General features: G+C 38.1%; 1 protein-coding gene across 4 annotated transcripts; it reads right to left on the bottom strand.

The window, feature by feature from the left end:
* Positions 1-31,011: 31,011 nt before the first annotated feature.
* Positions 31,012-100,585, bottom strand: EFEMP1 (EGF containing fibulin extracellular matrix protein 1). Of its 4 annotated transcripts, none has more exons than XM_065929253.1 (11): positions 100,333-100,585; positions 98,984-99,071; positions 94,795-94,843; positions 94,230-94,631; positions 48,788-48,910; positions 44,782-44,901; positions 43,716-43,835; positions 42,366-42,485; positions 37,920-38,043; positions 37,645-37,840; positions 31,012-31,637 (listed from the first exon to the last, which is right to left on the bottom strand). In XM_065929253.1, exons 2-11 carry the CDS (start codon positions 99,062-99,064, stop codon positions 31,476-31,478), a joined length of 1,497 nt encoding a protein of 498 aa, XP_065785325.1. In that variant the 5' UTR covers positions 99,065-99,071; positions 100,333-100,585; the 3' UTR covers positions 31,012-31,475. The 4 variants fall into 4 exon arrangements, with proteins under 4 accessions (XP_065785325.1, XP_065785328.1, XP_065785327.1 ...); XM_065929256.1 differs by lacking the exon at positions 100,333-100,585 and adding an exon at positions 99,830-99,848; XM_065929255.1 differs by lacking the exon at positions 100,333-100,585 and adding an exon at positions 99,664-99,780.
* Between the last annotated feature and the right edge of the window lie 43,594 nt (positions 100,586-144,179).

Genomic DNA, 144,179 nt, shown 5'->3' with positions numbered 1-144,179 from the left:
TCCTTAAACTATGTGGGACAGATTGCCCTAGCTTAAGGGAACACTCAGGAGAGAAGCTTGGAGTGACTCATGGTTACAGGTGTGAAAGGTGATGGGTTATGACCTCTTGTAGGTCCATTCCACTCTTGGGACACCATGATTCCATGAAAAGAAACTCTTGAGATTTGTGTATCATATAAACTTTTTTTTTTGCACGTCTAGATTCTCCTTCAAATATTATAGTTTGAAATTAGGTTATGGTGAGCTGAAAAACAGATGAAACAATTTCCAAGCCATAAAAAATTTTGGCTCTTTTCAGAGAGGTCAAAAGATCAATATTGTCAGATGGTCAGAAATCCTTATAATACCTGAGAAGAGAGGAACTATCAGAAAGGAGAGTAGCTGTGGCAAGAATAACTCCTAATGCAGTTAACATGTCTTGCTCTAGCACCTCCTGGCTTTCCCCACCTGTATGGTAACTTTAATCCCTCCCAGGGGAACTAGAGGTCATTGATCTCTGAAGTTCTTCATGCTCTCCCCTTGGATTCCTGTGGTGAGGGCTTTGTTCACAGGGTGAAAAACCTGCTTCCTATATGGGAATGTGCCCCAAATGGGAACCACATATTGGGAGACTACACATTTATTTATCACAAATGATAAATATCAATTCAAATCTGCTTATTTTGTTGAGGCCGTTCATTTGTGTATTTGTTTCACAGTGCACCTACTCTGTTCCAGGCACACTGTTAAACAGTGGTGAACAATGGTGAGTAAAACCAGGTATGGAGTTTAGAATCCAGTGGGAAAGACAGATGGTAATCACATAATCACACAAATATATTCAAAATGATATCAGTAGTAAGAGTTAAAAAGTGGAAGTACATGGAGCTATTAGAGCATAAAGTAGGTGGGTTTGACATAGTTGTGAGGTGGGAGGAGATCTGAAGAAGTGAGTTACTTGGTTGAAGAGTTGGGTGAGCCATTCTCTAGAGGTTGTGGCCAAGTACCAAAGTTCTGTGACCGGAGACAGAGAAAGAGAGGGACAGGGAATCTGGAATAGAGTGAGGAGGGGGCAGCAGGAGGGGCTAATATGAAGATGGGCAGCCGAGCCCAGATCATCCAGAGGCTCAAAGGCCATGTTCTTTAATTCTAAGAACAATGGGGCTGTGGCTCTGCTTAGTCGCTCAGTCTTGTCCGACTCTTTGCAATACCGTGGACTGCAGCCTGCCAGGCTTCTCTGTCCACGGGGATTCTCCAGGCAAGAATACTGGAGTGGGTTGCCATGCCCTCCTCCAGGGGATCTTCCCAACCCAGGGATCGAATCCAGGTCTCCCGCATTGCAGGCAGATTTTTTTTTTCCATCTGAGCCACAATGGGGAGCCATCAAAATGCTTTGGGGAGAGGGTTGGAAAGGTGATCAGACTTCCATGTCAAAAATACTTATTTTGTTACTATAATAACCACTCTGTGAATTATTGGAGGCCCTCAAGCATTTAAAACTGAGATATGTTTTCTGTTTTATTTTATTAATGGAAGAACACTTAACATGAGATCTACCATCTTAACACATTTTCAGTTTTACAATACATTATTGTTGGCTATAGACACAAATATTGTACAGCAGATCTCTAGAACCTATTCATCTTAACTAACATTTTATGGCTGTTGATTAAAAACTCCTCATTTTCTTCTTCTCTTAACCCCTGGTAACCACTATTTTAGTCTGTGGTTTTATGAATTTGACTATTTTAAATATCTCATATAAGTAGAATCATGCAAAATTTGTCTTTCTATGCTCAGTTGCTCAGCTGTGTCCAACTCTTTGTGACCCTATGGAGTGTGGTCCTCTAGGCTCTGTTCATGGGATTTTCTAGGCAAGAATGCTGGAGTGGGCTGCCATTTCCTACTCCCTTTAGTCTTTCTGTACCTGGATTATTTAAGCATAATGTCCTAAGGGCCCACAATGTTGTAAAATATTGCAGAATTTCCTTTTTTTAAAAGGCTGAAGAGTATTCCATTGTAAATGTATACCACATTTTAAAAATCCATTCTTTGTCAATGGGCATTTAGGTTATTTCTACTTCTGCTATTGTGAATAGTGTTGCAATGAATATTGAAGTTCTAATACCTTTTTGAGATCCTAATTTCAGTTATTTTGGACGTATACCCAGAAATGGGATTCCTGAATCATAACAGTAATTCTATTTTTAAGGTTTTGAGAAACTTTCATAATATTTTCCACAGTGACTACACCATTTTATGTTCCCACCAACAGTGTTCAACTGTTCCAGTTTCTCTATATCCTCACCAATTCTTATTGCCTTTTATCATAATAGTCATTCTGACAGGTATCAGATAATATCTTGTGGTTTTGATTTACATTTCCCGGGTGATCAGTGATGATGAACACTCACTTTTTCTGTATACCTATTGACCGTTTTTATGTCTTTGATGAAATGTCTACTCAAGTCCTTAGCCCATATTTTTTTTTTGGACAGGTGTTCAGTTCATTTCAGTTCAATCGCTCAGTCCTTTCTGACTCTTTGCGACCCCATGAACCACAGCATGCCAGGCCTCCGTTGGAAAGGTGACGTTTACTATAAAACATAATTTTTTTTACAATGTTTTAAAAATGGGCTAAGCCCATTTTTGAAATCAAATTATTAGTTTGTTTGTTGTTGTTATTGAATTGTAGGATTTTCTTGTGTCTATTGAAGATGAACTCTTTATCAGATATTTGATTTGCAAATATTTTCTCCCAATCCATAGATTGCCTTTCACTCTGTTGATTGTTGCCTTTGCTGAACAGAAGTCTTAATTTGATGAGGCCCCACTTTTTAATTTTGTTTTTGTTGCCTGTGCATTTGATGTCATATTCATGAAATCATTGCCAAAACCAATGTCATGAAGATTTTCCCCTATGTTTCTTCTAAGAGTTTTACAGTTCTGGGGTTCCTATTTCAGTTTTTTTTTTTTTTTTTTTTTTTAATGGTGTAAGAGAAAGGTCCAGTTTCATTCTTTTGAAGGTGAACATTCGGTTTCCCAAAGTCATTCATTGAAAAGACTATCCTTTCCACATTGTGTGTTCTTGAAATCTTTATTGAAGCTCAGTTGACTGTATCTGTGTGAGTTTATTTCTGGGCCCTATTCTGTTCCATTGGTCTATATGTCTTTATATTCATACCATACTTTTTTGATTGCTATAGCTTCATAATCTATTTTGAAATCAGAAAAGTGATGCCTCAACCTTTGTTCTTAGTCAGAATTGACTTGGCTCTTTGTGACCTTTGGTGGTTCCATATAAATTGTAGCATTGTATCTTATATTTCTATAAAAATTGTCTTTGGGATTTTTGATAAGGTTTGCATTGAATCTGTAGATCACTTTGGGTACAGATATTTTAGCAGTGTTAAGGTTCCAATACACGAATATGGGGTGTCTTTCCATTGTTTTTGCCTTTCTTAATTTTCTTCATCAATGTGTTACAGTTTTTAGTATATAAATCTTTGACTTCCTTAGGTAAATTTATCCTTAAATATTTTATTGTTTTTGGTATAAATGAAAATGTGATTGTTTTCCTAATTTCCTTTCTAGGTAGTTCACTGTTGGTGTATAAAAATGCCATTGTTTTTTGTACATTTATTTTGTATCCTGCAGTTTTACTGAACTCCTTTATCAGTTCTAACATTTTTTTTTAAATGTCCAGAGTTTTCTATATATGAAATCATGATATCTGAAAACAGGGATAATCTTAATTCTTCCTTTGCAATTTGCATGTAATTTTTTTCTTATCTAGTTGCTCTGGAACTTCCGGTACCATGTTAGATAGAAGTAGTAAGAGTGAGCATCCATGTCTTATTCTTGATTTTAGAGGAAGAATTTTCATTTCTTCACCATTGAGTATGAGGTTAGCTATGGAATTTTCATATACAGTCTTTATTATGTAAAGGTATTTCCCTTTATTCCTAGTTTGTTGAGAGTTTTTATCATGTAAGAATGTTGAATGTTGTCAAACACTTTTTTTCTGCATCTACTGAGACAATCTCGTGACTTAAATTCTTTGTTCTGTTGAAAGAATTCTGAAATTCTTTCGTCTGTTGATGAAAATCAATATAATTGATTTTCTTATACTGAACTCCAGGAGATAGTGGAGGACAGGGAAGCCCGGTGTGCTGCACTCCGTGGGGTTGCAAAGAGTCGGGCACGACTTAGCGACTGAACAACAATGACAACAACAGCAGCATACTGAACCACTCTGGCATCCCAGGGATAAATCCCACCTGGTCATATCGTATCATTCTTTTAATGTGTTATTGGATTCTGTTTTGTTAGTATTTCACTGAGGATGTTTGCCTCTATATACATCAGGGAAGTGAATTAACACACATATTGCAATTTTTAGGAAATGTGAGCAGTTGTTATAGCCAAAAAGAAGTCACTAGGAGGTAGCAGTCTTTGCTACGAATTACATAGTGTTGTATTTTATTTTTTACTTAAATGAACTAAATATAGGCATTCCTAAGACAGTAAAATGGTTGCTAAATTATGATAGAGAATGTAATAATGAAAGTTTCTTCTTTCTTTCAAAGAGAGTTAGGTACTAGGTGTAAATAAAACAGAATATTTTGATCCCATGTTTTGATTTTCCTGTTTGATCTTACCATTTTGACTCCATGACATTGATATCAACAGCATTTTGACCCTTCTACTTTTTACTTAGCACTAATAACAAAAGTGAAAAGTATGATAGCTGTGTTTATTGATTTCTAAGTGTCAGACTCTGTTGTAGGTGGTTTGCATGTATTTTCTCGTAGCAATTTATAAGGTATGCACTATTATAACTTTGATTTTATAAATTAGAAAATAGAAACAGTCAGGTCATCAGGTTAAACAAATTGATCAAGATAATTCAGTCAATGATGTAGGATGTAGACAGTTAGCTCTTAGAATACAAAGGTGATTAGAAGTATATAAACCATACAACTGGCTGACTGTTAATAATTAGGTCAATACTGGATTATCTGAGAGAAATTGCTCATTATCATGAACCAACAAAGCAATCAGTTATGTTTTAATCAAGATCATAATTAATATTATATATGTAAAGAATCAATAATAAATAACAATGACAGTTATTAAAACTTCACATTATAAAATGTGTTATTTACAAAATTTAACAGAAGAATAAAATACTGACAAAATTTAGATGGTAAAATTTTTACTTGGTGTGAAAAAAATGGTCTTGAAAAGAAAATTTGGAATGACTCAAAGTATAATCAGTAACATTTGACGTATATAAAAATCTCATAAATGATAAAAGCTTCATTGCAAAACTTACCCCCCAAAGAAGTAATCACAATGAAAATAGTATAGAAAGTAAAACTAAAATAGAAAAATTAGAAGTACTACAAGTGTATGTAGAAACTTGGTCAAAGAATTATAATGATTTAGTGAAATTTACTACACTGTGTCTTTCTCCATTAAAGATGTAGTTAAACTAGTGGTGCAAAATTATTTTAGACCTATTTTTTTAATTTTTAGGTATAGTTCATGAGCATCTATTATGTTGTCTTGTTCATCATTGTTTATCTTACTAAAGTAAGATGCCATGCTTGGTATGCTTAATTTATAATTTTTTTTTGAAATCAGATTTTTACTTTATCTTATTTGAAAAGTGAGAGAAAAAATGAACTGTTGAGACCCATGGGCTACTTAGAGAAGAAGAGCTAAAAAGAAGTTGATCTTCCACATTTAATCAATAAGTAACACTTTTATTTCTGCCTATAAATAACATGGATGCTTGTTTGTTACTGGTACTGACTAGTTACATTATATTCAACAAATTCTATTGAATTGTAATTACTCAGATTATTTTGTAAATTGAAAATTAATTTGTTGTTTTTTGACAGTGATTTATAATTTGACACTTTGGAGAATTCTGATCAGCTTAAATGTATGTGGTAAGTATTTGACAGAGAAGCCATCTTCTGTTTTGACCATTAAAAAAATTAAGGCTTTTGTTTCAAAAAGTGGGCTCACTAGTAGTTACAGTTAATTTCTTATTGATAAAATATGTAGTAACAATTGGCATCTTTTATTTACACTTAGTGAAAAGTAATACCATTTACAATCTGCAATGAGTTATTCCAAAACCAAGCATATTTTCCACTAATAAATTATGAGGACTGGAACAACTTAGGAATGATGACCAAAAGATAGAGGGGCTAAATCTCTAGTTTAAAAAAAGGCAATCTTTTAGAGAAAAAGTCTGCATTCTTGAGAAATGTTAAAATAAGTCCATACCTTTAGTTCTTAAACTGAATGCAGTCTTATATTAATTAGTTATAAACATTAGCTAGTGAAATGAAATGCAGCACATCAGTGGAGAGGACAGCTTGAAAACTGTGGAATATTGTATTATTCTACTGTCTTAGATCAACAGTTCCAAGATCTATATAAAAATAGAAAAATCTTAAATTTTGTATATAGAATAAAACTTTAAGAAATTAAATCAATCTTATGCATGTTGTTTATGGTTGTGTATATTAAGTCTGACTGATGGTGACTGCAGTCATGAAATTAAGAGATGCTTGCCCCTTGGAAGAAAAGCTGTGACTAACCTAGATAGCATATTAAAAAGCAGAGAGATTACTTTGCTGGCAAAGGTCTGTCTAGTCAAAGCTATGGTTTTCCCAGTAGTCATGTATGGGTGTGAGAGTTGGACTATAAAGAAAGCTGAGTGCTGAAGAATTGATGCTTTTGAACTGTGGTGTTGGAGAAGACTCTTGAGAGTCTCTTGGACTGCAAGGAGATCCAACGAGTCAATCCTAAAGAAAATCAGTCCTAAATATTCATTGGAAGGACTGATGCTGAAACTGCAACTGCAATACTTTGGCCACCTGATGTGAAGAACTGACTCCTTGGAAAAGACCCGGATGTTGGGAAAGACTGAAGGCAGGAGGAGAAGGGGACGACAGAGGATAAGGTGGTCAGATGGCATCACCGACTCGATGGACATGAGTTTGAGCAAGCTCTGGGAGTTGGTGATGGACCAGGAAGCCTGGCATGCTGCAGTTCATGGGGTTGCAAAGAGTCGGACATGACTGAGCGACTGAAGTTATTGATATTAAGTCTAGTCAGTACAGCATAATGGTTAGGAGGACAATCTCTGAAGCTTGACAGCTTAGATCTAACTCTTTGATTTCTCATTGATTAGCTATAGAACCTGTAAACAATTGGGAAAATTACTTAACCTTTTTGAGCCCTGATTTCCTCACTTCTAAAATGGGGGTAATAATAATTCTGCTCCATAGGATTGTTGTCAGAATTAGATGTGTTAATAAACCTAAAAAATTCCACCTGTTTTTGTTATTATTTTACTAGCTACAGGTGAAACCTTTCTGGTCTATTACAAATAACCTTCTTTACAACTTAACGTTTAGTTGTCTTTGGAGAATATTCTCTTCTGCCTAAATTATTCTTAATCCCTCTATGTGTGTACTCCAGAAGGCCTGTTAGCCAACTGTTGGCTCTGTGTGGTTATTAAGGTTATAAAGGTAGCTACTCATATTATTATGTGGTTATTGTCTAGTTGCTAAGTCATGTCTCTTTTGCGACCCCGTGGACTATAGCCCACCAGACTCCTCTGCTCATGGGATTTCTCAGGCAAGAATACTGCAGTGGGTTGCCATTTTCTTCTCTAGGGGCTCTTCCCGTCCCTGGGATTGAACCCATGTCTCCTGCATTGGCAGGCAGATTCTTTACCGCTGAGCCACCAGAGAAGCCATTATGTTGTGATAGGAATCTAGTATTACAGGTATTAAAACAGTGGCGGCACAAGAGAATAACTAATTCTGAGAAGATACTTGTAACTATGTGACCTTGGTGAAATACTTTCTCTCGTGTCTTGGCTTGTTTAAAAATGTTTCAAGTCGTGTAAAATGCTGGCATTGGATTAAATCCTTAATTTCCTTCTTAAGCTTCAGATTTGTAGTACTCTTTCTCCTGTCTGAATTTCTCTCCTTACATGGCTGCTCCCACGTTAATGATGCCATGCCTGCTTGGACACCTGTAGGCTGGGTGGATCGTCTATTTTTAAGCCACTCAGGGATGTTACTGGAAACCACAGGATAAGGGGTAAAGACATCCAGAAGTGAAGTTTGCAATATTATGTGCAATATTAATATAGAGGCAGTGCTGAATGACAACATGACTTGATGAAGAAAAGGGACCACCCAAACTCCTGTGGTGCTGAATACTAACAGGCATTGACTAACGTCTTACTGAACTGAACTTTCTTTAGGCAACATATTCCAGACAGAAACTGCTGGGAATTTTTACCTTTAACTTTCATCTTCACTACTCTTGTCTTCTCCATTTATAAAAAGGTACTGAGTAAAGGGTTATTTGTTACCAGTGTAGAGTGTTACCGCTATCAAGGACCCACTGTTTTTTAAAGTACTTTTCTGGGTATTGAATAAATATTTGCCAGTGTTCTAAATGCCAGGGCCTCTTGAGAACTTAAGAGGAATGTTGCGTAGGCAGGGATGGGGGAGGGCAACTTGCTGAGCCGCAAGTTTTGGAGGTTTAGGCTGAATGTCTTAAAAACATGTACCACATCACTATTGCTTTAACTGTTACTGTGTTGGTGGCTGCATCTCCCTCAAGCTGCCTTGTTGACACCTGAAACGTGAGAATTCTTTTCTCCTTTGGGTTTTGCTCTGTGTTTGAAAAGGGAATCATTTAAATGTAGGTCTTCGAGGGCATGAGAAGGCAGGCAGTTGACTTCACAATGAGAGTTCAGCAAGTTGCTTCGTGTTTTCCATTCAGAGCTGTCTCCTCTCTGTCAGCTCTTTTGAAGCACCTATAAAACAAAATAGGCTCATTAACTATGAAGGGGTAAGTGAAGCTGGCAGTTGCACCTATTCAAATAGATTTTCCTTTGTAGATATTTGCCCTCCAGGAAAAAGAACAGTCAGAAGACAAATACCTCCCTATCCTTGTCTACACATGGCCTCCCTTTTGGGGTGAGTGAGGTCAGTCAGGTTCTGGAGGTTGTGGATATTTTGCTCCAGATCTGTCACTAACCTGGTCCATGAGGTTATTGTCATGGTGAAAAGGCAGGATGAGCTTGTCACCATCATTTCATTCAGTAAGTCTGCATATAAGGATAATGACTATATATTTTTCTAAACAATCAAGGGCAATGGTTCATGACTTGTCTGTGTGGACACAGACGTGTCTTAGCTGTGCCGTCTTTCTGACAGGGACAAGCAATAGTTCTGGCCTGTGGACCAGCTCTTCCCATCCATAGATTCTCCTCTTTTCATGGAGCTTTCACTGCAAATTTGATTCCTTTTCTGAACCTACTGCATTCACATTTTAATGAGCTTAGAGGGATGCCAAGATACATAAGAGGTGGTTTTAACCCTCAAAATCTTAGTCAGTAAATGAGGTAACATGCGATGATGTTCAGTAAATCACCACGCAAATGTGAGGCGATTTGAGACTATCCTTGAAATAAATATGGTTTCTAGTTGTAGAATAGTTTGAGCAAAGGTACAGAGGTGTTTATAGTCAGGGGACAATCTTTTTGTTCCTGACTTTATTTGGCCTATTTGATACTGTTGACCCTTGGCTTTATCTTGAAATATTCTCTTGGTTTCATGACACCACACTCCGCTGAGTTTCTCTCTGCTTTTCTGACAGCTCTTTTCAGTCTCACCCCCAGGTTCTATGACCAAATGTAGGCTAATGATGCCTCACCTGTGCCTCTAGCCAGACTGCGTTCTCAAGTCAGACCTATATAACTAACTGTTTTTTGTACACACCCACATATCCAACTGTTACTTAAGTACCTTAAATCTAGCATGGCCAAAACTGAACTCCTTATTTTTCTCCCTAGTTATGTATCTTCCTTAGTGTTTCCTTTTTCAGTGAATAATATACATCTAGTTATTTAAGTCTGAAACATGATTTAATCTTTGACTCCTCCTTCCCTAATACCCTCCATATGATAAATCATCACGCCTTTTATATTAGTTTCTCAATATCTCCTGAATTTGTCCATGTCTCTTGCTCTCCACTGTTACCTCCTTGGGCCAGCTCTCCATTATCTTCTACTTGAATGACTACAGTAACCACCTGCCTTCAATATTTCCTCCAGCGAATTTTTCCTTTACAATGTAGGCAGAGAAATCTTTCTAAAGCACAAATGTGATCATTTTTTTCTTACTTTAAAGCTCTCTAATAGCTCTCTTCTGCCTTAAGGACAGTGTCAAGATCCCCAAATAAGGCTACTGTTCTTTCCTGTTCTGGTCCTGCCGGCCTTTCTTGCCTCATGTCTTGCTACCACCCCTTAAGTTCCCCGAGCTTCAGTCATTTTGAAGTGCTCTTGCAGTTTGTGGACTCCCCAGATGAGTTCTCCCATCTTCAGGACTTTGTGCACAATGTTCCTGAGATAGCACACTCTTCTCCCTTGCTCTTCCTCTGGTCTCAGCTGGAAAATTGGTGTTCATTCTGAATTCTTATGGCCTGTTCACTTGTCTGTATCCATTTAGATTTGTCAAAACCTCTTCTAGAGCATGGAATATTTTAGATATTCAGTAGATACCTTGTGGATGAATTGGTTAGTGATAATGCATGGGATGTCTTTAAGGATGGCAGATGCCCTGGTTTGACTGGAATGTAGGCATTATATGAAGGACAGAAGTGAAAGATATGAAAGGTGTTTGAGGGCTTCCCTGGTGGCTCGGAGGTTAAAGCGTCTGCCTCTAATGCGGGAGACCCGGGTTCGATCCCTGGATTGGGAAGATCCCCTGGAGAAGGAAATGGTAACCCACTCCAGTATTCTTGCCTAGAGAATCCCATGGATGGAGGAACCTGGTAAGCTACAGTCTACAGGGTCACAAAGAGTCAGACAACTGAGTGACTTCACTTTCTTTCACTTTGGGGTATCTTAGGTTGGGTTCCCTGAACATAAATTCTGAGACAAAGATTTCAGTTTAGAAAGTTTATTGGGGAATGCTCTCAGGGTCAACTACTAAATTAAACTTTATTAGGCCATGAGCTGCCATTGAAGGTATTTAACAGAGAAGTGATGTGACTTGGAGCTGAGATTAGGAAGATTAATCTGGCTGAGGTAACTAGATTAGATTAAAGGTAGAGAAGCTGGAGACAGGGAGGACACTGGGAAAGTTTTTAAATGGCCCAGGTGAGCAAATAGGCCTGAACAAGGGTGTTGGCAGTGGAATTGAAAAAGGCAGGTGGTTATTTGCAATAAATATAACAATGCTAGAATCCACAGGCTGTGGGGCTCTTGGAAGAGTAAATATGGGATATATGGAAGAAGAAGGAGACTCAAAAGTGAGTCCAAGGTTTTGAGCCTCATTGATATGTAAGAATGCTGGTGTTGGTGATGGAAGTTCAATAAGAATATAGTCTTGATGGTAGACTAGATTTGTTGAATTTGTAGTATGGCAGCCACTCAAGTAGAAGTGACCTACAGGTAGCTGGGCAAAGATGATGATGTTCTAAGTGGTGGTGTTCAATGGTTCAAGATGGGGCAGCAAGGTAGCAGTGCATATCACATGTTCAGGGGACCATGGGAAGATCAATTTGGCTAGAAGAGAGAATTGATTGATAGAAATATTGGTAAAAAAGTTGGAAAATTGATTGTGGAGGTACTTGAATGACAGGCTAAATAGCAGTGGGGTTTAGAGGAGTTCTGGAGATTTCTTATAAAATTGCCTTCTTTTCTGAAGTTTGATCCTATCTACTGTCTGAATGTGGGTCTCCATACACCCAAAGAGCTAGAGTTCTTCACTTGAGAGACACTCTGCTTTTTACACTGAAGTGGTTCTGAAGATTATTGGTCATTGACATTCTTTTTCATGGAGATTATATGAAGACACATTAAAGGAAAGTCCAGTCTGCATGCGTTTCTGAGATTTTTATATTCAGTCTTTGCTTAGCTTTCATGAGGCACAAAGAATCTGTGACCTAATTGGTCAGCTGATTTACTGGCTCACCCTGTAAAGTAAATACTGTGTATCTGCAAGTGGAAAGTCAGTATGTGTAATCTAGCTGCCTAGTCACGCCTGCCCAAATGCTGTTGAAAACTTTGACCAAGGGCTATAAAACTGTCAAGAGCCAGGGCCCAAGCTTGCTTCCACACCAAATAGCTCATTATTGAAGCTATTGTGAAGATAACAGGGCATGCAGTTGACTTGCTGGGATACCTTCTTTGCTACAGAAGCATCTGGCAGAGCTGAAAAACTTTGTGTTACATAATTTTGCATTTGTTGTTTTTTATTTATCCTCTAGTTCAGTTTATTTGACATCAAAACTTAACCCACCCTCCTTTAAGCACACTCATAGAATATAAAGTGTATCGATATCAGTGCAGTGAATTCAAAATGAAATCTTCAGATTGGCACTCAAATCATTAAAAAAACAAGACAAATCCGAAATTTCTTTGCTGGTGTTGAGTAGATGCTTGATTTTGACCCTCCTCCAAGGTGATCATGGGCTTCCCTGGTAGTTCAGATGGTAAAGAGTCTGCCTGCAATGCAGGAGACCCAGGTTCAATCCCTGGGTTGGGAAGATCCCCTGGAGAAGGAAATTGCAAGCCACTCCAGTATTCTTGCCTGGAGAGTTCCATGGAGAGAATTCCATTCTTGCCTAGAGAATTCCCACCAGAGGAGCCTGGCGGGCTACAGTCTGTGGGGTCGCAAAGAGTCAGACGCTACTGAGCGACATTCACTTCACTTCACTTCACTTTACTTGACTTCATTTTACTTCAGTTTCATCCCAGAGTATTTAAAGCATCTCTTGGGAAAAGGATGGGAATTGCTGCTAAAGGGTTAAACTTTCTTTCTTTTTTTTTGAACAGGAGGAAGTAAAGGATACTTACTGAAGCCCACGGTTATTTTTGGAATGGTCTGCTAGATTTGACCAACACTTGGAGTGTATACACTCTGGTGATTTGCAAAGAATTACCTCTGCTAAGGTAAAGTGGCCTGACCATGTTTGTAGCTTTCTGCACAGCTAATTGCATGAACTTTCACTTAACAGAAGAAAACATGTCAAATCTTGACACATTTAAAAAAAATGAAAAAACTAAGCATGTTATTAAGTTGCAACTGATATTCAACAGCGCTACATAAATCTCTGAGAAGCAAAGAAGAGCGTATTTACTCTTTTATTCATTGTTCAGCTTTGCCCAATTGATTTTATGCTTCAGTTCACAGAAATGTTTGCTGTACTGTAAAGGCTTTTTTATATTCATATTTTATTGTTCTTTGGATGTTTGGTCTAAAGAAGGTACAATTCAGTGATCCAAAGAAAAATTACATAAGAGTTGTACATTGTGTTTTCAAACAGAAATCTTAATTGCTTAATACCTTACTTATTCCATTTAGATCCTTCCTGAATCTGGGCTAGTTTTCATGGTTTCTTAGCCATCTCTAGTATAAACTTTTCATTTCTTCCTTATTTACCTTGGCTAGAGATAAAGAAGAGTCAACTTCAGAGCTTATGATGTAATGTTAGAAATGCTGAGGAGACTTCCTTATTTTCCAAATTAACTCTCATAAATATTTATATACACACACACATACACACACATATATATATTTAATAGTAATATTCTTTTAACAGGCACCGAAGATCTTAATGTTCTTTACTCACCTATGGTTTCTATTAGCCTCATCCCCGGTAGATAGGATTTTTGGTTTACTGATATGTTTAAAAAAAGAAGCACAGAAAATATCCATGGCCACAGGGAACTAACCACTGACCTGTAATGAAGTGGTTAGGCCTGTGAGCATTGGTGTCAGACTGACTTGGGTTGCAGACCTGGTACCACCACTTTCTACCTTTGTGACTTGGACAGATTCCCTCTCCAAGACTCAGTCTCTTCATCTTTCAAATGGGATAGAAATGCTCATGTCATAAAATGAGATAATATCTGCAAGCATATAAAGCATTTAGTGCAGTAAGGCCACAGTCAAAAGTATACAATAAGGTGCTCAGGAAATGTTATCATCATTACTATTGAAATATCGAGGCATTAAAAAGTAACTTTCTTGTAAAAAGGTAACACCAATTTGGTAACACTAAGCTATGATGTTTGTTTGTTAAGATGTTTGCCTTAGATTTTCACCTGAGGCACGAAATTCCATCCTAGGAGATTAATGTGAACTCCTGGCACCTGAATCCTTGCTCCTGACCCTCACTTAACACTTTGAAATCCAAACTACTCCTGCAACTTTGCCTTTTATATCAACTTGTTCAAAACCTGGACCTCTTGCTATGCTTTTGTGTAGCCAAAGTCCAGCCTTTCCCCAAATTCTCTTTTACTAGGAGGTTTGACTTTGTTATGCCAGTCATCTACTGAGGTCTGATTTTCTGGCCTCAGGATTGCCTTTTGGCTTTGCCTTAACAGCACTGATGGACCTGACACATCCACAGTGATGCTCAGTTGTGGATGTGTCTGGTGGTGAAAGTAATGTTTGAAGCATGTAGTTCACCAAGATGTTATCAGTTCAGTCAGTTCAGTCTCTCAGTCGTGTCTGACTCTTTGTGACCCCATGGACTGCAGCACGCCAGGCTTCCCTGTCCATCACCAACTCCCAGAGCCTACACAAATTCATGTCCATCGAGTCGGTGATGCCATCCAACCATCTCATTCTCTGTCATCCCCTTCTCCTCCCGCCTTCAATCTTTCCCAGCATCAGAGTCTTTTCTAATGAGTCGGTTCTTCACATCAGGTGGCCAGAGTATTGGAGTTTCAGCTTCAGCATCAGTCCTTCCAGTGAATATTTAGGACTGATTTCCTTTAGGATTGACTCGTTGGATCTCCTTGCAGTCCAAGAGACTCTCAAGAGTCTTCTCCAACACCACAGTTCAAAAGCATCAATTCTTTGCACTCAGCTTTCTTTATAGTCCAACTCTCACATCCATATATGAACACTGGAAAAACCATAGCTTTTACTAGATGGACCTTTGTTAGTAAAGTAATGTCTCTGCTTTTTAAGATGTTATAGTCCCCAATTAATGGGACTGGTAAGCTCTTACTACTATTGAACAGGCACTCATATGGAAGATTGTGGTAACCACCTCCAAAATTTTAGACTGAACCTTCAGTTTTACTGTCCATTTTTTGCTTAAGAAGCTTTATATAGCTTGACTGTGATTCAGTTCAGTTCAGTTCAATTCAGTCCCTCAGTTGTGTCTGACTCTTTGCGACCCCATGGGCTGCAGTATGCCAGGCCTCCCTGTCTATCACCAACTCCCGGAGTTTACCCAAACTCATGTCCATTAGTTGGAGATGCCATCCAACCATCAAATCCTCTGTCGTCCCCTTCTCCTCCTGCCCTCAATCTTTCCTAGCATCAGGGTCTTTTCCAGTGAGTCAGCTCTTCGCATCAGGTGGCCTAAAGTATTGGCGTCTCAGCTTCAACATCAGTCCTTCCAATGAACACTCAGGACTGATCTCCTTCAGGATGGACTGGTTGGATGTCCTTGCAGTCTAAGGGATTCTCAAGAATCTTCTCCAACAGCACAGTTCAAAAGCATCAATTCTTCAGTGCTCAGCTTTCTTTATAGTCCAACTCTCACATCCATACATGACTACTGTGAAAACCATAACCTTGACTAGATGGACCTTTGTTGGCAAAGTAATGTCTCTGCTTTTTAATATGCTGTCTAGGTTGGTCATAACTTTCCTTCCAAGGAGTAAGCGTCTTTTGATTTCATGGCTGCAATCACCATCTGCAGTGGTTTTGGAGCCCCCCAAAATAAAATCAGCCATTGTTCCCACTGCTTCCCCATCTACTTGCCATGAGATGATGGGACCAGATACCATAATCTATGTTTTTTGAATGTTGAGCTTTAAGCCAACTTTTTCACTCTCCTCTTTCACTTTCATCAAGAGGCTCTTTAGTTCTTCTTCACTTTCTGCCATAAGGGTGGTGTCATCTGCATATCTGAGGTTATTGATATTTCTCCCGGCAATCTTGATTCCAGCTTGTGCTTCTTCCAGCCCAGCATTTCTAATGATGTACTCTGCATATAAGTTAAATAAGCAGGGTGACAATATACAGCCTTGACGTACTCCTTTTCCCATTTGGAACCAGTCTGTTGTTCCACGTCCAATTCTGACTGTTGCTTCCTGACCTGCATATAGGTTTCTCAAGAGGCAGGTCAGGTGGTCTGGTACTCCCATCTCTTTCAGAATTTTCCACAGTTTATTGTGATCCACACAGTCAAAGGCTTTGGCATAGTCAATAAAGCAGAAATAGATGTTTTTCTGGAACTCTCTTGCTTTTTCGATGATCCAGCGAATGTTGGCAATTTGATCTCTGGTTCCTCTGCCTTTTCTAAAACCAACTTGAACATCTGGAAGTTCATGGTTCATGTATTGCTGAAGCCTGGTTTGGAGAATTTTGAGCATTACTTTATTAGCGTGTGAGATGAGTGCAATTGTGCAGTAGTTTGAGCATTCCTTGGCATTGTCTTTCTTTGGGATTGGAATGAAAACTGACTTTTTCCAGTTCTGTGGCCACTGCTGAGTTTTCCATCTGTGATTACCTATCATATTTTCAGAATTTCTGTGGCTTTTTTGAATTTGCTTTAATTTTTAAAAAGAAAACTTTTAATTTGATATGAATATAATTTTAAAAAATAAATTACAGATATAAGGAAGCACAGAGAGGAGACTACAATGTCCTTTAGAGCCTATCTCAGAAATAACTATAGTTAATATTTGGTGTACTTCTTCTCTCCATACATATATTTATGTAATTGAGATAGTCCTTTATGCATTGCCCACTTAACACAATGTCATCAATATTCTCCACTCCATAAAAATCTTTCTAAACATTTTAATCACTGCATAAGATTCCATTGTATAGGTGTGTCATAATTTAAATGCCCCCATTATTGTACTGTTTAAGCTGTTTTCATTTGTTTGGTTACTAAAAATAACATTGAAGTAATCATGTGTGTGTGTTAGTCGTTCAGTCATGTCTGACTCTTTGACCTCGTAGACTCAAGCCCATCAGACTCCTCTATCTATGGAATTCTCCAGTCAAGAATACTGGAGTGGGTGGCCATTCCCTTCTCCAGCGAATCTTCCTGATCCAGAGGTGGAACTTAGGTCTCCTGCATCGTAGGCAGATTCTTTACTGTTTGAGCCATGAGGGAAGCCCAAAGTAATCATATTTGCACATAAACGTTTTTCTTATAAACTTAAAGTACTGATAACCTTTTTTTTTTTTTTAACAGTAAAAGAATAGTTTTCTTTCTTTCTGCCTTCCCTGGATAAGAAGTAAACAACTAGACTGAGACAATTATAGACCCTTAAATATCCACTGAATGGATAGGTATTGAAAAGATGATTTGCTCTCATTAAAAATGAATACATATGGATGTGGAATTAAGTAATGTTCCTACTTATTCTTGAACACAAATAGTATGGTAAAGAGAAGGGATATAGAGAAAAACAAATGAAACTGAAAAAGATTCCAGGAGTTAGAAAACTGTACTCTGCCCCAATGGAACACTTCCATTGCCTTAAAGAATATATAGTTGGCCTTTTAACAATAAGAGTTTTTACTTAATCGGTCCTTTTATATAGACATTTTTTGGTAGTAAATTAAACAGTACTAAACAGTTCACAGTTGCTTGAATCCATGGATGTGGAACCTCAGATACAGAGTATCAGTTCAGTTCAGTTCAGTTGCTCAGTCATGTCTGACTCTTTGCGACCCCATGAACCGCAGCATGCCAGGCCTCCCTGTCCATCACCAACTCCTGGAGTCCACCCAAACCAGAGTAGAAGGAGGGTCAAATGGATTTTTGACTGGTCAAAGGGCTCGTACCCCTAATCTCTTTGTTCAATGGTCAACTGTACTCATTTTCTAGCTTTGCACTGAGGCAGAGACTGCTAGCTAGTGATAAAACCCCTTTGCTCTTCTTTCTGTGTGCACAGCTAGATAGACTATTTCCCAACTTTCCTCACAAGTGTGGCCAAAGGAATATAGCAGAGTGATGTAAGCCATTTCCAGTCCTGCTCCATAAAAAGTTCTCATTTTCAATCTGCTGTTGATCTACCTCTTGATGTAGATGACCACTGGGACTTTGGAAGCCATCAGTTACAGGCAGTAGAGCCCCCAAATGGAAGAAGCTTGATTCCTGATCTCTTCTTAGAAATAATTATCTGCCTATTGGGCTATCAGAAACCTAGGCTTATTTCCAACAAGTCCTTCTCCCTTAGTCTCCACATCCAACCTATCATTAAGTCCTTAATTTTGTCTCCCATGTACAATCTGTTCATTTCTCTTCATGCTCTCCACCAATTATTTTGTTCAAGTTAGCATATCATTTTTTTCTGGTTGCTTGTATAGTCGTCTTCTTCTTCTTTTTTTTTTTTTAGTTCTTTTTTTAAAAAATTGGAGTATAATTGCTTCATAATGTTGTTACTTTCTGCTGTACAGTGAAGGGTATCAGCTGTATGTGTATATATATATACATATATATATATATGTGTGTGTATATATCTACCCTCCCTTGTAGGCCTCCCTCCCATCTCCCACCCCTTCCCACCCATCTAGGTTGTCACAGAGCACCAAGCTGAGCTCCTTGTACTATACAGCAAGTTCCCACTAGCTATCTATTTTTCACATCGTTGTTGTTGTTCAGTCACTCAGTTGTGTCTGACTCTTTGCCACCCCATGCCCTGCAGCACGCCAGGCTTTGCTGCCCTTCACTATCTCCTTGAGTTTGCTCAAACTCATGTCCACTGAATCGGTGATACCATCCAACCATCTCATCCTCTGTCACCCCCTTCTCCTCATGCCATCAATCTTTCCCAGCCTCTGGGTCTTTTCCAATGAGTCAGCTCTTCCCATCAGGTGGCCAAAGTATTGGAGCTTCCACTTCAGCATCAGTCCTTCCAACGAATATTCAGGGTTGATTTCCTGTAGGATTGACTAGTTTGATCTCCTTGCAGTCCATGGGACTCTCAAGAGTCTTTTCCAGGACCACAGTTTAAAAGCATTAGCTCTTTGGCACTCAAACTTCTTTATGGTCCAACTCTCACATGACTGCTGGAAAAATCATAGCTTTGACTACGCGGACCTTTGTTAGTAAAGTGATGTCTCTGCTTTTTAATATGCAGTCTCGGTTTGTTATAGCTTTACTTCCAAGGAGCAAGCACATGGTAGTGTGTAAAAAAAATCCATTCTGACTCCTTTCCAGTTTAACTGAAGATCAAAGGGAGTTTTTCCAAAGTGCAAATATGATGACATTACTTACCTGCTTAAAATATTTAAGTAGCTTTCCATTGCCCTAAGAATAAAGGCACAAATTCTTCAGTGGTACCCTGTCTAGCTTTATCTCCTATCCTCTTATGTTTTCAGCTTCACCTACACTGGTATTCCAGTCCCTTGGACTCTGTCCCACAAAATACTTCTTCCCTCCCCAGGACCCTTGTGTACGTAGGTCCTTTTCTGAACACCCTTCCCTCCCTTTTTATTCGGTTATCTCCTTCTCATTTCCGATAGCTCAGCTCTCGAAACATTTTTCAAGGGATTCCTGGGTAGGTAATTTGATTTTCCCCATTATAGACTCTTGGAGCACCACCTGCCTTTTTGGTAGAATCTGTCATAGTTGCAATTTTACATTTGTTTGTGGGATTATTTGCTTATTTGTTTCCTTCAATTAGTAAATTTACTAAAAAATAGGAAGAGTATTTAAAAAGCCTTTGTATCCATGCTTGTGGAAAGATTAAAATAAGGAGAGACATAAAGAAAGGTTGGGAAAATGAAAAAACTGGTGGATAGAGTGAGATTTGTCACCACATTATTCAGTATTAGGAGTCAGGATCTTGGTTAACTTAAGAGGTACAAGGCTTATGAGGTTTCTTGACATGTCCCTTGTTGTGTTTTACTTCCTTGCCTTTGTGTGTAAATTCCCCTCTGCAGGAATAACCTTTCTTTACTGGGACAAACTCATTCCACCTTTCAGACCAGCTCTGCTTTCTCTGATGTCACCCAGTCAGAGTTAAATGCTCTCAGTGTGTTCCCAGTAGATCATATTAAGGCTCTAGAGAAAGATAGGTCTTGTTTCCAGTCTTGGTCCTGCTCCTGCTTGACATCTGGCCCTAAACAAGTCATTAAATCTGCTTCTTCATCAGTAAAATGGAACTAAACTTCATTGTTTAAAATGGAACTCCTTCTTCATTGGATGAATATGAGGAATGAGGTAATGAACTGAAGCTCAATAAATAGTGACTATTTTTAAAAAATTGAACTGATATTATTGTGTTTAATTTTCTAATCATGTTGTAAGTTCTTTGAGGCCAAGGACTATGTCATATTTACCTTTGCTCCCTTAGTACTTAGCACAGTGCCCTGTGTATAGTGGATGTCCAGTGAATGTTTACTGAAGTGAATTACACTGGAATTATTATATAAGGCCTGGAGCTGGGATGTAACTAGGGGTTTCGAAGTTTATCTCTTTGAGGTCTTTGTGAAAGTTGAAGTGAAAGTTGCTCAGTCATGCCCGACTCTTTGCGACCCCATGGACTATACAGTCCATGGAATTCTCCAGGCTAGAATACTGGAGTAGGTAGCCTTTCCCTTCTCCCTGGATCTTCCCAACCCAGGGATTAAACCCAGGTCTCCTGCATTGCAGGCAGATTCTTTACCAGCTGAGCCACAAGGAAAACTCTTATTAATGGCTAATCAACAGATCTTAGGAGGAAATAAAAGCAGATAATCACCGCTAAGAGACAAAGTGGAGGAACAGCACGTTTAATCACTGTAAGAACACACATAATAGAGGCCAGAGGTTGAAAGAGACTTTTCAACTTTTGAGCTTGAATCAGAAATTAGCAACTTTTAAATACACAATTGCTAGTAACAAGATTAATTGATGCATATGCATTGTGCTGCTAAATTTGAAATAAAGGGTTATTTCCTATACCTTTTTCCCCTGCTTATGCAAATATTCTAAAGCTCAGATCAAATGCTCTTTTCTGTTTTCACAAAAGCCCCATAATTGCTAGGTGCAGGACTACTTCATGTGTTGAGGGATGCATCCAGGCTTTGAGCAAAGCCTACTTATTTAGAAGCTCACGTTAAGGGAAAGAATGCAAATTATAAATGCAAAATTAGACACAAAAGGGAATTCTTATTTAAAATAACAAAACAAATCACAAATCACGAGATTTAAAAGCTGACAGTAAACATAACAAAGTCTAGGGAAATAATATTTTTTATTAATTAGCTACCAGGAACTCCTTGGGAATACTTTTCCTCCTACATTTTGGATACATACCTTTTGATTGCCTATGGCCACAACTATGTAACTTCATTTCTTTTTCTTGAAATTTTTATTTTATATTGGAGTTATTATTATATATGTATTATTATTATATATTATTATTATTTTATATTGAAGTTATTATTATATATTGATTAACAGTGTTGTGTTAGCTTCAGGTGTGCAGCAAAGTGACTCAGTTATAAATACACATGTATTTATTCTTTTTAAAATTTCTTTCCAATTTAGGTTATTACAGGCTACTGAGTAGAATTCCCTGTGCTCTACAGTAGGTCCTTTCTTATAGAAAGAATAGAAAGATAACTCAATCTTTCTTCTAGAATGGTTGAGAACAATTTTAAATTGACAGTTTACAAAAAGATTTCTTTGGTTTCAAGAGCCATTTTGGCAATGTCACACAAAATTTCGAAATTGTTGTCAAATTTGGAAACCTCTAGCAAGCTTCTATTATATAAGATATATACAATGTTAATCACTCCTAGTTTTCTTGTGGAAGAGCTAATGTTAAACACCCTTTGAAATGGCCACATTCACTTACTAATGAGTTGTTAATGACCTTGCTGTGGTGGTAAAATGATCAATTTCATGTTTTCTTTACTGATGTTAGTGTTCCATATCAAAGTAGCAGGACCCTTAAATTCCATCCCAGCATGTTCACATGACTCATTCCTTTTTATTAGTTTGATCAATGTAAGCATCTATTCATTATTTCTATTCAAAATTTATTCCTTCATTTCAGTGATTATAGTGTTGGGGGGGACTATAGATTTGGGGGGATTATAATTCAATTCTCATTGTCAGAATAATTTCTAGTGAGTTCTTATAGAACTATATGAAAAATATTTTCATGATATGGTGCATTTATAATTGCATATGCTACATACATGGTTCATTGAAGAAGAGTGTATTCAAAACCCTAAAGGATGATGCCATCAAAGTGTTGCATTCAATTTGTCAGCAAATCTGGAAGACCTGGCTACAGGATTGGAAAAGGTCAATCCTCATCCCAATTCCCAAGAAGGGTAGTACTAAAGAATATGCTAATCAATGGACAATTGCACTCATCTCCTATGCTAGTAAGGTTATGCTTAAAATCTTGCATGCTAAGACTTCAGCATTATGTGAACTAAGAATTTCCAGATGTCCAAGCTTGATTTAGAAAAGGAAGAGGAACCAGAGATCAAATCACCAACACTTGCTAGATCATAGAGAAAGCTAGGGAATTCCATAAAAACATCTACCTCTGTTTCATCGACTACATCAAAGCTTTTGACTATTTGGATCATAATAAATGGAAAGCTCTTAAAGAGATGGGGATATCAGACCATCTTACCTGTCTCCTGAGAAAGTTTGTATGCTGGTCAAGAAGCAATAGTTAAAACCCTATATTAAACAACTGATTGGTTCAAGATTGAGAAAGGAGTATGATAGTGTTGTCTGCTGTCACCCTGTTTTTAATCTATATGCTGAACACATCATGAGAAATGCCAGGCTGGATGATTTACAAGCTGGAATCAAGATAGGCGGGAGAAACATCAACAACCTCAGATATGCAGATGATACCACTCTAATGGCAGAAAGTGAAAAGGAACTAAAGAGCCTCTTGATAAGGGTGAAGGAGGAGAGTGAAAGAGCCGGCTTAAGACTAAATATTAAAAAAACTAAGATCATGGCATCCAGTCCCATTACTTCATGGCAAATAGAAGGGTAAAAGGTGCAAGTAGTTATAGATTTCCTCTTCTTGGGCTCTAAAATCACTGTGGATGGTGACTAGAGCCATGAAATCAGATGTTTGTTTCTTGGCAGGAAGGCTATGACAAACCTAGACAATGTGTTGAAAACAGAGACATTACTCTAACAACAAAGGTTCATGTAGTCCAGGCTATGGCCTTTCCAGTGGTCGTGTATGGTTGTGAGAGCTTAATGGTAAAGAAGGCGAAGCACCGAAGAATTGACTCCTCCAAACTGTGGTGCTGGAGAAGACTCCTGAAAGTCCCTTAGACAGCAAGAAGATCAAACCAGTCAATCTTAAGGAAAATCAACCCTGCATCCTGGTTGGAAGGACTGATGCTGAAACTGGAACTCCAGTATTTTGGTCATCTGATATGAACAGCTGACTCACTGGAAAAGTTCCTGAGGCTGGGAAAGATTGAGGGCAGCAGGAGAAGAGGGTGTCAGAGGATGAGACGGCTGGATGGCATCACCAATGCAATGGATATGAACTTGGGCAAACTTGGGGAGTTGGTGAGGGACAGAGAGGCCTGGCATGCTGCAGTTCATGGGGTTGTGAAGAGTTGGACATGACTGGCAAGCTGAACAACAACATGTTACATAATTAAATATATTCCTGAAAAGGTATCGCATAAAAACCACATCTTTTGGTTTTCATTTTACATCTCTGATGATTGGGATAATTTTTCATAGATTAGCTTCTGGCTCTTTCAAAACTTGTTTTTCTTCTACTACCTACTTTGGTGCTGGGTGAAGGTGTTGGTTACTCAGTTGTGTTCGACTCTCGTAGGACATATTAACCCGTGATAAGACCCCTAACCTTGAATCTCTGTGCATGCTGTTAGGTAAAATCAACATGGAGGGTGGGTGGTAGGAATATTTTTAGAAGATATCCCTATGCCAGACAAGAACTGGACTTAAACATACATAGAAGCGATTGTGAACTATATAGGTACATTTCTCTAAGGTGAAGTTAACTGTACTTTCCTAACTCAATTTCCTGAGCTGGATTCCCCAAAATCCTTATGACCATCCCAGTGCTACCTAACACAAGAAGTGTGAAAGGCGGCACCTAAGAAGAATGATCAGTCCTAACCCATTTGGCTAAAATGTATTACTTTTAAAATTTTACAAAAATAATATGACAACATGGACACATTCTAGCTTCAGAGCCTTGGAAAGGATGATGCGAGGGAAAGGCCTTGAAGCTTTAGCTTTACTGGCTTCCATGAAAATTATCTTTGAATGGCAACTAATTTTATCTAAAACTCTATAGATGGACTTGTACTCTGCAATCAGGCTCATGGTGTTAAGTGTATAATACCACTCTACATAATATCTTGCATGTCTTTGCATCGAATGAACATGTTTGGGGCCTGATTTGCTAAATGAGTGATACACAGAGGAGAAGAAAACTTGAGTTTTTGCCAGAGAAAGGAAGAGAGGGGGAAAAAAGATGAAGACCCAACAGAAAAAGGTTCGGGAAAGGCTTATGTGGTATGAAACCATCAGGCCATGTGCTTCTGTGGTCAGAATCCAAGCAGTGTGGGTATTGCTGCCTGGCAGACAGTCCTTCAGCAGCAAGAGCTTACTGAGGTTTGAAGTAGAAGTTTCTAGCTCCCTGACAACATCCCGTATTAAGCCTTAGTCTCTCTTCTCCTCTGCCTGAGGGCTTTCTCCAGTGCCAGAAAGCTCACCCCACTACAGGTAGTTGTAACTGGGTGTGTGTGGCATTAGTGCCCCGGGGGGCAACCCTCCCACAGGGATGGGAGTCTGTCTAGCCAGCTTCTGGTGGGAGGCTTTTGAGGAGAGTTCCGCACTGTATCTCAGAGGATCCCCAGAGAAACTAAGTACTAATTTGCTCGCAGAAGAGACCCACTCATTTACTCACTCAGTTATTAGCATCTCTCCCTTCCCTGACTCACTTTCCCAGCTTCTCACCTGTGCTTCCTAAGTTAACCTGTCAAACTTCCCACACTCAGTTCTGTGGTAGGGTCTTCTTCTGGGGCACAGAAACCAAGACACCTGGTTTAAGTCACTTTAAGAAACATAATATAAACACTAAAATAAAAAACATGGAATACAGTTTTTAAAGGAAACAAATAATTTTGTATTCAACAAAATTACTTATTTGTGTTAAATGTGTCTGTTTAAAAAGAATGCTGAGATTCTGATGAAATTAATTTAGTTTCTGTGGGAAGATAAAAAAGAACCAAATTATTGCATTCAGGGCTTTAAAATTCTCTTGCGTTTATAATCCAACTCTGGCTTATTAAAGGAGTCTGCGCTCTGTTAACATACACATGTGCTTATAATATAAACAGCTTAAATAGACATCTGTGTTGACTACATATAAATGGCAGTTAACTTTTTGCCTTGTTTCTGTTCAACAATCCTGATATTTTAGTCTGCTGGCCAGATGAAACAAGATTGGTTTTTTGGTACCAGATGTGTCACAGTTTGCATTTGTATTTTGCAGGTGCTCCCCCCAGCTGGGAAGATGGAAACTTGCCCTCTCTCTGAGATGATGAGTCAGGATAGAAATACAAATGTGTTAAAAATAATTCAACATATTAATGGAAGGCTTTGTCCCTTGTGGGTTTCTTATGTGTAACATATGAGTAGGCCAGCAGCTGTTCTATATTTAAAAGAAGAACCAGAAAGTTAGAGGCATACATGGCCATTCAAAACATAAGCAACTGCTTGCAATCATGGAAACAAGGTTCAACAATAAACTCGTATTTGTGAAGCTTCCCCCCAAATAATAATCCCATTGGGTCGTGTTCAGATGGTCTTAGGATATTGAACAGTCTTTCTATTTCCATCCTTTGCATTTAGTAAAACAACTTCCTTGTAGAGGCAGAGTGGTAGAGATAACTATATTCTTTAGATAAAAATGGGGATTGATTTCTAGCTTATTTCCACCGTCTATATATTTTAAATCACAGTAAAAAGTCCTGACTTTTTTTGGGGGGGTCATTTTTCAAATTGAGGATGAGGTGAATTAAGTAAGTAAGTGATGTCATCATGGTATTTATTTGGGCTGCACTGGGTCCTCAATGCAGCATATGGGCTCTTTGTTGGTGCACTTGGGCTTTCTCTAGTTGCAGTGAGTAGGGGTTTATTCTCTAGTTGCAGTGCAGATCTGCACTGCATCACAGTGATGACTTCTCTTGTGGAGCACTGGCTGTAGGGTGTGTGGGCTTTAACAGTTGTGGTGCACGGACTTAGTTGCCCCACAACATGTGGGATCTTAGTTCTTGAACAAGGGATCAAACTCATGTCCCTTGCATTGGAAGGTCGATTCTTAACCACTGGACCACCAAGGAAGCTCCAGGGAGATCATTTTAACTTAAACATTGTGAAAGAACCAAAAGTCCCACAGTTGGCTGAGTTGTTAATAAAATATGGTATCTCTTATGTTATTTCAAGCCTCTAAAGCAAGAATGCTTTAGGTGATGAGGTGATGATGTTCATTGTCTGCTCCTTCAATAAACACCCAATGAATGTTAACTGATATCAGGACTGGCAGTAATCTTTCATTAACCCCTTACCTTCCACTGATCTTATGGGAGGAAGGACTCATTGTCTTTTGGTCTAGTTTCTGAATGAGGAGAATGCTAACCCCTTTCCACCCTTATTGTCACTCTCAAAGTTCCCCCATGCAGAGAGTTATGTTTGTACCTTTAGGAATAGGCTTTCTTTTTTCCTTTTACAAATTTCTAAGCTCTCAAGTATAGTAAGGTCTACATGATTGGTTCTTGAGTTTCAGTTTCTAGAGTTCAGAAGTATTTTGTGTAACAATTCTTTTCACCTTGCTGGAGTTTTTTTAGAGAACAAATGAGCAAAGTTTAACAGAGTAAATCAGAATCAGGTTAGTACCTGTGCTATTTCAATCTTTTTGCAGTTAACAGCAGTGGTGACAACTGCTTGTGGTAATCAGCAAAGCTGGTCCACAGTTTGGGGTGGATACTGCAGGAAGAAGCTTGGAAGGAAAGTGATTGCTTGTTGGTGTTGAAACTTGGAGTATAGCCAACAAAAAGAGCCCTAATCTAAGTCATAAGACATTCATTCAAGGCACAGTGCTCTTGCTCAATAAACTGTGACCTTGAAAGTCTTTTTTAAAAAGTTTTGTTTATTTATGATTGGAGTATAGTTGCTTTACAGTGTTGTATTAGCCTCTATTGTACAGCAAAGTGAATCACATTTAGGTCACCATAAAGCACAGAGTAGGTTGAGCAAGTGTTAATAACTTGGTTTCACCAGGTGGCATCTAAGTTTAGAATCCTATTATTATTATTATTATTATTTTTGACAAAGTAAGAGATTTTATTGGGAAAGGGCACCCGGGTGGAGAGCAGGAGGGTAAGGGAACCCAGGAGAACTGCTCTGCCTCGTGGCTTGCAGTCTTGGGTTTTATGGTGATGGGATTAGTTTCCGGGTGGTCCCTGGCCAATCATTCTAATTCAGAGTCTTTCCTGGTGGTGCACGCATAGCTCAGCCAAGATGGATGCTAGCGAGAGGGATAGAATCCTATTATTATTAAAAAGAAGTGTAGGTAATGGGAGATTTTAGGTTTAGAAGAGATGAAGTCTGCATATTGTCAAAAAACCTCTTTAAGAGGGAAATTTGGCAGCTTGAAGGGAAGTTATTCTCCTTTTGAGATGTCTTAGCAACCAAGAGGTCTTTTCTAACTGCTATCAGAAAATACCTCTGTCCAGTCAGAGAGCATGGAAGTTTCAGAACCCAGGTATGGGCATTGGACTGGTGATGGAAATTACTAGTTCAGTTTTCATTATTGAGGCTTACTGAGTAAGAACATGTGGTTTTTCTGGAAACATGTTTGGAAGTGTGGGAACCTATGACTTGAACTTTTTGCTGGCAAAACAAAGTAAAATCATTTTCAGTTTAACGTGAGAAATAATATTTCAGTTAGAATCAGTAGAAAGGAGCAAAACATGCATAATTTAACAGTGAAAACAAAAAAAAGTTATTTTGAATTGTAATTAAAAATTTATAGCTAAACTGGATTATTTCTCATGTCCTTGTCCCTGGCAATGAACTCTCATTTTAAAGACATGTTTTGGGGTAGGAGCTATTAGTTTTCTTTTTTACCAATGTCCAGTGCTTCCCAAGGGAGAAGGCAATGGCAACCCACTCCAGTACTCTTGCCTGGAAACTCCCATGGACAGAGGAGCCTGGTAGGCTGCAGTCCATGGGGTCGCTAAGAGTCAGACACGACTGAGCAGCTTCACTTTCATTTTTCACTTTCTTGCATTGGAGAAGGAAATGGCAACCCACTCCAGTGTTCTTGCCTGGAGAATCCCAGAGACCGGGCAGCCTGGTGGGCTGCCATCTATGGGGTCGCACAGAGTCGGACACGACTGAAACGATTTAGCAGCAGCAGCAGCAGCAGCAGTGCTTCCCAACAGCCACTGCATACAAAGAAGACTCAAATGTTGTTAAAAGTTTGGCAAATAAAGCCACCTTTTCTCTCAATGCAGCTCAGGTATAAGGAATAGTTATAGTTTTTAAAGATGAAAAAAACCACCTTGTTTCAATATCCTAGTTTTATGTATAAAGAAACCAAGGTGCCAAGAAGCTAAGTCTCATAGCTCGTTAATGTTCGAATTGAGACTCAAACCCTGGTTCGTCCATGTTCCATCACACTGTTAGATGTTGGAAGAGACCACCATAGAAGCTGCTCAGTGTTTGCTGCTGAATAATAATGACTCTGATGATGAATTATTTTCATAATTCTTTATCCATGGGAGCTGGTTTAAATCAGTGATTCTCATGGAGGAGGGAAGGTGGGAGTCATGTGTAGTTTGAAAACAAAGCTTTGCTTTACTGCTTTGGTTTGTTTTCAGTGATGATATTTACTTTATTTTGAATTTCAAATTATGTTTGAAGAGAGCACAAGATTTTTATGCTTACTGAGGACAATTGTACCTGTAAAATGACTCATGTGTTAGTTTCTTTCAGGATTTTGCTTCTGTGAATAAAATTTATTTTTCACTTGCTCTTCCTTTTAGTTAAAAATGAAACTAAAAATGGGTGATTTATTTCTTTTTTTCTTTTTCTTTTTTTCTTTTTTATTTTTTTATTAGTTGGAGGCTAGTTACTTCACAGCATTTCAGTGGGTTTTGTCATACATTGATATGAATCAGCCATAGAGTTACACGTATTCCTGTAATCAGTTTCCTTTTGGCTACTCCAGATACAAAGAAATTGCAGGTGGAAACAACCTGTCAACTATAGTCTATCAACTGATGAATGGATAAACAAATGTGGTATATTTATACAATGGAATATCACTCAGTTATAAAAAGGAGTGAAATACTCACGTATGTTACAACATGGCTGAACTTTGAGGACATTATGCTAAGTGAAAGAAGCCAGACACAAACGGAAGTCTATTGTATGATTCTAGTTGGATGAAACATCTAGAATAGGCAAATTTGGAGAGACAGAAAGTAGACAAGTGGTAACTCCCACCAAAGCTTGTGGGAAGGGGGAATAATGAGTGACTGCTAATGGGTATGGACTTTATTTTTGAGTGATGGACATGTTACAAAACTAGGTAGTAGTGATATTTGCATAATATTGTAATATACTAAACGCCACTGAATTGCACACTGTAAAATGGTGCGTTTTATCCATATTTTATTATTAAAAAGAAGAAAAGGGATTGCATCAGTGACACTTTATCAACCCTTTTTATGTGTTTATGATTTGTGAATAGGACTAGGTGTTAGGATGAAAGGGAAACCATCTTGTTTGCAGTTAATGGCTTCTGTAGGTCCAAAAAAATATATACAAAAAACACATTATTATTTTATCATAGATTATATTTAAATTATATAAATATATAAATTATAATGTATAAAATATTTGTAGACTATATTATTGTGTGTGCTTAGTCACTCAGTTGTGTCCGACTCTTTGCAACCCCGTGGATTGCAGTCTGCCAGGCTCTTCTGTCCATGGGGATTATCCAGGCAAGAATACTAGATTGGGTTGCCATGCCCTCCTCCAGGGGGTCTTCCCAACCCAGGGATCGAACCTACGCCTCCCACATTGCAGGGAGATTCTTTTACTGACTGAGCCACCAGGGAATAATGGGGTGGGTAGCCTATCCATTCTCCAGAGAATCTTCCTCACCCAGAAATTGAACCGGGGTCTCCTGCCTTGCAGGTGGATTCTTTACCAGCTGAGCTACCAGGGAAGCCAGAAGTATATATAACCTATTCAGGGGCTTCCCAGGTGGCACAATGCAAGAGGTGCAAGAGATGTGAGTTCAATCCTTGGGCCGGGAAGATCCCCTGGGGTAGGAAATGGCAACCTGCTCCAGTATTCTTGCCTGAAAAATTCCATGAACAGAGAAGCCTGGTGGCTTACATTCCATGGGGTCACAAAGAATTAGATACAACTGAGCAGCTGAGCACACAGACACATTTTAACACATAGATTACATGTACTTCTGTAATTATATATATTTTAGAGGTGGGGGTAGAAGGTCAGGACTTATGCCTGTCACCAGAACCTGACCATGCTGGCACCCTGATCTTGGACTTCCAGCCTCCAGACTGTGAGAAATAAATTTATGTTGTTTATAAGCCACTCGGTTAGTCTATAGTATTTTGTTATAGCAACTTAAACTGACTAGTACACCAAGTGTGCTTCTTCTGGTCAACTCCAAAGTGGTTTAGAAATGAATTTGTTTTCTCATCTCCTCCCCATAGATTTCTCAATATAATAATTTTCTAGGGGATATCTTATTCATTCTGGGAATTTTGCTTACTGCCTTTGTTTATAATCATAACAAAAATTTCTGAAAAAATGTAAAATATAGAAACTACTATACTATGTGATAGTGATTTACTACTATGTAATAAACAACTACATTTAGGCTGATCATAAAAGTAAAAACCAACACAAATACCCTCATTTTCTAAAGAAATATATCTTTATTGACTTTTTCCATTTTCTTACAAAGCAGTTAAAATCTCATTCTTGAACTTGCATGCTGTTCAATGTTATGGTGGCTGTCTCCTTATGAGACTGTCAGTGGAGCTGTGGTAAGTTTCCTTAAGCACCACAGAAGACAATCATTGCGTGGTCCCACTTTTCCAGAAAAGAATCCAAGTTTCACTAGAAAGAGTATGCTTAGCTCTCTTGAAGAAGACCAGTTTAGTGGATTAATGTCTAATTTACATACAGTAAGAAAGACAACCTTTGAATCTTTACAGATTAAATGCCCACTTTATACCATGGTGTAATTGTTTGAATTATTCATGAGTGTACAGTATATAGATGTAGATGAACTAGATATGTCTATAAATAAAATAGTGCTTTAAGATAACAATATTCTTTGGCTGATTTAAATGCCTACAGTGGACTCTTTAAAAACACTAAAATGAAAATGGCCCCACTATTATTGTCAGTCTTAACACTGAACTAGTGCGGAAGGTTCCTATACTGTTGACTGTCAGCATCTCCAGGTCCACTATATATTCTCTTGGTCCTGATAGCGACTTCACCAGCACAAGCATTGCACTTACAGGACTTGTTTGCTAAAATGAAAGAAAAATGAGGGAGTGAGAGAATAATTTTTCCTCTGTTGGAGTTTCTATTATTTGTGAATACACTTCCTTATAAGAATTAGGGGAAGAATTCTGAGGTAGGATTAAAGTCACTATTTAGTCCATTCTTGGTTATAATCCTTCTTGAATCTTGTCTCTTGTCCACACAGTCATTAGTTTCAGATATGGGGACATTTTTTTTTTTTTAAACAGTTCTTTGTTTTCTTTCATCTCTCTGTGTTAATTTTTCTCTTCACTTTTATTGAGTAGTTATATCAATAAGACTCCCCTGGTGGCTCAGATGGGGGTAAAGCGTCTGCCTACAATGCGGGAGACCTGCTTTCAATCCCTGGGTCGGGAAGATCTCCTGGAGAAGGGAATGGCAACCCACTCCAGTATTCTTGCCACCCCCCCAAAAAAAGGGGCTCAAAGAAATATTTTGGAGAAGGAAATGGCAACCTACTTCAGTACTCTTGCCTGGAAAATCCCATGGACGGAGAAGCCTAGTAGGCTACAGTCCATGGGGTCTCAAAGAGTCAGACATGACTGAGCGACTTCACTTTATATCAATAAGAGACTGCAGTTCAAGTGAGAATGACTCATTATAGAGACTGCAGTTTATGTGAGAATCTGATATTTTTTGGACTGATAAAAAAAGTTGTCACCTTTCACTTCTCACCATTGTGGATCTGTTTATATGCTAATAGGTGAAGAGATATATAAATAGTTAGTTTCAATAGAATGTGGCAAATGCTAAGATATGCGGGGATATGCAGGGTAACATGAAGATACATAGACGCATATGTATGTGTATGTGTTAGTTGCTCAATCGTATCTGACCCCATGGGCTGCAGTCTGATAGGCTCCTCTGTCCATAGAATTTTGCAGGCAAGAATACTGCAGTGGGTTGCTATTCCCTTCTCTAGGGGATCTTTCAGACCCAGGAATTAAACTTGGGTCTCTTGCATTGCAGGCAGATTCTGTACCATTTGAGCCACCAGGGAAGTCCATATAGAGGTGTATACACACAGGGAAAGAGAGGAACTCTGAAGCATTAAAGAAAGGCCTTTGATTGCTTGAGGACAGTCACCCAGAATAATTGGGAGTTTTGGAAAGAAGGATGTTCTAGAGAAATGGATGCAGTTTCATTTTGATGGACAATATGGCGGGTACTGGAGACTCCAGAGAGATCAGTTTGTACAGGCAGGCAGGTAGATGTGTGGATCTGGATGCCAAGAGGAGGGCAGGGATAGAAACAATGGGTTAGGACATCCGCTGTCACTTCAATTGTGTGCGTTCTAAGTTGCTTCACTTGTGTCTGACTCTTTGTGACCCTGTGGACTGTAGCCTGCCAGGCTCTTCTGTCCATGGGATTCTCCAGGCAAGCACACCAGAGTCTCTTATGTCTCTTGAATTGGCAGGCGGGTTGTTTAATACTAGCACTACCTGGGGAACCCAGTCACTTCAACAGATGGACATTAAACCAAGGGAGAAAATGTACACATGATAATAATGGGTCCAGGAGAGGCCAACATTTAAGGATGGGCAGAAGAGAAACCATCGAAGGAAGCTGATAAGAAATAGATAATTAAGTAGAAAACAGATGAACAGCAAGAAGTGCCCAATAGAGCAGGGGAGGATGAGGGTGACTAGAACCGAAAAATGCCTCTGAATATAGCAGTATGGATGCTGTTGGTGGCTTTTTTTCCAGAGCAATTTCAGTAAGGTAGTGGGAATAGAAGGCGGAAGAGTAACTAGGAAGTGAGAAAGTAGAGACTGTGATTACAGACTATGCTTTAAGAACCTTGGCTAGGAAGGGAGAACAGAGAGAGGAGGCAACATCTAGAGGGAAAACAAGTTGGATATGTAGGAGGTATATTAGAATTTAATAGGGTAAGTTCCCAAAGGAAATGGAATGAAGAATACAGGGGTGAGTTGGCCAAGAAGGATAGAAGGGGGACATATGGAGTTAAATTTGCAAGGGATAGGATAAGTTCAAATAATTCATGACTGTTGGTTTCAGTGGTTTCAGAAGAGTAGGAGGTGAGTTCACCTACTGAAAATGAAGGGTGACTCCATGGACATGAATTTGAGCAAGCTCCAGGAGTTGGTGATGGACCGGGAGACCTGGCGTGCTGCAGTCCATGGGGTTGCAAAGGGTTGGATATGACTGAGCAACTGAACTGAAGTACTTAAAGAGTATGGGGACATTTGCAATCAGCGACTGAAGAGAAGGAACACAAAGGAACAAAGGAAGTAAGAGGAATGTTGAGCATACTGAGGACACATCTGAAGATTTAAAATATTACCAATCTGTGCTGATGAGGTGGGTGTGAAAATAGATATGGATTATGTGATTGATCTAGGGTTGCTGGATAAGGAGTGGAGGTGCTGATGACAGTAGTTCAAGGGTCCACCAAGAAGTTGTAGGCTGTCAGAAAATGGGGGATGAAGGGTCAGAGGACTAACATCACTTTGAGGGTAAAGTGAGGGCATGAAAGAATCAGTCCCTGAGGGGATCACTGGAGACTAAGCTTCCAGTGTGACACTGTTCTGAATGATAAAAGTGTCCATCATGTGGCTATAGGGTGGTGGCAGAGTGACATGAAGCTGAAGTTCATGGGAGATGACATGGCCCCCATGTCATTTGTAGGCTAAGGTCCGGATGACTATAATAGTGCCCAATTCTGAGTGAATTGAATCTCACCTACTTCCTACACACTCTCCCTGAGTGAGCTCATCCATAGCCATGGCTTCAAGTATGACAAATCTGCCAGTGACTTTAAAGTCTATACTATGAATTCCAAGCCCACATATCTAATACTCTACTCAGATTTACCTGGAAGTCTCAAGGCAACCAGTACTCCATGTGTCCAAACTGAACTCCTTGGCTTCCTCTCCACTCTAACTCCTTCCTTATCTCAGTAAATGGTCCCACCAACTACTGTTGCTCAAGACAGAAACTTGGAGGTTATCCATGATGTTTCATTCCCCTTCACCTCCCCATAAAAAACGACTTACCAAGTCATGTAGTTCTTCGTATATTATCATAAATCTGTCCACTTCTTTTGGACACACTGCTACCACCCTAGACCCCCATCTTTTGAATTACTGGTCTCTCCATTTCCACTTTTGCTCCACTTCAATCCAGGCTCTACAGTGTAGCCAGGGTTTCTTTCTTTCTTTTTTTAATGAAAATCTGATAGCAACTCCTCTTTTGAAACCCTTAGTATGGTCTGTCATGCATTATGTGATATAGGCCCTGCTCATCTCTCCAAGCTTCTCTCAAATCACTCTGACTATAGCACCTGGAGTTATAGATCAACTTGTCTGCTTTTTATTCCTTCCATTTGCTAGTCTCTAACTGCTAGTCTTTAATTTAAATCTACTTCCAGGAAGCTCCCAGACCACTGCTATCTTGGTTGGGGTTGACATGTAGTGTATTCATGAGGAATTTGCCATGTTCAGTTGAAACATTCAGCACACTTGTGAACACTTGTTCAGTGTCTTGACCATAAGCCCTACTGGGGCCAAAACTGGTTTGGTTATATCACTGCTCTATCTCTAGAACTTAGCATGGTACTTGCCTCTTATAGGTAACAGTGATACCTTGAAGGTGTTGATTGAATTAATTCATTCATTTAAAAATGTTTTTGAGCACCTGCAAAATACCAGGTACCATTCATTCTATGTGCTGTACATGGAAAAGTGAACAGATAGACAATGTCTCTGCTCATTGTCCTCACACTGTAGTAGGTGACACAGACAAATAAATATTATGGGAGGTGGTGCTAGGGGTTATGAACAAAAATAAGTCTCAGTGAAGGAGGACAGATATTGGTTGGTGTGGGTGGAGGATGGTATTCTACCTTCAATTTCATGTATTACCTCTTTCTAATGTGTTCACTTTTCTAAGGAAGATTTTCTCAGTATTCTCCCAAAAGGAATATAAATAAAATCCTATATCCCTCAGATTCTTTCAAGGATAAGGTCCAGTCTCATCCTTATCAAGAAGACTCCTAATTCTTTGATGTCTTGTACCATGGAATTAAACACAATTAAACACTGGTGCTGTTTTCATAGGTGTTAACTATGCCACAAAGTAATATTTAAAGCTCTTTGATATAAGGAACTGTGTATTACATACACCTAGAATGGAACTGAGCATATAATAAGTGTTTAATTAATGCCTGCTGATTGTAAATGACCTCAGCACTAGTGGAATTTCAGTGAAGACATTTTGTAGGATTTGATACAATGACTTTTTGAATTATGTGATAAGAAGTAGTCTTGAAATATCTTTTTATTTTAAATGCTTCTTTTTGGTTTTCAAATAGTATTTAACTCTGGGATTATAAAAGTTGACAATATTTTATATCATTCATTAAAAGGGATTTTACTTGAGAAAAATACTGTATTTATATTTGACAATATCAAGTTGATAAGTGCATTGATATGAATCATAAAACTTTAATGGTGCCATGTTTATTAAAAAAAAATGCAGGAACTTTGCATAATTATTTGTTGATACTCCTAGGAAATTTTTTTTTCTTAAATTATACCTAAGAGTTCCAAATGGAAAATTATTTTTAAAGCAGATTTTAAGATGAACCTATTTTGTTGCTATGGGTTACCAATAATGTGATTTCTTTGGGATAAAATTATTAAATTGTTATTATTTGAACTGTGTGAAGTTCCTTTAAAGTAAATTTCTTATAAATATCTAGTGTATCTCAAATTTAAAGCATCAAATGTTAAATAAGTTTATTTTTAGTTATTAAAAAAAAGAATAGTAACAGATTGTATTTGGGTTGGGCTTTTCTCTTCAGAAGTTGGTCATGAGAAATTAATCATTTCTAATTTACTGGCAAAGAAACAGAATCACATAATTCTGGAGCTGGAAGGGAACTTAATATATCAAAGAACAGGATAAACGTGTAAACATAAAAAATCTGTAAACTCTACCACAAGGATGAATTTCCCAATTTACTTTTCATATTCTCAAAATGAAATATTGACCTTAAAATTCGATTAAAAATGAAGAGTGCCCAAAGGAGTTTTGAGAAAATTGTAACTGGATGAATAACATCCTTAACATGAAACAGTTACCGTAACCCTGCAAACTGGTTGGTGGGGTGCCATCATTTTCACATGAAGTGGTGAGCCATATTTAAAATGTCAAAATTTTAACCTAAAATGAACTTGCTAAGATTTTGCAGGGGGACTGGACTGCTGAGACATTGGAGTCAGGAAGATCTGCTGGGAAACCCCTGGAGGGATTAGAGAGGAGCTAAGAGCCAGTTTAAAGGAAGAGAGTCAGGGACATGAGGAAGCAAAGATAACACAGGGGACACTGTGAAGAAAGAAATAGAAGAATTCAGAGAAAGATTTCATATAGGCAATGAAAGAAAAGGAAAACATAAAGGTGCCCTCACATTGCCTTCCTGGAAATTTGCAAGAATGGTACAACTTATTGATTGTATACATGGTGCAAGGGTGGGAGGTTGAGGTCATTTCTCAGATATTTCTGGGTCTTAGTTTTGGTGCAAATGTAAATAATCTTGTGAATGTAACAATAAGGAATTCAGGGTTTTTGAAAAGTTCTGTAGGAATTAGTTTTTCTATGTCCAATTAAATAGCTATCACTGATTTGTAGTATCTATTTAGTGTGTGTGTGTGTACACACACACAGGCGGGCTTGTATTTTGGTGGTCACATATAACTCTGTTAGAGTCTATAATTTTTATCTGAGTGAATTTAGAGAAGCTATTTCATTTCCCTGGGTCTCACTTTTCTGTAAAATATGGAGATAAATATTAATCTTACCAAGTATCAATATTACCAAGAGGATTATGAGCTAATGCATACAGGAAGGCCTTACACAATGCCTGCACATAAAAACTCTTTAAATGTTGGCTTTCTTTCCAAGTGAATTACTATCAAACAACAACAAACTTGAACCATTCTCAACAGCTAAGTTTGCCCTCAGGATACTTACTCTTAGGTAGAACTCTCCATTTTCATTTCCAGATTTAATCCGAAAAGTGTTGATAGTGTTGGCATAAATGGTTGTGGCCTGTATTTGGAAGATGTCTGATGGTACAGACCTATCAGATCGAATGCTCATGTATTTGTACACGATGGATTGAGGAAGTTCTCTGCACATTGCGTTTGAAACTGGGCAAACACATCGGCTGCAGAGACAAAAGTATTCACTGTTAGGCTTGGTAAAATCAGAAGATTCTCAGTTTCAAAAGTTCTGGTTTTTCTTACTTCTCTGATGTTAGAACATAGGGATCTTGACAAGGATTTCGTGGGTAACAACGGAAGCCGCCATGATAATTCCAACACATTTCATCTTCCCGACATTCATTTGTGGTCTCACACTCATTTATATCTGTAGAGATGCAGAGTCAAAGAGTTTACTGATATAAGTAAATTGCCTAAGTGGCAGATGCCAGTTTGCCACCAGAAGGAGGTATATGAGAATCTGGACTGTTTAATTTGATTTTAGACCTAAAACTTGGTGGGACCTGAATTCATTGCATTTAATTCAGAACAGATGTAGTGAAACCATTCTTGACAGATTAATATGTGTCATTTCATCGTATTTTATCAAACATCTATTATTCATCTGTTGAATTCAAAGCCAAATGCTAGGCCATTGCTTAAATAAAAGTGAAAGACAACACTTCTTGGGGGATTAGGGAAGGCTGAAGGAAGGAGGAGCCCTCTCAACTTGGCCTAGAAAAGGTGGTGGTTAGATAGGATTTTTATCATGGAGGTGGGGAGGGCCTTCCAGTGTGAGAAAGCAGCAAACAAAAACTGGAGATGGAAGTTTGTTGTCAGGCTCAGGAGCTTGAAGAGAGGGAAAAGCTAGAATGTGGTTTCAATAAGTTGTAGCATGCTGCTGGATAGTTGGTGCTCTGGGAGTGGGTTACACTGTCCTTAAGAAGCTGTTTACAGGAACAGAAATGAAGCTATGAAGCATTCCAGCATGCGAAAGTGAAAGTTGCTCGGTTGTGTCTGACTTTGCAACCCAATGGACTATACAATCCATGGAATTCTCCAGGCCAGAGTACTGGAGTGGGTAGCTGTTCCCTCCTCCAGGGGATCTCCCCAACTCAGGGACTGAACCCAGGTCTCCCACACTGTGGGAAGATTCTTTACCAGCTGAGCCACAACGGAAGCCCAAGAATACTAGAGTGGGTGGCCTATCCCTTCTCCAGCAGATCTTCCCGAACATGAAATCAAACCGGAGTCTCCTGCATTGCAGGCAGATTTTTTATCAGCTGAGCTACCAGGGAAGCCCATAAAATGTGGCTATTTAAAGATCATGGGGAAGAAGAGGAATTAAGGAAGGGGCTGTCAGCAGTGAGAAGCAACCCAGGAAAATGCTGTTCAAGGAGGTCAGAACAGAGAGAGAGAGTCTCAAGAAGGAGGGTTGTGGAAAGGTCAGAATGGACAAAGGCTGAGTTTAGATTTGGGAATCAAGAGTTCCCAGATGACATCTGAGAGAACAGTTTCTCCAGAGAACCATTATATTTACAACAATGACAAAAATTACATTAATATGCACATCCTTATGTGTGCCTCTCTTTACACTTAAATAATGATAAGATTTTATCCAATATAAGTCTTTTCTGAATCATTCCTTCCACACAATCAGATATTTTCATTCATTAATTTACATATTCCATAAATAATTTACTGAATTCTTATTAACAAGGCAGTCATAGCCTAGTTGCTGGGATGTGATCTCTTTCTTCTCTCTGAATTCTTATATCTCATTTTTCCTCTTTTGGGGCCTTTATTGGTTTCTGCTTTGCATTATTGAAATCTGCATGTTTGTTTCAATCCTTCTATTAGCTTGTAAATTCCTGGAGGGTAAGCACCATTGTGCACATCTTTTTATCCCTTTTCACATAGCACGAATGCACTGGAGGCACCTGGATTTTAGCAAATATTAAACTGAATGTGAGAGTTGGACTATAAAGAAAGCTGAGCACCAAAGAACTGATGCTTTTGAACTGTGGTGTTGGAAAAGACTCTTGAGAGTCCCTTGGATTGCAAGGAGATCCAACCAGTCCATCCTAAAGGAGATCAGTCCTGGGTGTTCATTGGAAGGACTGATGCTGAAGCTAAAACTCCAATATTTTGGCCACCTGATGTGAAGAGCTGACTCATTTGAAAAGATCCTGATGCTGGGAAAGATTGAGGGTAGGAGGAGAAGGGGATGACAGAGGACGAGATGGTTGGATGGCATCACTGACTCAATGGACATGAGTTTGGGTAAACTCAGGGAGTTGGTGATGGACAGGGAGGCCTGGCATGCTGTGGTTCATGGGGTCACAAAGAGTCAGACATGACTGAGCGACTGAACTGACTGACTGACTGAAACTGAACTAAGTTGTTCTTCACACAACATGTGGAGATTGTGAGAAAGTTATCTCTATTTGGCATGAAGGAAAATCAAATAAGGGTTAAGTGGCTGACCCAAGTGTATACAGATAGTGACAGGCATCTTTCCACCACAAGGTACTGCATCCTCTAAATGAGAATAATTCCATTCTTTGTCTTTGGAGAAAAAAAAAAATTTCTTTTAGCTTCCAAACTGGCAAGAGCTATCTGGAACCCAAGAGGAGACTGGAAAAGCCATGCAGTTTCCAAGAGTCAGTTACAAAAAGTATCTTCTTTTGGACTGGCTATGGCTAAAGAAAGAACTTAGATTCCTCAGAAGAAATCACAGCTAACTTGTCCTTTCAATATTTTTCACTTTTTTGAAAAATAAAGATGCTGCTTAACTACAGGACTGGTTTGTTATATGGAGTTCAAAAGTGGCAAAAGGAAACTTTATGTAGTAATTTTATTTATTACTTCCAGTAATTTACAGCCCAGCATAATCAGCTCCTTAATCATTTTGGAAGGTTTTTCAGAAATGATTAATAGTATTAAAATATTTCATGAGTGTGTCTGTGTATCTGAGTATTTTCTCTCTCTGTTTCTCTTCCTCACCACTGTCCCTTTCCCTCCCCACACCAACCAGCACATACACAGAGAGTTTTCATTTTTGCAAGACTGTGGAAATGAGAACAGTTATTTCATCCCCCAAATAAACTTTTTAGGGGAAGGTGAGAATCGAAACTCTTTTGGTATTAATTTAACCTGTGGACTGTTGGGAAGGGATGCTTTCAGTGGGGTAAACCAGTTGTTTCATATCTTAAAAGAATGGTCTCTGTCACAAAAAATGTTTTAGTTTAACAAATATTCTTCAAGATATAACACTGATGAATCCCTTATTTGCAGTTCCACTGCATTTCACCTTTCATCATAACAGATACAAATGTTTCCATATAAATAAAGTAGGCAGGTAACTGAGTGTTAACTTGTTTCTGTCTTTTGCTGGGTATCAAGTCCACTTTTTGATTTAAAAAACACATAGATATTTGTTTGAAGGGCTCCAGGGAAATTGGTTAAGATAACCCTCTGGCTAACATTTTCCTGCATGTAATATTCATGTTAAAAGTATCAATTAGAGTTCAGAAAATAAAACCTTTAGAATGCAATGTTTTTCCACAATTAACATTACAGAGTCTCTAGTAACCTTGAAAGAGGTAGGAAGATGTTACTTGTGTAATGAACTACATTCTGATTATGCTCATGTTTCGTGGTTAGATTCTAGTTGAATAATCACATGCATGCTATAAAGAATCAGGAAATAGATGTTCCTGTGAGTTAATATTTCCCTGCAAAATCATGATGCAGACTAAGAATCTTATCTCCTTTCCTAGATATTTTCTTTTCTTAGCAGAATTTTACTGTCCTTCTAGAAAAAATTTGCTAGGTCATTTATATTGCTAGGTAAATTTCATAAAACATCTTGAATTTCCAAGGCTTTATAGCTTATAGTTTTTCTGTGTATTATTCCATTTCATTCCCTCAACTCCCTTTTCCAAATGAGAAAGTTCAGGCTCAGAGAAGTCTGATAATTTGTTAAAATTGTGTAGATAGAATATCAGATAGTTGTGTCTTCAACAGATTTTGTGTCTTCAAATTCAGTCATTTTTTTTCACTTATTTATATAACATATGTTTGTACCAAATTTTCCAGGATTTTCAAATCTTTCAGAGAAATTCTGAAATCATCCTATGTAGGGAGCTGCATCTTCTACCTATATGTCACTATGAAGATCACCTGAATATTTATTTTAAAACTGGATCCAAAGACATTAGCTATTTTTGGATTAATAGTTTCTTTTTTTGAAGAATTCAGGCATATTTTAATACACATGATGCTGATTTTGTCAACACGTATTACTATCCAGTTTATAATCCTAATGTTTTAGAGAATTGAGATCTTTTTGAGGTACACCTAACCACACATTAAGCTTATGTTCTACACTGAAATTCATGGCGAAATATTTTAATAATTGAATCATTTTTGGTGGATGATTAGAGGATGTATATCATAGGAATTATGTAGGCTATTTAGAAGGCATATTAATATTTTATTAAAATTACTTTAAGAAAAAAATTATTAATTTAAATTTCAAAGAAAGATAACACTGAATATCCTCTTTATGAGGTGTGCATGTCTCATGACCAACAGGGGAGAAAAGAGCTCAAATTGTAAAAAACGAGAGTCTGTGGTAGAGATTCCAACACTTCCTCCCTGCTCTTCTTGGTTAAAACTTAAAAGATCTGAAAACGATAAACTTACCCTGACATGTTCTACCTCTCACCACCTGGTATCCTTGGGGGCACATACACGAGAATTTCCCAGGTTCGTTTACACACTGATACTGACACAAGTAGCTCGAAGTTCTGCATTCATCAATGTCTGTTGAACCAGACAAAAGCAACAATACAGAGCTGAACACTTACATGTCATTATTTTGGTAATTTTTTTAAAAACATTGCAATCTATGAAACAGAAATGCAGTACTTTATAAGAGGCTCAAATGCAAGTTCTAACAATATCAGCTTATTTCTCATGGAACTTCACAGAGCAGAGAATTTTCTTACCATCAGTTTTACTCAATTACTGCTGACACTTTGGCAAATCCTGGAACTAACCATCCTAGCTGAGCAGACTGAAAGAAGTGGTTTGTGGTTGATGATCCTCGTGTTGTGCTTGGCAGACCCATCCTTGATGCAGATTCATATTTGCCTTCTCAGAAATTGGGTGGCTCTGCTTCCAAGTTCATCTGAGTTTTGAACTCCCAAGTTCCATCCCTGTGCAAGCTTCTAGAGGTTGATGCCCTGGCAGAAGGCTTTGCATTTCTCAATGGTGCTGTTCTTACAGTTTGCTCAGAAGGGCAGAGGCAGCCGTCCAGAGCCAGCCCCTTTTGGTTTTGAGTGCAGTGGCATGATGGGAGACCTCTCTGTGTAGGGTGTGATCTTTGTGGCCCCAAGTAAAGCTGGGACAGTTTGTGAGGAAATCAAGAGCATGAAGTGTCAATGGCATCCCCCTCAGGATGTCTTAGGCCATTTGAAGTACATAGTGGAGCAAGCATGTGCGGTGGACTCTGATGGTGATCCCTCTGGTTAAATGGCCCTCTTCTTGATCATGTGGAGAGTGAAACGAAGGCACCTTAAGAAATGTGCCCTGAGCACACAGTGGCAGGGATGCCTAGGGGCCAGATCTTTTGGTTTCTATTCTAATGTTCCTGACATGCAATCAGCTACTTTTGAACTTAAATATGCCACTAGCCCCCTGGAATTCTCATTAGACACAGAATTTGATTCAGTAGGTCTGGGCTGGGGTGTGAGAGTCTACAATTTCACAGGCCCCTAGGAGGTGCCTATTCTGCTGGCCCATCACACTTGAGAAGCAAGACACTAGAGTACGCTTGCTAATTATAAGACCCAGCCTACATCTAGTATTTCAATTATTTTTTCTACTTTCTTTTGATAACATACTAAAAAGACAGTGTTATAAGTGAACTAAGTTAACTGGATTTTAGAACATAATAAAAATTTGCTTTCTTAAACAGGTATATACTCGGATAAAGCAACAGCAAAGACAGGAACTGTGCTATTACTACCAATTATTTGGATGATATTTTACCTTCACAGTTGAGCCTGTCACTGCTTAGCTCATATCCTTGATTGCACTGACAGATGAATGAACCAAGAATGTTGTAGCATTGCTGAGCACATTGATTGCTGGCATCACATTCATTTATATCTGAAAGGCAAGGTCATACACACTTATATATTTATGACTTTAAACATAGCCTTGCTCTTTTGTACCTATGTCATCAGATGATAAGTGAGTAATTCCCTAGCTGGATTCTTTGCCTTGCAGAAGCTCACTGGAGAACATCCATTCAGGTCTCGTATTTATTGGAACAACTTCAAACATCTGTCATGTACTTCTTTTAGAAATACCAGAATATTTTTTTTCCTGGGAATGATGGTTAGTTTGGTGTTTGATGAATCTTTCCAAAAGAATTTAATGATTCTAATAAATATACATTCCAATATCTATTTTCTTTTATTGTTCAAATGCAAAATGCCAAGTCTATAAATAATTGATATAAGACACATACTGATACGGTCTCTCAGCATGCTGTAGTGAAGATTTATCTGTGCTATTTATTACTTTTTAAATGGGTCCTGTTAAATTCCATTACAATTATAACATAAGCCTTTGAGACCCATACAGAGTTTTGCAATGCTCTAAGGCACTGAAAATATTGTGAAAAGGCATTTTTCCTGCACTAGATTTTTTCCATGTCATGCCAATCTTAAAATTGTGTGCTGTGACATTGCATTCTGAAAGGGTAGCAGAAGCATGTGAAAATCTGATGCACTCTCAGCAGAAAGTTTATGTATCTGAACTTGTAGTAAACACTTTGGCACTTTCAGTGTTTGTATCACACACTGTTGACTAACTGGTGTGTGTGTATCAATTGATCTATAGTTAAAACCTTTTTTTGATACTGTCACAGAGGAGAACTAAAACCAAAGTTAAAAATTTTTACCATTTACATCTTGAGGTGTTTTTAGAAACCAGACTGGTTATTGTCTTTTCAGCTTTATGTGGGGAAGTTGATGGAAACCATGAATATAGAAAACTGGTGATACTGCTGGGAAGACAGAAATTGGTTGGCTGTTTCCAGAAGACTTACCTACACAGGTATAGTTGTTTGCTGCCAACTGAAACCCAGGACTGCACTGGCAATAAAATGATCCTGGCGTGTTCACACATCTTTGGTGGCAATATGGAGGGATGGCGCATTCATCTATATCTAGGTTATTAAGCACACATGCAAAGAGAACCAAATTACCGACTATCCAAATTACTATTATTGATCTGTTTAATCTCAAGTTCTCAGCAGAGTGTTATCTAGAAAACCTGGAGACCTCATTTTAAAAGTAATTATTTTTCTTTTTAAAAAATTAGGGTATCTGTGCTTTAAATATAACTTTTGTATGCCCTCTGTAGCTAAATGAGATGTTAAGAACAAAGACTTCATAAACCTGGCTGGATGGGCTGAGATTTAAAGAGGGAAAAGTAATTAAAACTATTTCACATATAAGTGAGAATGTCAGGCTGGGAATATAGAAGCTTATTTATAATTATAGAAGTAGAAAAGAACTATGGAAGAATTGAGATGTAGTATAAAACTAAGAAAGGAGGCTGCTGCTCAACTGGTGACCTTGGTGAAGTCACTCAAAAGTTTAGTAGTTCGTTTTTTCTTCCATAAAAGATAGATAGTAATGCTTGCTATGTGTATCTCATGAAGTTTATGTGAGAATCAAGTGAAAGAATGCTGTGGAAGGAATGGGATACTAAACAAGTTAATTTTTGAGAGTGCCTTTCTGATACACTGATCAAATGTTCCAGTCTGTGTCCTTCTCATATAAATATTTCCAACTATAAAATGCTCAGTTGAGAACTTGCATGGCATGTGTAATTTAAAATAATAATTATATACTATCAATGCAATGATACTATCTTATGGGAAAAATGAAAATAAAACATAACTTTATGCTGAACTCTTCTGGTATTTTAATAACTATAAGTGTGGGAGGCAGTGTGCTCAAGTAGGTAGTGTACCACGAGGTAACCTGAGTTTAAGTCTTTGTTCTGGCATTTACTAGCTTGGTCTTAACCTCTCAGAGTTTTCATTTCCTCTTTTGTGAGTAATAATACAACAATGTGGTAGGGTTGTTGGGGGGATAACATGAGATGATGTAGGCGAACTTTCTTGCACAAAATAGGTAAAAACAAATGGAAGCTATTATGAATAAGCTGCAAATATATGTGATTTAACTTGAATATTAAATAAACAATAACAGTGTTCACATAGCTTCCCTCCTAACTTATTTAGCTGTCTGATCAGATGTTATGTCAGGGAGGCCATTTCTGTCCATCCATATAAAATAACTTCTGCTCCATCTACCCCTAATCCTGCTTTATATTTCTTTGTAGCCAGTGACACTCCCTGCCATTGTGTCATGTGTTTATTTGCTTCTTGTCTGTCTTCCTCACTATAATGCATGGCAAATAAGATCCATTTTCTCCCCTTGAGGTAAAGTATTTTTTGTCTGTTGTGTGCTTAATACCTAGAATAGGGTTTGGCACGGTAGGTGCTCAATAAACATTAGTTGAATGAATGGAAAGTTCATATTAATTAAGAGAAGTTGTGGCACAGTCCTTCTAGTACCTAGTATCATAGCCAGGTGACAATATCAATAGCTAAGTTATGTAACTGGTACTTTCTAATAGATCCATGAGGGCCGTGATTCTGTAAAATCTGTTTGTTTACCACAGTGGTCCAGCACCTAGCACACAGTAAGCCCTCAATAAATATTTGATGAATAAATGGTATATGTCTTTTCAACAAGTAAACATTCACTGAACCTTTGTCATTTGTTAGCATTGTGGTTGGCAATGTAGGTTTACACTGCTAAACATATGATGATAATCATATGTATATTCTACTCCATCTTGTATGAAAAACAGGCATGAAAACAAATTATTGCATGGAATTACAAGATCAAGAGTAGAAAAGTGTACAAGAGATAAAGGGAGCACTATTCCACTCAAAGTGTGACTTGCTGACCACTGCTGGTCTATTTGGACCAGTTCACAATGAATAAATATAGAAATTGGGAGCATGTGTTTAGGAATAGCAATTTGGTGTTAGTGCAACATTCTTATTGTACTCTACAGAAGTATTGATCTATAACAGGCTAGAAATTTACAAAAAGAATCCACCAAGGTTTGAGAATTACTGGCATAGAGGAGGGAGTGACTATATTTGGGGAGATCATGGAACACTTCCCAGAGGAAGTGACCTTGACCTGGAATTTAAGATTTGAATAGGAGTTTGTCAGGAGTGCATGTCTCTGGTACTGAAAACTTATAGAGAGGTAGCAAAGTGTGACACTGTGTGATATATTGGGGAACTATAACTCGTGGGACAAAACTAAAGTGTAATTGTTTTGGCAGGAGAAGGGTGTTGTTACAACAGAGTTGGGCAAGGATCAGATGGGTAAGACCTTATATGCTGTTGAGGAATGCAGTGTTAATTCTGGGGGTGAGGGGAACAGCAGGGAAGTCACATGATTAGATCTGAATTTAAGGATATCTCCTACCGTATCACAAAGAGCTCTAACCATATGTTCTATTTGCTTTGATTCTTCCCATAGTAGGCTGGGTTTGTTCTTCTTCTATACTTATTATACCCTCAGTTGTTTATTTTCCTGACTAATACAATGGGCAAAACTTTGGTGCCTATGAATTTTTCCAAACAATTTTCTCCTAAATCACAGCTTCAGTCACTGCAAATTCGTGGTCCTTCATCAGAGACTGGACACTAGCCCCAGCACCTAGCAGAGCCCCATGGCAGAGAGAGCAGGGCCAGGGACTATGAGAGCTCAGAGTGGACACCCTGACACCAACAGCTCACATTCACTGGTGAAAATTGAATGTGGTGTTGCCTGTCCCCAGAGATTTTTATCCTCTGTTCCTAAGAGAAAATAAGGACTCTTCACTGATCTAATGGTATGAGGAAGTATGTAAGTCATTGGACAAAGGGAGTCGATTACAGAGTTTCATCCTAGTGCTGGGCCTCAAGATTGCACCCAGAACACTTTAGTTGACGTCTTATTTGCCAGCCTCCCCATATTGTGTTCTCCCAGTCATTCAAAATGCATGCATTGAGCATCTACTTGGCTGGCAGACTTCAGGGACTGGAGAGACAACAACGACACAAATCAGACCTGGCCCCTGCCCTCAGAGAACTCAACTGGAGCTCTCAAGAAGGACTCACGTGTTGCGGTTCTAGTATTGGAGCCACTTGTAACATAAAGAATGTTTAGTACAAGTCTGTTAACTCATTACATAATGATGGCACACAACTATTCAACCCAGGACCAGGCACCATTCTAAGCATTCCTGCACATGAGCTCTTGAGATAGGGGCTGGTTTTATTTCCACATTACAAAGGAAAGAAGTGAGACACAGAGGATTTAAGTGACTCAAAGTGAGTTAGGGATGGAGCTGGGATTTGAACCTTACTATTTGCTCTATAGAGCTTCCCAGGTGACTCAGTGGTAAAGAATCCACCTGCCAATAAAGGAGATGCAAGAGATGCAGTTTCTATCCCTGGGTTGGGAAGATCCCCTGGAGTAGGAAATGGCAACCCGCTCCAGTATTCCTGCTTGGAAAATGCCACAGACAGAGGAGCCTGGTGGGCTACCGTTTGTGGGGCCACAAAGAGTTGGACATGACTGAGTGATGGGGCACACACACAGCACACACTTGCTCTGTGAGCTATGTTACACTAAAACCTAGTGAACGAAGTCCATAGCATCAGTGTTTTAGAGCGAGGACACCAAATAACTAGTTTAAATGATTTTCCTCTTTGCTTTTGTGGTCTCACTCAAACCCTAAGTTTCTGCTTTGGCTTAGTCTAAGATGTAACTGACACTTTGATATCCAGAATATGCTTAACCTTATAAAGTTGTTTTTTTCTTGTTAATATGGAAAATGGGTTGGTAGTCAATGAAAGAACAAGCATTATCATTCTGCAAATAAAGATGAGTGCTTTGACTTGAAGGCCTGAGGGTTAAACAATTAAGATGCTCCAGACAGGACTTGGCTCACTGCACTGGTGTACTTACCTACACACTGCTCTCCTCGCTTCTGATATCCAGGAGGGCATTGACAGGTGAAGGAACCTCGTAAATTGATGCACACTTGATCGGCCCTACAGTTGTGTGTCCCTGCAGTGCATTCATCTATGTCTGATAAAGACAAGAGCACAGAAAGAGTTTGAGTTGACTGTTGAGATGTTGGTATTTCCTCCATCTTTTTTGACATACTTTCTTAAAGAAACCAAGTTTTCACTCTGTTCTTAAAACATTACTCTGTAATACTGTTTTATTGGAAATGCTTAAAATGACAAATTATTTCAAATGTTCAGAAAGTAATTTCATAGATGTATATCACTGTATATCACTTATTATTGGATTTAAAAAATACTACATTCTGCCATGCATGCTTCAGTTCACTTTGTTTTGTTAAGAAATGAAACACTGGAGGTGTAACTAAAGCTTTACTGTATTCTCATCCCTTTATCTACCCACCTACTACCATCCTGGTAAGTGTGAATCCTTCCTTGAGGTTTTTTTTATACTTTCATTGAACATATATGTACCCATTAGCATATATGGTATTGTTTTGGGTGTTTTAAAATGTTAAATTGTATGATACTTGCTTTTTCACCCAATATATCACATTTGAAATAATTTCTAAAAATTATTCTAAAAAATAATAAAATATATATTTAATAATATATTGTATACATTAATATATAATATAATATAATGTATATAATATAATATATAATAATATAATATAAAATAATAATAAAATATTCTAATTATTTCTAAAAATTATTAGACCAATCTCTAAAAATCTGCCTAATACCTAGGTAAAAATCAAGCTTTAAAATTATGCATTGCTTGTTGCTGTTTTTTTTTTTTTTGTGTGTGTGTAAACTTTAGCATAACATGGATGAATAAACTTTTCATTGCAGATTTCAAAATAAAAGGGATTAAATTTAATCATTTTCCTCTAGGAGAGATAGGCTGGTGTAGTTTAAAATACATATTTTACCAAAGCATTTCACGTCTTGAAATAATTTACTAAATATACCTTAAGGAGTAGGTAGATTTAGTTCTAGAAAAGTAAAAAAATGTTCAGCTTGAGATCAACATGTATATGCATGGCAGAGTCCCTTCACTGTTTACCTGAAACTACCACGACATTGTTAATCGGCTCTACCCCAATACAAAATAAAAAGTTTAAAGTCTAGGGAAAAATACCATGTGGATTTGTGTGTGTGCACTCGTATTGGAATAACTTATAAGTGAAATTTAGTTCTGCCTTCTCCACATCACCTTTGCATTCATTTGAATCTCTCATATTTATGAGGTTAAATAGCACAGATGAAAAGATTATGAAATTTTGGCATTCTTCAACAACTGAACACTCTAAGCTTCATTTAAAAATATCTAAAATTTGTAATTCCTAGATGACAGATTTTGCATAAAAACTGAGAGAGGTTTTGGGGTGTCTGAATCATCACTGTGGTAGACCCATGGAGGTGCTTTGGAGGAAATAGTGGGCCAAAAATCAGTAATGACAATGAACCATCAATAATTAGAATTTATTCCTAAATCTTGCCTTCCCTTTAAGAGGCTCAGAGAGTTGCCCCAGGTGTATTGCCTTTCATCTTCCTTTATTTTCAAGCATAATTGCTGCACTTACACTACTCAGTATATTAATGTAGGAAGCTCAGGTTATAAGAGAGTTGTCCTCAGATATCGGCTTTGGTTAGCTGGGTGTGGAAAAGACAACAGGGATTCTTTCCAAGAGAAAGAGGGAGGGGAGATAAAGAATCCCCGAGGGGTGCCTGGCTGTTTATTGGATAATAACCTATAAAAGCATCTACTTACATAATTCTTATTATCCGGGTTTAAAGTTCTGGCAAAATTTTTGTTATTATTTTTATGTCTGTTTTGAAAATTTCTATTACTATTTTCAAATCAGTGATTACAACTCTGTCCTTTCTAGGTACTATGCAAAGGTACAGCAATCTTTCTTTGAAATTATCTGCTTTTTTTGGTGTGTCTTTTATTATTTTCTCATATGCACTTGATGAAAACATGTCTACTGGGGTTTCTTCAGAGCTTTATGACTCGCTAATACAGAAATGACAGCAGAATTCCTATTGTTTTATGTCAAGAACATTTGCCAGCATTTGCAGTGATAACAGCCCAGAGAGATACAGCAATGTGAGATTCAGATGTGGCAAGTTTCCTCAGTACATGCTGGCAGAAGATCAAGGGCTTGGGCTGGCTGCTGCATTTTCTAAAGGCGGCCTCACCAGTGACTGTGGCTTTTCTTTCTGAGACATCCCTTTGCAAACTGCCTCCACCCCATTGCATTCCTGATGTGATTTCCTTCCTATTCTTTTTTTTTTTTTTTGTCCCCTTCAGTTCTCTTTGATAAATAGGCTAACATTTCCAGTGGAATTAATATATCATTAAATAGGTTTCATACATAAAAGTCATGCTCCCTGGACCAGTTTCTTTTTAAGAGCCAGGTTTGTTTACCTTCTAAGAAGGATAATTTAATAAAAGTATTAGGTGAATTAAAGTAATTCAATAAAAAAAAAACCCAAAAGCAAATAAAATGCCACCATCTCTACTGCCACTATATTCTTTTCTCTGTCAATAACAAACAAAACTGAAACAGGATTTCCCTCACCTAGGATTGACTGGTGATATTTTTAATATACTTTCTACTTACCTGGATTCTCTTTTAGTTTTAATTCTTTCAGATGGGAAAACTCCCTGAAATTCAATAAAACACAATTGCATGAAATCCCCTTTAAGAAATTATTCCAAAGGAGTTGAATGGATGCCTCATCTTATACCTTGAGCTGCATCTGCTAGTAAATGAACAGACTACATTTTCATTTATGGCTTTTCTGACTTGGGTTTAGAATATTTATCTCCTTTTCTCTTTGTTATGTAATGCTGAAGGATGTGTAGATAAACCAGATTTCTCTGAACTATCTTCAATAAGACTGTAAATTTGTTGGTTTATTTAAATAATATGGTTTTATTAATTCAAAAGTTGTTTTTTTTTTGAGATCTTGTTGTTTATTCACACATGTACACAAAATCATGCAAAAATCATTTTACATTGTTAAACTCTTTTATGCTTATCTTTTCTACTTGTATGCATCTAAAATATACTACTATGCTAGAAACTCAAAGCAGAATATCCATCTCTGTGCAGATGTACCAGCAGACCTGGCTTTCCCAGGTATGTTTATAAAAGTCCTCTGTGGTGGGAATACCTTACTCACAAAAGCAATTCTTTATTCATAAGGGAAACGACTCAGGTCAGCCACAGTTTCCCTGATAATCTAGGAAACAGTACTTCAGGGAAAGGAGTTTTTGTGTTGTTTTTAAATGATTTGTAAGTTATCTTTGACAGTTCAGCTCACTAGGTTCTTTAGGTAGACAATTATCACATTTCTTGGGCCTTGAAACCAAGTTCTTTGAGGACCAGATCTATGTATTACTTTTTTTAATGTATTCCTAGAGCTACAGAGTCCATGAAACATGATGGGTTTTCAAAACATAGTTGTACAATAAATGGAAGAATGAATCAAGGTTGTTTGCTAAGAATGGATGCCTATAGTTTAAAGAAAGTAGGGTCAGTGTTTTATCTCACAGAACTAAACATTTACAAGACAGAGTAACAGGCAAAATGTAAGAAACACACCAAAATGTCAGCAAATGGAAATGGCTATAAAGCAACAGAGTAGAGAAATACAGAAGCTAGAAAAGAAAAAGGCAGCATCAGAGGTGGAAGGCTGGCCCAAGGAGGTGAATTTTGAGCTGCATTTTGAAACAGGTAAGGTATGTGGACTGGCAGAAATAGGAGGCTAGGGGTTTTCTTGGTGGCTCAGTGGTAAAGAATCTGCCTGCCAGTTCAGGAGATATATGGTTTCAGTCCCTGGTCAGGGGAAGATCTCACATGCCATGGAGCAGATAAGCCCATGTGCCACAACTAGAGCCTGTGCTCTAGAGCCCAGAAGCTGCAGACTACTGAAGCTCACACACCCTGAAGCCTGTGCTCCACAACAAAAGAAGCCACACACTGCAACTAGAGAGAAGCCTGTGCTGCAATGAAGACCCAGCACAGCCAAAAATAAATAAAACAACACATGTGAAAAAAATTAAAAAAAAAAAAAAAGAAATAGGAGGCTATTTCTAAGCAGAAGGGAGATCACATTAGAAAATGCTGATAAGATAGAAGTGGTTTGCATGAGAAGAATGGCAAACAGCTGGAGTCAGCATGGCTGGAGGTACTGTGTATGAGGAGTTTGGTGCAGTGCCTGGTTAAAGGCGCTCATAAAATGGTAACTCATGAGCAAAATTCAAGGCCTTAAAGGTGTGATTGGGCTCCCCAGGTGGTACAGCGGTAAAGAATCCACCTGCCAATGCAGGAGATGCAAGAGACGTGGGTTCGATCCCTGGCTTGGGAAGATATCCTGGAGGAGGAAATGGCAACCCACTCCAGTATTCTTGCCTGGAAAATCCCATGGACAGAGGAGCCTGGTGGCCTACCTTCCATGGGGCTGCAAAGAGCTGGACACGACTGAGCACGGCACAGAGCACAGAGCAAAGGTGTGATCAGAGTTTAGACTGAACACCACAGGAAGCAGCTCTGAACTATGTAGACACAGCCTAATGTAAACATTACCAAAGTACAAAATAATAGAATGTGCTTCCTAAAATATCACGACACATAAATCAACTCACATTTCATCATTCTAATGTATTAAGAATAGCTAATGGCAATATTTGGTGATTCCCTCATTTTTCAAAAATGTGCCCACACTCTCCCTTCTAGTGATTTATACCATTGTAGGTCCCTCTCTTGCTGACTTTGGCATCATCACTGCGTTAAATAATCCAGCTGATCTTCACTCAGTTCTCACTCCTAGCCTCTTTATCGCTCTGATCCCCAGTCTATGGAACTGCATATTTGGTTTTCTGTCAGAGTTAGTAGAGGCAACTGTGTCCACATCTCTGTGGTGTCCATTAAGTCCCTGCTTAGGCCCTTGTTCTCTATGTTTTTGGCTCCTGCCCTTCAGTATGACTCATATTTCCCAAACCCCTGACTCATGCTGCTTTCTCTCTCTTATGCAACATTTTAATCTTTGCAATGTTCTTTCCATAATTTGATAACTTACCACGACATGGAGTTACTTCAGTGTGTTTTCGTGGGCAAAGACTTTGTGTACCTTAAATGTTCTATATTACCACTTATACTTTTCTTGTGCTGCTTTACATTAAGGGAATAATTTAGAACTACTTTGGAATAAACCACCATTCACCAGATGTTGTATTTGATGAGAATACACTGAAATAGGAATAAGGGGACTGAAATTATTATTCTGTCACTGCCTCTGTGATCTAGGGCCATAACATCAATTCCTTTTCTGTTTCTCTGTCTGTAAAATGGACTGTCTGTCCTTAATGATATGCAAAGATTTTTAAAAGTTCAGAATTTTCAAAATACATCTTTTTAATTCCAGACCATAAATCCTTAGAGTAAAATAACCAGATCTTTATTAGTTCTGAGTGGGCCACTGTAAATATTATTTGATAGCAAAGAAAAGGTAATGGTTAAATTCAAGTTGCTGCTATTTCTTGATCTTTGTGGATCTAAAACCTTATTATGTCTTCCTTGACAATACTAATTTAACCTCATAAATGGAGTGAAGTAGGAGAAAAAGGTCAAGATTCATATTTGCTGTAAGGAGGAGTTACTTTACTCCTGGCTGCTTTCGTCCCTCCCTCCCTCCCCCTTTCTTTTCTACTTTTTTCTTTCTTTTTTTTCTATAGTGACAGGATAATAAATTAGTTCCCAGCAAAGTACACTTTCTACTTAATCTATGAAACTGTTTGAAGAAAAGAGATTCATTGGGTGAAGATCTTATAGTTATTTTGGATATTAATCTTATTTTTCAATACAATCCTGGAAGGTAGCATCTATTTCAGCAAGTGCTGAGGCATTGCTATTTTATTGCTGTTTCATCCATTAATGGCTATTGATAGTGATAGCCTGAGTAATCAAGGCATTATATTATGTTGCCTGAAATCTGATTAAAGATAAGATGTGTAATATTTTATATGACTTCATATACAAATTTGTTAAAATTCTAAAATTAACTGGTGTAAAAATAGGTAAATATTTAGGAGTATTTAAACATCTATTATTTGCTTAGGAAACAGACCTACAAGCCTCTGACTTCATCCTAATAGCAATCCTGTGGAATAGTGGTCTCATTATCCACAATCTTTGGATGAGGCAGGAGGATGCCACTGAAATGTAGGTTACCCGGTAAGTGACCTGCTCAAGGTAACACAGAACAGAGAAGTCTCAGAGTCAAGAAAGACTTCTCTTTTGCTTCTGTAATTTAGGTCTCTAGAAAAGCTTATTTCTTAAGGGTTCTGGATAGTAGAAGTTCTACTGTATATATATACATATATAAAAAATATATATTTCTTATATATAATATAAATATAGAATTTTTCTTAGGATTAAAGAGAGGGTTGTTAATCATTAGGGCATTGATTCCCCCTTTGCATTTTTCTGCTCCATCATAGCTCTCCAAGTCTTCTGTTTCCCTCCCCAGTTCTTAGCCAATTATCAACAATTTTTGTCAAAGACTTTCTATTTCCCTTGCTGCTTCTTTAATAGTACTGGAATCAGATTTACCTGGGACAGATGCCCAGTTCTAGTTAGCTTTTCACCCTTCTGAAATTGTCAGCTAGAATTCACCCAAGCTAAGCAGTTCTAGTGGGGAAAATAAATACTGACGTTGAGTAACAAAAGAGGACTGTCTTTGTTGATGGCCAGCAGTAGATTTATAGTTCTAGATTCTTATCTGTTCTGGCAAGACAGATTGTTAATGGTTTGGTGTGCTTTAAATGATAAACAAAAATATCACCAAAATCAAGAAATATCAGCTCCCCAGATAGTTCATTTGTTCGTTTTAGAAGAGTAGTGAATCAACTGTACTGGAAGTCCTTGGTACTGCACTGTGTTCTAACAGAACCTTGAAATGTGCTATTACCATGTGGAAAAGTCATGGTACGTGTACTTGGAGTTGCCTTGTCAGCCCTGATAGCAGATTTGCACTACAGATGACCTTCTCTCACCTAGCTTCCTCTGTCTAGAGGTGTTCATTTGCAAGATGTTGGATGAGATTAGACATGAGGTTCATGCCTAACCTCATGAATTCATATCTAACATTCATGAATGTGGGGGAGAAAATCAACTGGTAAACATAAATGATCAACTTGTGACTCATCTCTGCTACAAACAAACCAAATGGACCAATCAGGCCAAAACAAGGCAGCAAGCAAGGACTCAAAGACCTTAATCCTCATTCTTTAGCTCTTTTTGCACACTTTCAAAGTGAAGCTTATTGCTTTTAGAATCTTAAGGGAAATATATTTTCTACTGATAAATGGTTGTTAATTGTCAGGAGTGTTCTCTGGAATCTCTGTGAATATGTCACATCCAGGTAAACTCTCTTTTTTATTCTTAAACTTAATAATCCATTAAAAATATTTGAGAAAAGATGACCCTGGTATTTGAATGGTATTACAATCAATCATTAATCTATAATCAATCATTAATACAGTGGAGGTAAAACTGTATTTTGAAACAAGCAGCACCATCAGTCTTTGTTCTAGGGTGGCTCAGTACCAGGAATAAAGGATTCTGTGTCAAAGTTCAAGCCCATCCCATCCATGTCAAGGACCTACTTCACACTGAATGGCCTTCAGAGGAGTTGTGATCCCATCTTATTAGGGGATGCCTTTGCCTTGACTGAGAAGGGAATGGCAACCCACTCCAGTATTCTTGCCTGGAGAATTCCATGGACAGAGGAGTTTGGTGGGCAATGTCCATGGGGTCACAAAGAGTTGGACATGACGGGGAGATTTTCCCACACTTGCACTTATATTTCAACTGTGTTTTCTTGTGCCCCACTACTTCATCTTGTCCCTCCCACCTCCCTCCTATTTCCAGCTCCAGATCACACCACTGGAGAGTGATGAACTGACTGGAGACTGAGTACATTCAAAGGAGTCCACCATGCCTTCCCTGAGTACTGTGATTTGACTCCTGGCCCCAATCCTTGAGGCCTTAACGGCCAGATTAGTCAGCCTCTCAAGCCCAAGGCACACACATTCCTGGCTTACTCCTTCAGCCCAGTCATCACTTGAGGTCACATAAGCCGCTGGCTATGGCAATGCCAATTATAACAAGCATGGCTTGAAGACCTCCTAATTGTATGAGGCCAATTACATTATACTTGTTGTTCATTTAACAATAAACAGCTTTCGTGCCCACTAAATTGAGGCATACTACTAAATTTGCTGAATGTAACTTGGCAATACTTCTCCAAATCATTAACTGCCTAAGACTTTGAAAATAAAGTATATCTTTGTGCCTCTTGCCTTCGGAGCATGTTCCGTTCTTGTGTGTACTTTCCTACCCATTTCATTACACTGTACTTATGATGTTTCTGCATAATGCTTCCCCATATGCCTGATTGCCCTTACAGTTTTCTGAATTCCAAATGGATAGGTAGGATGAAGTGAGTGAGGGGTGTGACACCAAATTTGTACTAAGTTTCCTTTTGTTTTTCATTCAAAATTTCAGCACAATGAAAAGCAATGAAAGGATAAATATGTGTGTAAATCTTAATGAATACTGACTTTATAAAACAATAATAGTAAAGTCTTTCGTGATTTATAAAAAATTAGAATTAAAATATATGGGAATAAAGTGCATATGCTGGCAGGAATATAAATGGAGTTTAAGTATTTTAAAGTCCTGCTATAGTCTGGGAAGAGGTAAAATAAATAAAACCAATTTGTTCTGGACTTTGATAAATCAAGGGTCCATGTTAAAGTATTCCCTAGGGAAAGCACTAAAGGAATAGTAAAAGAGTATAAAACTCAAATCTAATACAGGGGAGAATGGAATAATACAAAATAGTCCATCATTGTAGTTAGAAAGCAAAAAAGAAAGGAAAGAGAAACAAACAATAATATGCAGAGTGAAAAAAAGGGAAAATAGTAAAATGGTAGCTTAAACCTAAACGTATCAATAATTACATTAAAGGTAAGTGAATTAAATGCTCTTATGAAAACCAAAAGTTCTTAAAACCCAAATATGCTGTCTCAAGAGAAGTGATTTAAATATAAGGACACAGGTAGATTAAAGAAAAAGATGGAAAATATATTATGTAAACACTAACCAAAAAAAGTTGGCTTTACAATGTTAATATCAGACAAAGTTGACTTTAAGGAAAAAAAGATTAGAAAGGATAAAAAATAATATTGCATTCATCTCACACACTAGTAAAGTAATGCTCAACATTCTCCAAGCCAGGCTTCAGCAATATGTGAACCGAGAACTTCCAGATGTTCAAGCTGGTTTTAGAAAAGGCAGAGGAACCACAGATCAAATTGCCAACATCTGCTGGATCGTTGAAAAAGCAAGAGAGTTTCAGAAAAACATCTATTTCTGCTTTATTGACTATGCCAAAGCCTTTGACTGTGTGGATCACAATAAACTGTGGAAAATCCTGAAAGAGATGGGAATACCAGACCACCTGACCTGCCTCTTGAGAAACCTATATGCAGGTCAGGAAGCAACAGTTAGAACTGGACATGGAACAACAGACTGGTTCCAAATAGGAAAAGGAGTACGTCAAGGCTGTATATTGTCACCCTGCTTATTTAACTTATATGCAGAGTGCATCATGAGAAACGCTGGGCTGGAAGAAGCACAAGCTGGAATCAAGATTGCCAGGAGAAATATCAATAACCTCAGATATGCAGATGACACCACCTTTATGGCAGAAAGTGAAGAGGAACTAAAAAACCTCTTGATGAAAGTGAAAGAGGAGAGTGAAAAAGTTGGCTCAACGCTCAACATTCAGAAAACTAAGATCATGGCATCTGGTCCCATCACTTCATGGCAAATAGATGGGGAGACAGTGGAAACAGTGTCAGACTTTATTTTTTGGGGCTCCAAAATCACTGCAGATGGTGACTGCAGCCGTGAAATTAAAAGACGCTTACTCCTTGGAAGGAAAGTTATGACCAACCTAGATAGCATATTAAAAAGCAGAGACATTACTTTGCCAACAAAGGTCCATCTGGTCAAGGCTATGGTTGTTCCAGTGGTCATGTATGGATGTGAGAGTTGGACTGTGAAGAAAGCTGAGTGCCGAAAAATGGATGTTTTTGAACTGTGGTGTTGGAGGAGACTCTTGAGAGTCCCTTGGACTGCAAGGAGATCCAACCAGTCCATCCTGAAGGAGATCAGTCCTGGGTGTTCATTGGAAGGACTGATGCTGAAGCTGAAACTCCAGTACTTTGGCCACCTCATGAGAAGAGTTGACTCATTGGGAAAGACCCTGATGCTGGGAGGGATTGGGGGCAGGAGAAGAAGGGGACGACAGAGGATGAGATGACTGGATGGCATCACCGACTCGATGGGCATGAGTTTGATTCAACTCCGGGAGTTTGTGATGGACAGGGAGTCCTGGCGTGCTGTGATTCATGGGGTCGCAAAGAGTCGGACACGACTGAGCGACTGAACTGAACTGAACTGAATGATAAAAGTTTAGTTCAGCAGAAAAATGTAGAAATTCTCAATGTAACTGCATTTAATCACATAAACCTCAATATAGATAAAGCAAACATGAGTCAAACTAAAGGGCAAATGTCTATATACAGTAAAAGATTTTAACAGTGTTTCCCAGTAACTAAAAGAATAAACACACATTTGCAAAAATGAATAGAAAATATGAATAACATGGATAAAAACTTTGAACTGACATATATAGAACACTGTACAGAATATATAGCCTTTTCAAATATTGAGAAAGCATTAATGGAAAATAACTATATGCTGGTCTTAAGTCTAAATAAACTACAAAAATTGCAATATATTCTCTAATTGCAAGGCAAGTAAGATAGAAACAGCAACAATAATGCTGACAACACCAGAAAAATCACTCTCTTTTGGAAAAGAAGACATACACTTCAAAAGAGTTCATGATTTAAAGACAATAACAAAATTGAAATTTAAGACTATTTCAAACTAAGTGAAAATGAAAATGTTATTTATCAAAGCCTGAGGCGGGGGGGAAATGCCAGCCTTTAAAAAGGACTATAGCCCCTCCTCTCCTTACATCATCCTTATCTTCCCCCCACACTGTACCCAGTTTACAAGATCAGATTTGTATCTGAGCTAGTCTGCTGTGAGAGTGACTTGAGGATTTTGAAGGGCTGCTTAAAGAAGAGGGAAAAGATCTTGATCATGTCTTTCCAAAGAGCAGAACTAGAATAAACAGGCAGAAAACTGAGGAAGCCAGATTTTAGTTCAGTGAAAGAAAAAAATGTTGTGGTCATTGAACATTTTAAGGTATTAAGAGCTAACAAGGTTCCTATCACTGGAAATATGCAACTGGTGTAACTTTAATCCCAGTAGTGTGTGTGTATATGTGTGGCAGGGGCAGGGGCGGGATTTGACCAGTTATCTGTGTTTAAAGATGGTGTTAAGGTACTACATGCAAATAGTAACAGTTTCTGAATCTGGATGGTGGGTGATCAATGTTCATTGTATCATACATTCAACTTTAAATTTGAAAATTTTGATAAAAATCACTGAAAAATAGGTGCTGCATACCCCAGTGTAGAAAGTTGTGAGGATTCAATAAGATTGAATATCTATACTTTCTCTCTTTGACATATGGTGTGCATACATATATCTTTGTATATACACAGTATATATTGTGATGTTTACTTTTATACTTTTATAATTTTTCCTCTAACATCTGAAAAACTTGCTCTATGACAAAATGTAACAAGGAAAGATCTCATCTTAAGTGTTTTATTTTTCATTCTTTCTTCCTTGAGCAAGGAAGTAGTTAAGAAATCCTAGACTTGTTATTATACTAATATATACTATATGTTATATTGTACTATACTATATAATATACTATATATATAATATATATAGTTTACCAACAAATACTAACAAAATATATACAGTATACTAACAAATTCCTTGTTAGTTTTAAGAATTTTTCAGGAAGGAAGACTCTGCAGGCTTTATCATATTAAGGCAGAAGATTATTCAGTGTTCAAAATGTTAAATGCAAGCAACCATCAGCTTGTGCCCAAGTGTTTCATGTGCCATAATACCAAGTAAGATTTCACTTTTTTGTTTTGTTCCAAACTGATACTGTAGTTACCATTTCCTCCAAGTTATTCATGAATTATCATGCATACTTGAATTTAAGTTGCTGATAAATTGTGTTTGACCTACATAAACTATGGGATATCCCCTTACCCAGTGTTAAAACACTTTTAGTGATGTGAAGCAATAGTATTCAAATAACTCCTGATTATTAGTTCAAAGAGTACCTAAAGGCAATAGGGGACAAAGAAAATCAGTTCAGTTCAGTCGCTCAGTCGTGTCCGACTCTTTGCGACCCCATGAATCACAGCACGCCAGGACTCCCTGTCCATCACAAACTCCCGGAGTTGAATCAAACTCATGCCCATCGAGTCGGTGATGCCATCCAGTCATCTCATCCTCTGTCGTCCCCTTCTTCTCCTGCCCCCAATCCCTCCCAGCATCAGGGTCTTTCCCAATGAGTCAACTCTTCTCATGAGGTGGCCAAAGTACTGGAGTTTCAGCTTCAGCATCAGTCCTTCCAATGAACACCCAGGACTGATCTCCTTCAGGATGGACTGGTTGGATCTCCTTGCAGTCCAAGGGACTCTCAAGAGTCTCCTCCAACACCACAGTTCAAAAACATCCATTTTTCGGCACTCAGCTTTCTTCACAGTCCAACTCTCACATCCATACATGACCACTGGAACAACCATAGCCTTGACCAGATGGACCTTTGTTGGCAAAGTAATGTCTCTGCTTTTTAATATGCTATCTAGGTTGGTCATAACTTTCCTTCCAAGGAGTAAGCGTCTTTTAATTTCACGGCTGCAGTCACCATCTGCAGTGATTTTGGAGCCCCAAAAAATAAAGTCTGACACTGTTTCCACTGTCTCCCCATCTATTTGCCATGAAGTGATGGGACCAGATGCCATGATCTTAGTTTTCTGAATGTTGAGCGTTGAGCCAACTTTTTCACTCTCCTCTTTCACTTTCATCAAGAGGTTTTTTAGTTCCTCTTCACTTTCTGCCATAAAGGTGGTGTCATCTGCATATCTGAGGTTATTGATATTTCTCCTGGCAATCTTGATTCCAGCTTGTGCTTCTTCCAGCCCAGCGTTTCTCATGATGCACTCTGCATATAAGTTAAATAAGCAGGGTGACAATATACAGCCTTGACGTACTCCTTTTCCTATTTGGAACCAGTCTGTTGTTCCATGTCCAGTTCTAACTGTTGCTTCCTGACCTGCATATAGGTTTCTCAAGAGGCAGGTCAGGTGGTCTGGTATTCCCATCTCTTTCAGGATTTTCCACAGTTTATTGTGATCCACACAGTCAAAGGCTTTGGCATAGTCAGTAAAGCAGAAATAGATGTTTTTCTGGAACTCTCTTGCTTTTTCGATGATCCAGCAGATGTTGGCAATTTGATCTGTGGTTCCTCTGCCTTTTCTAAAACCAGCTTGAACATCTGGAAGTTCTCGGTTCACATATTGCTGAAGCCTGGCTTGGAGAATGTTGAGCATTACTTTACTAGCGTGTGAGATGAGTGCAATTGTGCAGTAGTTTGAGCATTCTTTGGCATTGCCTTTCTTAGGGATTGGAATACTCTCCCCTAAAGCTATGACCTGGTGAGTTTTGATGCTAAAGATTTCTGAAGCTAGCATATAAATAGTCTTTGGACTTTTTAAATGAGTTTGGGGCATTTTACCCTCCATTTCCATTAGAAGCAAAAATACTATATATTCTCTCAAATCTCTTTAAGTTTTAAAAATCTGAAATTAAAGCTCACTTTGCTGAATTCCTGAATGCTGTTGTAAAACGGATTCATTTTCCAGCTCTTATCGCTTCTACCCTTTCTGACACACAATATTTGATCCTGGAAAACCTGAAAAATACGGTCTTGCTTCTTGAGAACCATGCCCGTTTCTTTGTCCCTTATGTTTCATTTCCCCCTCCTCCTAATCTGTAGAACCAAAGGAGGATTTAAAATGGACTCATCTTTCTGAATAGGATTAAATGGCTCTATTAACAGAGGGGGAAGCATAGAAAGTTCTCTTCAATGTTTAGGCAGTACTGTATACCTGTAAAGTTACATACCTGCCCAGAATTTAGAGAAGCTTAATGCTTGATTGCCAGCTTGAAACTCTGAAAAAAAATCTTGTGGGGAAACATGCCCTGTATGCAGTTTCTGTCTGTAGACTACAAAGGAAGGTGAACCTGTGCCAGTTATGTGTTAAAGGCAGGTGCCAAACAGTCTTTAAGAAAATTTCTTGGCATGAATAAACACAGATAAAAAAAAAAGTCTATGTTCTTAGATCTGTTATATACAGTTAAAATGGTTACCGCATGGAGCACATCCATAGAGTCTATCATATTCCAAGTTTTCATTTTAGAAGAAAAATGGAAAAGTTGAGTAATTCATATTGTTAATTTTAAAATTAGCCTAGAATTATTTCTCCCTAGAAATATAACTATTTGTTTATGGAAACCTTTAAATGAAAACCTTTGACTTCAGGCACATATGAGGTCAATGTGGATGACTGTGAAGCTGCCAGAAAGCTGTAAGGAGCTCCCCTATCGGTGACCTTCAACTACTGATCTCTTTCCATGGCTTTCGGAATTTGAATAACCATACTATTTTCTCACTACATAGTATTTTTAAGTTTTAAATTATTTTACTTGAGATTGTTTCTTTCTTTAGTTGCTTGTGCTAGATTTTTTTCTAACCTTATTATACCAAGAATTAAGAGTTTCTGGGAGGACTCAATCTTTTTAGAAAGTCTGAGAACTACGGAATACATTTTTTCCCTGTGCACCTCCCTGACAGAAAGATATGAAACATGATTGAGACAGAGGAGTGGGTAAGATCATGGGATTTGGAGTCAAACAAGTCTCAATTCAAATCCAAGCAACACCATGTTTTTGGTATGTGTCAGGGGAGAGTCATTTAACTTTTCCAAGTCTCACTGCCATGCCTGTCAAGTAAGGATAATATGCATTTCATTAGGTTCTTGTGAGGATGGACTGAAGTAAAACACATCTCAAATGGCACCTCATTGACACTAAGGGCTCAATAAATTGCATTTAACACCGTGAGGTTTTTATATGTTGTCGTACCTCAGGGTGGTACTTCTGTCATAGACACGTGGAAGCAAGCCAGAAAACTGCAGATGTCCTGGTATATAATTGTACATCCTATCTTGGTTTCCTTGCTCAGTGTCGTATTTTGAATGTGGTGGTCATGAGTGAAATTCAGTTAGGAGGAACAACCATAGCATCGAATGACTTCCCTTCCTTTGGCATATTCCAGATACATGGATGCAAGAATAGGCAAAATCACCCTTTCTTTCTTAAAGTTATTTCTCATTAGGGAAATTGAAAACATTCACACAAATGTGATCTGGCAAAACAAAAAGAGTCTACATCATTTGCATTTCATATTTTGAGACATGACAGGACAGTTGGTGGCAATAGGACCCACCCACAGAAATGGAGTATTAATGTTTATGAAGTATCAATGTCTATTAATGTTTAGCAAACATAGCTTTAATTGGCACTCTAATTAGAACCTATGTGTAATTATGAGAGATTTGAAAAAACTGTGAAAAATACAAATTTTAGAAGCAATTTTTATATATTTGTGGGAGACCTGGGTTTGATCCCTGGATTAGGAAGATTCCCTGGAGGAGGGCATGACAACCTACTCCAGTGTCCTTGCCTGGAGAATCCCCATGGATAGAGGAGCCTGGAGGGCTACAGTCCATGGGTCGCAAAGATTCAGACATAACTGGATGACTAAGCACAGCACATGTCAAGGATATGGTCATCATTTCTCTAGGTGCTGATGAAATTATAAATCAGAAATAGAGAACAGATGGGGAATTTTTTCAAACATGTGGGAAAAGCTACATGTAAAGTCATGACAAATATTTCTGGGTGTTTGTTCATTAGGGACAAGGCTCAGCATTACATTCTAAGATGAAAGCATCAGGTGCTTAACTTCTCAAATGAGGAGATTTGAGGAATCTCCACAAGATATAATGGTGATCTATATCATTTGTAGTTAATGAAACATCCATTCAATCATATCATACAGGAATGTTTGATCTGGAGCCAATTTTTATTGGTTAAAAGTTATGCTATTAATAAAGCAAAAATACATGGTATATGAGAAAAATAAACTTGGGAAAATTAATTTTGGTTCCTTTGGATACCAAATGACCTCCAAATGCTTTCACTATATGCATATATAAATTATATAGGTGCATATGATAAATTCTTGTTCTCAATTAAAAGTAAAACATAGAAAATTAATAGGAAAAATTAAAGAATTTAAAGTCTGAGGGAAAACACTATGCTTACGGTGACAGTGTGACAAATCAGCAAGTGACAAGGCTGACTTCCTTCTGTTGTCTTATTATCCCACCTTTTCCCATCCTGCATTTCTGACTCTTCCTATTTCAGTGTTCAATCTTGCATTTCAGTTCAGTTCAGTTGCTCAGTCGTGTCTGACTCTTTGTGAACCCACGTACTGCAGCACACCAGGCTTCCTGGTTCATCACCAACTCCCAGAGCCTGCTCAAACTCATGGCCATTGAGTCGGTGATGCCATACAACCCTCTCATCCTCAGTTGTACCCTTCTCCTCCTGCCTTCAATCTTTCCCAGCATCAAGGTCTTTTCCAATGAGTCAGTTCTTCCCATCAGGTGGTCAAAGTATTGGAGCTTCAGCTTCAGCATCAGTCCTTCCAATGAATATTCAGGACTGATTTCCTTTAAGATTGACTGGTTGGAACTCCTTGCAGTCCAAGGGACTCTCAAGAGTCTTCTCCAATACCACAGTTCAAAAACATCAATTTTTCGGCACTCAGCTTTCTTTATGGCCCAACTCTCATAAGGAAAAACCATAGCTTTGACTATATAGACCTTTGCCGGCAAAGTAATTTTTCTCCTTTTTAATATTCTGTCTAAGTTTGTCATAGCTTTTCTTCCAAGAAGCAAGCATCTTTTAATTTCATGACTGCAGTCACCATCTGCAGTGATTTTAGAGCCCAAGAAAAGAAATTCTCTCACTGTTTCTATTATTTCCTCATCTATTTTCTATGAAGTGATGGGACTGGATGCCATGATTTTCATTTTTTTAATGTTGAGTTTTAGGCCCACTTTTCCATTCTCCTCTTTCACTTTCATCAAGAGGCTCTTTTCCTCTTCACTTTCTGTCATAAGGGTGGTATAATTTGCATATCTGAGGTTATTGATATTTCCCCCGGTGATCTTGATTCCAGCTTGCATTTGTAGTTGATCTTGTATTTGTCCTTTCTTAATTTCACCTCAGTCGGGCAGACCATTCTTTTACCTTGAGAATTCTGATTGATGCCACATCCAAGGGTAGCGTGAGGATCTCCTACTAGTGCAGGCCTTGGGCACTGTTGCTTTAGCAATGGTTTGTGAGTGCTGTTTCCCTGACCCAGGGCTGTGACTCTCCAGTGCACCCCTCAGGGGCTCAGCAGTCTGTCTCTGCCATCTCCATCTCTTCAGTGAGGTGATCTGCTGCTACTCAGGTCCCCAGAACCCCAACACCAGCAACAATCCTGTGACTAATGCAAATGCACATAGATGTCAATAAAATGCAGAAGGTCTGTATAACTGTATGAACCTGACTATAATATAACAGGTAATTTCATATAAAAACTAGTCTTTTCATCAATATCATCTTGTATGACCCTCAGTATCAGCCAGGCTGCAGATTTCCATGGTGCAAACACATGTTGCCACTTGTCTGTCTTTGCCCACGAGCCTCTCCCCAACCCTTCTACCTTAACAGGATAGATTGTCCTTCTATCCAGTCCATATCCACCTTCCTGAAGCTTCTTTCCCCAGGTTCCTTTGCCCAATGTAAGATGATTGCAGAAAGTAACCTGTCCAGTTGAGCTCTGGGACTGCTATATCCACAAATTATCCTTGTTAAGAAACAGGAATAGCAGTATACTTGCTACCTCTGTAAAATCAACTGTCTTGGAGAGTTCTTGGTGACAGCTGCCCCTATCCCCTCCTGTTTAACTAGACTCACCTTAAGGATGAAGGAGTGCCTCTGGCACTTTGTCTGGCTTAGGGTCCTAAGTAAGTTTTTCTCTGACTACTGAATTCTGGCACACTCCATTAGGAAAAACTGGCAGCTGAATAACCATAGGCACACATCAGTGGCCTATATAATTTTATAGCCTCAATTTGTTGAAAGTACCAATTGAGCTCTCCATTAGATTTGATGTGTAGATTCTAGCACTATTATATTATAAAGTGGCTAAACACTTAAGATAAATTACACTCGATACTTCCATAGCATTTATACAATTATATTGTCACTACAACAATTTTTTTTTATAAGGCTAGGGATGCTATGCCAAATAAGGTGAATGTGTGGAAACTCTTGTAGCTTCTGCAAAGTTACAGAGAGGTTGAGTTACAATTTTATTTTCAAACTAGTTTTCCAGTAAGTTTTAGTACAAATTTTAAGATGGAACAGATCTCAAGTAGTAAAAATCCTTTAAGAGTTTACAGTTATATTCTGTGTGGATAAAATCATAATGGCCTGGAACAATGACTAAATGCTGAGTGGAATTTTAAGGCTGGATTTGACTTTATAAGCTTTTCCTTGAGCTAAGGTATTTTTCCCACTGTGTTATGTTTGATAAAGACTGAAACTTATAAACAGGACTGTGCCATTTTTATAATGAACTTCATACTTAATTTGCCTTTGTAGCACTGGTATGAAATGAAGAATTAAATCAGTTCTAATTAGCTACAATAAAATTATCTCACCAGGTTAACAAATTTATAATTTAGAAATAAGTTTTAAAAGCAAATGATGTGTTTGCCTTTTCTGTAAACAAACCTGATTATGTCACCTCCCACCTATCTTCAGGATGAAATCCAAACTTTTTAACAGGACGTTCATGCCCCTTCCTGATTTGACTTACTTATCATCTTAAATGCTCACTGAACTATACAGAGCACTTATCTCTTCTGTATTCTACTTAATGACTAGCAACTGTTGTTCCTTCTACATAGAACATTTTTTTCTCTTTCCCTCCATCCCTTCCCCTAGTTCATTAAAGGCTAATCCCCACAACTTCCTAAGTCTGAGGTCTGGTGGTACATTCTCTGGGAAGTTTCTGAAATGGGACTCAAAATGTCACATTGCTATTACTGTCTTCAGACTGTGAGCTCTTTGTGGGCAGGCACCATAAGCTTTCATCCTTGTATTCTCAACACCTACTATGCTTTGCACACAGTAGTTACTCAACTCAGGCTTGTTGAATAATCTCACACTTTACTTAGATCAATAAATAGACAAGCCAGGTGTTTTGTCTTTGCAAAATTCTAGCTGTGAGTAGATCTTCAAAAAAACCAAAACCAAAACAAAACAACCACCCCCAACCAAATAGTATCAAGACTTTGTGATCTCTTAATCTAGTTAAAGTTCCTCTGGATTATTCTATAGGCTAAACTATATAGTCTTATGGTTTTAAGTTCTTGCTGTATTAGTTTAGCAATCTAGCCTCACTCCCATTCTAAAATTTCTGTTTCCCGTTCTGTATTTTTAAGCGAAGCTCATTTTTAACTGGAAAATGCATTTCCCATGCATATTCTCGTGACATATCCTGAGAACTTGTTGCTCTCCTCTGTTTATAGTCAGATTACTCCTTTAGTTTATGCTTATTTACAAAATGGATGATAGGAGATTCACAGGGGAGACTGGGCCTATGGATAATTGCCTCTTGCCATAATTTTCTATAAATGCAAAACCCTTACTTAATTAGGGTATGACTCTACTTCAGTTGTATTCATTGCATATTGCAGTGTCACAGACTTAAATATGTCAAAATAAGAGAAACTGTTATTAACAGTCTATGTTTAGACAGTTTATGGTTAGAGACTTGCTCCATATTTCTTCAGTCATACAGTATAACTAATGAACATTCTACAGTTTAATGGATGTGGGCATGAAGCACAAAGGCTGATTGTTCAGAAGATCAGTTAAGGGCTTACTTAGCTCCTAATTGGCTATTTCATTGGGTACAGGAGCTGAATTACACCAGAATGTTATTAATTTCAAATTTCATGTTTACTTTTGTAAAACCTATGAATAAATGTATTGCTAAACAATATTATAAACAGTTTACCCTACTTGAATTAGAACTTGTTTAGAATCATCATTTGACTCAGGAGAAGCACTTGCATGCAAAAATAATGAATGTGTCTGTTGGAAATAGTTTTTAACAAAGTATTAAATTATTATTATGATTCTGAAAAAAGCCCTTATGGAGCAAACTTTTTTATATCTATTATTAGCATCATTACTGTATGTACTAACTTGAAAGTTATATACAATTCTTTCTTGAAAAACTCAATTTTAAGCAAATCAGACTAACATTTGCCCTCTGGTTTCAGTTCCCCACCCAAGTCCTATTGGGGTGATTTAACACATTTAACCATATGTGTATGCTTATTTCTCCCCCTCACCTTACAACTATCTGAAGGAAGCATTTTTATTAGATCACTCCTTGCTCAAAACATTTTACTAGTTTTGATAGTACTAAATCTAAATAGCTTAACAAGAATTCAAGTTCTATATAAATTTCCTCCAATGACTTCTGTGTCGTGTTTCTTGCTTCCCCTATAGTAGGCCCTCTTTCCATCACTCTGAACAGTAAAACAGTACCATTACCATTACTCAGGTCCATCTAGCAGAGCCTGCTCTTTTTCTTCTTAGGTTTATTCACATCTGTAAAACATCTGCTCCCTACACAAAACTCTTAACTGACCCTTGGTTGCAGCAACCAATCCCTCCTTTGGACCCTTCCAGTTCTTTTTGTTAAATTAATCAATTAGCTAATTAATTTTTAATTGGAGAATAATTGCTTTACAATGTGTTAGTTTCTGTTGTACAACATCATGAATCGGCTATATATATATATACACACACCCCTCCATCTTGACCCTTCCTTCCACTTTCCCCATCCTACCCCTCTAGGTCATCCCAGAGCACCAAGCTGAGCTCCCTGTGTTATATAGCAGCTTTTCATTAGCTATCTATTTTGCACATGGTAGTCTATATATGTAAATGCTACTCTCTCAATTTATTCCACCCTCTCTTTACCCTGCTGTGTCCATAAGTCCATTCTCTACATCTGTGTCTCTATTCTTGCCCTGCAGATAGGTTCATCAGTATCATTCTTTCTAGATTCCATATATATGTATTAACATACAGTATTTGTTTTCCTTTTCCTGACTTACTTCACTCTGTATGACAGACTCTAGGTTCATCCCCCTCCAATGCTTCTTGGTAACCATCATTTACCATTTACTACATAGGGACTATGGCCTTTAACTAGGGTTTTGTTGACTTGAATTGTTGAGCTGAATTATTTGGTTAATTTTCTTTTTTATTTATGTATAATTGATATACAACATTATATTAACTTCAGGGGTATAACAATTTGATATTTGTGTATATTATGATCACCATAATAAATCTGGTTAACATCCTTTTTGTTGTGATGAGAACTTTTAAGATGTACTCTCTTAGCAACTTTCAAATATACAATACAGTGTTATTAACTATAGTCACCATGCTTTCTATGTTATATCCCCATGACTTATTTATTTTATAGCTGAAAGTTTGTACCTTTTGATTCCTTTCACTCATTTCACCCACCCTCCACCACCCACCTCTTGCAACCACCAATGTATTCTATCTTTCATTTCATTTTAAAAAATCTGACATGTATGAATGTGAGAGTTGGACCATAAAGAAGCCTGAGTGCTGAAGAATTGATGCTTTTGAACTGTGGTGCTGGAGAAGACTTGAGAGTCCCTTGGACAGCAAGGAGATCCAACTAGTCAATCCTAAAGGAAATCAACTCTGAATAGTCATTGAAAGGACTGATGCTGAAGCTTCAATACTTTGACCACCTGGTGAAAAGAGCTGACTCATTGGAAAAAACCAAGATGCTGGGAAAGACTGAGGGCAGGAGGAAAAGGGGAGACAGAGAATGAGATGGTTGGATGACATCACCTATTTCAATGAACATAGGAAAGTGTGAAAATTGCTCAATCATGTCTGACTCTTTGCGCCCCATGGACTATATAGAGTTTGAACAAATTCCAGGAAACTGTGAAGGACAGGGAAGCCTGGCGTGTTGCAGTTCATGGGGTCACAATGGGTCGGATACAACTGAGTGACTGAAGAACAACAACAAAGCTCTTCAGATAGACTGAAAAATCCTTGCAGGAAGGGTGGTATGTCTAAACATCTAGTATAGTTTGAACACATATTAACTGAATGCATTGATGCAAAAATTGATGAATAAGTGACTAAAAATTGAACAAATGAATGTATGAATGGTATGAATTTCAAAGTACGCATGGAAAAAATACACCCTAAATTTACACTAACAATTTGGAGTCTACTGAGGAAAAGAAAGGGTGAGTTCTTAAAAGCTAAGACTCTTGATATTTAAATTATTCTTCGATGTCTGCAGGGCAGAAAAGTAGTGAGTCCAGAAAGAATAACCAGAAATGAGCTCTTTTAGTTCCATAATCTCTCTGTTGAGTCCTGTGTGTTTAGGAATTTAAGATCAGCATGAAGTTATGGTGACCACCTGGCCACACAATGTCCCCTTTTCCTTCTCTCCATGGAGGGATCATGACCTCATTCTCTGGAAAGTGGACTCTCCTCCAAAAGCACTTGAGGACCACTTCTCTCAAAGATTAAATGAAATGCAAAATGGGTCCAGGACAAAACCAATCTTATTAAGAGAGCATGCACAAGTTCTGGAGGGAAAAGTCATTGCTAAGTTATATATGTATTTTTTTCCTGAACCTTTGAAAAGATCAACTCTGGTTTCAGTTTAATTTTTTTTTTCAAAAGAAACCTACATGGCCACTTCTTCAAATTTGTTCCAGATGGATTTAGTCATAGAATGATTGATTATCCACTCAGTTGTGAGCTATGTGGTTAAGCTCAGAAGAGCCTGCAACAAACTGGTCTGGAGCTGTTTCACGGTTAAGTGGCAGAAAGGATAATCCTTACACTGTCATTTTAGAGTTAGTGATGAGGAAAGAGGAATTTAGTGAGGCTACTTATGTCAAGGGAATGTATTAGCAAATGGATGGCTGAATATGAAGAGATATTATGAGCATAATGCGTCCCCCCCACCCTTCCCTGTATTTCATGGTAAAGGGAACCAGATCTGACTGAGAGCCCTATGAGAGCTGCCCCAGCTCTCACTGCCTGCTTCTTGAACCAGTCCAGCTTCCTGGGAATGCTCCAGGCACAAGGCCAGAGGCTGGCTGCTACCTGGATGCTGAGGCACCTATTATCCTACTACCCAGTCAACAGGTCTATGGAGCCTTTTATTATTGGCATCAGAAACACCTGAGAAAACCTGGAAACTAATTCTGGGGAAGAGTGAACCAAGGAGAAAATGTACTGCTCTCCATACAGAGCTGTATTATGTACTTTAAAAAGCAATCTAAGAACATTTGGTTCATTTCCATTTTCTTTTAGGGGAAAAAAAAAACCCTTTCCTTTGGATTTTGGTTACTCCTTTCAATAGCTGCATTAGCCTTTTTTAGGTTCTTTCACTCTGGTTAAGTTACAGTCTGGCTACCAGAATATTCTGTTAGGGAGATTGGACGTGGCTGATGGCCTTTCCTACATGTCACCATCTGATTTTATAAGTTGTTCAATTCTTAGTATCTCCCATCATGGTGATTTTCTATTTTTGCTCATATACCCTTTCTCTTTTTCTTTTCCCTTAGAGTGCTATTCTACCTCATTATTGCCTTCTTGTTGAAAAACCATTATTCTGTCTCCTATCAAGACACTTGCTCCTTAAATCCTAAGAAAGTTCATGTTGGATTTTATGGCCGCTGAATTTTTAAGTCTTACACAACTTATTTATTGTAACCTTAGGTTATATTCATCACATGTCTCCTAGTAGAAATTTGAGGCAAAAGAAAAGATATAAACATATTTAAACACAAAAATGACAACTCTAGGAGCAGGCTTTTGAATAGGTTGTAGGAAGAAAAATGTGACAAAAACAGAACAGTGATTTCTATTAGAGAGATGGAGAACATTTTCCCTGATCCTCTAACAAACACAAAATATCACAGATGTCTAGGACAAAAGTTCAAGTTGAAGTAAGAACTGTGTTTATTAAATTTCTTTTATATAACAAGCATGTGGATACATGCTGATCTGCAAAAATAGAGTTTTTGTGTTTGCTCATAAAGTTCTTGTTTTGTGGATATTGTTTATTTGTAGAGTGGAGTAAAGCAGGATTTTAACTAAAACACTTGAAAATCAGAGAATATATTCATAATTATTTAGGGGTGGTTTTGGAGAGAATTAATAGCATTCTAGAAGTTCCATGTCCATGAAGAAGAGAAGGGTACATTCATTTAAAAGGAGCTGTTAGAAGCTATGAGGTTCTTCTTTTGAACAGTACTTCACCTGTTTGGACCGCACCCGTCAGGATGTGTATCTGAATGAGTCATTCACTCTCCTGAACTCCTGGGGAGGTGGGTGCATTTTGCTTTTTGACCCATATTTTGCCTTTTGAAACCATTTAAAATTCTAGATTTAACTCTAAAGGTTTAGATGGAATCATTTCAGGGGGAATTTTAATTACAGATTGTGGTAGGCTTCTGACATGGCTCTCAATGGTCCTAGACTCCTGGCATTCACACCCTTGACTGTGGGCTGATCTAGTGGCTTGTTTCTAATGAACAAAATGTGGTAAAAGTTCTGGAATGTCACTTCAGCGATTGACTTATAAAAGGCTGTGACTTTAGTCTTATTAGTACTCTCTCTTTTGCTGACACCTCTTGCCTTTTCTCTTGCTTACTCTGATGAAGAAGGCTGCTGTGCTGTGAGATGCTCTATGGAGAGGTATATGTGGCTAGGAGTTGAAGGAAGAAGAACTCATGAGGAATGGAGGCAGGAAGTGAATCCTACCAGCAAACTCTAGCTGAGTGAGCTGGGAAGAGGATTCTTTCCAGTCAGGCCTTGAGACAAATGCAGGTTGTAAAAGACCCAGCTAAGCCATTCTTTGATTCCTGACCTAGAGAAACTGTGAGATAATGAATTTTTGTTGTTTCAAGCTGCACTGTTTAGGTCAATTTGTCATGTGGCAAGAGATAACTCATAGACTTCGTTATGGTTCCTGTGTAACAGATAATAATGCACACAGTCAGCAAAGACCTTTGGTTGTAAGCCTAGTTTGAGTCTGAGGCTGAAAAAGTCTTGAAATGTGAAATGAACAAACCTATAGACTTTTAACAGGTTGTTCATTGCTGAAAGCTATTCATGTCCCATAGTGAAGACAGAAAATCTTAATTCAAAATCAAGAAAAAAGAAAGAGAAAAAGAAAATAATAAAGAACGTGTAACATTTAATGTTGGCACCTTTACATTTTAAATGAGTTTATAGTAATACCTAAGCTACTTAAATACATAAAATACATAAACATATATATATATACTATATAGTATAATATAGTACTAGTGTACTATATTATACTATATAGTATATACTATATACTAATATTACTATAGTAATATAGTAATACTGCCTCTTGGGATATCTCTTCAGGTCAAGAAGCAACAGTTAGAACCAGACATTGAACAACTGACAGGTTTCAAATTGGGAAAGGAGTACATCAAGGCTGTATATTGTCACCATGCTTATTTAACTTACATGCAGAATATATCAAGCGAAATGCTGGACTGGATGAAGCACAAGCTGGAATCAAGGCTGTGAGGAGAAACAGCAATAACCTCAGATATGCAGATAACACCACCCTTATGGCAGAAAGCATAGTGGAACTAAAGAGTCTTTTGATGAAAGTGAAAGAGGACAGTGAAAAAGTTGACTTAAAACAATTAACATTCACAAAACCAAGATGATGGCATCTGGTCCCATCACTTCATGGCAAATAGAAGGGGAAACAATGGAAACAGCGACAGACTTTATTCTCTTGGGTTCCAAAATCACTGCAGATGGTGACTACAGTCATGAAATTAAAGGATGCTTGCTCCTTGGAAGAAAAGCTATTAAAAAGCTATATTAAAGCTTTTTAATATGACAGCATATTAAAAAGCAGAGACATTACTTTGCTGACAAAGGTCCATCTAGTCAAAGCTATGGTTTTCCCAGTAGTCATGTATTGATGTGAGAGTTGGACCATAAAGAAGGCTGAGCATTGAAGAATTGACGCTTTTGAACTGTGGTATTGGAGAAGACTCTTGAGAGGCCCTTGGATTGCAAGGAGATCCAACCAGTCAATCCTAAAGGAGATCAACCCTGAATATTCATTGGAAGGACGGGTGCTGAAGCTGAAGCTCCAGTACTTTGGCTACCTGATGCAAAGAACTGACTCCTTGGAAAAGAACCTGATGCTGGGAAAGATTGAAGACGAGAGGAGAAGGGTACGACAGAGGATGAGATGGTTGGATGGCATCACCGACTCGATGGACATGAGTTTGGGTAAATTCCGGGAGTTGGTGATGGACAGGGAGGCCTGGCGTGCTGCAGTCCATGGGGTCGCAAAGAGTTGGACACGACTGAGTGACTGAACTGAACTGAACTGATATAATACATGCAAAAAAGTATATTTACCCTTCACGTGCGCGCGCGGCGCACACACACACACACACACACACACCAACCAACCCAACTCCTTTCCAAGCTAGGATTGAAATGGAATCCTTGGCTGTGGCATGAGCTACAATAATTACCCATGTCAGTGCCCGGGGGGAAGACTGCAGTGATCTAGCTTTTAAAGCTTCAGTGATTTGGTCCAGACTTTTAGCAAACAACAAGTACTAGGTGTGAACTGTTTTGTCAGTAAAGCTTCAAATCATTAGAAATGTCTGGTTTTTTGCTTCTGAGTCATTAATTTTATTATAATCCCAGAATACACCTGCATTCTTCTCAGGGCAGATTTTAACCTGCTGTAGTATGCTTTTCCTTATTAAAAAATACGAACTGAAAGGCAAAGAGTTCCTATCAATAGAAATAGTTCAAAAACCATATAGTGACCACACTTCCAAGGCTTGTAGCTAGACAAAGTACACTTTCTCTACCTCTCTTTCTCGTCCTGTTAAAATTATTTTGAATGAGAGCTGGAAGAGACAACTCTTAATTTTGACAGTTGAGAAAGCTGATTCTCAGAGAGGTTAACTGGTTTAATATAGTCAGAGTCACTTGAGGAAGATTCAGATGGGAATCTTTTTCTTTTACTAAGTTTCATGGAATTTCTGCCACTCTTTTCCTGCCAAACTACTTTCTGTATCCTCCTGAGCATTCAAGCATAAAAACATTCCACTATAGGAGAAAATTCTATTAATTAGTACGCAAAGGAAATATCTACGTATTATAGCTGTAACTGTTACAATGGAATTTATATTGGAGACATTGAGTATCTAATCAGGGAAGAAGAATACCTTTTTGGGAAAAAAAATCCCACCACATGCAGATCTAATTTTATCCAAAATATACCCACTTTGATAACTGCAGAAAATAGAAAATGAAGAATCACTAGACATTATCAGTTTCTTGGAGGGAAGCACAAATTGCCAGCTACAGGAAAATAGGCTCTGTCTATATCAACAAAATCTGGGAGCTTGTTAGAAGTGTGAATCTTGGGTCTCATCCCACACATAATAAATCAGAAACTTCATTTTAATAGGATCCCAGGGAATTCATATGTACATTAAAATTTGAGAAGTGCTGGCCTATCACACATAGCATATAGAAGTTTCTCAGAAATATATTAGAAAATTGAATCCCAAATTTAAAGAATCCCTTAGCCAATTTCATAAAAACAGCAAAACTGATTTACTTAGTTGTTACCTTTTCTTTTTTACCTTCATCAGTCTGTTGAGGAAAATATACATTTATACCTACTATATACATAGGTAAAAAGTGGTCCTTATAATGCTATTTAATAAGACACTTCAGTACAACCCATTTTTGATGAGAACAGTCTTACACTTGCTCATTGTCCTCTACTCTTCTACCTTGCTCTATTTTTCTCTCTCTCACAGTTTCATTCAACATCTCCTTTTCTGCCTCTCATTCCTCTTACCACTGCTCGTCTCCCAGGGTAAGGGGAGGTTCCTGAAAGAGAAGGATACGGTTCAACCGTTTATTTTGCTTTTTTCCTCCACAAAAATGTGAATATTATACTGGCCTCTACCCTCACAGGTGTTCACTGCATTTTTGCTTTTTCCTTAGATGACTAATTTTCATACTAAGTGGTGTGTGGGGATGGTAGGTGGGTGTTGGGGGGACAGCATTACTGTTAGCTTGAGTCACACAGCAGAGGAGCCAGGGAAATTTTCATAACTGGCATCACTGTTTTATCTTAATTTGTGGTTTATATTGTTGCCCCTCTTATCTCTGGTTTCACTTTCTGGAAGTTTCAGCTACCCACATGGTCAACTATGGTCTAAAAATATTATATGAAAAATTCCATAAATAATTCATAAGTTTTAGACTGCCCACCATTCTAAACAGCATGATGAAATACCTTGCCATCCCACTCCATGCTGTCCGGGACATGAATCATCCCTTCGTCTAGCATATCCTGCCCAGCAACCGGTAACATCTTGCTTTCAGATCCACTCTTTTGGGTATTGCAGTGCTTGTGTTCAGGTGACCCATATTTCACATAATACTGGACCCAAAGTTCAAGAATTGTGATCCCGGCAATTAGGGTATGCGGCAGAGAAATTATAAATCGCTTCCTTTAAGTGAAAAGGTGGAAGTTCTTGACTTAATAAGGAAAGAAAATAAAATTTGTACCCTGAGGATACTAAGATCTACATTAAGAAGGAATCTTCTAAATATGAAATTGTGAGGAAGGAAAAAAAAATTGTGCTAGTTTCGCTATTAAAACTCAAACTGTAAAAGCCATGGTCAGTGTGCAATAAGTGCTAAGGTAAAATGGAAAAGGCATTAAATTTATACAAAAAGATATTTTGAGAATGAGATCACACTCACATAACCTTTAATTACAGTATATTGTTATAATTATTTTATATCATTATAGTTATTGTTGCTTATCTCTCACTGTGCCTAATTTATAAATTAAACTTTATCATAGGTATGTATATGTATATATAGGAAAAAACAGTATATATAGAGTTCAGTGCTCTCCATGGTTTCAGGCATCCACTGGAGGTCTTGAAATGTATTTGCAGATAAGTGGGGACTTTTGTATTTAAAATTGATCAATGCACAAGCAACACTTAAGTCATGAATTTTCAGCATCAGTAATTACCCAATTATGATCTTTGTCGTTAAGAGATTCACCTAACAGTAACAGAGAAGAGAAAGTATCTCTTCTCCTTTAAGGGAAAGTGGTGTTTTCTTTTTTGCTGAGTAATAGAGTTGACATAACATAGAGTGTGTCATCTATTAAACTGATTTTAAAATGTTTCCAAGTCTGCAAAGGCTGACTTGACTCTGCACTGATTCTTCTTTTCCTAATGTGAGATTTATACTGAGGAATAGGCAGTTGCTTGCAGTTGGTTTTACCCACTTCTCAGGACTTCTACTTGATGTTTTAAGTTCTTGAGAAAATACAAAACATCATTCATATTTAATCAAATAACTCATTCAATTTTCCTTACTGATGTCATCTCTATTCTCTATCCCTATATATTATTCCTTTTAATATGAGACCAGAAACAGTGTATTTTACCAAGAAAAACAGTTATAACAATTTTGTTATTGCTTTGGGGAATGTGTAATTCTGTCTACTCCTGACTTTGACATTATAGTCAGTTTTTCCAATCATTCTTTTAAAACCCTATTAGAATTCTAATACTGTTTGGGGGTGGGTTTTTCAATGACAACTAAATAACCTGAGCTCTTTTTCTAAGAGTGATATTCTATTTGGGTATTAACCATTAATGATAGCGTTGTTTATTGAAAACTTGTTCTGGCATGCTTACACAATCTATTTTTCTGCTTAAATTGAAAAAATCAATGAGAAGATTTTTTTAGTTTACTTAGAGTTGAACTCCAATTTACAATGGTTTTTCTATTTAACATTTTTTTTTTAAATGAACTAGGGGCTTCCCTGATAGCTTAGTTGGTAAACAATTGGCCTGCAATGCAGGAGACCCTGGTTGGATTCCTGGACCGGGAGGATCTGCTGGAGAAGGGATAGGCTACCTACCCCAGTATTCTTGTGTTTCCCTTGTGGCTCAACTGGTATAGAATCTGCCTGCAATGTGGGAAACTTGGGTATGATCCCTGGGTTGGGAAGATCCCCAGGAGAAGAAAAAGGCTACCTACTTCAGTGTTCTGGCCTACAGAATTTCATGGACTGTATAGTCCATGGGGTTGCAAAGAGTTGGACACGACAGAGCAACTTTCACTTCATTTCACTTCAAAATGAACTAGTCACCAAATAATTTTTCCTGGCTTCTCAGAATTATCATTAGCTGTATAAATTACACCACAATTAAATTTCCTTCTTTCATTTAGGGTAATTTTTATCATTAGCACCCCTACACCCCCATCACTAAAGAAGAGAGGTCTTGCAATTGAAGTTTAGAACAAAGTCCAGCATTTTTACCAGCTTGTGTGGGAGAACTTTTTTCTCTGGCTACCTTCCTCCTTGGATTAGGGTTCTTCTTATATGCCAGGTCATGAACAAAAAGGGCCCATAGCTTTTATTGGGAAGTTTAATTAATTGAGAATGACTGGAATTTTCTGCCTTGCTTGTTGAGTGAACTTTTATTCTGGGCTACATCCTGACTACAATTCACCAGAGTCTGTCTAGTCAAAGCTATGGTTTTTCCAGTAGTCATGTATGGATGTGAGAGCTGGACTATAAAGAAAGCTGAGTGCCAAAGAATTGATACTTTTGAACTGTGGTGTTGGAAAAGACTCTTGAAAGTCCCTTGGACTGCAAGAAGATCCAACCGGTCCATCCTAGAGGAGATCAGTCCTGAATATTCATTGGAAGGACTGATGCTGAAGCTGAAGCTCCAATACTTTGGCCACCTGATGCGAAGAACTGACTCCTTGGAAAAGACCCTGAAGGCAAGAGGAGAAGGGTACAGCAGAGGGTGAGATGGTTGGATGGCATCACCAACTCGATGGATGTGAGTTTGAGCAGGCTGCAGGAGTTGGTGATGGACAGGGAATCCTGGCATGCTGCAGTTCATAGGGTTGCAAAGAGTTGGACATGACTGAGTGACTGAACTGAACTGAAGAATAAAAGAGTATGGCAATTCAATAATAGTCCCAGATACGTTATTTTCTAATTCATTCTATGATGGCCTATCTAAAAAGTTTATTTTGTTAAAAATTCAGTTGCTCATTTTCTTATTTTCTAACACAAAGATAGGTCAAGATGGAATCCAGTTAAATCTCTAAGAAAGATTAGTCAAGACATGGCCAGGATGCTGCAGAAGTGTAAGAGAACACAATCTTAGAGGTTATGTCTTAACATTTTTATTTCTATTTTTTTGACTCTATACTCCATCCAACACATTTTTTTGTTGCTTGAATCATGTAGTAGCTGTCCAAGGTGCCCTATTGTCTTGTGATAGGTAAAAATATGAATTTACAAAGCAGTTTCTAGAGTTGCTTTTACAAGAATAATGAGAGAATCATTTTAGAAGCATTATCAGCTTTGATCAGTTTAATTTTCTTTTTTTTCTACCTGCACTATAAGCACTTTAACAGTTTAATTTTCATACATGTTACTTTCCTGTAAAAAAAGAATGGTGTGTTACATGTTTGTGCACATGTGTGAATGTAAATAGCTGGAACAAACTAAATCCAGGCAAGGAAAGAGGGGCATTTAGGCCGTGTAGGCAGGTCTCTAAGGTGTCTTTTAACAGCTTCTTTTGGATATCCTTTCCTTTTTTAGATGAGATACATTCTGATATCACAAATTTCTCAGGACAGAACACGGATAAGCAGAGAAAACCATTTTAAACAATATTATCTCTTTAGGCCTCAAATGATGAAAAACAGTGATTAGGAAAAAAGCTTACTGGTGGGTTTTGAATGATGCCAGATACATAAATTGCTCACATATTTTAGGAGAATGATTTATTTTCAACTAATTCTTTAAGAAGCTTCTTCAAATAAACAAATTCAAAGGACTGAATAACAGACTCTGGAAAGCAGACTTATACTGCTCTGCATAATTCTGGCATATTAAAAATATTGAGATACTTAATTTTTTTAGTGAACAGTAACAATTTAATGACAATTTGATGACATTTTGTGAATATGACAACAACAATTTAATGACATTTTGTGAATGTATGTATAAGAGGAGGGCCTTATGGCAAAATAGTGAGATCTAATTAATCACCACCAAACAAAAATTCTCTGATCCACATTGTGACAGATCTGGTCTCCAGGTTGGACAATGAGCGGGAACCCCTGAATTCTTTCCTATTTTAGATTGTGTTCCACTGTCCACTCAAGGGAGTAGGATTAGATTCTCTGCAGCACACACAGCTATTTAGAATGCAAAATTTATTTCACTACAGTCCCTAGAGCTTTTTGAGATTTTATATGCACAAAGGAAGTTGTGGTTTCTATCATGATTCTCACTTTAGCTGGGCACACTTAAAGCAAAACACACAGCTTTCGTGGTTGTCTCTAGTTCTGTTGTCTCCTTCACACCCCTAATTCAAATACAGTTAAGTACAAGCTAGCTATTAGCTCCCAGGGTCCCCTCAGTATTCTACATTCTTTCTTCCTGGGACTCTCAGATCTATGGATTTCTTTCTTACTTCTCTAGAAATTCAGTTCTTCCTACCTTGGGACCAGATCATAACTGTGCTTCTTTAAGTTACCTACAACCAACTAAGTAACTTTCCTGGATTCTACCCTTTAGCATTTTAACAGGATAGATTTTAAAAGAATGGTTTCATTCCTAGCCACAGCAATCAGACAAGAAAAATAAATAAAAGGTATCTAAATTGGAATGGAAGAGGTAAAACTATTTGCAGATAACTTGATACTCTATACAGAGAACCTTAAAGACTCCAGCAAACACTTTTAGAACTAAATAAATGAATTCATCAAGACAGGCAGGACAAAAGATTAATATACATAAATCTGCTGCATTTCTTTATACTAACAATGAAATACCAGAAAGTGAAAGTTAAAAAAAAAATCCCATTTAAAATAACATAAAAATACTTAGGAATAAACTTAACCAAGGAGGTAAAAGACCTATACACTGAAAATTATATAAAACACTGATAAAGGAAATTGGTGGTGGTTCAAGGAAATGGAACAATATCCTATGCTCTTGGATTGGAAGAATTAACACTGTTAAAGTGGCCATACTACCCAAAACAATCTACAGATTTAATATGATCCCTATCAAAATACTCATGACAGTTTTCACAGAACTAGAACAAATAACCCTAAAATTTAAATGGAACCACAAAAGATCCATAATTGCCAAAGCAATTCTGGGGAAAAATAACAAAGCTGGAGGCATAACCCTTCCACACTTCAGGTGATACTGCAAAGTTATAATAATCAAAATAGCATGGTATTGGTATAAAAACAGACATGGATCAATGGAACAGAATAGAGAGTCCAGAAATAACCCACATACCTACAGTCAATTAATCTATGACAAAGGAGGCAAGAATATACAATGGAGAAAAAGACAGTCTCTTCAACAAGTAGTGTTGGGAAAGCTGTACAGCTACATGTAAATCAATGACACTAGAACACTCTCTCACACTATATACAAAAATAAATTCAAAATGGTTTAAAGACCTAAACACAAGTCATTACACCATAAAACTCTTAGAACATAGGCAAAATATTCTCTGACATAAACTGAAGCAATATTTTCTTAGCTCATGCTCCCAAAGCAATAGAAATAAAATAAAAAATAAACAAACAGGGCCAAGCAAGCTTAAAAGCTTTTGCACAGCAAAGGAAACCATTATCAAATGAAAAGATAACCTACAGAATGGGAGAAAATTTTTGCAAATGATGCAACAGACAAGGGGTTAGTATCCAAAATATACAAACAGCTCATGTAGCTCAATATTAAAAAAAAAAAAAAAAAATGGGCAGAAGACCTAAACAGACAGTTCTCCAAAGAAGACATACAGATGTCCAACAAACACATGAAAAAATGCTGAACATCACTAATTATTAGTTAAATGCAAATCAAAGTCACAATGAGTTATCACCTTATATCAGTCAGAATGGCTATCATCAAAAAGTTTACAGATCGTAAAGTGCTGGAGAGAGTGTGAAGAAAAGTGAACTCTCTTACACTATTGGTGGGAATATAAACTGGTACAGTCACAATGGAAAATAACATGGAAGTTCCTTTAAAAAACTAAAAACAGAGCTACCACATGATCCAGCAATCCCACTCCTGGGCATATATCCAGAAAAGAAGAAAACTAATTTGAAAAGATATATGCACTCCAATGTTTATAGCAGCACAATTTACGATAGCCAATATATGGAAACAGTCGAAGTGCACATCAACAGACAATTGGTTTAAGAAGATGTAGTATGCCAAAGAAAGTTCAAACTACCATACAGTTGTGCTCATTTCACATGCTAGTAAGATTATGCTCAAAATTCTTCAAACTAGGCTTCAGGAGTATGTGAACCAAGAACTTCCAGATGTACAAGTTGGGTTTAGAAAAGGCACAGGAACTAGAGATCAAATTGCCAACATTCACTGGGTCAGAGAGAAAGCAAGGGAATTCCAGAAAAACATCTACTTCTGCTTCATTGACTACACAATGGAAATCACAACAAACTATGGAATCACAACAAACTATGGAAAATTCTTAAAGAAATGAGAATATGAGACCACTGTACCTGTCTCCTGAGAAACAGGGCAAGAAGCAAAAGTTAGAATCAGACATGAAACAATGGACTGGTTCCAAATTGGGAAAGGAGTACATCAAGGCTGTATATTTTCACCCTGCTTATTTAACTTCTATGCAGAGTACATCATGCGAAATGCCGGGCTGGATGAATCACAAGCTGGACTTAAGATTGCCAGAGGAAATATCAACAACCTCAGATATGCAGATAATACCACTCTAATGGCAGAAAGTGAAGAGGAACTAAAGAGCCTCTTGATGAGGGTGAAAGACAAGAGTGAAAAAGCTGGCTTGAAAGTTGACATTAAAAAAACTAAGATCATGGCATCTGGTCCCATCACTTCATGGCAAATAGAAGATGAAAAAGTGGAAGCAGTAACAGATTTTATTTTCTTGGGCTCCGAAATCACTGCAGACAGTGGCTGCAGCCATGAAATTAAAAGATACTTGGTCCTTGGAAGAAAAGCTATGACAAACCTAGACAGTGTATTAAAAAGCAGACACATCACTTTGCTAACAAAAGTCTGTATAGTCAAAGCTATGGTTTTTCCAGTAGTCAGGTACAGATGTGAGAGTTGGACCATAAAGAAGGCCGAGTGCCAAAGAATTGATGCTTTTGAACTATGGTGCTGGAGAAGATTCTTGAGAGTCCCTTGGACAGCAAGAATATCAAACCAGTCAATCCTAAAGGAAATCAGTCCTGAATATCCATTAGAAGGAGGCTGCTGAAGCTGAAGCTACAATACTTTGGGTACCTGATGTGAAGAGCTAACTCATTGGAAAAAATCCCAATGCTGGGAAAGATTGAAGGCAACAGGAGAAGCGGGTGGCAGAGGATGAGATGGTTAAATAGCATCACCAACCCAATGGACATGAGTTTGAGCAAACTCCGGGTGATAGTGAAGGACAGAGGAGCCAGGTACGCTGACGTCCATGAGGTCACTAAGAGTTGGACATAACTTAGCAACTGAACAACAACAACAGACATACACACACACACACATATACATATATACAATGGAATATGTCATAAAAAAGAATAAAATATGTCATTTGTAGCAACATAGATGGACCTAGAGATTATCATGCTAAGTGAAGAAGTAAAAGACAAATGTTTTATGGTACCACTTACATGTGGAATCTAAAAAATAATACAAATAAATCTATATACAAAACAGAAAAAGATTCACAGACGTAGAAAACAAACTTATGGAGGGGGAGAAGGGATAAATTAGGAGTATGGGATTAACATATACAAACTACTATACATAAAATAGATAAGCAACAAGGATTTACTGTATAGCACAGGGAACTATGTGCTTCCCAGATAGCTCAGTGGTCAAGAATCCGACTGTCAATGCAGAAGACACAAGAGACATGGGTTCAATTCTTGGTTGGGAAGATTCCCTGGAGAAGGAAATGGCAAGCCACTCCAGTATTCTTGCGTGGAAAGTTCCATGGGCAGAGGAGCCTGGTGGGCTGTTCTTGGGGTCGCAAAGAGTTGGACATGACTAAATGACTGGGCATACATGCACAGGGAACTTTATTCAATATTTTATGATAACTGATAATGGAAATCTGAAAAATATAGCTGAATCAGTTTGCTGTACTCTTAAAATTAACACAATATTGTACGTGAATTATATTTCAATTTTTTTTAAATTACATAACCAAAAAACAACAACAAAAAAACTACAGATAGTTTGTGATTTGCAGTCAAGGGAAAGGACCAAGATAGATTGCTCTGACCCCTTCTTCCTTTTTTTGCTCTTATTTTCACAGAGTTTTACCCAGTGCCCTGATTTCCTCCACAATATTGGAGAGCTTACATAAACATTTTTCCAGCCTTGTGATTATTTCACTTCAAATATCATAAATATTAACATTTCCCCGAGCCAACTGTATTTTCATTATTCACCATTATATTTCTGATGAAGGATACATCTGATACAGAGATGCAATCACTTGTTAAATAGCTTGTCAGAAAGTTAAAAGAATTAGTGTTTCTTATTATTAGTCTTGCTTTAGGAATAACAGCAACTTATTTATTTGCCAATGTTTATTAAAAACCTAACAATCCATAATATAAAGAATAGATTTCATAGTTTCTTCTTTCAAATGTCTTAAGCTTAAGATAGGTACTAGATATCTAAGACCTCCATTGTTAATAAAAAGTTTGATACATACAGAGTTGGGAAACATAATTTATACATATACAGTATACATAATAGCTCGTTTTCAAGGATGGTTTTAGAACTCAAGTAAACTTTAAGCATGAATTCTCTAATGATTAAAAACCATTCATTTATTCAAACAACACACACACATACACAAACACAAAACATTTGCTTAGTGCCATCTCAATAATAAGTAAAATGGGACATAACTTGGGAAGATACTGAGACAGAACTGGAGGACCACATTAGTATTTTGTTGGGGAGAGTTACTGAGGATGGAGCTAGTCATAAATGTTTGCTCTGCAGTGCTTCAGCATCATGGGTACTGCCTAATTTTGTATTCCTCCACATACCCCCACCCCTAACCTTGTTAGCATTCCTATCAGCAGCACCCTGCTTCTGGGGGAGTCTCCTGGGAAACCACTCTTGAGTATGAGGGACATGGACACAAAGCTGTTTTTCCCTTGTTCTGACTTGTCTACATGATGCTTACTTCCGTCGCTGTTTGGACCTTAATTTCTGCTTCAGAACTCTCAACTTCCCCTCATTATTCTCTTCTAAATGTTCCATTCCAGGAAGGAACCAGGCTTTTGTTCTTCACCATATATCTGGGGACATGTTCTTTTTTTCTGTCCAAATGTGGATTTTAGTAAATTGTAAGGATACCTGTATCACATATTGATTTTGCTACTACTTCTGGCAATTCATTATGTACTTCTCGTGATGTCCCATGAGTTATTTTCCAGAGTTGTATTTTGTTTCTTTTATTGTTATTTGATAATTCATGAGTTAATGATGGCAAATTCCCAAAGGACAATGTCCTACTTTGATTCTACCAAAGTGCCTTAACGACAAAAAGTGATTCTTAAAATTTGATGGAATTGCTGAACATTAACTAAATGGTTTTGCATTCTGTTTGATCAATTTCACTCGTGATATTGCTTGGTTACCCTTGACTAGTATAAACATGCAATTATTTTAAAGGTAGTTAAAGTTTTAGAATTGAGTTAGCCAAATATCTTAAGTTTTTAGGTCTATTTAGCATATATTTATATAACATTAATTCACACTCTGTCCCTCCTTTTAATCTGTGGTTATACAAAATTGACAGCAATAAGCTATCCACGCCGCTGCCAGTATCCTGGCACTCAGCCTTCCTTTCATGTCATTCCTTCACTTCATCTTTATTAAATGTTTACAAATCATTTAGGTTCAAGCTACAAGTCTGCAATTGTGGCTAAATGCTTACAATGAGAGCTGTTTTCTTCTGCCAATATTTGAATGCAGTTTTCTTGATCAGTTTTATTTTTGAGTGTGTAATTTGCAGTTCCCTCCTGGAAAAAGAAGCATGCTAATGAATTTCAGATGTGGCACGGATTACTTATTTGTACATTCGTGCAAAATCAAACACATTTGGGACAAATTTTGTTTACTCTTTGGTTTCAAAGAACAGAATTGTGCCAATAATTCAACAAGTGCAAAGGCAATCTTTACCAATGGGGCAATTTGTTGATTTCAGAGACTCTAGTTTGAAATTTTCTTCTGGAGAAAGAGATAATGAGTACCCAGTGCACATTCCTGAAGTTATCCAGGCTTGCAATTCTACTCTAATCTGCTTCTTTTTGCTTCTATGGGGCAAGGAAAATTCATTCTGTAGATTAAGTGTTAACTAGTTTTAAGAATATTGTCTTTGATGGGAAGTGAATCTTTGATAAAGTTTTAATTGAACAGAAGATACTTATATGAATAGTATTCTAATATTTGATGATATTCACAGAATCTAAAGGGGATGTCAATTCAGCCATGCATCTGGTATTGAAAGGATCTCCCATCAGTTTGGTAAATAAAGCACATTTTTAAGGCCAAAATCAGAATCAACCTCTTCCTCTTTTGCAACTCTACGTGAACTGAACCTCCACATGTTTGTGACTTGAGTATAAGGGGGATGCCTTTAGAAGGTACGGGTATTACTTAGCACCAATCATTATCATAGCCAAAACATAACTGTGAGTTTTACCTACTGACATTTTAAAGGCATTTATAGTATTTCACAAGGCTTCCCAGATGCAGTGGTAAAGAATCCACCTGCCAATGAAGTAGACACAAGAGATGCAGATTTGATCCCAGGTTGGGAAGATCCCCTGGAGTAGGACATGGCAACCCACTCCAGTATTCTTGCCTGGAAAATTCCATGGACAGAGGAGCCTGGTGGGCTACAATCCATGGGGTCACAAAGAGTCAGACACGAGCAACCGAGCACAGGACAACAGCATGGTATTTCACACTTGCAGGCTTCGTAGAGAGGTAAAAGACCTCTTGTTTTCTTGTTAAGATGCCCCCTTTTCCTCTAGATTGCACATTTATGTTCTTGGTTCAGGAATACAGTCCTAACCAGGACTCGTGGCCAATCATATTCGGGGATGAGGGCACTGGTGATGACAATAAGAATGGTGAGAGAAGTAGACATATTATTCTGTCCCATAAGCAGAAAGTATTTTTGATATTTTCTCCTCCTTACTTCCCACATCCCACATAAAGTATTCTGACCCCGCCCTTTGATTTTTACACCTGAATGCAACTTCCTGAGGTTAAATTTATGTTAGGCCATTGGTTCTCATACTTGAATAGGGATCAAAATCATAGGATTGTTAAGACATAGGTTGCTGAGCCCCATCCTTAGAGTTTCCAATTCAGTATCTGATGGGGCCCATGATTTTGCATTTCTAATAAGTTATTGGATGATGCTAATGTTTCTGGTCTGGAAACCACATTTAGAAAATCATTGAGTTAAATAGTTATATAACTTAGTCTTTTGTGGCAGAAGTGTGATCATATCAATATCTTCCATCCTTCTACCTCAAGTAACTATCATTCAGTTTTTATGAAGGAATTTTCTGACTGTGCAAGAATCACATAGATTTACATATTATTTACAAATGTGTATTAAAATGGGTCTTAACTGAAATTTGATGACTATAGTGTTTGGAGATGTAAATCATGAAACAATGCTAGATTTTTCAGGAGGAAATCAATGCAATTATATGGCATCAGCTTATTTAAAAATGAATTAAGTTTTCCCTATAAACTCAACTCCTATGCATTTACATGGCCTTAGAGAATTTTAAGATACTCAAAGATAATTAATAGCTAAATACAATAAACTATTAGTAGGTGAAACACCCATTTTACATTCTGCTTGAAATATTTATTTTCTGTTAATATAATAATTTACTCAATTATAATCTTCTTTTTGCAAGGTATCTATTTTCCGAGATCAAAGCTCTTTGCTGGGCTGTATAATTACATATAACAAAAATTAGGCACTTCTTCACAAAACTAACCGGAACAACCAGAGACCCTAATGACAGTAGAGAGGATCAAGGAAAGGCTAGTATTTGAAAGTTGCTTGGTAATGACAATGCCAAGTATGCTAAGCTACTTGATTACACTGTAATTTATAAATCCTTTTTTGGATATGATATCATTTAAGTTTCAAATGAAAGAAGCCAACAAGAGATGTCCCTAACATCTAAGAATCTCTATGTGTTAGTTCAAAATTTCTCTTTTCTAAAGTAGTTGTAAAGATAAGTTTTTTCCTTTTCAAAATAGTACTTTAGTTATGTTTATAAAGAAATATGCAGAGGATAATATACGGTCTCCAAGAGTGTAGAGCTTTTTAACCCTAAGTATAATTTTTTAATTCCTTTAGGCTTTACAAAAGGCAGTATATTTCTCTTTTCAGCTTTTTAGTGGCTCCTGCATCATAGGTAATAATAACAGAAACCAAATAAAATCATTGAAAATATAGCTAAAACTGAAAAAATAAATTTGGCAAACAAAAGTTTGTAGTTGAACTATGGTTTTTAATTTAGCTGAGTGGTAAAATTTTTCCCAGTGGAAATGAGGAAAGATGTACTAACTATGGTATGACATGTATCCAAGTATGTAGGTGCTAATATCTAGATATCCTACACATGCAATCTAGAACAATGTGGAAATTGACAAACGGGCAGAATCCTGACAACCGCAAAGAAAGGCTCTGTCTAGGTACATAAAGATCAATGAAATATAGTTTTTCAAAGTTTTAAACAAGTGGAAAAAACAGTCTTACCGTACAAACAATGCCTTAACCTGGAAAAGTGGCTTTAACACTGAAGCTTTCCCACTGTTGGCTGTGGTGTACAGGACATTTGGTTATTGGGGGTTTGCTGAGGTGCTCAACAATGCCATTTCTCCAGGACTGAGGCATTTCCAGGGAAGTGGGACATTTAGTTTTCATATCAAGATAGTCTTGGATAGACAGAGATGGTTGGAAACTCTAGGATATGTTTTCACATCTTTCAGTTATACCTTATATAAAACAAGCCAGGAATTGCACTCTGGATATGACTCCACAATCAGCTTTATTAGACATTTGTATCAAGTTCATTTTCTAATGGCATGGTTTCTTTAGCAAGTAAGTAATGATACTTGCAAACCCTGGCTGAGTTTAGTAATGATTTAATCACCAACCATTCAAAATATTCTACATTTAGTTTTTGTAAGTTCAATTAAGTGAACAAATTCCTTTCAATTGAGCAATTGATTTTCTTATTTCTCTTATTTTTTCCCCTACAAGAATGGGGCTCTTAGAACGTTATATATGGTAAAAAACAATTCTTTCTCAACTTGAACTAGTGTTTTCTAACTCCATATCCCTTGAAGATTACATAGTGACTATGACTAAAGATCCAACTTCCTTTTGGAACAAGATGAGTATCCATTGTCTTTGAGGTGGATGATATTTCATGGAAAAATAATTAATTTCTAAAGCTTAATTTTTACATGACTCCAGGTATGTGACACCGAAAAGATCTTCATAAAACTTGATAGCTGCCAAAGATGCCACCTGTCATTCGGAATTCTCAATGTGAATGACTTCCCCAGTATCACGCTCACTTGGTAAAAATTGCCTGGAAAAAAATGCTTACTGTGAATTGATATTTGGATGTTATGTTTTAAACCCCTTGGTTTTGCATAAAATTGAAAAAACCTGGACAAATAGATGAATAAAGGTTAAAGAATCATGTCTTCAGTAAATGTTAAAACATGGAAAACTGGTTAAAAATATATTTATAAAATAGAATACATTTATTCATTTACTTTTTATTTTTGGCCACACTGCACGTGGCATGAGGTATCTTAGTGCCTTGACCAGGGATTGAACTCTTGTACCTCTGCATTGAAAATGCAGAGTCTTAACTGGACCACCAGGGAAGTCCCTAAAATGGAAAATATTTAAAAATATCTAGTGGTATTTAAATGATTAAGTGCCAACTGTGATTGATAATAGTGCATGCAAAGGCACAATTGACTAACACTGAAATACAGTTCAGATTTCAGTCATTACATTAAAAATGTCCTCAGTTTTAAGTTACATAATGATAAACTGTACCTGTGGAAAAATATATGTGGGAAAAAGAAATAATTTTATGACAAAAATGTGACTCATCTGAGGCATTCATTTATTCTGATCCAGCAATCATGGTAAATGTGTTTGGATTACTGGTCATAAGTACGCAACATTTAAAAGGAGAATGGAGATCTTTATTAAAACAGAAAGTTCCTCAAACTCTACAATGATGTCAGTAATATAGGTCCTTGGAGCACATAATTGTTTTAAGCAGAAGTCCCTACACTTTCATATTGGTTATAAAACATTATTTTGTGCTGCTGGCCTGGAATGAGAATGTCATACATCTGTAGGCAATTAGAAGAAGCTGGACTGCCTGTTTGATCAGCTCAATAATAAACGGGCACAAGTGTGACTCGACTTATGTTAGTCAGATTCCCTAGACAGATTATCCTGTTGTTATCATATGAAATAACCCCCTTTTATCAACAATTAAGTAAATCCACATTTATGGGCACTTTGCAAAAGTGTGTGATGGGAAGAAATCCAACTTAAGCCTTAAGTCATCCAAAAAAACTTTTAACCCTGGCTTTAATGATACAGACCCCCAATCTCAAATTGTAGAAATTGGTTGAATTATGCAAAACAGTTTGGGTTGGAAATGCCCCATGTGCACACGCAATCAATGAATATGTATTTAGCATCTATCATAAGCATTTAAGAGTTTTAGCTTATAACTGAAAAAGAAATTCCCAAAGAAGAAAAGACTTTACTTTGTAAAGTAGTCTAAATCTTGTTTAAGAAAGATTAAATAGGATTTCATTTTTATTGTTCACTTTTTATTATACAGCTTTTACTGTAACCAGTGCATATTGTAAATCCTGAATATATTTTATTCTAGAACTTCATTCGATTCTAGGCATTCTTCTTGCTTTCTACGACAACTATCAGTGATGGACCATAAACTACTTTGTAGTTTCTGATAAATGATCCTTTCATTTACCTGTTTTTTTTCCCTCCTAAGTACCATTCAAACATATGTCCAAAGTATAAAAAATAATTCAATATGTAAAAGTCAATACTTTAAAACTCACCAAAACTTTTCAGTTTTAGGAAAAATACCACCAAACCTTCCAATATAACTATGTATTTAAATAACACAATTAAAAGTTGGTATCTTAAATAAATTCAAGGTATTTTCAAACCAATATTCACTTAACTACACACACCATACATATATAAATATATATTTGTTTGTAAATATATATTTATATATGTATATATAAATAACCTCATGAGGTTATCTCTTTGACATAATCCTTAAATTAAATATCTGAATATCAAGCAGATGCTGAAGAATTCATCATCAATATTGGAATTCTGACTCATGACAGTAACACAAAACAGATGCTAATAAGATAGGCACTCTGAAAAGTGACACCATCACAGCATGGGTTAGCTCTTGATGTGGGATACTGAAAATTTGAATGCAAAATATAAAATAATAAAAGTCAGAGCCTGATAGGTTTCCTTACTTCATCTACAAACCATTTAAAATCTACTATATTTTTATACAGAAGATAAAACTCAACACTCATGAATAAGGGGCAGCATCCTAAAAGACCAAAAGATGCTTCTTTCACTTAATACAGCAGCTAGGTGATCCCAGTTGAACCCTTCTGTGTTGAGGGAGGAAGGTGCTCTCTTTTTCACTTATGTAAGTAGAAGGTAAGAACTCCTGGGCCCTTCCTATTGGCCAGTGTATATGAGGCACTTATGGTGTATATGGGGTGTACCTAGCCAGTGCCTGGCAGTGAAAAAGTAGTCTGAAGCTTCTATGGCCACATCAGGCAGATCTAAAAGGGTTTGCTAAGTAGGCAAAGAGGAACAAAATCCCTTAGCACAGTCCAGTTAGTTCATATGCTACACGTCTTCAAAGCCCAAGATTCTTATCAGTTTGCTAGCATGAGTCTACCGGATGTGTATTCTTTGTGAGAATAAACAGAAAAACCCAGGCAGATGGTGCCACGGTGCAAGTGATATAAGCGAAATGTGCTCAAATGAGAGCTTAAAAATAGATATAAGTGTGAGTGGGGGAAGACTCCTTCAAAGGTAATGAGAAGCAGAAGTCCCATTTCTTTATTCCTCAGTGAGGAAAACAAGTCACTGGCACGTTCAATTAAAAAAAAGAAAAAGAAAAAGCTTGAGACCTTAAAGGGGGGCATTTGTGGAGTAGCTTGACAGCACAATTTCAAATTCCAAATGAATAATTTGACTGCTCCTTTGACAGCTCTGACTCTAGTCCCATCTGTCTGGGTTTGAAGGCTGACTCTGCACTCACCACCTGTGTGACCCCTGGTTCTTAAACTTGGCTGCACACTGGAACCACTTGGGGAGCTTAAAAGAATACTGATTCCTGGAACCCACCCCCAGAGAGTGTTATTTAATTGGGCTAGTGTGTGGTTTGGACATGGAGAAGTTTTAAAGGCTCCCAAGTGACTCTGAATATGTGCAGCTAAGGTTGAGAACCACTGGTGACCTCTCTGAGACACAGTTTCCTCATCTGTAAAATGACGACGACACGGGCAGCAACTACCTTTTATGATTTTTGTGATGACTGAATATGATAATGCAGGCAAAGCACTGAGCACAAAGAATGGTGAGGGGAAAGCTCCCAATAAATGAGAGCTGTTGTCTTTCTCACAAGGTGCACTTGGGCAAGAACTTTCTCATTAGCATAGAAAGTCATGCTTACCTTGGCACACGTTATGCTCACTCTGCTCATAGCCTGTTGCACACTGGATCCGGTGAGAAGGGTTGGCAGGAATGCGCTGAGGGTCAGCTGGGTTCCGCCGGATGACAAAGTTATTTCGGCCAGTCTGCACTTCAGCAGCAGCACTGGCGACAAAACCACCCCCAGGCACCACTCCACTGGCAGCCATGCCACTGGCTGCTACACCCCCAGTGCCTGTACTAGAGGTCGCGGCTGCATTTGCAGCTGCACCCACACCTTCGGCTGCTGGTGTTTCTTGCTGAGGTTGCTCATTGTTGACAATAATCTGGGCTGTTTTAGGAAGGCAGAGGTATCCTCCATAGTGGTTGACACATTTCATTCCACCTTTGCAAGCGTCTGGGACAATGTCACATTCATCAATATCTGTGGTGAGTAATAGAATAAGTCAGGAATCTTTTTACAGGGGGAACCGAGCATGTAATCACATGCTTATACCTTTTGGGTGTAATACAGGTGGGGCATGAAGGACATACTAGATGGAGACAGAGAACTATGATCAGATGGGAAGTCTTTGAAGCTGGCTCACCTTTGCACTGCTGTCTTACAGGATCCCACTCATATCCATCTGTGCATTGCTGTGAAGAGGGGCCAGGAGACAGTTAATTCAGTATCCACTCTCTAAGAAGTCACTCTAAAAGCCTCATATTTATGGCAACAGTCTTGGTACTAGAGTCCCACATAGATGATGAGATGGGTAGTTTAACATTCTGTAGCTTTTTAAAAAAGACACACCAGTGCACTGGACTGCTTCAGGGATCTCTTTTCAATCACCACCTGTCTCAACTCTTTTGTTGCATTTCTATTGGATCCAGTTGCCCATAACCATCTTGGAATTCCATTCACTCTTGATACTAAGATTCTGTAATCTCTCTAACTGCTTTTTTTGCTTTGCTTGACCCTTCTTCCACATTATAAATTTTACACACCAAAAAAAATCCAACTGAGTTCTTTTATTCAGCCCTTGACTATTCCCTTTCTCTCTAAATCCTCTTAGAACATTCCAGCACCTGACTTTCCTTATCATTCCTATTCAGTCATGTCCTGATCCGTCCTCTCATACCATGGCCTGCCTCCCAGCTTCAGTTTCTAAAGGTCCTCTCTAGTTCACTCACTGACAGAACCATCTATCAAGTACCCTTTCACACCAGGCACCATCCTAGTCCCTGGGAAAGCAAAGATGATTAAGACCTTGTTCCTATTCTCAGGCAGCTTCCAGGCTTGAAGAGGAGACAGGTAGATTAGTTGGACCAAGATGTCAGGTGTCATGACACAAGTTCACCTGTGGAAGGAGTGATGGACTCTGCTCAGGACTGTGGGTAGGCATGACAGGGTGGAAGGGAGGGCTTTATGGGTGAAGCTATAAGTGAGCTGGACTTTTTTCCAGGGAGATGTGGTAAGTCTAGGATGAGGGACCACATAAGCAAAGGTACAAAGCTGGAAGGAGCTACCAGTAGTCCTGGGTGGATGGAGTGAGGTAAGAGAGGTAGGCAGGGCCAAACCTGGGAAGCCTTTCTCTGGACAGGCCAAATGGGAACTGAATTTGACCTTGAAGGTCAGTGAATTTCAAGCTTTATTATGCTTAAGAATCAGTTAAATCAGCTTGTTAAAATGAGATTCTTGGGACTAACTAAAGGCTCTGACTCTGTAGGTCAGGTAGAGGGCATGGAATCTGAATTCCTAACAAGCATCTTAGGTGATTCTGATACAAGTTATCTATGGGCTACTTCTTGAGACATACTGGTCTAAGTGATGAGGCCTCTGAAGAATTCTTAAGCTCAAGAAAACATCTGATCACATGCAGATTTGGGGAAGAGGTTTCAGGAAGGATTAAGCAAAAGCAGAGTAAACAAACAAATAAACTTAAATTCTTTCATAAGAGCCAAGAGTTGCTTGGCAAACAACAGATGCTTGGCAAATAAATAGCTGAATGGAGACAGAGATGAGTTTAGATATTTTACTGACTTCCAAGACTTAATAAGGTGAAAACTAAACTCATTTTCTCTCCCAAACTAATGTTTCTAGTTTTACCAACACTGTCCAAGGCACTACCACATTTCTCAGGAACCAGGATAACAATTTTAACATCAACTTTTCCATTATTTTCCTTCAAGCTCTGCTGTCCTTGCATCCATTTTCATATCTCTCATGTTGGTGTAAGCCTTCCCGATCTCATGAGAAGGCAAATCTCCTTAGCTGGTCTCCATATCACTGCATTCTGCACACAGGCCTCTATGATAACCTTTCTTTGCTCTCTTGGTTACACTGCTCCTCCATCTAAGAGCTCACAGGGGCCTATGGACCCCTCATCTTCCACTATTACCATCTTTAGGTTCTCCCTCACACCACCCAACTTCTTGTCACCTCCTGATCTTGACTTGGCTATGTTCCCTTCTAGCCTTTGATTATGCTACCTTTTCTGATTCAGGTGCCTCTTCAGCCTTTCTAGAATAATCCAAAGTCCTCACTTCCTTCAAGAAGTAGCAGCAAGTTCTAACTTCTTCAATAAACCAGTCGCTCATTGAAAGCAGCATGTGCTAAGTCGCTTCAGTTGTATCCAAACTTTTGCAACCCTGTGGACAGTAGCCCACCAGGCTCCTCTGTCCATGGGATTCTCCAGGCAAGAATAATGGAGTGGGTTGCCAGTATGAACATTAATTACCTCTCTGCTTTTGTATTTCTTTACCAACATGTATAAGCTGCATAATACTTCGTACTTTTCAACAGTACTTTTCTCAAGGTAAATTCCCCAAGGTTAAGGTCTGAAATTTTTTAGTAAACAAATAAACTTGAATTCTGTTGATAGTGATGAGAATTGCTTATGCACAGGGCAGGTATATGATGAATACATAACTGACTGGATCCTATCTTTAATATGAAAGGAGAATATGAGGCTGTCTTGTGGATATGATCTCATCCTTTTGAGAAGTATCATTCAAACCAGGCAGAATGGCAGTTCACTTAATAAATTTGTATGCTAAATAGAGGAGACTTGAAGTTTGTTTTAGGTTTTCAGTTCTAGGACATTCAGTATGGATCACTATTAAACAAGCCTAGATTGAATTTAGTTTCACCACTTATTGGCTGTGTAGTCTTAATTTAGATACCTCTCTGATCTTCAGTTCTACTATTAGTAGAAGTAAGAGCATGCCATTTAGCTCATACTTTGCTATGAGGATGAAAAGAGATAGTGTCTCCATAGGGAGTTACTAAAAAAATAGTTACATCTTGTCCTTTAACCATGAACTAATAGCCATATACAGTTTAAAAGAGAATAGATTTAATCTTGGCACAGAAAGGGTGTCATATCTGGGAAACCTGTTATACTAATGGTGAACCCTAGTTAGTGGTCTTAAAACTACAATGTCTAAACCACAGGGAACTTTCTCTGCTAAAGATGAGTAAGGTTTAGGTGATTAGCAAAGGGAAGGGAGTACAAGATAAGCAGTTGTAAAAGCAATAAAATCTATTATTACATGAATATAAAAGGGGGGAGCTAATTTAATTTTAACTCCCTAGGAAGGTAGTAAGTTTAGCCTGAAGAACAAAACAATTTCATCTGAAGATAAACAACACATGTATTCATTTCTCTTGCTTTATTTATCTTCAGCAGAGGAAGCAACTACACTTACCATTAAGTTAACAAAATATTTATACTAAACCCCATTTGATTTATAGTTGATCTGGACAACAAGGAACATTTGCCAGATGAATACTAACATTCTAGGGATAATATGGTATCAAAAAAGTGAGATAATGTTTATTATCAGTAATTAACATTAGCTCACTTTTAAGAGTTTTATTTTCAAAAATTTTCCACATTCTTTTGAGTAAGATTACTTAATTTTATGTTGGGAGCAAGTAGAAAAATATGTTTTTCATATTCTGATCCAGGACAAATGTCATTTGCCTCACAACACTGATTAAAGACTAGAAAACACAAAACAGAAGGCAAACAAACTCACCAGAAGTGAGGTAAGCACTGCCCTCTGTTCTAACCGTATCCATTCTGGGCAGTGGTGGGGAGGGGGGCATAGATGATGATATTTTCAATACTTTATTCAATGTTGGTTGTACTCATGCAATTAGCTAATTAATAAAAATTACTTGGAAATATCAGATATGCTAATCAGAAAATACAAAACCAAATTTCACACAATGCATTTTATCAAATATTGCATCCTGGTAACACATGTCTATCTGAGTGGCATTTATATGAGCTATCAGTTAGATTGTAAGTGAATATTAGCCTTTATAAAGTCGAGAAAATCCACTTACATGAGAACATAAGTCACATGCACACATGAGGTGGTGGGCTTTTGTGATATTTAACATTCCTATTTGAATCTTACTCCTTGAGTTCTGGTTTTATCTGCATGTATATAGTCATTCATATTTTCCAGTTACTTATACTCATTAATATGCTGAGTGTTTCACAAACATGTAGCTTACTTTGATTTTTGTTTTAAAGGAGTTTCCCTTTTTGGCCTTGCATAAATACTTACATTTTGCTCCCTATCTCAAATGGCGATCTAAGTGAACTTTTGAAATGACTGGCTATTTACAACCTATCTTAAACGTGAACTTTACTAACGCTGGTTTAATTTATTACCCTCCGCAGAGAATAGCCCACATAGACTGGCAGGACTGGATAAAGTCTCCCTTGTGCCACAGAATCCCACTGAACCGCACTTATCTCAAATTCCATCCCCCCTTACCGTGTACGTGATGGTTTCCTCAGTGTCCTGGGACTTGACCAACGCCAGAGTCAGCATAGTTAGGAAAAGGGCTTTCAACATCGTGAATCTCAAATAAAACACAGTACAAACCGATGCTTAGCATCTGCAGCGGAGGAAAATAAAACTTCAGCTGTAAAGTAACGAGCAAGGTGGAGAAGGTGGAGAAGGCTGAGGCTCCGTCATACACAACTTCTAATTTACTTCTCATCTCCCCACCCCCTCCTCAACTTTGCCTCGGCCAAACGGGACACCAAAGGCTGTAGACGGCTGCAGACGGCTGCAGAATTACATTTCGGTTTACACTGTCCGGCTACGATGAATATACCCAAAAGCTGTAAAGTACGCATTTTACACTGCACCTACAATAGGCTCGAGAAAGGGGGTGAAAGAGAAAGAATACAGGGTAATTAATTTCAAAGGTGACGGTGCATTTTTTTTTTTTTCGAGGGTGGAAGTGGGGCAGCAAATCTCATATTCCTTTGAACGTTAAGGCTTTCCCTATAAGCTCACCTCCAGCTAGTTAAGTTCCTTGCAAAGTTCAGCAGAAAAACTTGTGAACCAATATGAATTACCTTGGCTTCAAACTTAAAAAAAAAAAAAAAGACAAAACAAAATACCACGGCGAAACTCCGGAGCAATCTCCTCCCATAGTAAAATACCTGCCCTTCAGAACTTCTCACATTCCCCAGCGCAAACTCTCCCAAGTGGCATTTCCACGCGTTCTCTGCGAACAGCTTTGTTTAAAAGCCCCAGGTGGTGTAGAGGAGCAGCCCAAGCGTCTAGTTCCTTCGCGCCTTACGGGTGTCTCGGTCCCCGAAATGCTACCTTCAGGATCGGGTCTGCCTAGGGCCAGAACTGGGGAGCCAAGCCGCAGCCCGAAGTACCAGTTTCAGGGCGGCCGGCCAGGCGTCCCCAGGGAGGCGAGGTCTCCTTTCTTAACAGTATGTTAACAGGCGGCTGTCTCTGGGGAGCTGCTCAGTGCTCCAGCTTCTAACCAGTTCCGGTGGAATCCAGGTGCCGCTTGAACCTCACACATTGGCCCCCCTGAAACTTTCAAAACCTCATTGGCGGGCAAAGCCCTGTCGGCTGATTGTCGGCACGCACACACATGCCCATCCAAACAGATGTCACCTAGTGCTCGCACATCCTGACAGATCGCATTCCGAGACCTCACACCTCCACCTCCCGCTCTGCCTGAGAGATCCTGCACTGTATGGGGGCAGTTCTCAGGTTCACTGCACCCCTCAGGTCACCCCACTTACTCCTCGGCGCGCGGCCCCGCGGGGCACTGGGTGCGCTGGTGTGACCCCCCGCTCCGGGGCTCCTACCTGCGCGGCCGCGCTGCGCTCCGGGCCCGGGCAGCGAGGGGAGAGCGCAGGGAAGGGCAGCCCCGTGGGTCTGAACTGGCGAGGTCTGGCAGCGGCTGCGGCGGCAGGAGGAGGAGGAGAAAAGGAGGGAAAGGGGAGGGCGAAGGGGGGCGGAGGGGAGAGCGGAGGGAGGCGCAAGAGCTGAGCCGAGCGCTGCAAAGCCGGAGGGAGGGCGAGGCGCGCAGCTGGGTCTGCGCCCCTTCCTCCAGGGCCGCCTGCCCGCCCCTCCCGGCCGCTCAACCTTAGTTCCCAGACGCGCCGGAGCTCTAGGCAGAAGACGGCACGCTTGGCATGTGATGTTTGGGAATTGAATAGGCCTTGGTGATGCTCCAGCCTCCCGGGAAATTTCTCTTGCCCCGCGGAGTGGAAAACTGCTCTCCCAGAGAGCTTGCGAGCGTCCTGAGAAATTGCTTTTTTTTTTTTTTAAAAACAATAAGTGAATCCCAGGAGAGTGAATTAACCCCATTTATAGGACTAGTTCTTTCGCCTTTACTTTAAGATACTTTGGAGGGGGGGGCATGGGGGAGTGTCTACTTCCTCAAGTATAGAAAAAAGAGCATTCATTCAACAGATATTTGTGACTTACTGTGTGCGAGGTGTTGGGACTAGGCCAAGTAGAACTCACACAAAATTGTGAGGTTGCGTTGGTTTTGGTCTCTCAACCACACTCTCCCCCCTTCCTTTTATCATCTACTGCTTTTCTTCTCTCCACGGATTCATTTGTGGGGGTTCCCAACATTGGCCATTCCAAGTTGGATATTTCGCTCTCCCCTTTCATACTAGTGGTGGAATTTCAGGAATTTGGGGAGAAAAAAATTTTTTTTCTGGCTTATTCAAGTCATACCACACAGATTGTGGTTATCTTTGAAAGCTCCAACTCTGAAGTCAGATTAATAGTTTACCTCCAAGGCAGTTATGACTTCTGAGGAAAATACAGTTTCATGAATGAGACAATGTGCAAGCTGAAGTTTGCACCCTCAGCAGGGGCAGAGGCTCTGCCAACAGCTCCTTCTCCTTCCCTGCGGACCAAAGGGCATCATATGATAGGGAATGCGCGCGAGAGAGGCTGCCAGGGGGAAGCCTCTGTCCTTATCTCTGGGGTATGTAGTAGGTTGCCAGCCTTGCCAGTTTGGTTTCAAGCCACACAACAGTGGACACGATCAGAGGAGCTTCACCACCCTGATGCCTCACCACAGTTATTTTAGTGTATGGGGTTTTGGTAATAGTATTGAAGATTTTTGGTGCCAGAATTCCAATGTTTGTTTCCCCAGTCATTAGTGACCTCCAAAGTTTAGTAAATTGTATCTTTGCTTTTGTACAGTAAGAAGATCTGTCTAGACATTTTCTTCTACTTTTTGAGTTCTTTTTGCCTATCTTTAGCCTTTTCCCCAGAAAAAAAAAGGGTTAAAACCCCCAAATTTCTATCTCCAGCCAGGAATTGTTCCTGAACATTCAACTCCTGATCTGCCATCTTCATTTGTGCACCTAGTGGACATTTCAAACTGAACAGTCTGCTGACTTTCACCCTCCTTCCCAACCTTCTCTGCCCACCTGCTTCACCATCTTAATGAACAGCAGTTTCATCTTTCCATTTGTTTAGATCCAAGATCACAGAGTCATCCTTGGTTTCTCTTTTTTCTCACACACCCTGCATTCAGTTCTTCAGAAAACTCTGTTGGCTCCATCTTTAAAATGTATCCAGAACTAAACAACTTCTCATCACTTCTTTCATGACCATGCTGGTCTCTGCCACCACCATCTTCCACACAAATTATTTTAGCTTCCTCATCTTTCTCCTTAGTTACACCCTCGCTCCCCTGCTGTCATTTTTCAACAGAAGTTCATGTAAATGGAATCCTAGAACATGTACATTTTTGCATCTGGCTTCCTTCACTCAGCATACTTTTGAGATGCATCCTTGCTGTTAGGTATATCAAAAGTTCACTCCTTTTAAATTAATGAGTATCGTTCCACTGTGTGGATATACCCTGGTTTGTTTATCTGTTCATGGGTATTGGTGGGTATTTGGATTGTTTGTGAATAAAGCCATCATGGACATTTAATGTAGAAATCTTTGTGTGAACATATATTTTCACTTCATTTAGATAAATACCTAGAAGTGGAATTTCTGGGTCATATGGTATAGGTATGTTTAACTTTATAAGAAAGTGCCAAAATGTTTCCCAAAGTAGCCATACCACTTTACATTCCTACCAGCAGTATGTGAAACTGTTTGTGATATTGTCAGCAATTTATAATGCTAGCCATTTTATGGCAGGTGTGTAAGTGGTAGCTCATTGTGGTTGTATATTACATTTCTCTGATATCTAATGATACTGAACTTTTTTATATGCTCATTATCCACCATTGTGTCTTCTTTTGTGAAGAGCCCATTCAAATCTTTAATTTATTTATTTTTGTTTTTTTTGTATTATTAGTAGTAAGAGCTTTTTAAAAAATATAGTCTCCCTGAAAGTTCTTTGTCAGATTTTTGAATCTGTTCTCCCAGTCTTTGTTTTGCCTTTTCATTCTCTTAATGCTGTTTTTTTCAGAGCAAACATTTTTAATTTTGATGAAGTCTAACAATTTTTTCTTTTATGTTTTGACCTCTTTATTTACTATTTACAAAATCTTACCTTTGGGAAATCTTGTAAGCGCTATAAGCCTCAGTTCCTGCTTCTATAAAATGGGGAGGATAACACACTTTCTTTCTTAAGGTTGTGGGGACTAGGTAAGAAACTCATGGTAAATATCAAATACATGTGAATGATTGTTCTGAGATATTAGAATATGTAGTGTGATAGGCTATAGTAGACTGTTCCTCCATCTTAACTTAACCCAGAATTCTTTAGGTATTCCTTACAATAGGGCATCTCCTGACAGGTCTAAGGTAATGAAATCAGCAATGGCATTCTCTGGCTGTTGTTTCAGGATAGCCCATTGCCCCACCTCAACCAATCAGACCTGAGGGGAAGGATTTCTTTCCTAGGTGAAACGTCTCCTAAGCCCACACTGGAGAACAGCGGAGCCCTTTGCCTCCATTGCCACTGGCAGCCATAACACAGCCCAGAGGTAAGCCAGCCTGAGCATAAAGAGGTCATACATGCTGTGTGTGGCCAACCACACGGAGAGAACCTGGATCTTGATGGATTGTTCAGAGGGCCAACTGACCCTAGAACTCATGATACTTTTAGGGGCCCTCCACAGTGTTTTTTTAAATTAATTAATTAATTAATGTTTGGCTGTGGTGGGTCTTCGTTACTCCTTGAGGGCTGTCTCTAGTTGGTGAGCAAGGGGCTACTCTCTAGTTGTGGTGCATGGGCTTCTCATTGTGGTGACCTCTCTTGTGCAGCACAGGCTTTAGGTGAGCTTCAGTAGTTCTGATGCCTGGGCTTAGTTGCCCCATAGAATGTGGAATCTTCCCAGAGAAGGGATTGAATTCATGTGTCCTGTATTGGCAGGTGGATTCTTAACCACTGAATCACTAGGGAAGTCCTCTCCACAATATTTTAATTTTTAAAGTCAGAAGGAATAAATAAATATCATCCAGTCTGGATTATATTTGTCCCTATACTATTGCAGTTGTAAAATATAATTTTTATGGAGAAAGGGGCCCAAGAAGGTAAAACTGCCCAGGGACCAGAAAGTCATAATGTGGCCCTGATTGTTGAGCTTCCAAATTAGCCAAACTTGAACTCTGCCCTGACTCTGCACCCCTGTTTTGTGAGGTAATATATTTCCTTAAGGCTCAAGCCAGTTTGAGTCAGGTGTTCAGTTACTTGAAACAGAAAACATCTTGCTGTTAACATGAGGAAGAATCCCACTCTGGGAGTGCTGGTTCCTGTGAAGGGTTGTACCTGTGTCCTGCACTCCAGAGCGCCAGGCCTTGGCTGTTTCTTAGGAGAGCCTCTTGGGAGAGCTTCCCAGGCTTTCTGTCCTGGGGCAAGTTGAGTGTTCCGACCACTTCTGCATGGATCAGCTTCTGGGTCCCCCTCTATCCTCTTACCTTTGTGTGTGTGTTTGTGATTTTCAAAGATTTAAGAATTGAGATCTTCCTTTAATAGTCACTGCCTCTGGAAGACAACTCTGGCTTCTCTTCATAGGATTTGAAAAATGACCAGTGATAAGGGAGCCCTCTCTTTTCCAGTTTGCCAACTATTATACTATATGTATCACAAAGAAAATTTTACTATTTCTCCCTTTTTAAATGGAGAAGGAAATGACAACCCACTCCAGTACTCTTTCCTGGAATATCCCATGGACAGAGGAGCCTGGTAGGAGCCCAGAGGAGCCCAGTCCATGGAGTCACAAAGAATCGGACATGACTGACTTCACTTTTTTTTTCCCTTAAAAAAAAAAAAATTCCCTGAAAATAATTAGAAGTCTCAAGGACCCACAAGCTTTAATTGAGGCATGGAGCAACAAATCTTGTGGTTAAAACCTGATTAATAATTTTCACTAGTGTGTGGGTAACTGGAAAGTGAAATCTGTGAAAAAAATGAATTCAGTTAAGAAGGCAGTGAAGATGGAACAATTATGTAAGGATTAATGGCAGGGTGATTGACTCATCCCAGTTTTCCTAGGACTTTTCCAGTTTTTGCACTGGAAGTTCTATATCTTTGGAAAGCCCTCAATCCCAGGCAAACTTAAAGGTATAGAAAAGGGATTCCCTGGCAAGCCAGTGGTTAGGACTCTGAGTTTTCACTGCTGAGGTCTGGGTTTGATCCCTGGTATGGGAACTAAGATCCTGAAAACTGTGTGGTGTGGCCAAAACAAAAAAAAGTGTAGAGAAAAGGTGTGGTAGAAAGAAAATATGAAAGGACCCAGGAGTTCTTGCCTGGACTTTTGCTGTACTTTAGCTGGGTAATCATAGCAGTTGCTCAACTTCTTTGTGTCAGTTTTACACAAACACTGACCTGGGTAACAACATTTATTTGTAGTTATTATATTGAACCTACCTGTTGTTGTCACAGTCTACTTACCTGTATTTCTCACATTGCTTTTGCCTGTTCATCATTTCTTTCCTTACAGTGGTAGGCCATGAGCAGTCTTGCCCATAGAATGCCCCCTATGTACACAAAGGAAAAATTCCTAGGTCCAAAACATAAGGAGAAATGACTCAGTGCCTGTAGGAGAAGAATGTCAAAGTCTAAAACCTGGCTGTTAGGTCTGGTAAGTTGTGGCAGAAGTATTGTCTTCTCTAGTGCCAGTAAAAGAAGAATGTCAAAGTCCAGAACTTGGCAGTTATGTCTGGTGAGATGGCGGAAGTACCGTCTTCTCCAGTGGTTTAAGTTGTCTCTGTGTGCTGGTGAGCCTGGGACAGAAAGAACACTGGGTCCATGACTCCAGGTTTCTCTGATTGGAAGGCAACTTACTCTACATGAGCTGTCAGGGCTTCCAGATTTAGGTTTGCCTCTGCAAGCCACATTCAGGATCACAGCAATCCAAGTCTATTCCCCAACCAGTAATGCTGAAGAAGCTGAATTTCAATGGTTCTATGAAGACCTACAAGACCTTCTAGAACTAACACCAAAAAAAGATGTCTTTTCATTATAGGGGACTGGAATGCAAAAGTAGGAAGTCAACAGGTACTTTGAGTAACAGGCAAAGTTGGCCTTGGACTTAAAAATGAAGCAGGGCAAAGGCTGACAGAGTTTTGCCAAGAGAATGCACTAGTCATAGCAAATGCCCTCTTCCAACAACACAAGAGAAGACTCCACACGTGGACATCACCAGATGGTCAATACCGAAATCATATTAATTATATTCTTTGCAGTCAAAGATGGAGAAGCTCTATACAGTCAGTAAAAACGAGACTGGAAGCTAACTGTGGCTCAGATCATGAACTCCTTGTTGCCAAATTCAGACTTAAATTGAAGAAAGCGGGGAAAGCTACTAGACCAATCAGGTATGATCTAAATCAAATCCCTTGTGATTATACAGTAGAAGTGACAAATAGATTCAAGGGACTAGATCTGATAGGCAGAGTGCCTGAAGAACTATGGATGGAGCTTCATGACATTGTACACGAGGCAGTGATCGAGATAATCCCCAAGAAAAAGAAATGTGAAAAGGCAAAATGGTTATCTGAGAAGGCCTTACAAATAACTGAGAAAAGAAGAGAAGCTAAAGGCAAAGGAGTAAAGAAAAGATATACCCATGGAGTGCAGAGTTGCAAAGAATAGCAAGGAGAGATAAGAAAGCCTTCCTCAGCGATCAATGCAAAGAAATAGAGGAAAACAACAGAATGGGAAAGACTAGAAATCTCTTAAAAAAATTAGAGATACCAAGGGAGTATTCCATTCAAAGATGGACACAATAAAGGACAGAAATGGTATGGACCTAACAGAAGCAGAAGATATTAAGAAGAGGTGGCAAGAATACACAGAAGAACTATATAAAAAAGATCATGACTCAGATAACCACAATAGTGTGATCACTCACCTAGAGCCAGACATTCTGGAATGTGACATCAAGTGGGCCTTAGGAAGCCTCACTACAAACAAAGCTAGTGGAGGTGATAGAATTCCAGTTGAGCTATTTCAAATCCTAAAAGATGATGCTGTGAAAGTGCTGCAGTCAATATGTCAGCAAATTTGGAAAACTAAGCAGTGGGCACAGGACTGGAAAAGGTCAGTTTTCATTCCAATGCCAAGAAAGGCAATGCCAAAGAATGCTCAAACTACCACACAATTGCACTCATCTCACATGCTAGCAATGTAATGTTAAAATTCTCCAAGGCAGGCTTCAACAGTATGTGAACTGTGAACTTCCAGATGTTGAAGCTGGTTTTAGAAAAGGCAGAAGGACCAAAGATCAAATTGCCGGCATCATTACATCATTGAAAAAGCAAGATCATTCCAGAAGAACATCTACTTCCGCTTTATTGACTATGCCAAAGCCTTTGACTGTGTTGATCACAACCAACTGTGAAAAATTCTTCAAGAGATGGGAATACCAGACCACCTTACCTGCCTCCTGAGAAATCTGTATGAAGGTTAAGAAGCAACAGTTAGAACTGGTCATGGAACAACAGACTAGTTCCAAATTGGGAAAGGAGTATGTCAAGGCTGTATATTGTCACCCTGCTTATTTAACTTATATGCAGAGTACATCATGAGAAACACCGGGCTGGATGAAGTACAAGCTGGAATCAAGACTGCCGGGAGAAATATCAATAACCTCAGATACGCAGGTGGCACCATGCTTATGACAGAAAGTGAAGAATAGCTAAAGAGCCTCTTGATGAAAGTGAAAGAGGAGAGTGAAAAAGTTGGCTTAAAGCTCAATATTTCGAAAACTAAGATCATGGCATCCGGTCCCATCACTTCATGGCAAACAGATGGGGAAACAACGGAAACAGTGAGAGACTATTTTTTTGGGGCTCCAAAATCACCGCAGTTGGTGACTGCAGCCATGAAATTAAAAGACGCTTGCTCCTTGCAAGAAAAGCTATGACCAACGTAGACAACATATTAAAAAGCAGAAACATCAGTTTTCCAACAAAGGTCCATCTAGCTAAAGCTATGGTTTTTCCAGTGGTCATGTATGGATGTGAGAGTTGGACTATAAAGAAAGATGAGCATCGAAGAATTGATCCTTTTGAACTGTGGTGTTGGAGAAGACTCTTGACAGCCCCTTGGACTGCAAGGAGATCCAACCAGTCAATCCTAAAGGAAATCAGTCCTGAAAAATATTCATTGGAAGGACTGATACTGAATCTGAAACTGCAATCCTTTGGCCACCTGATGTGAAGAACTGACTCATTGGAAAGACCCTGATGCTGAAAAAAAATTGAAGGCGGGAGGAGAAGGGGATGACAGAGGATGAGATGGTTGGGTGGTATCACCAACTTGATGGACTTGAGTTTGAGCAAGCTTCAGGAGTTGGTGATGGACAAGAAAGCCTGGTGTGCTGCAGTCCATGGGGTTGCAGAGTCAGACACAACTGAGCGACTGAACTGAACTGAACTCTGAGCTACAAGGTAGGCCAGGACCTGGGGCATTCACCTTGAACTTTTATTTTCATTTACACTGTCATCCCCTTCTATCCAGAGAGTGTGCATTCCAAGGCCTCCAGTGGATGCTGAAACTATGGAAAGTACTGAAGTTTATATATACTATATTCTTCTTAGGCATACATACTTATAAAGTTTAATTTATAAATTAGGCACAGTATGAGATAACAGCTCTTCCCTGGTGGTTCAGTCAGTAAAGCGTCTGCCTGCAATGCGGGAGACCTGGGTTCAATCCCTGGATCAGGAAGATCCCCCTGGAGAAGGAAATGGCAACCCACTTCAGTATTCTTACCTGGAGAATTCCATGGACAGAGGAGTCTGGTAGGCTACAGACCATGAGGGTTGCAAAGAGTCAGACACGACTGAGTGACTAACACTTTCACTTTCACAAGAGATATCAACAATAACTAATAATAAAATGGAACAATTATAATAATATACTGTGATAAAAGTTATATAGTCTCTCTCTCAAAATATCTTATTATACTCTACTCACACTTCTTGTGATAATGTGAGGTGATAAAATGCTCATGTAATGAGATGAATGAGGTGAATGACAACAGAAATTGTGACTTAACTTTAGGCTGCTATTGATGTTCTGACAATAAGCCAGAAGGAGTATCATCTGCTTCTGGTGATCCTGGGTCATTGGACCATGATGATGTCTTCGACTGGATGTAGGCAGATGATGTCGATGGTTAGGATCTCAGGAAAGATGGAGCAGGACAGCTCCAGATTTCATCACGACACTCAGAATGGTGCAATTTAAAACTTGAGTTGTTTATTTATGGAATTTTCAATATAATATTTTCAGACCATAGTTGATCTTGGGTGACTGAAACTATGGGAAGCAAAACCATGGATAACTGGGAACTGCTGTATCCTTTGCCTGCTTATTCTTGTGGTTCTTCAATCCAGACACCACCATCTGGTCTTGAGAATTTCCACTTCAAATAGTTTGTAGAGAACTTATTTTTCCTCTGACTTTTTGGGTGATCATGTGGCTCAGACTGTGCCAATCAATATCAAATCTATAGATATAGTAGTTGGTTCAGAAATAATGGACATACCCTAAGATAACCCCCAATGAGGAGTTAGTGTAGTGTAGGGCTTGGGTCCAAAGAGCCTGGGTTCAAGTCCTACTGTGCCACTCACTCATTGTGTGAACTTGGGAAAGTTACTTAACTCTTTTGGGACCTCAGTTTCCTCATATGTGAGATGGGAATAATTATAATTCCTAGCTCATAGAGTTTTTATGAGTATTAAATAAGAGAATGTACATAAAGGCTTTAATACAGTTCTTTGCACATAGCTATTGCTGTAGTTGTTATTACTGATCTCAGTGACTTAAGTCAGGTAATCAGATTAACTGAATGATAGAGTGAAAAAGGTCGTTAAAGTTAAAAATTTTTTTCATAATTTTGTGTGTAACTGTCTCTAATTTATGGGATATTTAGAAGAATCAGGGTCTGGACACTTAGTCTGCTGCTGTTTGATGACTGGATCATGGAAATCTGTGGCCCCACTCTAAACAATGTCCTCAGACAATAGTATTTTTTGAATAAATGGATCTGAGATATCTAATTCCTTGGATTTCAAGTGGCTTTTGAAATTATACTTTTTTACTGGTAGTAAATAGCAGTAATTACCATTTTCATAGTCATTACACCATGTGTAACAGAACTATTATTGTGGCTGTTTTACTAAAAAAGAAATTGAGTCACCAAGCAGTTTAGTAACTTGCTGTCCTCATACAGTAGTGAACAGCAAAGTGGGGATTCAAAAGCAGGCAAGACAGAAAAAGAGACACAGATCTATAGAACAGACTTTTGGACTCTATGGGAGAAGGCGAGGGTGGGATGATCTGAGAGAACAGCATCAAAACATGTATATTATCAAGTGTGAAACAGATGGCCAGTACAGGTTGGATGCATGAGACAAGTGCTCGGGGCTGGTGCACTGGGATGACCCAGAAGGATGGGATGGGGAGGGAGGTGGGTGAGGGGTTCAGGATGGGGAACACATGTAAATCCATGGCTGATTCATGTCAGTGTATGGCAAAAACCACTACAATATTGTAAAGTAATTAGCTTCTAACTAATAAAAATAAATGAAAAAAACAAAAACAACAACAACAACAAAAAAAACTAGGATGGAGGGAGAGAGAAAAAAAAAAAAGCAGGCTGTCTGGTGCCAGGACCCTTATTCTGAATTCTCATCTCTGTTACTCCTTCCCCACCATCAACAGAATTTAGGATTTCAGGGATAGAACAGAAACATTGTGTTACCACTACAGAGATTCAAACTGATATGTAGATTGAGCAGACTGTAATTGGAGATTGCAATAAATTCACCTTGTTAAATTGCTCTGAGCCCTTAGGAGTCTGAAATGTTAAAGATTTGAAGATCTGTTTGGTTGGGGCGGGCGGGGGTAGCAATCACAGTTCAGAAGGAATTCACAGATGTTGATGACTACACAATGTGCTTTAAGTCTCCATTTACATCTAAAACAAAGATGCCCTGTGAGTGTAGCTCAGTTCTAGGAGTGGCTGATTAAGGAGCATGCTGTGTCCCACTTTGGGTACCCCTGGTATTCTAGAGACCAACACATGAATAGCAGAAATGTGTTATAACTTTCTATAACTTTTGGCCATATAACCAAATCAGACTGTATTTGGGTCCAGTTGGTTTGTGAAAGTATGTGCCCTTATGAATCTGTTGAAGGAGAAGCCAATGTTGGGATCAGAGTTGCCTGTACAAGCCTTTGCTTTCCAGAAAAAGAGCTTTTTTGTTAAACACTAGATCTTTTAGTATCATGATAAAATTTGATTACTGGCTACTGATAGCCCCTGTAACATCATCTTGCAAGAATAATGTTGATTCACTTATTTATTTTCTTGGGCTGCTTTCATATTGATGCTTAAAAAATCAGCATTTTTTTAATAGCTAAGTTTACCATTATTATCCAAGAAAATTTTCTTGTGGTGAATACACGTATGAATTTCTGATATACTTGCCTTTATTAAATAATCTTTAATAGTCTTTTTAGTGCTAAGTTTCTTTTATTTTAATCTTTTGTCGCTGAATTGAAGTCAGCATCAGGCCAAGAGAAAATATGAATTTTAAGAGGGTTTTAAGCACACACCTGAGTCTTTTCAAATACACACACACACACACACACACACACACTCCACAGAAGATAATATGTGTTTATAAAATTGATTGCTGAAACACCACTAAACGTTAACCTATGTGATTGGTGGCCTGTGCTTTAAAAGAAGACTTGTTGAAATACATGGAAGTTGGATTGCAGCTTTGGCCTCAAAGAATATTGGCAAATTTGCTTTTATGTGATATTAATTTGCCTCAATTATGTCATTGGTGAGTTCTTTGTTTTAGTGAATGCCAGATGTATTCTTCAGAATATACTTGGTGAAATTCTTCTTCTAAATGCCAAACGGACATGAGAAAACTTTCAGTCATCTGGAGCTTGTAAATTGTTCTGAAATTTTTGGAATTTTATTGAAGGCTTGATTTCATCATAGAGCAGAGAATACCTTGGATGAATAAAAAGCAAATCAATCAGAAATGATTGGAACCAGTAATTAGAATTTCCTTGGAGAGAAAAAATGTATGATGTAAATCCATGTCCTGGCAAAAAAAAAAAAAACCCAAAAAAACCAAAGTTGCTTTCTAACAAGTTATCAGATCTTACAAAGCAACTTCAGATGTGGACACAGATGTGAAGCTTTATTTTGTTTTCAGCAACAAGTTCCTCCCTCTCTGTTTTCAAAATTAGCTTTTCCGGAAACTTCATTTAACTAATCAAGGCTGATGGGATTTTGAGATGGCTGCACTGTGGAGCATGAAATTAGAAATAACGTCCTCTGAAAATCAGTAATTTTATTTCAATATGTAATTTATTGAAATGGGTCATCACTCTCCCACTTTTGTGAGTTTGGAATCTTTCCATAATATTCTGTTGACTTTTAGAATTTTCTGTGTTCTACTTTCCAATTTTGTTTACTTTATTTGAAGTCTTTTTCCCTTTTGTTGTGAATTTTTATTTGAATAGAAAATCTCCCTTATCTGTCCTTGTAAATACTTAATCTTGTATCTTGATACTGATTAAAGATAACAAAGCAGGTTTCAAAATCTCTTTGAAAATGTTTTTTAAAAGGTGTAATAGAATTACTAAAACTGATTTATGATTTTCCCTCTTTAGTATGTCTTATCCTATACCAATGGAACTGCTGAGACCAAAGCCTAAAATGGAATGGACATTATTATTTTCTCTCTGCCCTTGGAGGAATTTTAAGGCATAAATTATTTTGATAAACTAGCATTAACTTCTTTCTCACTGTAGAATGTGGAAAGGGAAAAAAATCCCTTTCTTCTTGGAATTTATAGTATGCTGCTAACGGAAAAAGTATAAGGAATGAAATATCTGACTTTTATCGTTGATTAAATAGGGCAAATATGGAAACTGTATTCAAGGTAAGAGGCTAAAAGTTTATATATCCACAAGGGAGATATCACAAAGATATTGCTTAGATTTAACTTTTTTTTTTTAATAACTCTGTTCAAGCAGATGATTCAATTGCAGTTAATTTTTAAAAAGGACAAGAGTTATAAAATACTTGAATTTATTCAATACATTTGGAAGAATGGCAGGATCAGAAAGGACTTTCCAATCTGATCTAAGATGAATTCCTTTTATGGAGAAAAGGAAAAAGAAGAAAAAGGGGATCTTAACAGCCATCTGCTCTAATTCTCATGAGGAAATTGGAACTTAGATGACTTGTCCAGCTTAACCCTTGTTAGTAGTAGAGCGAAGGACTAGAACTAGGTGTCTTGACGCCTAGTCTTTGGAGCATTCCACCTCCCTGTCCAATCTCTTTATCTACAGCCTCCTTTGTCTCTTTGACATCACCATCATTATTATCATCTATTCACACAGCACAAGTTGAGCATTTGACTGAGGCATGTTTCAAGGCTTAAGGAGCTGTTGGGTGGAGCTGACAAGTAAGTGTGCAGGATGACATGGATCTTATCCCTTCTGCCAGGCTCTGATTTTCTTGAAGTCAGGGACTGTTTGTCTGCCTCCCTTCCGGGCCGCATTGCAGAACATGCTCTACGAAGTTTTATGCAGAATGTCCTCTGCCTTAGGAAAATCCTCTGCTGGTCCCTAGCCTATGAATCTGTCTGTCTATCTTGATTTCTACCTGTTGCCTGTTATTAGGAGTCCTGTATCCTCCTCTGGGCTGAAAATTCACTTGGTTAACCTGACTTTGATTTTGGTGTTTCTCCTGGAGATTACCTTTTGTATTAATATTATTTCTGCTTAGCACTATGCTCTGTAGTCTTTGGTCAAGTGACCCTTGTATCTGCCCTTACTGCAAGCTCCCGAGATACTGCCCATAGCCTGTGCTGGAGCCGAGCTCCCACCTGGAGCTGAAAGTAGTTTTATCTTTGTATTGCTGAAGAAATGAGGATAGCCTTACACTTGGTAGATACTCATCAGATGTTTGTGGAATGAGCAGTAAAGACATTACGTAGTGTGATCTTTGTTTTCATCCTCATTTTTTATTGAATGTTTGGCTTGGAGGGAAGGTGCAATGCAAAATGGGTTATGGTTCAAATGATCACATTCAGATACATAAAAATGAAACCTATTCTCATTCTTGAATCTCCAAATAGCTAGTTTAAACATCTGGCAAATTCTATGAATAGCTGATATTCATATTATTATTTTCCTTCACTGTGTATTCTGAAGACTTAGTTTGCATATAAGTTTTGCTATATTAAGGAGTTATTTTCTCTTCTCTCTGAGGAAATATCCAATCAATGGAGGAAACATGCTGAGTTTCTATCACTTAGTCTTCTTTCAAAAACTTTCAGAAATTCTTGGCTGGAGTTCACTAATAACTAGCAATTTAAAAATAATGTATGAATCAGCTTTACTTTAGACAAAATAGCACTTATTTTTTTAAGAAGAAGTACATTAAAGTATATTAAAGGAATATGGACAATAGGTTTTAACATTTTAATTGGCTAGAAGCTTATTTTTAGTAGTTTGCTAGCAGTTAAAAATGAATTTATTATGTTTCTAAGCATTCTCAATCTTCCTTCTTCCTAATGACTCTTTTTGACAACAGTATTTGTCTTTTTTTGATTTTTAAAAGTAATATTTGCTCAGTGCAGAAGTTTATAAAAATTGTTGCTGTTCAGTGGCTCAGTCGTGTCTGACTCTTTGTGTCTCCATTGACTGCAGCACACCAGACTTCCCTGTCCTTCACTGTCTCCTGGAGTTTGCTCAAACTCATGTCCATTGAGTCAGTGATGCTATCCAACCATCTTATCCTCTGTCACCCTCTTCTCCTTAAAATCATCCACAATGAAAATGACTTGAACATTATCATTCTAAGAGAAAACTGCTGTTAACATTTGGTTGTATTTCCTTCCAGACTTTTCCATATGCTCCCTTGCTCTCTGTTTCTCTCTTTGCCCCATATTTATTCTAAGCTTATATGTAAATGTAGACAGTATTAGACTTCCCAGGTGGTACTTGTGGTAAAGAGCCCACCTGTTAATATAGGTGACTTAAGAGACATGGATTCGATCCCTGGGCTGGGAAGATCCCCTGAAGGAGGGTGTAGCACCCCACTCCAATATTCTTGCCTGAGAATCCCATGGACAGAGGAGCCTGGTGGGTTACAGTCCGTGGGGTCGCAAAGAGTCAGACACGACTGAAGTGACTTAGTTGTGCATACACTCACACATGCAGACAATATTGTTATTTTTGAGCATGTACATTATATTAATGTATACACAAGATGTTGCATGTTGTTTTGTTCTTTCTTAACATTTATATTTCAAACATTTCTTCATATTTAATAATCTTTTGTAAAGCTTATGTTTGATTTTCTCTGTGGTAGGGGAGACAGGTAATGCTTAATCCTTTCTGGAGGAATCACAGGTACTTTTTGAGACTCATTCTACATGGTTGTAAGATAGTTACCACATCTGGTAAGTGGTTTATAATAACAGAGTAAAGTTATAAAGGCATATTATCAAGGTGAGAGTTAAGAGATTCTTATGTTTTCCCCCAGTTATAAACTACTTTCAAACATTCATTATATCTAAGTCTAAGCTACACAAGGTAGGGGCTATCCACCTCTGTGTTAGCATGCGGCATGAAATTCTCAAGAAAAATGTGTGGATGGCTTATTGAATGATTAGTTTTTTTCTTGGAAGCTCTGGTTTAGTTGAAGAATCTCATAGCACACCGACGAATATTATCAAGAATATGTCTCTCTTCCTCTCTTCCTCTTACCCTCTGGTCAAGAGTGATTGGCTTCGATAAATGTTTATCATCTTCTCTTTGTGACTCTGTTTTGCTACCATTTTCTTTGGACTATTGACAGACCTAAAGAGACTGCTTGCTTAATGGACCTTGGAAACACAGTAGAGTTAATTTGTGTATGTTTTAGTCTTTCCAACTAGATTTCTTAAAGTGCAAATTTGTAAAAGTGAGGATTTGTGTCTTATTCTTTTGCCTCACTATTTCATTTGGACAACAGTGAGATTTTTAAACTCATACAATGTTTAAGATACAACCAAACACAAAAGTCCTTTGCCAATAGAAGTGAACATGCATTTCTGTTGTTGGTAAGTAATAATGCACTGAGTCTAACTTCTAGTTTGTAATGTTTATGTGAGAAAGCTCTTAATCATTTATTTGAAACTGATTAATAGACTATTCCTAAATTATAAAATCACTGTGAAGTCAATGACTATATGCTCTTCAAGTAGCCTGTTAAATCAGTACATTCTGTGAAATATAAACCTAATAGTCAAACTATTTATGGGCAGCAATGTAGTAAATAATTTATTTTTGTTTTTACTGTCATACAGAAATACCAGTGTTTAATTTGCTATTTAGATTTAATTAAGTGATTGTGTGCTGATTAACTGGTATTGCACTTTATTTGAAATTTTTAAATGTATTTGGTTGCTATAATTGAATCCTATGAACAGAAAGTAAAACTTTGTCAAATATCTATGTAATATTATCTGGATGGTTTTTGTGGCTGGATGTGTTATTTATTTTACAAATTGTTTTTAAAAATTTTTATTGGTCCCTTACTTTTTCTACAAATATCTGTAGAACACATACTATGTACTAAGCATTGGACTTACCACCATGCCCCTAAAGATATTATAGTCTGGAGAGGTGTCAAAAGTTTAAGCAGGCATTTAAAATGCAGTGTAAGGGGGCAGTACAGAGACCACAGGAAGAGACAATTCACCTCATTTTGGAAGGCCAAGGAACAGTTGTTTCCCAAAAGGAGGACATTTAAGGCAGTCTTGGAAGATACGTCAAGCTAGTCACTGACAAGGGAGGAAATGACCCTTCACTAAGGCTTAGAGAGCCTCCAGAAGAGCTGTAAGCAATGCAATATAAATGGAGTTGAGAGATTAAGTAGTGGAGGAAAAGGAAGTTGAAGCTGGAGGGATAAGCTGGGGTTGGATTTAGAGGCCTTGTTTGCCACATTAGGCAACCTGGGCTGCATGATGCTATGTAAGTGGATTTCAAGCATTGAGAAATGTCAACTGGATTTAGAAGCAAGGTTGTATTTGACCTTGAAGAGAGAAGTTTAGTTGGAGGTGTGGGAGTGAAAACCAGATTGCAGCAGGTTGAAGACTGAGTAAAAACTAATGAGAGCAAAAAATAAGTAGAGACAGTGGCTGTTGTCAGGAAGTTATTTTGATTTATGAAATGTTTACAGTTTGTGTGTCATTAAATGTATAGGATTAGTCTGGAATTATAGATTGACTACAATAACAGATACTAGATTTACTATTAATATCATATACCTCTCTTGATGTATGGTAATTTTATTTTACAAAATTTTTGAAGAAAATAATGTTAGGTGATAAAACTGTTTCCTCTAAAAAGAAGAGTCTCTTTATGATCAAGACTAATGTCTTCTGAAGAATTGTGGTATATTTTAAATCTGATAAGTTCCTACAAAGTTCTGTCTACACTTAAAATTGTAGTTACTGCTATAAACAAAGCAAGCTACAAGAATTAATTTTTGAGAATAAAGAATTCTTGACATTATTAGAGACATTGGCTCTAGGATTTCTTTGACTCTTTCATACATGTAAAATTATCTGAGTAAGAAGAATTCTGCTTTCATAATATTATACAGTACTATATTGCCTTCTTTTCAGCACAAAGTATTGGTTTGACCAAGAAGTTCATTCGGTTAGTGAGTATGTTGTTCAATAAAGTTCTTGGTAAAAATAAAAAATGCATCTTTATACTTTTACTTAAAACCAAATGAACTTTTTGAGCAATCCAATTTTTTCAGGCTGCAAGCATTAAAAATGAAACTAGTAGATGATGCTTTTGATGTTAAAACTGCTATCAGAGGTGGATTTATCTTGAAGTTTATGAAACTTCAGAGCCCCCTCACTTGTGCAGCCCTATATTCAATTTTATATCTCAAATTTCTAAGACCTTACACCTAACTTTATATTCATAATTATTCTTTTTCGTAAAGAGCATCCCCAAATTGTATACATTTCAAACCAAAAAAATCTGAGTTTGCCCTGATTTCTCTGTAATAGATTATTCCTAGATAAAGAACCTCAATGTATTTAAAGCTTCTACTTTGAACTTTATCAAGAAAACTGGAGAAGTAGGCTCCTGAAGGGAGAAATACACACACTTAAATTTTAAACAAATGATAATGAATCGAGAATATTCTTGAAAACCAACAAAGTGAAAAAGTTCCTACAACTAAGTAATTTTATTTTCTCCTGTGTGGCTTTATGATCTAGAAAGAGGACATGAGTTTTGAGGCTTACTGTGTGTGAGACCTCGATAGACATGAGTTTGAGCAAGCTCTAGGAGTTGGTGATGGACAGGGAAGCCTGGCGTGCTGCAGTCCATGGGGTTGCAGAGTTGGACACAACTGTGCAACTGAATTGAACTGAACTGAACTGTGTGTGAGGCATCAATCAATCTTCTCAGCAATGAAGACCCCTCTGCTGTCTATGGATGAGGAAGCTGAGTCCTCAAGACCTGAGACTAATCTGGTTCTGCCTATTAAGGATGTGCTTAGCTTTCTGTGCATTGTTCAAATGGTCCACACACACTGTTCAAGTGGTCAAATTTATCTGTTTGATAGCTAAACAAACTTAACTCTTCACAGGAGAATTTATCTAAAGACAAATGCCTTTGAGCATAAGGGGCCATGGCTGGCTCAGAAAACGGAACTCCAAGCACATGTCTCTTCAACAGTGAGTCTTATCTGTGCTATTATTAGCATATACAGATAATGGATCATTACCTTGGTGTATTTTAGATAGCTTTTCTACCTAAGATATTTTATTGCTTTTCTATTTCTGTGCTGTGCTATGCTAAGTTGATTCAGTCATGTCCGACTCTTTGTGACCCTGTGGATCATAGCCTGCCAGGCTCCTCTGTCCATGGGATTCTCCAGGGAAAAGTACTGGAGTGGGTTGCCATGCCCTCCAGCAGGGGATCTTCCTGACCCAGGGATTGAACCTGTGTCTCTCATGTCTTCTACATTGGCAGGTGGGTTCTTTACCACTAGCACCTTAGAATTTAGGCTGTTCTACCTAAGGTATTTTATTGCTTTTCCATCTCAGGAGAGCATTAAACCATTCAAAAAGTCCATAATTTGGATCTTACTAGAACATTTGAATTGCTATCAGAAAACTGACTTTTTAAGAAAGGAAGGGTAAAGCTACAGTCTCATCACAAAATCAAAGACATGAGTCTAAATTAACTATGGACATGGGAAAAAAGAAATGTTCAATAAAAGCATTCAATAAAAATTCCCTTCAGTAGTTTCTTATATGACCCAGGTACCTGTTGTCATGCAAACAACTTAAAATTTATTTGTCACTAAAATATTCAGCGTGCACAGGGTTTGTGGTTAGACATAACCAGAGTCAGGAATCTCATCTATTCTAAAGCCATCTATGAGTAGCTGAAGAATAGATCTTTTTTTTTTTTTTCCTCAACTGTCAAAGCATTTATATTACCCAAATAGGGTCATGTAATTCCATAGAACCTAGAGTATGTTTAATTGATTCCTCCTGTGGTGATTCTGTTTTCAAGCTGGTTCCTGGTCTTCAGGATTTCTAGAAGTCTGGAAAGGGTTTAGTTGTTTATTACTGGCTTTTCCCAGGCTGTTAAGGCCTCCCTTACTCCCCAATACTCCAGCAATATTTTATGTTTAAAGAGCACCTGGTACTCTGAGCATAGTTGATTTTCCCGTTTCTAATCTGAAATATGATTTTTAGAAAAAATAAAAAGCCAACAGCTGGAATCAGGAAGTATCTATTTAGCTTCAGTAACATATTTCTTTTTAAGTAGCTCTATTTGATTTTGTCTTTTTTCCTATTCTTTTCTGATAGTAACATTTTCTTCAGAAGTTGAGGTTGGAAAGGAGGCTGAAACAAGTGAAATTTTTAGGGGTATCACTCTATAATATTACTGTAAAATGATTTTTAGCATCTATTTGGTAAGAATTACCAAAAAAAAAAAAAAAAATCTCCTGTTAGAAATTTGCCAAATCATTTTATAGCTGAAAGAACTGCTTCTGAATGTTATATTTAACCTAAATAGCTGACAGATTTATCCTTCCAATAACCTCCCACCTCTGCCCCTCAAACCCCCTACCTACTAATTTTGTCTTCTTTAGTCATGAATAAATAACATTTATGGTTACAGTTTGCGATGGCCCTTGGGAACTGTGAGATGCTCTCAACTGGAATTTAAATCTACAAGCAGTAATCCAATTTGTCAGATTTTGGGATTTTAGCCATGTATACTTAGCATTATTCAATCACCAGTCATATCTCTCAAAAGAACAGGTCTCGCCACAGACACAACTAATTGGGTCTTCACAGTAAGGAACATTTGTTAGCAAGTTGCAACATAATTCTTCATTATCCGATAGAAAACTTTTAGCTCTATTGGGTAAATATTTTGCTGTGAAAATATAAAATATATGAGTTCAGGGTACTTACTGGGAGACGCTCATTGGGAGGTTTAAACCATGCTTTAAATGTAACTAAAATCTTGGACTTTTGATGCTAGAGCATCAAATTTGAAATGAAATTTAAAATATTTTTGGACTGATCATGTTTGTCTTCTAATTATAGCATGGTTTAGTGTTAATGAAAACTTTCCAAACCTTTGTGAAAGTTAGACTGGATGATTTCATTTGGAATTTAAGTCAGTTGCATCCTAACTTTTTTTTCACTTTCTCATGGCCTCTTTTAATACCTGTGTAATTATTTAGAGAATAAGTAAAAATCAGGACTAAGTTTTAATTTCTACAGTGTTTGCAAAGTCCTAGTAGGAGTGCCATCTCCGTGGGTTCCTCTTGAATACTTTCCTCCAGGCAAGAGGGACCTTGTAACCACTGGGAATGAAGTGTAGGTTATAATTCTTAGTCATTTGTTGTTGTAGGCTTAAGTCCAAACAATGAACTAGAGGTGAAAGTCCCTAGGTCCTATTACTAATCCCCATGGTCTCTTAGGTTCCTTTCAATTTTCTTCTCATTACATTATTAACTGTGTAGTGTCAGGGGATACATCAAACTCCCATAATGGATATACAATGTATAAACAACTTATAACCTGAAAGATTTCTTGTTCTGTATGTAGGGTTCTATATTTAATGTGTATCCTCACCAAACTCTGGATAACTATTTTAAAACTTTGTCAAATTTCTGTAGCGTTCCTAATGTTTTCCCTGATATTTGATTTTAATTATTATGATTTCCTTATTTTGTTGTATAAAATTGTGTCCACATTACAATAGGGCACTTAAAAATCACTTCACTGGAGACTACTATTGTATTCTGTAGTTTGAACAGTCTTGGTTGGATTCTACAGTATTTCCTCTTGAGTCTCAGCATCTTCTCTTTGAAAAGTTTCAGATTCACCACAAAACAAAAGGTGAAGTTTAAAAAAGTTGTACTATCTCTGTTATTAATTACACACAATATACTTTTTTCTAATTAATACATTTGAATTTTTTTAAAAGTTCAAATGTATAATTCATTATACATACATATTGCAGAAATAATGACAAGCAAATAGGTAAAAAATTACTTCACATCCTACCTCTCAGAGGTGACAAGTGTTATCATTTTCTTTCTGATGGATATTTCTTACTATCTCTATATTTATACATATATACATATATATTGACTTCCCTGTGGCTCAGACAGTAAAGTATCTGACTATAATGCAGGAAACCTGGGTTCCATCCCTGGGTCGGGAAGATCCTCTGGAGAAGGGAATGGCAATCCACTCCAGTATTCTTGCCTGGAGAATCCCATGGATAGAGGAGCCTTTATTTATATAAGATATAAATATCTCTATATTTATACATAAATACATATATATTAATAAATATATAATATGTGTATAAAATGGGATCATACTATGCCTACTTGTTTGGGCTTCCCAGGTAGCTCAGCTGGTAAAGAATATGCCTGCAATGCAGGAGACCTCAGTTCAATTCCTGGGTTGGTAAGTTCCCCTAGAAAAGGGATAGGCCACCCACTCCAGTATTCTTGGGCTTCTCTGGTGGCTCAGGAAGTAAAGAATCTGCCTGCAATGCAGGAAACCTGGATTCAATCCCCTTGTTTTGCCCCCATTCAGTATTATTAACAATAGATTTTCCTGTTTATCCATGGTATCATTTAATGGTTGCTTAAAGTGATGTGTAGGTTGCTATAATTTATTTAGCCAGTCTCTAATTATTGGACATTTAAATTGTTTCCAAGTCTATATTATTATAAAGAGTTTGTGCTGCGCTATGCTGCTTCAGTCGTGTTTGACTCTTTGCGACCCTATGGACTGTTGCCTTCCAGGCTCCTCTGTCCATGGGATTCTCCAGGCAAGAATACTGGAGTGGGTTGCCTTGCCCTCCTCCAGGGGATCTTCACAACCCAGGGTTTGAAACTCTTATCGAATCTGCATTGTAGGTGGGTTCTTTACCATTAATGCCATGTGGGAAGCCTCTATAAAGAGTTTACTAATCATAAATTCTTATACATAAATCTTGTATAACTAATTGTTTATTTTCTTAGGAAGAACTTCTAAAGGCATAATTCTAGGTTAAAGGATATGAACACATTAAGGCTTTTGATATCTGTTGCCAAATTGTTTCCCCTAAATAATACATCAATACATAATTCTTCCTTTGAATATGAATGATCTTTTATCCCTTACTATCCTTTTCTTTTTAATATTTGATGTTTTCACAGTTGGAAATGGCATCACGTGGTTGCTCTGATTTCTATTTCATTAATTACTAGTGAGATTGAAATGCCTTTTTAATGTATTTATGTGTTAGCTATAATTTTTTAATGGATTGTTTCAGTGTTTAGCCTGTTTTTGTATTAAATCTATTTGTAGGACTTAAAATGTAATAACTTTTGTCTATTAAAATAGAAGTTTTTCTGCTTTGTCATTTGCCTTTTAATGTTTGTGGTATTTTTGATATACAGTTTAAATTGTTAACTTTTATTTTAAAAATTAAATATATCATTCATACAAATGAACATGTAAATATCATACATATACTATTTGAACAATAATAAAAATAAAACAAGTAACTGTGCACTTACATCCCAGTTTAAGAATAATACATTTCTAAAATCTTTAACATTTGTATGAGCTACTATCATATCATATTTCTGTTTCTCTCTGGAGACTACTGAGTTCCTTAATTTTGTTATTTTCTTTATATTTGTATCAAATACAGAGCATTCCTAAATATTATTTAACTTTGCATATTTTTGGAATGATTTAGAACTAGAATCATATTTTGTGAATTCTTTTGTAGCTTCCTTTAAGAATACTAAATATTCATTTAGGATAATCACTGTTGATGCTTCCTTTTTAGTGTATGTATGGTATTCTGTTGTAAGGCCATATTACAATTTATTTATTCCTCTGTTGTTTCCAGTTTTTGATATTACAAAAAAATGCCTCCATAAACCTTGTACATATCTCCTGATGCTTATGTGCAAAAAAAAAAAAAAAATGTGTTCTTAGAATTGCTGGGTTATAGGGCAGTCATATTTTCTGCTTAAAAAATGCCAAATGTTAAAAAAAAAAAAAAAAAAAAAAAAGCCAAATGTTTTCCAAAGGATTTGGACCATTTTATCCTCCAACGAATAGTGTTCAAGAGTTTATGTTGTTCCAGATTATTATTAACATTTGATAGTATCAGTTTCTAAAACTACTGGTGGCAGTAAAATGTTATCTCATTGAGATTTTCATTTACATTTCTCTGATTACTAATGAGGTGAGCATCTTTTTTGTAAGATTACTGGTCATTTGTTGATGTTCCTCTGAGGAATGCCTTGTCATGTCTTTTGACCATTCTTTTATTGGGTTGTCTATCTTTTCATTATTCCTTTACTTTCTTCTTTCCTTTCCTCCATTCCTTTCTTTCCTCCCATACTTCTGTCTTCCTTCTTTCCTCCTTTTTTCCCCCCTATGTTTTTTCATTCCAAGGTGGTTCTTTATATATTCTGGATATTTAGATTGATTTTATGTGTGAAAATGCCTTCTCTTCATCTGTGGCTCCTCCCTGCTTCCCTTTATGGTAACATCTGAAATTAATTTTTATGAATGAGGGCTTCCCTTGTGGCTCAGTTGATAAAGAATCCACCTGCAATGTGGGAGACCTGGGTTTGATCTCTAGGTTGGGAAGATCCCCTGGAAATGGGAAAGGTTACCTATTCTGGCCTGGAGAATTCCATGGACTGTATGTCCAGTTCAGTTCAGTTCAGTCACTCAGTCGTGTCCAACTCTTTGCAACCCCACGGACTGCAGCACGCCAGGTCTCCCTGTCCATCACCAACTCCTGGAGTTTACTCAAACTCATGTCCATTGAGTCGGTGACGTCATCCAACCATCTTATCTTCTGTCGTCCCCTTCTCCTCCTGCCTTTCATCTATCCCAGATTCAGGGTCTTTTCGAATGAGTCAGTTTTTTGCATCAGGTGGCCAAAGTATTGGAGCTTGAGCTTCAACATCAGTCCTTCCAATGAATATTCAGGACTGATTCCCTTTAGGATAGACTGGTTGGATCTCCTTGCAGTCCAAGAGACTCTCAAGAGTCTTCTCTAACACCACAGTTCAAAAACATCAATTATTCAGTTCTCAGCTTTCTTTATAGTCCAACTCTCACATCCATACATGACTACTGGAAAAACCATAGCCTTGACTAGATGGACCTTTGTTGGCAAAGTAATGTCTCTGGTTTTTAATATGCTGTCTAGGTTGGTCATAACTTTTCTTCCAAGGAGTAAGTGTCTTTTAATTTCATGACTACAGTCACCATCGGCAGTGATTTTGGAGCCCAAAAAAATAAAGTCTTAAAAAAAAAAAAATAAATAAAGTCTTCCACCTTTTCCACTGCTTCCCTATCTATTTGCCATGAGGTGATGGGACCAGATGCCATGATCTTAGTTTTCTGAATGTTGAGCTTTAAGCCAACTTTTTCACTCTCCTCTTTCACTTTCATCAAGAGGCTTTTTAGTTCTTCTTCATTTTCCGCCATAAGGGTGATGTCATCTACATATCTGAGGTTATTGATATTTCTCCCAGCAACCTTGATTCCAGCTTGTGCTTCATCCAGTCCAGCATTTCTCATGATGCACTCTGCACATAAGTTAAATAAGCAGGGTAACAATATACAGCTTTGACATACTCCTTTTCCTGTTTGGAACCAGTCTGTTCTTCCATGTCCAGTTCTAACTGTTGCTTCCTGACCTGCATACAGATTTCTCAAGAGGCAGGTCAGGTGGTCTGGTATTCCCATGTCTTTGAGAAATTTCCACAGTTTGTGGTGATCTACCCAGTCAAAGACTTTGGCGTAGTCAATAAAACAGAAATAGATGTTTTTCTGGAACTCTGTTGCTGTACAGTCCATGGGGTCACCAAGAATCAGATGGGACTGTGTGACTTTCCCTTTCCCTGTTACACGTGGGAGGCTGCATTACTGGGCCCATTCTTTCCTCCTCCCTGTACCCTTGTTGGTATGTGGCTTCAAGTTCCTCAGATGGTATTTCCCCAGCTCTTGATTTGGAATCAGTCGTGTGGCTTGTTTTGGCCAACAGAATGTGCAGAAGACATGTCAGTTCCAAGCCTAGGCTTTAGGAGGCTTTGAGTGTTTCTGATTCTTCCACTTCTATGATAAGAGCATGTCTGGGCTAGTCTACTAATCCCAATCGAAGGAGAGCTACTTTAGTCAAGCTTCATGAGCTGAGTCCAGTCGATTTCAGCTGAATCCCAGATGACTCATAGACGTACCAGTGACAGTAAACCATTTCTGCTTTAAGCCATTGAGTTTGAGGTAGTATGTTCTGTGACAGAGTTAACTTTTACAGGTGCCGATTCAATTTCATATTTTTTTCTATATGAAAACTAATCATCTCTCTTATCATTATATAGTAATCTCTCTAGTCTTTTGGTTTTCTTTGTATTAACAATTTTTCATTGATAGTAACTGTTATTGCTTTTGAATTTATCTCTACCATCTTAACTTTCATTTTCTCCTTCTCTGATTTTTACTATGTTCCTTTTTTCTCTCTTTTTACTTTCTTTTGGATTGGATTGTAACTAGCCTAATTTTTATTCTGCTTTTTCTTTTTTTTTTTAATTGTACTTAGTAATTCTATTAATTTTGTGGTAACCTTAAAATTTTTAGCATACACATTTAACTTAATAGTCTTTAAAGTCTTTTCATCCTCTGGAACAATAAAAGGACCTTAGAACACATTAACAACCATATTCTGTAGTATTATTTTTGTCTGCTCTACCTTTTTAAAACGCCACAAATTACACATTGTTATCATGGTGCTCAGGCCTCCTCTTGCAATGCAGAAGACCCTGGTTCAATCTCTGGGCAGCGAAGTTCTCCTGGATAAGGGATAGGCTACCCACTCCAGTATTCTTGGGCTTCTCTGGTGACGCAGATGGTAAAGAATCCACCTACAATGTGGAAGACCTGAGTTTGACCCCTGGCCTGGGAAGATAGCCTGGAGGAGGGCATGGCAACCCACTGCAGTATTCTTCCCTAGAGAATTCCCATGGACTGAGAAATCTGGCAAGCTACAGTCCATGGTGTTGCAAAGAGTTGCACACAACTCAGCCATGAAGCACACACAACACAGCATCGTGGCAGTCAGTGTGTATGGAATTTGCCAATGTTTACTATATTTTCACTTAGTATTTCCTCTTCCATTTCATATTTTTCTTTGGTGACTTGTCCTAGAGTGCTACCTTTAGAAATTTCTTTAGGAAGCATCTGTTGGTGGTAAGCTCTCTCCTTTTTTTGTTTTTTCTGAAATAGCTTCATCATGCTTATCTTGAAAGGTAATTTTGCTGGTATACATTTCCAGACAGAGTTTTATCATTGTCATTTGGCCTAATGAAGGTATTGTTCCATAACCTTCTGGCTTCCGTGGTTACTCTCAAGATGTCAGCAGTAATTTAAATTGTTCATTTGTCAATAATCTCACTTTTCTATCTGGTGTCCTTTAAGATTTCTTTAATTCAGGCATGCTTCATTTTCTCATGAAGTGTGTAAGTAAGGGTTTGTTTTTATTTGTCCTTCTTGGCATCATTGTGATGCCTGAATCTGAGGGTTTATGCCTTTTCACAATTCTCTTGCATTTCCTCATAGTCTTTTTTATCTCTTTTGGCTGTCTTGTTAAACAGCTCTCTCTTCCTTCCAAGTCTTTTGACTTCTCTTTTATATGTTAATTTTTGCTTCTCTTTGCTGCATATAGATTCAGTTTTAGCTTCTGGCTCACAACTTCTCTCTTCACCTCTGTCTAATGATTAAGCTGACAATTGAGTTTCTAATCTTAATTTTTATTGTTTTCATTACTAGAAGTAATGTTTCATTTTTTTAAAGTCCTTCCCATTTTTATAATCTTACTTATCATAATTTTGAATATCTTTTCTTTAAAATTCAAATATTCACATTCATTGTAATTTTATTATGTTTCAAATATATAATTCATTTATAATTTATCTTGATGCAACATGAGGATAGAAATTAATTTTATTTTTTTCTCAAATAGTTAACTTATCCCAATATTTAGGTAATTTGTCAAAAATAGAAATGTGAAATAATAAAGACTGAAGTTGTTATTGCCAATGAATAGAAGTTGTGTTTTAATAGAAATTGTAATCATACTATAATCAAATTATTAGCTGCATAATATGGAAAACCAATAGTGAAAATTAATTTTTTTTACTTATCTTAATTTTCTTTATATTCTTGGAAAGAGGAGGACTTTTAATTCCTTGGTTTTATTTGCCAGTGTCTACCGTATATCTTTTTCCCTTAAAAATTCCCAGGATACTCTAAAATAAGGCATTAAAACAGGAAATCCTGGGGAGCTAAACATTTTTCTGTCCTCATGTATATTCTCTATTTTTCCAAAGTCAGAAACTTGCATATATTCAGTTCCCCGTTGTGATACAATTATTGGTGATCTTGTAGAGAATTGGAAGGTGAGACATTAATTTGGAAGGGAAAAATGGAATTCTCTTATTTTCCCAGGAATGTGGACCAAGAAGGTAGGGCAAGTGTTGCATGGATAACCTCTGTGGAAGAGTATTAGGCTCTTCTTCACAGATTAGGTCATGCTTTCTAGTCAAACCTCCCTGTATCTGTAGAATCATTTCCATGCAAACTAGAGAAGTAAAATTAAACTTCTAATTGTACCTTTAGCTCACGTGTCTACAGATGTATGCTATGGACACAATTTCAATCATTCAGCAGTGGTTGGCTGACCTTTTGAAATCTCCTGTTGGAGATGCTAAGATGAAATCTCTTAGCATAAGAAGAGACTTCACTCTCCATTTATTTATAATGTGAGAGAATAGGTTATTTTTATTAATAGAACATATGAATTACTAGTCACATTTTTAAATCAAATAACAAATATACATTTGAAACTAAAAGTATATGGAAAAGACTTGACTCTGGAGATTTCGTATTTTAGTGTCTTCCTCTTGCTGTCAGAACATGCACTGTTATTGCCTGGTGGTTATAGATGAATAAAGCAGTTACAGATGGAATCAGAACTACCTTTTTGATGTGTTGAAAGTTGCTTTATGGACTACATTTCTGAAAGCTTGTTTACCTGTTATTTTTCCTCATAAAAGAGAAGCTACACAATTCTAAGCAATACTTGTGACTCATTTCATATGCCCACAGCAAGCAAAACAGTGTGAGGAACATAGTAAGCATGCAACAAACACCTGTAAACTAGCAGAAAAGGGAGCATAGGAAAAACATTATTCAGTTTATTTTAACTTTCTGGTCACTGCATTCTAAATAAATGACAGTTTATTGTAGAGAGGAAAACAGGACCTGATGGAATCTAGGAAAGATGTGGAAAGAGAAGGTTGTCCAGCAGGTCAGGGAAATTTGAACCCGTTGTCAAGAGTTCTGAATGTTTTTCCTGTTCAACGTTACGAGGTGCTTACCCATCATTAATTTTAGTTTGTTTTTATGTGAACTTAAACTTTGGGTGATTCTTGACTAGTGCTTTTTTATGTAACATCAGTTTTTAAAAAATGATTTGCATTTTGTTTCAAAACAGTTGCCCAAAATATCTTTGAAAAAAGAGGGCTGTGTTCACCTTTAATATTTAAAAATCACTTGGAGGCAGTTCAGTTGAGCCTGAATGTGAGTTTCCAAAAATTAAAACATAACCAGAATGAGTAACCTCTGTTCTCTGAGGCTTATTGCATATCATTTATGCTTGAACAAACAGAATGAATTTATTTGCTTTAATGTAAAAAATCTTTGACCCAAAAGTTGAAAGGAGTTTGCTGACCAATCCAATAAAAATAGCCACAAACTTACTTTTTAACTGAAATTATATTTACCCTACATCTCTTCATCATAGGACAACTTGAAAACAGTTTGAAATACTTTTCTAGTGTTAGCAGGCACATTTAGAATGTCTACTCTGGTACTATGTAGTATAAGTCAACCAAATTATCTGAATATCCCAGGCCCCCAAACCAACCCTGGAGATAAAGGTGAATCTTTTTTTTTAAGTTTAAGTTATCCAAATAGCTTATCTTTATAATCCCATGACATTGGGTAATTGCTCAATCTTCACTGAATCCCTGCTGCCTTGTTGACAGAGCTCTATTAATAAAATGAAAGGATTTAAAAAAATGGTATGTCAGAAATCGGCAGCAAAAAACTCATTTTACTTTAAAAATGTTATTTTTAAATTAAACATGATACATGATAATTTAGTTAAACCTGGTGAAATCTTGATAATCTTTCCATATATCTATATTTTGCTGATTAATCCTGGGAGATTTTGCTTTGTTGTTTTCTGTTTTCTCTAAAGGAATGGTTGGGTCTTAGCTTAATTTGATGTTCCCTCCCAGGCCACTAATAAAGGCAGGCCTCTTCACAAAATGACTTTTTTATTATCGTTCTAGAAAAATGCTGATGACAATATTTTTCTTTATTACCCTTTATACCGGACTTGCCAAGCCTTCTCAATTGAATATATAACAGTCAAATAGTTTAATGAATTATTTGGGGGCAAACAAGGGCCTTCCTCCTCTTGGCAGTCATTTTACAGCTGTCAGTGCAACCTAGAAAGCACAATAATGTGAGCAGGAAACTCAACATTTAGTTGAGTTACTCCTCTGAGACTTGGAGTTTGATTATAGAAAAAGTAACATTGGTTAAATGGCTTTTCAATAATTAAGCACTTTTGTTTTGTCTTTAATACTGTGCCACATGCATTGTGTGGTGTAAAAGCTTTAAGATGTGATTACTTTTACCAGCTTATTCACAGTCTAGATGAGGTGATCATATTTACATCTGAAGTCCGGCAATTAAATGGTGGCATAAGATAGCATATGACTATACATCAAAATAAGCAGTGTAAACAGCAGGTACTACAAGAGCTCCTGATGGAGGTGAAGAATCAGTAGAGAATATTTGGCTTAACCAGAGGAGTCACATCATACTTAGGAATTAGGTGCCAAAGTTAACACACAATGTAAAATGTATGTGAAGTCAATATCCAGCTCTCTTAAATCACCTGTAGATTTCAGTATACATAGTCACAAACACTTGCTTCACTGAATACTGACACATTGTCTCCTTAGAAAGTTATGAACATTTAGTATTTCCTTTATTAAACAAACGGATCACTGGAAAACTGCCTCAGGTTTAACTTCAAACCCAACAATCAGGCTCAGCATCATGAGCTGCTTATATGATGAGGGGACAATGGGAAGTGGGGTCTGACTGACTTGGCAGTTTTTGCTCCCTTAATGAAATAGTGGGGAGAATTTTCCACACTTTATAATTCTTTTTCTCTAATTCTCTCCTTTCTAATTTCCTCCTGTAGAGGCAACTTTACTTAAGTTTAAAGTGTATATGATGTGTTCCACTGTTTATAATTCATTAAAATTCTTGCCAAGTCTCCTCTTAGATGGTGAATTCTGAATTGTTTTTATTTGGCTGCATTTTACATTTGTGTGCATACCTAGTTTAGTATATTATTGTTTCATGATTATTGAGGACGTTTCTATTCCCTGTATCATTTTCCTATATTTTCTTTTTTATCCTTCTAGTTTCATGAAGCTAAAATCTTTCTTTCTATAAGCTAAAATCACCACCTGTCCTGGATTTTATTCCTTCTCATTTTCTCTAAGATTAAATTAACTAAAAAGTCGCCAATCAGAAAATATTAAGGAACACCTACTATAAGGCAAACAATTGAGCTAAACTTTGGGAAAGAGACTTTGGAGTGCATCAGAAAGGAAAACAGGGACATTTAATAGCTCAAAGCATCATGTTGTAAATGTCAAACTGGTGATACAGAAGGTAAGTGGTGAGGCTGTTCAGAGGAGGGAGATACTCCTGACCTGGAGTGAGTGGCCTGAAAAAGTCTGGGCAAAGGGCTGGGATTGAGTCAAGCCCAGAACCTTGGGTACAGGTCAATAAGAGGAGGGCAGTGTGTGTTCATAATTACATTCATTCATTGAGTTAAATGAGTAGTACCTGGTACTGGTTTTCTGTGAGCTCACAGTTTGGTGATGAAGACAGACAGGCAAACAGATAAATTTCAACACATTGTGGTACCTGTGCTCATGTAGGGGTTGAAACAAAGTCCTGTGTGGGCATAAAGACTGTTGGATTGTGATATAAGAAAGGAGGTATCGTCTGGACCACACTTTAATTATAGGAGGGGCTCCCCTGATAGCTCAGTTGGTTTCACTTTTACTTTTAATGGTAGGTAGCAGCTTGCAGGCACAGAAGGAAGAAAGGTACATTAGATCGGAGAAAGCACTTCTAGACACAGATCTGGAAAGAGCAACAAAGCACAATGTCAGTGACAAAGGGCAGGGGCTGAGAGCATGGCACATGGGAAAGCAGATTATGAAATGCCTTTTAAGACTCAGGAAGGACTTGCATTTCAACTTGAATGAAAAGAGGAATGAAGACAGAGTTGTAAGCCACAGCGTGACATTATCAGATTTGGTTTCTTACAAGGAAATGCATTAAGCTTGGTGGCAGAGGGACCAGCTGAGATTGAAAGCTACACAAGGGGAAGGTTATGTTTAATCCCTCTTGGTATACTCAGCACTATCACATGGTGCATGCTAAGTCACTTTAGTTGTGTCCTATTCTTTGTGACCCTGTAGACTGTAGCCCACCCGGCTCCTTTGTCCATAGGATTCTCCAGACAAGAATATCAGAGTAGGTTGTCATGCCCTCCTCCAGGGGATCTTCCTGATCCAGGGAACCAACCCTCATCTCTTGCGTCCCCTGCATTGGCAGGGGTGTTCTTTACCACTAGTGCCACCAAAGCCCTGTGTTCTATAATCTTGTACTGAGTTGAGATTTTTTGTTACCTGAATAGTCCAAGAAAAGGTTGAGAGCCCAATCTAAGGCCTTAAGCAGGGAAGGTAAAAAAGAAGTCAAATATGAGTGAGGGTTGTGAGATGGAATCCATAGGGTCTATTGTCTGATTAGGTGTAGTAGGAAGTGATTAGGAAGAAGAGAAAGTTGAGGAGAATTCCGTGCTTTTCAGCTGGGGAATCAGATGGATTATCATGAATTAAAACAGAAACCACTGGGGGCAGCATGGGTTCTCTTGGGAGTCAACACACTTTGTTTCAAGGGTCTGTGAATTCATGCTTGGCCACATCCGGTCTGGAGAGTGAGGCCGAGACTGAGGTTGGAGATACAGATTTTAGAATCTTGAGCAATGAGTGATGGATTGGAGGTAGATGAGAACACACTGGAGTGACCACTCTTCTGAGGAATGGATGAGGATTGTATAAGGTTGAATAGTATCCCACCTTAAATTCATGTCAGCTCAGAACTCCAGAATGTAACTTTATTTGGAAATAGAACCTTTGCAGATGTAATTAGTTAAGATGAGCCGCACTGGATTAGAATGGGCCCTAGTTCAGTGACTGTTGTCCCTCTGAGAAAACAGAAAAACAGATACAAAGTGGAGAAGGCCATGTGAGCACAGGTGCAGAGCCGCACAAGCATGGGTTGATTAGAAGAGACGATTTGTGTCAAGGGGTGGTTTATAGATTGGGTCCCAAAGTACTTAGAACCAGTTTGAGGTGCACCTCTGTGCCAGAGGCAGATCTGTAGGCAGCCTCTGGCCAGTGAGGGCAGACCGGGGACAGGGTGGGTCTGGGCTATTTCCGTGCTTTGAATCTTCTGTCTCTCGAGGTCAGCCTTTCCCCACCTTGCCTGCAGACTCAAACGGGTCTCCCCTATTGTATGAAGGACAAAACGAATGGCCCTGGGTCTACCCGGCTGCCCCTTCTCATCTCCCTTTGCGCCACTGCCTCCATTTCCTCACCACTCATCCTCTGGGACTTGATTTCTCTCCTCAGTTTCTCAGTTAGTCTTTAACTTGTTGAATTTTCCAGAGCTTCCTCTCCCCACCCCTCATTTTTCTTGACCTCACTTGCATCTCTACATCATCAACATTTCTGATTTTCTCTGCCTTGTTGAAAGTTTCTCTTCCTATGAATTCTCTGCTGTTCTGTTATTCCAGTTCTTAAATTACATCTTGGTCTCCCCAGGGTTCATTCTTCCTGCTGCTGCACAGTGTGGATGAGATGATTCTTTTGGTTTAACTATAACTTCTATGATTTCTTCCTTCCTCCCACAGTCAATTTATATAACTAGTCACTGAATGAATTAATTATGAATTAATTCAAAGCATATTAGTGCCATCAAAATTCCTTCTTTACATTTGACCTTCCTCCAGTTGGGATTTCCTGATAGCTCAGTTGGTAAAGAATCCGCCTCCAATGCAGGAGTACCGAGTTCGATTCCTGGGTGGAGAAGATCTGCAGGAGAAGGGATAGACTATCCACTCCAGTACTTTTGGGCTTCCCTGGTGGTTTAGCTGGTAAAGAATCTGCCTGCAATACAGGAGACCTGGGTTCGATCCCTGGGTTGGGAACATCCCCTGGAGAAGAGAAAGGCTACCCACTTCAGTATTCTGGCCTGGAGAATACTGTGGACTGTATAGTCCATGGGGTCGCAATGAGTCAGACAGGACTGAGTTTCACTTTCACCTTCCTCAGGTCAAACCTAATTTTGGTCAGGAATGTGAGTGTGCTGAGTCACTCAGTCATGTCCAGCTCTTTGTGACCCCATAGACTATAGCCTGCAAGGCTCCTTTTGTCCATGGGGATTCTCCAGGCAAGAATATTGGAATGGGTTGCCATTCTTTCCGCCAGGGAATCTTCCCAACCCAGGGATCGAACCCAGGTCTCTTACATTGCAGGCGGGTTCTTTACTGCCTGAGCCACCAGAGAAGCCCATGAATACTGGAGTACTGAGCAACAGTTATAATCTGTTTAAATTTTCTCTTATTTTATTTAAAATGTTTCCTTAATGAGGTCATTGAAGAAAATTTGAAAAGTATATAAAAGGAGAAGAGAGATTTAAATTTGCTCAGTGTTTCCTTTCACCTTTTGTTACCTGTAGGGATTTACTGTTTATTTTTACAAGCAGAGCTAAAAGCAAATGCTTAATATAGACACATACATACATACATATATATATATATATATATGTCTGTGTATGTATAATATATGTTTGTTTTCTCTTTTTTAAATTTAATATTATAAGCATTTTCATGATACCCATCCTTATAAGTATTTATAGCTTGCATAGTATTCTGTTGAGAGATTATATTAATTTTTCCTTAACCATTTTCCTATGTTTGACATAAAAGTTGCTTCTGTTTTTCTGTTATAAAATGATAGTAAATATCTTTATGCATGAAGCTTTATTTTAGTCTCAATTTAAAAAAAAATGATATATTTTCCAAAATGGGCTTTTTGGCTCCAGGCTATAAACATTTAAAACCTTAATATATATTGTCAAGTTTCTTGTGACAGAGTTGTACCAACTTGTACCCAGCAATCTATAAAGGGTACTAATTTACCACAGCCCTGCTAAAATGTTTACTTAAATTTTCTGCTCTTTAAATACTTGACTTTTTTCATCTAATAACACCAATGATGTATCTTAGTGAATAAACTTACAATTCAGATATTCTAGTGATACATGCATTTAGGGACTGATAGTAGAAACTAAATTGATGACAAGGGTTTGTCTTTCACTAACAAAAGCATGTTTACTTGGCAAGGAGAATCTTAGAAAAAGGAAAGATCTGAAAATAAAATTTGATATGGTTATAGAAGCAGTTTCTTTGAAACTGTAGGACAGTATCTTGGCTTGAATTTCTCTGTAATTCCTCTACAGAAAAGAAAATATTCTTAATTTATTAATTTTAAGCAGAAAAACAGTTCCAACAGAGAGGGAATAACTTTCTCTCTGCAGATATGAGATTCACTTATCCTTATAGAAAACATCTTCCCAGAGGTATGTACAGATGAGCATATCTGATGTGTTTCTTATCTGCTTGCCAAATGAAGTGCTTGTTTAACAAAGCTTCTATGAGAGAAGTGTGCATTATCCTAATGTAGGTATGTGTTGTTAGTGATATGTGGGTCAGCTCAAAACATTAATTAAATTCTTCCCGCTAGTTTATACAGAACATACTGTCAGTTTATAGAAGAGATATTTATATGTTTGTAGAGTTCTTTCAAAGAGTCTGAGATCTGATATGTTTCAAAAAACAATCCATGTCTTTCTTACCCAGTCTGATTTCTGGAATCATTTTCTCATAACCCTCTGGGTTTGTGGTTAGTGACACTTGAATAAAATTCAGAGAAAATATAGGTGCTTGATAGCACCTAGTATTATGTTCTGTATTCCAAACTTTTGAAAAAATCAAACCACTATTAATATGCTAAAAGCTAAATTTTGTAGAATGTTAAACATTCATGAAAGGAATGATGAAAGAAAGGATAGGTTTTCTGCCAGCATTGCGGTCAGCAGCAGTACTCTGGCCTGATTACTTAAGCCGATGTTTTTCCTAAATCAGTCATGAATCAGTAATTATCAAGTTTTGCAATACGAGGCAATTCTCTTGAGAATAGCAAATGATTTGTAATGTTCGGTTGATAGCTTTTTGAAAAAAAGAAATGTTTTGGCTCCTCTTGGTGGGTTTCCCTGGGCACTGGGCAGAACCCCTATTGATTTAATGAAACTTGTCTGGGGAGGCTTTGTAGGTTCAGTTTTCCTACATGATCAAATAGCACATATTTGCTTTCTTTCCCCACAAAAATAAGAATGCTGCTGGTGTGTGGTATGTTGGTTTCACTTCCATTCATTTGGCTTAACTATTTAAACCACAATGTCGTCCAAAAAGGAAAAAAAAAAAGAAATCACAGATGAAAATTCAGGAATCAAGATTTTTTTTTTTTGCTTTAATTCTGTTTCTTCCAGCACATTTTGTGATGACCTGTTTCTTCTATCATATTCTTCTGTCATAATACGTTCTCCTTTGTCCACTGGGATTCTAAATCTTAGAGTTGGAAGGGATCTCATGAAAAGTTTCTAATTCAATCCCCTATTCCTTTGTCTCTGTTACAGAGCCCAGAATTGGTTAAATAAGGATCCAATCATGGTTCTTTCGTTTACTTGATAGTACATTAGCCAACATGCCTGCATCGATGCAGTTGCCTTATTTTAGAAACAGAAAACCTGGAGCTCAGCTTTCCTGACAAACCCTTTTGCAGTTTGTCCCAATGTGCCTTGTGACACTAGGATTTTAAACAGTTGTTCTTTGGTGTCCAGGACCCTCATGCTGGTGCTTCTCTTTTATGATCACCATCCTTCAACTACATATTTACTCAGGAGCCTGTGTAACGTTGCTGTGTCCACTCCCTACTTCCTTCACTGTGGAGATGCTCTTTTCTTGAACATATCTTTGATAACACCTTTGCTTGGAGGTTCCTAGGAATTTTAATGTCTTAACATTACAGGAGGGCTCCTCAATGTGGGGACCTGTAGAGCCCTCATCAGGTGAACCTTTCAAAATACTCTAGAATCCTTCATAGCTCTTCTTCAAGGGCTTACATTTTTAGCTCTTTGGTCAGTCTTTGTCTCAGGGTGCTCCTTGTCTCATAGCCATGATCCCCTTTGAGAACTAATGAATTCTGGCATTCTGAGACTATCCCAGACACGCTGACCCCAGGAGTCAGGATTTTGATATAAATTATGTATTCTCATTCTGTCTGTTTCCTCATAAGGGATCTGACAGTCTGGTACCTGAATGAGCCTAAGTCATGGCTAATCTGCAACATCGTGACAATTCTGCAGTGTGGGTTCCCAGATTTGCCTGTTGTGCTATCAAGTGGGAGCTGCAGAACCTCACACAATCACAGGATTGGAAGGGAGCCTACTGGTCTTTGAATGCTTGAGTCACCCCTGCAAAGTCACTGCCAAGTAATTATCTAGCCTGACGGGAAACTTATTACCTCCCAAGGCAGTTCATTCTAATTCGAACAGTTCCCACTGGTGGGAAATTCTTTCTCATACCTATTCAGTGTTGATGTGTTTCCCGTATTGAATAAAACAGAATTCCTATTAATTAGGCACCCCCCCCCCCCCGAGTCTTTCCAGAGTTGACTTAATACCTTTGGGAGGAAAACTTATTTGTGTTTACAGAATTTGGTGGATGCTGCCCTGTGAAATTCACAATGCAGCCTTACATAATCAACAGACCTGTAGTGGGCATTTAATGTAAAACACTTGTTGAACTAGACTGAATTATCCTCTGAAACAAGCAGCAATGGCTAGGAGTATAGTGCTTATAGCATGTGTCATTCTTTTGGCAGCTCTTGCCTTGGGCTGTTAGTTGCTTTATATGCACCAGCCTTGCCTATACAGCTAGTTGTTAAGCTCCTCGGGGTGTGGACTTGTCTAGGATGTTCAGTCCCTAACAAGCTTACTCATGACCTTGCATTCACAGGATCAGCTAATGTTTTGCAAGAAAGCAAAAGCCCAAGAATTGTTACTCCTGTCATTGAATTGCTTTTCTTATTTGCCCTGGAAGATGAGTGGTGGTAGTGGTAGAGGTGGTGGTAGTCTATATGTGTGTGAGTATGCATGCACATGTGTGTGCTTGTGCATGAGTTCAGGGCCAGTTCTGTCTTATTGAAGGTTTTAGAACTAATCTCCCAACAGAAAGGTCAGCCTGCAAAAAACATATTCCCTTTCTGCTCTGTCAGTGCTGCAGGGGTTAAATTGACACCTGGGTGTTGGTCTGGAAGCCTGCCAATCACATTCCAGGAACACCCTTCTCCACTCATCTGCCTGGTGCATACTTCCTCATTCCTCAGCAGGAATGTCTCTTTATGGAACCTTCCTGATCCACCCAGGCAGAGAGATCACCTCTTCTTTCTTGTCCTTGCAGTACTATGGACAGTCTTCTATTTTTACACATGCTGCTTTGTATACAAATATTATTTGCTTTGGCCACTGTCTCTTTGTTATTCTGTGAACTCCTGGAGGAAAGAGTCTCATTCCTCTTTGTTTCCCCTATGTCAAGAACAGTGACTAGGTACACAGCAGGGAGATACTCATGAATATTTTTGAAGGAAAGACAATTAAAATAGAGGAGTTGTTTGTGACGGCTTGGGAAATATTTCCAAGTGCTAGAGAACCTATTTACAGACAAACTTTTGAAACATAACTATTTTTGAGGTTGGGAGTTTCTTGCACGGTTTTGTGTGCTTTCAGGGCCTTGCTAAACAGCATTAGTTAACCACAGTAAAGGGAGTGCAGTTCGGATAAGCCATGAGCTGGAAAAGGAACAAAAGTGGGGCACCCTCTGAAGATACAGACCTGCTGTAGATGTCTTGAGGAAAATGGAGAGGCAGGTAGGACATGATAAGCCCCTGGGTAGGGCAACCAAGAACAGATCAGGCAAGCAGCTGACTTTAGAGTCTAATGGAGTAAGTGAGAAGTCCCCAGAGTGGCTGAACACACAATTGACCCTTGACAAACATGGATCTGAACTGTGCAGGTCCATTTATTTGTGATTTTTTTGGGGGGTACCAAATAGTACTGCAGTACTACATAATTCGAGATTGGTTGAATATTTGAATTTGGAACTGGAGATACAGCAGACGGTTGGAGAGGGGTGACTATAAAGTTATACATGAATTTTGGATTGCGTGGAGGGTCAGTGCCGCTATCATTCCCATATTGTGTAAAGGTCAATGGTAGCAGTAAGAACTGAGGAAGAGGTGATCCTCAGCAGTGTAGGCTGCTGATGCTGGTTTGTCAGCCAGCAATAGGGAATCTGTCAGCAGGTAAGTGGTATGTATGTGAAGGATACAGTGGCAAAGGCCTAGCAAAGCTTCAAAACTAGGGGGAAAAGCTTCAAAACTGGCCTTTTGTCATTCAGTTGTTCTGCAAATATTTATTGAAGACAGTATGTCCCCTACATACAAACAAGTTCCATTCTGAGAGCAAGTTCCTATTAATAAGGCCAAATTTTCCCTAAGTCCAACAACATTAGCCTAGGTACCCAACAAACTCAATTGGCTATGTAATGACGTACTAAAATAGGTTTATAATACTTTTCACACAAATAATACATAAAAAACAAACACAAAAATTAAAGAAAACATTTTAAACCTTACAGTACAGTACCTTGAAAAGTACAGTAGTACAATGCAGCAATTGGTATACAGGGGCTGGCATTGAGTGAACAGGCAAGAAAAGTTACTGACGGGAGGATGGAGAGGACTTAGAAATGGTAGAGTCGAAGGATTGTCAACAATAGGAGATGGAGGGCAAGCTGCAGTTTCATTCATGCCTGACATTGATGGCACAGGTTCTGGTTCCTTGCTGGATTCAATTTGTCTGCCCTCTTGAAAAAATGACCCAATGACATATGGGTAGTAGCTCTTTTTTTCTTGTCTTAGATAATAACACAGTAGCACCGGGTTGCATTCTTTTCCTAAATTTTTTAAAAAATCTATCCACTTATTTATTTATTTATTTATTTTTGACTGTACTGGGTCTTTGTTGCTGTGCCCAGGCTTTCTCAAGTTGCAGAAAGTGGAGGATGCTCTCTAGTTTTGATGCATGGGCTCCTCATTATGGTGGCTTCTCTTGTTGAGGAACACCAGCTTTAGAGCTTGGGCTTCAGTAGTCGTGGCACACGGATTTAGTTGCCCCGTGTCATGTGGAATCTTCCCCACATGATACGGGATCAAACCCGTGCATTAGCCTGTGGACTGTTACCCGGTAGACCCCTAGGGAAATCCTGGATTGCATTCTGAATGGCTGCTATAACCTTTGGTCTCTGTTCAGGTCCTGTGCCTCAAAAATGAGCAATGCCTCCTCAAATAAAATCCCCTGCCATTTCCTGTGTCGTGAATCTCTTCTTAGCAACACCAGATGTATCACTGCTGCTTTTATGCTTGCTTTTAGATGTTCTAGGCTTGAAATAAAGATACTGAACTACCGTACTCTACTTCCCAGGTGGCTCAGTGGTAAAGAATCGGCCTGTCAAGCAGGAGACACAGGTTTGATCATTGGGGTGGGAAGATCCCCTGGAGACATAAATGGCAACCCACTCCAGTATTCTTGCCTGGGAAATCCCATGGACAGAGGAGCTTGGTGGGCTACAGTCCATGGGGTGGCAAAGAGTCGGACATGACTTAATCGACTAAAATAGCAACAGCAACTAGTGTGCTCTATACAATGTGTGTTTGTGTGTGTGTGTGTGTGCGCTTAATCATCTGTCCATGGGATTCTCCAGGCAAGAATACTGGAGTGGGTTGCCATTTCCTTCTCCAGGGGATCTTCCTGACCCAGGGATTGGGCTCACAGCTCCTGCACTGCAAGCAGATTCTTTACTGCCACAGTACCGTCAAGTACACAACAGCACAACCAGTTGTAGAGGATGCATGCATATGACAAGGTACACCAGACAGGTGGAGTAACTTATTTGATTGGATATGCAAACACATGTTTGCATCTTTGAAAGGTTTGTATTTAGGGGACTTACTGTATTGCTATAGACTGAATACTTGTGTACCCCAAATTAATATATTAAAACCTAATCCCCAATGCAGCAGTATTTGCAGGTAGAAGATTTCAGAAGTGCTTAAGTCATGAATATGGAGCCCTCATGAATGGGATTAGTGTCCTTATAAAAGAGACCCCATCTGAGGACACAGTTAAAAGACAGCCATCTATGAGCCACGAAGGGGGTCTCCATCAAATACTAAATCAGCTAGCACTTTGATCTTGGACTTCCCAGCCTCCAGAACTATGAGAAATGAATTTTTGTTGTTTATGAGCCACCTAAAGTATTTTGTTATAGCACCCTGTGAGGGCTAAAATAAATACTTATGTGAAAATGCTCCCAAGAGAAGGTGAATTCTTTATCTGATTATCAGTAGGAAAAGAAGAAAGAGCCTAGTTACTAGTATTGGGTCACATGACCAGGGCTGGACTAAATACTGGGACATGATGTGAATTCCTTGCTATGGGGCTACAGCACCCTTAAATGCCTTCTATTTCTAATCAGGATTTATCCTAGAGATAGGATGGGGCAATGTTTCCAGAGCCAAATAAACTCAGCTATGGTGAAAGGAAGATCTGGGGTCTGGGTACCAATAAGGGCCTGACAAACCTCCCTTAACTGACCAAACCACTTCTAGCCTATGACTGTCCATTAAACCATTAAATATAGTTGATTGCACCAAATGGCACTGCAGAGAACAAGAAACATTGATTTTAATAACAGCCTGCACTTGAAAAATACTCCATGCTTACCAAAATATTTTCACATTTCACTATTTCATAGGATCCCCAAAGTCTCCAATACAGGCCGGGGAGGTATACCCATATTTTGGATAAGCACTTTATAAGGCACTAAGAGTTTAAATGGATCATCTCACTTCTAGTTACTAGAGCTGAGACAGAACTAAAACAAAAAGCTCCTTATTGCTAAGTAACCACTCTTTACCTTATGCCACTGCTTTGCTCATGTAATGCTGTGACCAAACTCTTGGAGGACCATGTTCACTGAGAATTCAGTCCAGATTTGATTGACTGCTGGAAAATAGGACCTCACTGGTCTGAGCATTCAGGAGGGTACCCTCAGCAATAATTATGAACCCAAGTGTTGTTTAAGATACTTCTTTTAAGAAATATGCTTCAATTTGAATAAAGAGGGTTATTATCTATCTTACCTGGGGAAGGAAATGGCAACCCACTCCAGTATTCTTGCCTGGAGAATCCCATGGACAGAAGAGCCTGGAGGGTTACAATCCATAGGATCGCAGAGTCGGACATGATTGAAACGACTTAGCACATTCTCTATTTTAAGGATATTTCCTTAAATTGCTAACATAAATTAGCAATACCAGAGATGTCAAAAATACCAGTTTCTGTTAAAAATGCTTCAATTTTTGTGATTTCACCATGTTGCTTGATTGAATTCCGACAATGTGCTAATCATCAGATTCTAAGTTTAAAGAACATGATGATAAATACAACAGACAAAATTCCCTTTGTCATATAGCTTTTGATCTAGCTGAAGAGGGTTTGTTTGTGTAGGAGACTAACAGAAACCAAGTAAAATAGAAAGTATGTCAAATGTTGATAAATGCTATAAAGGAAAAATACAGCAGACAGTGGAGACAGGAAATGCTGGAGTGGGGATGGGGTTGCAATTTAAAATAGGATGATTAAGAAGGCTCCAAGAAAAGCTTGAAGGAAATACTATTTTTCGAAAACAACAAAATAAAAAAAATCAATAAACATGCAAACTAGTTATCAATAATTATTAGTGACCACACACACACACACACACACACACACACACACACACACACACAAAACCTAGTATTTATTTTTCAAATTAACTCTCAACTCTAGTCACTGAGAAAATAAATTTGATTTTGCATTTTTGTAGAACTATAAAAATATGATATTTAGCTATCACAAATCCCTGCTTTTTTGTTTGGAGACCTCCCACTGTTTAGCTCAGTGATAAAATTCCACAATAAATTTTGACTTGAAAGTTTTCAGGATATCACGAAAATGGGAATGACGAATGAAGGCTATGAGATGAGCAAATATTTGGCAAATCCTGTAAAGCACTTAGAACAAGCTTTATTAAGTGTGGTGGAATCAGATGATCATTACTGTTTTTATTTTTATCTAGGGTCAAACATAATTAAAACATTTTCTGTGGGTTTCCAAATTAGCCTAACGATTTATTGGTCTCCAAAGACCTTGGTAGATGGTAATCTTGGCATGGAATTCTAAAAGAGGACTCTCTAGATCTGGAAAGAAGTTGGAAAATAATTGTTTAAAAACAAAACAAAAAAAGGCCCAAGGAACACCGTGAGAGAATTGTGACACGTTGGGAATTCGGTCAAAAGGTGCCATCAGTGATGGGCTAAAGTCCACGGGATTGCAAGAGTGCGACATGACTAAACCACCACCATCGCATGGCTGCTGGAGCACTAAGATGCCCAGATCGGCAAGGTTTAGGACTGCAAAGATCAAGGAGGACATGCTGTAGCTGCCCTCTTGTGGCTGAAATGGAGGTTTTTTGCCTCTGCCTCTATACTTTCAGGAAGCAATGTTATTTCACCCCATGCTACTCCCACCCACTGAGTTATACATGAAATAATGTAAGACCAACAAAACATTTCAAGTTTTCAAATGGGCTCAAAAGACGTCCCCCCCACAACCCCCACCCAACGGCAACCACAACTAAACCCTGCAAGTCAGTCAACACACACTTTTCAGTTGAACAAAGCTCCTGGCTATTGGTACATTATATTAAAATTTTGTCCTCTTTCAACCGTACCCCAAGGGAAGTCACATGAGATTTCTGGAATAATTTTAAGATGATATCCTCCAGTCTATAAGTTCTTGGTGGTGGGCAGGGAGGATGGTGGGAATTAACAGCAGAGACTGATATAAGAAACAAGCGGAAGGAGTTTGATACCTCTCACCACTTAACAGCTTAAATTTCAGTTTCTTCCAGTGTAAAATCAGAGAGTTCAAAGCAACTTTCAATATCCTTTTTAGCTCTAAAACTCTATAAATAAGTGGGCTGATGGACAGGTCAATTATTTTTTGTCTCTTGGTTTTCTTTCCTTTCTGGTTATGTGGCTTTAAGATTAGTGAACTAAAGAGCCCTTAGAGGAATTGTGTGATTCCTTTGAACCATTGAACATTGCAGGGCCATAGGGATATTTGTAGAACT

This window comes from Muntiacus reevesi, chromosome 3 (assembly GCF_963930625.1).
Source record: "Muntiacus reevesi chromosome 3, mMunRee1.1, whole genome shotgun sequence".
Lineage (NCBI taxonomy): Eukaryota > Metazoa > Chordata > Mammalia > Artiodactyla > Cervidae > Muntiacus > Muntiacus reevesi.
The sequence above is the reverse complement of the archived record's forward strand: the minus strand, read 5'-3'. Positions and strand labels throughout refer to the sequence as shown.

Coding starts and splice junctions, on each gene's coding strand:
- EFEMP1 (XM_065929253.1), bottom strand. CDS start 99,064: ATGTTGAAAGCCCTTTTCCTAACTATGCTGACTCTGGCGTTGGTCAAG. Junction 94,844..98,983: donor AGGAAACCATCACGTACACG/GTAAGGGGGGAT, acceptor CCCTCTTCACAG/CAATGCACAGATGGATATGA. Junction 31,638..37,644: donor ATGGAGAGTTCTACCTAAGA/GTAAGTATCCTG, acceptor CTTTCATTTTAG/CAAACAAGTCCTGTAAGTGC.